Source organism: Balaenoptera borealis, assembly GCF_965194805.1.
Source record: "Balaenoptera borealis genome assembly, chromosome: 19".
Classification (NCBI taxonomy): Eukaryota; Metazoa; Chordata; class Mammalia; order Artiodactyla; family Balaenopteridae; genus Balaenoptera; species Balaenoptera borealis.
Genome location: NC_138878.1, coordinates 65,430,726 through 65,535,165, shown reverse-complemented (window position 1 = coordinate 65,535,165; position 104,440 = coordinate 65,430,726). Strand labels below are relative to the sequence as shown.

Genomic DNA, 104,440 nt, shown 5'->3' with positions numbered 1-104,440 from the left:
GAAAAGTGGCCCTACTTTTGAGCTTTATTGAGGGACCTCTGACCACTGTCTCAGGGCGCCAAACCAGGACTGGCCCGAGACTGCAGGGGATTAGTATCACCACGAGAGGGCGCGCCAACACAACAGGAGCGACACAGCCAGCCTTGCAGCAGGAGGAAGGGAAGCTAACCAAGGATTGCCCCATATTCTCTCTTTGTTAAATGAAGTGTAGTTGCTATACAATATGGTGATAGTTACAGGTGTCAACAGGTTAATTCACTTTTACATGCGTATATATATACCTCTATATTCTTTCATTTTTGATTCCTTTTCATTATAGGGTTATCACAAGATATTGAATACAGGCCCCTGTGCTCTACAGTAAATCCTTCTTGTTTATCTATTTTATATATGATAATAGCCTGCATCTGTTAAACCCAAACTCCTAATTTGTCCCTCCCTCCCTTTCCCCTTTGGTAACCATATGTTGTATTGTATGTTCGTGACTGTTTTGGTTTTCTGGATAGATTCTTTTGCATTACTTTTAGACCACACATTTATGTGATATCATATAATATTTGACTTTCCCAGTCTGCCTTACTTCACATACTATAAAAATCTCTAGGACCATCCATGTTGCTGCAAGTGGCAATATTTTATTCTTTTTTATGACTGAGGAATATTCCATTGTACATATATACCACACCATCTGTATCTATTCATCTATGAAGGACATTTTAGTTGCTTCCATGACTTTATGGCCACTCCTTCTTGAACCCCAATAGTAATATGCCCTCAGTGACAACATGCATCCCAGTTTTGGAAATGCAATAGTTGGAAACAAAAAGTGCATGTAGAAGAACTTACCACGCGGTTAGTTTTAGGAGAAACTCTACTCTTTAAAGTGAGTACTTAAGACTCTTGGGACTAGTGCTAGCTGTCCTGATAACTCTCTAATGCTTCACACGTGAATGTAGTCAAGAGAATTGATGAAAACACGAGGGAATCTAGGAGTCAGCTTTTCCATAGGCGCAGATGGAGGCTGAAGTTGCCTAGTTAACAGAACCTGCAAATCAGAAAGAATTTTACATAATTGCCCAGCAATCGATTAGGGCAAGAGAAATTTTTTTTTAGTTTGGAGCTTCCTCGGATGGTGGTAATCCAATTTTGAATCATTTTCCAAGGGGACTGTGAAAAGTGGCCTTATTTTGAGCTTTATAGAGGGACCTCTGACCTCTGTCTCAGAGCTCCAGGCCAGGACTGGACCCAGCCTGCAGGGGATTAGTGTCACCACGAGAGGGCGCTCCAACACCACAAGAGCAGACACAGTTTTGCACCATGAGGAAGGGAAACTAACCAAGTGTTTCCCGTAATATATTTTTTTTAATTGAAGTGTAGTTGATTTACAACATTCTGTTAGTTTCTGGTATACAGCAAAGTGATTAACTATCTACATTCTTTTCCATTACTGGTTGTTACAAGATAGTAAACATTTCCCTGGGCTATACAGTAAATCCTTGCTGTTTATCTATTTTATATATGAGTGGTTATCTACTAATCCCATATTACTAATTTATCCCTCCCTCCTTCCCCTTTTGTACCATAAATTTATGTTCTGTGTCTGTGAGGCTGTTTCTCTTTTGTATATACATTCGTTTGTACTGTTTTTTTAGATTCCACAAGTAGGTGATATCATATATTATTTGTCTTTTTCTGTCTGTCTTTATTTAGTATGATAATGTCTTGGTCCATCCATGTTGCTGCAAATGGCAATGTTTCACTCTTTGTTATGACTGAGGAATATTCCATTGTACATATATACCACACCTCCTTTATCCATTCATTCATCTATGAAGACATTTCAGTTGCTTCCTTGCCTTTATGGCCACTCCTTTTTGAACCCCAGTGCTAATATACCTTCAGTAACAAGATGCATCCCAATTTTAGAAATGCTGAAGTGTGAGGAAAATGTGCCTTTACCATAACTCTCCCATCCAGTTAGTTTTAGGAGAAATTCTGCTGGGCAAAGTTCGTACTTACTCTTGGGGCCAGTGCTAGCTGCCCTGATAACTCTCTAATGCCCCACACGTGAATGTGCTCAAGAGAGCTGATGAAAACACGAGGGAATCTAGGCGTCAGCTTTTCCATAGGAGCAGATGGAGGCTGAAGTTACCTCGTTAACAGAACCTGCAAATCAGAAAGAATTTTGTCTTAATTGACCAGCAGTCGATTAGGGAGAGAGATATTTTTTTTTAATTTGGAGCTTCCTCGGATGGTGGTAATCCAATTTTGAATTATTTTCCAAGGGGACTGTGAAAAGTGGCCCTATTTTTGAGCTTTATCGAGGGACCTCTGACCGCTGTCTCAGGGCGCCAAACCAGGACTGGCCCGAGACTGCAGGGGATTAGTATCACCACAAGAGGGCGCTCCAACACAACAGGAGAGACACAGCCAGCCTTGCAGCAGGAGGAAGGGAACCTAACCAAGGATTGCCCCATATTCTCTCTTTGTTAAATGAAGTGTAGTTGCTATACAATATGGTGATAGTTACAGGTGTCAGCAGGTTAATTCACTTTTACATGCATATATATATACCTCTATATTCTTTCATTTTTTATTCCTTTTCATTATAGGGTTATCACAAGATATTGAATACAGGCCCCTGTGCTCTACAGTAAATCCTTCTTGTTTATCTATTTTATATATGATAATAGCGTGTATCTGTTAAACCCAAACTGCTGATTTGTTCCTCCCTCCCTTCTCCCTTTGGTAACCATATGTTGTATTGTATGTTTGTGACTCTGTTTTGGTTTTCTGGATAGATTCGTTTGCATTATTTTTAGAGAAAACATTTATGTGATATCATATAATATTTGACTTTCCCTGTCTGCCTTACTTCACTTACTATGAAAATCTCTTGGTCCATCTATGTTGCTGCAAATGGCAATATTTTATTCTTTTTTATGACTGAGGAATATTCCATTGTACATATATACCACACCATCTGCATCTATTCATCTATGAAGGACATTTTAGTTGCTTCCATGACTTTATGGCCACCCCTTCTTGAACCCCAATGGTAATATGCCCTCAGTGACAACATGCATCCCAATTTTGGAAATGCTAAAGTTGAAAAAAATTGTGCATGTAGAAAAGTTTCCCATCCAGTTAGTTTTAGGAGAAATTCTGCTGGTCAAAGTGAGTACTTAAGACTCTTGGGGCCAGTGCCAGCCCTCCTGGTAACTCTCTAATTCCCCACACGTGAATGTACTCGAGAGAGTTGACGGAAACACGAGGGAATCTAGGCGTCAGCTTTTCCATGGGAGCAGATGGAGGCTTAAGTTACCTTGTTAACAGAACCTGCAAATCAGAAAGAATTTTATCTTAAATGCCCAGCAGTCAATTGGGACAAGAGAAATTTTTTTTAATTTGGAGCTTCCTCGGATGGTGGTAATCCAATTTTGAATTATTTTCCAAGGGGACTGTGAAAAGTGGCCCTATTTTGAGTTTTAGAGAGGGACCTCTGACCTGTCTCTCGGCGCCAAACCAGGACTGGCCCGAGACTGCAGGGGATTAGTATCACCACGAGAGGGCGCGCCAACACAACAGGAGCGACACAGCCAGCCTTGCAGCAGGAGGAAGGGAACCTAACCAAGGGTTGCCCCATGTTCTTTCTTTGTTAAATGAAGTGTAGTTGCTACACAATATGGTGATAGTTACAGGTGTCAGCAGGTTAATTCACTTCTACATGCGTATATATATACCTCTATATTCTTTCTTTTTTGATTCCTTTTCATTATAAAGTTATCACAAGATATTGAATACAGGCCCCTGTGCTCTACGGTAAATCCTTCTTGTTTATCTATTTTATATATGATAATAGCCTGCATCTGTTAAACCCAAACTCCTAATTTGCCCCTCCCTCCCTTTCCCCTTCGGTAACCATATGCTGTATTGTATGTTTGTGACTCTGTTTCGGTTTTCTGTATAGATTCGTTTGTATTAGTTTTAGACCACACATTTATGTGACATCAGATAATATTTGACTTTCCCTGTCTGCCTTACTTCACTTACTATGAAAATCTCTAGGTCCATCTATGTTGCTGCAAATGGCAATATTTTATTCTTTTTTATGACTGAGGAATATTCCATTGTACATATATACCACACCATCTGTATCTATTCATCTATGAAGGACATTTTAGTTGCTTCCATGACTTTATGGCCACTCCTTCTTGAACCCCAATAGTAATATGCCCTCAGTGGCAACATGCATCCCAGTTTTGGAAATGCAATAGTTGAAAACAAAAACTGCATGTACAGGGCTTCCCTGGTGGCGCAGTGATTGAGAATCTGCCTGCCAATGCAGGGAACACGGGTTCGAGCCCTGGTCTGGGAAGATCCCACATGCCGCGGAGCAACTAGGCCCGTGAGCCACAATTACTGAGCCTGCGCGTCTGGAGCCTGTGCTCCGCAACAAGAGAGGCCACGATAGTGAGAGGCCCAGCGCACCGCGATGAAGAGTGGCCCCCGCTTGGCACAACTAGAGAAAGCCCTCGCACAGAAACGAAGACCCAACACAGCCAAAAATAAATAAATAAATAAAAATTAAAAAAAAAAAAAAGTGCATGTACAAGAACTTCCCACGCGGTTAGTTTTAGGAGAAACTCTACTCTTTAAAGTGAGTACTTAAGACTCTTGGGACTAGTGCTAGCTGTCCTGATAACTCTCTAATGCTTCACACGTGAATGTAGCCAAGAGCGTTGATGAAAACGGGAGGGAATCTAGGCGTCAGCTTTTCCATAGGAACAGATGGAGGCTGAAGTTGCCTAGTTAATAGAACCTGCAAATCAGAAAGAATTTTACATAATTGCCCAGCAATCGATTAGGGCAAGAGAATTTTTTTTAGTCTGGAGCTTCCTCGGATGGTGGTAATCAAATTTTGAATCATTTTCCAAGGGACTGTGAAAAGTGGCCCTATTTTGAGCTTTATAAAGGGACCTCTGACCTCTGTCTCAGAGCTCCAGGCCAGGACTGGCCCCAGCCTGCAGGGGATTAGTGTCACCACCAGAGGGCGCTCCAACACCACAGGCGCGGACACAGTCAGCTTTGCACCATGAGGAAGGGAAACTAACCAAGTGTTTCCCGTAATATATTTTTTTAAATTGAAGTGTAGTTGATTTACAACATTATGTTAGTTTCTGGTATACAGCAAAGTGATTCAACTATCTACATTCTTTTCAATTACAGGTCATTACAAGATAGTAAACATTTCCCTGGGCTATACAGTAAATCCTTGCTGTTCATCTATTTTATATATGAGTGGTTATCTACTAATCCCAAATTACTAATTTATCCTTCCCTCCTTCCCCTTTTGTACCACAAATTTATGTTCTATGTCTGGGAGGCTGCTTCTCTTTTGTATATACATTCGTTTGTACTGTTTTTTTAGATTTCACAAGTAGGTGATATCATATATTGTCTTTTTCTGTCTGACTGTCTTTATTTAGTATGATAATGTCTTGGTCCATCCATGTTGCTGCAAATGGCAATGTTTCATTCTTTGTTATGACTGAGGAATATTCCATTGTACATATATACCACACCTCCTTTATCCATTCATTCATCTATAAAGACATTTCAGTTGCTTCCTTGCCTTTATGGCCACTCCTTCTTGAACCCCAGTACTAAATACCTTCAGTAACAAGATGCATCCCAATTTTAGAAATGCTCAAGTGTGAGGAAAATGTGCATGTAGAATAACTCTCCCATCCAGTTAGTTTTAGGAGAAATTCTGCTGGGCAAAGTTCGTACTTCCTCTTGGGGCCAGTGCTAGCCGTTCTGATAACTCTCTAATGACCCACACGTGAATGTACTCGAGAGCGTTGATGAAAACACGAGGGAATCTAGGCTTCATCTTTTCCATGGGAGCAGATGGAGGCTTAAGTTACCTTGTTAACAGAACCTGCAAATCAGAAAGAATTTTATCTTAAATGCCCAGCAGTCAATTGGGACAAGAGAAATTTTTTTTAATTTGGAGCTTCCTCGGATGGTGGTAATCCAATTTTGAATTATTTTCCAAGGGGACTGTGAAAAGTGGCCCTACTTTTGAGCTTTATTGAGGGACCTCTGACCACTGTCTCAGGGCGCCAAACCAGGACTGGCCCGAGACTGCAGGGGATTAGTATCACCACGAGAGGGCGCGCCAACACAACAGGAGCGACACAGCCAGCCTTGCAGCAGGAGGAAGGGAACCTAACCAAGGATTGCCCCATATTCTCTCTTTGTTAAATGAAGTGTAGTTGCTATACAATATGGTGATAGCTACAGGTGTCAGCAGGTTAATTCACTTTTACATGCGTATATATATACCTCTATATTCTTACATTTTTGATTCCTTTTCATTATAGGGTTATCACAAGATATTGAATACAGGCCCCTGTGCTCTACAGTAAATCCTTCTTGTTTATCTATTTTGTATATGATAATAGCCTGCATCTGTTAAACCCAAACTCCTAATTTGCCCCTCCCTCCCTTTCCCCTTTGGTAACCATATGTTGTGTTGTATGTTTGTGACTCTGTTTCGGTTTTCTGGATAGATTCTTTTGCATTACTTTTAGACCACACATTTATGTGATATCATATAATATTTGACTTTCCCAGTCTGCCTTACTTCACATACTATAAAAATCTCTAGGACCATCCATGTTGCTGCAAGTGGCAATATTTTATTCTTTTTTATGACTGAGGAATATTCCATTGTACATATATACCACACCATCTGTATCTATTCATCTATGAAGGACATTTTAGTTGCTTCCATGACTTTATGGCCACTCCTTCTTGAACCCCAATAGTAATATGCCCTCAGTGACAACATGCATCCCAGTTTTGGAAATGCAATAGTTGGAAACAAAAAGTGCATGTAGAAGAACTTCCCACGCGGTTAGTTTTAGGAGAAACTCTACTCTTTAAAGTGAGTACTTAAGACTCTTGGGACTAGTGCTAGCTGTCCTGATAACTCTCTAATGCTTCACACGTGAATGTAGTCAAGAGAGTTGATGAAAACACGAGGGAATCTAGGAGTCAGCTTTTCCATAGGCGCAGATGGAGGCTGAAGTTGCCTAGTTAACAGAACCTGCAAATCAGAAAGAATTTTACATAATTGCCCAGCAATCGATTAGGGCAAGAGAAATTTTTTTTTAGTTTGGAGCTTCCTCGGATGGTGGTAATCCAATTTTGAATCATTTTCCAAGGGGTCTGTGAAAAGTGGCCTTATTTTGAGCTTTATAGAGGGACCTCTGACCTCTGTCTCAGAGCTCCAGGCCAGGACTGGACCCAGCCTGCAGGGGATTAGTGTCACCACGAGAGGGCGCTCCAACACCACAAGAGCAGACACAGTTTTGCACCATGAGGAAGGGAAACTAACCAAGTGTTTCCCGTAATATATTTTTTTTAATTGAAGTGTAGTTGATTTACAACATTCTGTTAGTTTCTGGTATACAGCAAAGTGATTAACTATCTACATTCTTTTCCATTACTGGTTGTTACAAGATAGTAAACATTTCCCTGGGCTATACAGTAAATCCTTGCTGTTTATCTATTTTATATATGAGTGGTTATCTACTAATCCCATATTACTAATTTATCCCTCCCTCCTTCCCCTTTTGTACCATAAATTTATGTTCTGTGTCTGTGAGGCTGTTTCTCTTTTGTATATACATTCGTTTGTACTGTTTTTTTAGATTCCACAAGTAGGTGATATCATATATTATTTGTCTTTTTCTGTCTGTCTTTATTTAGTATGATAATGTCTTGGTCCATCCATGTTGCTGCAAATGGCAATGTTTCACTCTTTGTTATGACTGAGGAATATTCCATTGTACATATATACCACACCTCCTTTATCCATTCATTCATCTATGAAGACATTTCAGTTGCTTCCTTGCCTTTATGGCCACTCCTTTTTGAACCCCAGTGCTAATATACCTTCAGTAACAAGATGCATCCCAATTTTAGAAATGCTGAAGTGTGAGGAAAATGTGCCTTTACCATAACTCTCCCATCCAGTTAGTTTTAGGAGAAATTCTGCTGGGCAAAGTTCGTACTTACTCTTGGGGCCAGTGCTAGCTGCCCTGATAACTCTCTAATGCCCCACACGTGAATGTGCTCAAGAGAGCTGATGAAAACACGAGGGAATCTAGGCGTCAGCTTTTCCATAGGAGCAGATGGAGGCTGAAGTTACCTCGTTAACAGAACCTGCAAATCAGAAAGAATTTTGTCTTAATTGACCAGCAGTCGATTAGGGAGAGAGATATTTTTTTTTTAATTTGGAGCTTCCTCGGATGGTGGTAATCCAATTTTGAATTATTTTCCAAGGGGACTGTGAAAAGTGGCCCTATTTTTGAGCTTTATCGAGGGACCTCTGACCTCTGTCTCAGGGCGCCAAACCAGGACTGGCCCGAGACTGCAGGGGATTAGTATCACCACAAGAGGGCGCTCCAACACAACAGGAGAGACACAGCCAGCCTTGCAGCAGGAGGAAGGGAACCTAACCAAGGATTGCCCCATATTCTCTCTTTGTTAAATGAAGTGTAGTTGCTATACAATATGGTGATAGTTACAGGTGTCAGCAGGTTAATTCACTTTTACATGCATATATATATACCTCTATATTCTTTCATTTTTTATTCCTTTTCATTATAGGGTTATCACAAGATATTGAATACAGGCCCCTGTGCTCTACAGTAAATCCTTCTTGTTTATCTATTTTATATATGATAATAGCGTGTATCTGTTAAACCCAAACTGCTGATTTGTTCCTCCCTCCCTTCTCCCTTTGGTAACCATATGTTGTATTGTATGTTTGTGACTCTGTTTTGGTTTTCTGGATAGATTCGTTTGCATTATTTTTAGAGAAAACATTTATGTGATATCATATAATATTTGACTTTCCCTGTCTGCCTTACTTCACTTACTATGAAAATCTCTTGGTCCATCTATGTTGCTGCAAATGGCAATATTTTATTCTTTTTTATGACTGAGGAATATTCCATTGTACATATATACCACACCATCTGCATCTATTCATCTATGAAGGACATTTTAGTTGCTTCCATGACTTTATGGCCACTCCTTCTTGAACCCCAATGGTAATATGCCTTCTGTGACAACATGCATCCCAATTTTGGAAATGCTAAAGTTGAAAAAAAATTGTACATGTAGAAAAGTTTCCCATCCAGTTAGTTTTAGGAGAAATTCTGCTGGTCAAAGTGAGTACTTAAGACTCTTGGGACGAGTGCCAGTCCTCCTGGTAACTCTCTAATTCCCCACACGTGAATGTACTCAGGAGAGTTGAAGGAAACACGAGGGAATCTAGGAGTCAGCTTTTCCATAGGAGCACATGGAGGCTTAAGTTACCTGGTTAATAGAACCTGCACATCAGAAACAATTTTATCTTTCTGATTCGCCCAGCAGTCGATTAGGGCAAGAGAAATTTTTTTTTAATTTGGAGCTTCCTCGGACGGTGGTAATCCAATTTTGAATGATTATCCAGGAGGACTGTGAAAAGTGACCCTATTTTGAGATTTATAGAGGGACCTCTGACCTCTGTCTCAGAGCTCCAGGCCAGGGCTGGCCCCAGCCTGCAGGGGATTAGTGTCACCACGAGAGGGCGCTGCAACACCACAGGCGCGGACACAGTCAGCTTTGCACCATGAGGTAGGGAAACTAACCAAGTGTTTCCGGTAATATTGTTTTTTTCATTGAAGTGTAGTTGATTTACAACATTATGTTAGTTTCTGGTATACAGCAAAGTGATTCAACTATCTACATTCCTTTCCATTACAGGTTGTTACAAGATAGTAAACATTTCCCTGGGCTATACAGTAAATCCTTGCTGTTTATCTATTTTATATATGAGTGGTTATCTACTAATCCCAAGTTACTAATTTATCCCTCCCACCTTCCCCTTTTGTACCATAAATTTATGTTCTATGTCTGGGAGACTGTTTCTCTTTTGTGTATACATTCGTTTGTACTGTTTTTTTAGATTCCACAAGTAGGTGCTATCATATATTATTTTTCTGTCTGACTGTCTTTATTTAGTATGATAATGTCTTGGTCCATCCATGTTGCTGCAAATGGCAATGTTTCATCCACTGTACATATATACCACACCTCCTTTATCCATTCATTCATCTATGAAGACATTTCAGTTGCTTCCTTGCCTTTATGGCCACTCCTTCTTGAACCCCAGTGCTAATATACCTTCAGTAACAAGATGCATCCCAATTTTAGAAATGCTCAAGTGTGAGGAAAATGTGCATGTAGAATAATTCTCCCATCCAGTTAGTTTTAGGGGAAGTTTTGCTGGGCAAAGTTCGTACTTACTCTTGGGGCCAGTGTTAGCTGCCCTGATAACTCTCTAATGCCCCACACGTGAATGTGCTCAAGAGAGTTGAAGGAAACATGAGGGAATCTAGGCCTGAGCTTTTCCATGTGAGCAGATGGAGGCTTAAGTTACCTCGTTAACAACCTGCAAATCAGAAAGAATTTTGTCTTAATTGACCAGCAGTCGATTAGGGAAAGAGAAATATTATTTTAATTTGGAGCTTCCTCGGATGGTGGTAATCCAATTTTGAATTATTTTCCAAGGGGACTGTGAAAAGTGGCCCTATTTTTGAGCTTTATTGAGGGACCTCTGACCTCTGTCTCAGGGCGCCAAACCAGGACTGGCCCGAGACTGCAGGGGATTAGTATCACCACCAGAGGGCGCTCCGGCACCACAGCAGCGGCCACAGCCAGCCTTGCCCCAGGTGGAAGGGAAACTGATTTAGTGTTGCCTGTAATGTTTTATTCATTTTTTTTTTTTTCCTACTTGGTCAACAAGTTTATTATTGTCTTTATCTGAAAAATCTTCACAGAGATTGTGGTTTGTTTTATTAACTCTCAGCAGCCCTTTCCTGACCCCTAAGGAAGCTTGCCTTCTTCTGAGCTACCCGATCTTTCTTCTGGGCAAGTGACATTTTTGGACGATTCCACCTCTTCTCTTTAACTTCTTTCTCAGGCTTCTTCTCATTCACTGTATTCTCTCGTACTGCAGCATGAGCTTTCTTATACATCTCCTCCATAATGTCTGGAGTTATATTCTTTATGTATTGAGAGAATTGTGGGGTTTTTTTTAATGTATAAATTTATTTATTTATTTTTGGCTGTGTTGGGTCTTCGTTTCTGTGCGAGGGCTTTCTCTAGTTGCGGCGAGCAGGGGACACTCTTCATCGCGGTGCGCGGGCCCCTCACTATCGCGGCCTCTCTTGTTGCGGAGCACAGGCTCCAGACGCGCAGGCTCAGTAGTTGTGGCTCACGGGCCTAGTTGCTCCGCGGCATGTGGGATCCTCCCAGACCAGGGCTCGAACCCGTGTCCCCTGCATTGGCAGACAGATTCTCAACCACTGCGCCACCAGGGAAGCCCCTGTAATCTTTTAAATGACTCACCCCTGAGTAAAGTTGAGTAAGTGAGAGCAAATGGAAATAATCTCAACAAACCATGGCATGACTCACCACCTAGCAGAGTAGAAAATTTCGGATATCTTAGCAAAGCACTGAGAAATACAAGTTTTAAGGACTGCATTGTTCTCTTAGAGGGCAAAAAAAAAAAAAAACCTTAATTGTTAAAACCCAGTGATTACCAGCAGAGTAAAGCAAGTTCACAAGGTCAGGTGGCAGTTTGGAAATCAAGGTGGTCACATGTTTAAGATCTTCAGCAGGGCTTCAATACCTCTTCAGCCAGTTATTTGTGTACTTGATTCTGGTAAGTGGTTCAACGCTTTACTAAGGGAACAGATGTTTTCAATGCTACTGGATAGAATGTATATTTAAAGGCAGGGCAAGCAATTAACTTCTTAGTTTGGAAGGAGGAAGGGGGAGAAAGAAAACACCGGCTAAGGAAGCGTCCCTTCTTCCCTCCACTAGTTCATAGCTGTATCAAATAGTGCATTGTGCTACCTTGAGATTATCCCCACAGGTCTGAGTCTGGGGCAGAGAAAGGAATAGGTTTATGCTCCCTGCGTGGTTTTCCTCAGACAATCCCAACTGGAGTCAGGACGAAAGTCACAGCTATTCATCCTGGCAGGAAACAAAATGGAATGTGGGGTACAACTGTCAACCTGACCACAGGATCATCTTCTATTCCAGCTCACTGTGTTATCCCTCGTACCTAAAAGAATGCCTAAAAACTGTAGGTATGCAAAGAATATTTGGCAAATAATGTGCTGAGTCACTTATAACTGAATTACTTTCACCTGTTGGCTCTATGATACCCAGAACAATCTCAGGGCAGGTGAGTGAGATCTCATTAGATTTTCACACAATGGAAAACATATTCTCTGTGGTAAATAGCAGTGAAAATAGTGGGCATTCTTGTCCCTGATTGAAATTTAGACACTAGTGTTATTTGTATTTCAGCCTCTAATATTTGCTCATTGAGATCCTGAATTTTGGGCTATCTATCAATATTTTAAAGAACTATCACTTCATATTTAATTGCATGTTAAAGTGAATAGTTACTCAATTTTGTCAAATGTCCTTTTAGCATATCTGGGGATGATCATGTGATTTTTTTCTTAGCTCTGTTAAGATGATAAATTTTATTAATGATTTCCTAATTTTGGCCATCTTTGCATTGCTAGAATAAACCCCACTTGGTCAAGATTTTTTTTTTTAATATGCTGCTAAGTATCATACAATTGTTTTTTTTTTTTTTTTTTTTTTTTTTAAAGGAATTCCTTTATTTTTATTATTTATTTATTTATTTATTTACTTTTGGCTGCGTTGGGTCTTCGTTTCTGTGCGAGGGCTTTCTCTAGTTGCGGCAAGCGGGGGCCACTCTTCATCGCGGTGCGCGGGCCTTTCACTATAGCGGCCCCTCCCATTGCAGAGCACAGGCTCCAGACGCGCAGACTCAGTAGTTGTGGCTCACGGGCCCAGTTGCTCCGCGGCATGTGGGATCTTCCCAGACCAGGGCTCGAACCCGTGTCCCCTGCATTGGCAGGCGGATTCTCAACCACTGCGCCACCAGGGAAGCCCCCATACAATTGTTAAACCACTCTCTCCTAGAACATCAAAAAATCTGATGCTAATCTGCTTTTCTTTCCCTTCTAAGTTAACGTGATCTATTGCTCAGATGTGCAAATAATTATTTTCCTCTTTAAAAAAACCCAAAAAACTAGTAGTTCTCCTAGAGTGTGTCTTACAGATGACTCTTTTTGGCCAATTTCCTAGTTATATTCTTGGTTCTTCAATTTCAAATTCTTTCTTTCAAGAAAGTTTATTAGATTATGATTTTTATGACTTGTTCCATTGTTTTGGTTTTCTTCTTCAGCTATTTCTTTTTTTTTTTTTGGCTGTGTTGGGTCTTCATTGCTGTGTGTGGGCTTTAGTTGTGGAAAGCGGGGGCTACCCTTCGCTGCGGTGCGCGGGCTTCTCGTTGCAGTGGCTTCTCTTGCTGCAGAGCACAGGCTCTAGGCGTGCCCACTTCAGTAGTTGTGGCTCGCAGGCTCTAGAGTGCAGGCTCAGTAGTTGTGGCACACGGGTTTAGTTGCTCTGTGGCATGTGGGATCTTCCTGGACCAGGGCTCGAACCCGTGTCCCGTGCACTGGCAGGTGGATTCTTAACCACTGTACCACCAGGGAAGTCCCTTCAGCTTATTTCTATTATGGTATTTTGGGATATTCTTTGTCTCTCCCTTATTTCTATCACTTTCCCTTGAATAGTTTTAATGTCTTCATTCATATTGGATTGTTTTTCTTCTTTCTGACAACAGTTTCACTTACTCTGTTTTCTGTGGGTCTATTCATTCTCGTGCTTCTTATAGTTTATCTGGCGTTTTGTAAAATGTCTTTTTTAAAGTTTCTAGTCCTTTTCTGACTCTTGTCATCTTCTGTTTATGTCATTTTTTCCCCCACCTATCTCCTTTCTGAGATTTCCAATTTTACATATTTGTTTGCTCATAACTGCTATTATTTTATTTGTGATTTAGAATAAGAAATATGTATTTGGTTGAGCCCATCTGCTTGTATTCTAGGGTTCACTGGGGTTCACCTAGTTTTACCGAAAATGTTGTCTGTAGGTATTTTTACTTGCTGTGTTTGCTGGTTTGTTTTTTTTTTTTTAGGGGGGGTGGTGTTCTTTTTTTTTTTAATTTTTTAACATCTTTATTGGAGTATAATTGCTTTACAATGGTGTGTTAGTTTCTGCTTTATAACAAAGTGAATCAGTTATACATATACATATGTCCCCATATCTCTTCCCTCTTGCGTCTCCCTCCCTTGGTGTTTGGTTTTTAATGAAGGAATTAGGGAGATTCAAAAACAAGTCATCCTTATTTTAAAAAATATTTTTAATTGTTAAAATGTATTTTATTGAAGTATAGTTGATTTACAATGTTGTATTAATTTATGCTGTATAGCAAAGTGATTGAGTTATACATTCTTTTTCATATTCTTTTCCATTATGGTTTCTCACAGGATATTGAATATAGTTCCCTGTGCTATCCAGTAGGACCCTGTTGTTTCTCCATCCTATATATGATAGTTTGCGTCTGCTAATCCCGAACTCTCAAGCCATCCCTCCCACACACCCCTCCCCCTTGGCAACCACAAGTCTGTTCTCTATGTCTATGAGTCTGTTTCTGTTTCGTAGATAAGTTCATTTGTGTCATATTTTAGATTCCACATATACATGATATCATATGATATTTGTCTTTCTCTGTCTGACTTACTTCACTTAGTATGATCATCTCTAGGTCCATGCATGTTGCTGCAAATGGCATTAAAAAACAAGTCATTCTTACCTCTCTTTAAATGTATTCATAATTCCTCGAAAATATATTCATGATTTCCATTCATTCATTCAACTGTTTATTCATCAAATACTCATGCACCTACCGAACGCACAGTCATTCATACAGGCATATATGATTTGATCGACAAATGTATATGGAATGCTCACAATATCTAGGCAGGAGCTTGGAACATACAGCAGATGCCGCTTATGTGTTGCAGAGCAAAACAATTACTCATGTTTTCTCATCAAATCAAAGACCCAGGAAGAGGAATATAAACAGTTGACATGTGGAACTCTCACTCCATTCCGCTCTTTCTAGAGCTTTTCTCACAGTGCATTTTGAACATCTGGGTCTTGAGTCAGCCAGTTATATCAGATTATATGGCCCCTCCAAGTCCATCCAATTTGTATCTGCCCCCGTGTTCCGTTGCAAGGTCTGGAACAAGAAAAGTCTACTGAATCGGGAAACTATTTATTTAATTAATCAACTGTTAATTGGGGAAATAAGGCTTTGCATTGTGCTCTGAACCAGGATTTCTCAACCTCAGCACAATTGACGTCTGGGGCTGGCTCATCTGCAGGTGGGGGAGGGGGGCTGTCCTGGGCATTGTGGGATGTTGACCAGCATCCCTTGTTTCCACCCACTAGATGCCAATAGCACCCCTCGTCCCTCCTCTAAATGGTACCAACCAAGAATGTCTCATGACATTGAACTTGTCTCCTGGCCCGGGGGGAGGGGTGGGGGGTGGGGGTGGGGAGGATGTGTATTAATTCTCTCCTTTTTTTCTGTGATTTTGATGCTTTGACATGTTGGGGTCTTGCTGACCCTGGAGGGATTGCCCGGGTCAGGACTAGCTAATTCCTAGAGACAGCAAACAATCTGCCTTTGTGCATGCCTTTTGTATGCAAACCATCCAATCCAGAGCCCAGACCCTCCATCGCCTCCTTTATTAGGCTGTTACACCCTGGGCCACTATTTCCCTGACCTAGTCACCCCAGGGCCAGGTGCCAGACAGCTAAGGGCTGTCCCTAGGCCGTAGAGTCTGCTGCAGTTATTCAAACTAGACAACCTAAATCTATTTACCCTGCCTCACCTGTTCCTTCCCATGGAAACCACAGTAAGGGCACTTGCCCTGTCTTCCCCTCACTCCCCTCTGCCTCCTGGCTGACCCTGGGGCTGCCCCAGGGCATGGCGGGCCCCCTCCTCTTGGGATCTGTGACTATAACCCTACTTTTTTTTTTTTTTTTAATAAATTTGTTTATTTATTTATCTTGGTTGCGTTGGGTTTTCGTCGCTGTGCACAGACATTCTCTAGTTGTGGCGAGAGGGACATACTCTTCCTTGTGGTGTGTGGGCTTCTCATTGCGGTGGCTTCTCTTGTTGCAGAGCATGTGCTCTAGGTGTGCGGGCTTCAGTAGTTGTGGCACGTGGGCTCAGCAGTTTTGGCGCACGGGCTTAGTTGCTCCGCGACATGCGGGAATCTTCCTGGACCAGGGCTCGAACCCCTGTCCCCTGCATTGGCAGGCGGATTCTTAAGCACTGCACCACCAGGGAAGTCCCCAAAAAGGCATTCTTAGGACTCTGGAGAGTCCAGGGTTTTATGAGCTGTCTTGGACAAAGACCAAATATTAAAACAAATGATGCACCTCTCACCCCCATCACTCAGGAAATTACAAGGGTTTTAGAAGCTATGTGTCAGGAACTGGGGACAAACATCAAATACGTATTTCTTACTGTACCACCATAACAAACTATGTTTTTCAATGGCAGTGGTACCCTGATCTGTTGGCCTCACCATACCTGGATAATAACAAAGCCTATATTTTTAAAACAGGGAGCAAAATTATCCCCAGTTGAGAACCATTGTTCTAAACTTACCTGTCAGTCATTTATTTATTCTACACACAGAATAACTTTGCAAGGAAGAATGACTTTATATTTGTTCCAAATTCTAAGATCATCTATGCAGTCTTTTATACCGGTTAAGATACTTAAAACTACCTCAGCAATGTTCTAAAATGATAGCAGCCAGGGGTGCATTATCACAAGTTTGTTTAGCAAACTTACCTTCATTTCACAAGCTTGGTTCACAGCCTTTCATCAGCAGAATATTTCACAACAAACATCTTAACATATTTCATTACTAAAAGTCATAGTTTCAAGGTTTCAAGTTTATAATCCTTGGGACTGTTAAAAAATCTATGAATGTTATAAAAGTATTATCTTTTGTGATGGCAACTATGGAAGAAATGTGTTTTGGACTCTAATTTTAAGACATTGGGTACATAAATATCTGCGAACATTTTTCTTTGCTATCTACATAAATACAAATGACTAACCCAGTGTTCACTTGGGTCAGTGGTTTCTGTACTTAGAGATTGTCTGCTATATGGGAAAATCATCTGAAAAAGAATGGATATATGTGTATGTATAACTAAATCACTTTTCTGTACACCTGAAACTAACACAACATTGTAAATCAACTATAATCCAATATAAAATAAAAATTAAATTAAAAAAAAAGAACTGTCTGAAGGTTTTCTTACTAACTGCAAGTTGAAACCTTTGGCATCTGGTTTCAGTGATTATTTTGATCAATGATAGGGCTCATCATCCTTACTTCTTTTTTATTTATTTATTTATTTTTTACTTTATTTTTGGCTGCGTTGGGTCTTCATTGCTGTGCACCGGCTTTCTCTAGTTGCAGAGAGCAGGGGCTACTCTTCATTGCGGTGCGCAGGCTTCTCATTCTGGTGGTTTCTCTTGTTGCGGAGCATGAGCTCTAGGCGTGTGGGCTCAGTAGTTGTGGCACGTGGGCTCAGTAGTTGTGGCACGCGGTCTTCGGTAGTTGTGGCTCGCAGGCTCTAGAGCACAGGCTCCGTAGTTGTGGCACATGGGCTTAGTTGCTCTGTGGCATGTGGGATCTTCCCAGACCAGGGATAGAACCGTGTCCCCTGCATTAGCAGGAGGATTCTTAACCACTGCGCCACCAGGGAAGTCCTCGTCATCCTTATTTCTGATTTCCACAGAATGAATAAGCCCTGGGGTGACAGCCTGAAACAAGCATCTGATACAAACTAGCTTTGCCTGGTGCATCTCGTATTATCAAAGTTGAATCACCATAGTAGGTAACATTTATTGAGCATATGACTAGATGTTAGGCTATGATCTAAGTACTTCAGGTGCATTAAATCGTTTGACCATCCAGTAGCCCTGGGACTTTGTATTATCACTGAGAGCTGAAGTAATCTGCCCGAGGTTACTCCTAGTCACCTACTGCTGTGTAACAGGCTTCTCAAAATCTGAAAAGCTTCAAGCAATCACGATTTCTTATATCCCTGGTTCCCTGGGTTGGTTGGGCTCAGCAGGGCGGTTCTTTGGCTCTGTGCAATGTTGAATGGTCCCTCATGCAGCTGCATTCAGCTGGTGGATAAGTCAGGCTGGAAGGTCCGAGATGGCCTCATTTAAATGCCTGGGGCCTTGGCTCAGTGGGGTAACTGGAACACTGAGATTTTTCATCCTCCATGTACTCTCTTATCATTTAGCTCAAGCTTTCTTAGCTGCTGGTTGATTTCCAAGAGGGTGAAAACAGAAGTCGCGGGGCTTCCCTGGTGACGTAGTGGTTAAGAATCCACCTGCCAATGCAGCAGACACGGGTTCAAGCCCTGGTCTGGGAAGATCCCACATGTCACGGAGCAACTAAGCCCATGCACCACAACTACTGAGCCTGCACTCTAGAGCCCGTGAGCCACAATTACTGAGCCCGTGAGCCACAACTACTGAGCCCACATGCCACAGCTACTGAGCCTGTGAGCCACAACTACTGAGCCTGTGCTCTAGAGCCCACAAGCCACAACTACTGAACTCACGTGCCACAACTACTGGGCCTGCATGCCACAACTACTGAAGCCTGCACACCTAGAGCCCGTGCTCTGCAACAAGATAAGCCACCGCAATGAGAAACCCATGCCCCGCAACAAAGAGTAGCCTCCACTCGCCGCAACTTAGGGAAAGCCCACATGCAGCAAGGAAGACCCAACGCAGCCAAAAATAAAATTAATTAATTAATTAGTTAATTAATTAAAAAAAAAAGAAAACAGAAGTCGCAAAGCTTCTCAAGGCTGAGAAGTTACACAGTGTCACTCCACCATATTCTACTGGCCCAAACAAGTCATTCAAGGGGAGGCGAACAAACTCCATTACTTTTCTTTTTAAATTGAAGTATAGTTGATTTACAATATTGTGTTAGGGAATTCCCTGGTGGTCCAGTGGTTAAGACTCGGTGCTTTCACTGCTGTGGGCTCAGGTTTGATCCCTGGTCGGGGAACTAAGATCTCACAAGCCGCACGGCCAAAAAAAAAGACAAAAACACAATATTGTGTTAGTTTCAGCTGTACAGCAAGGTGATTCAGATATATAGATATAGATATATATAGATATATAGATATAGATATATCAGATTATTTTCCATTATAGGTTATTACAAGATATTGAATATAGTTCCCTGTGCTGTACAGGAGATACTTATTGCTTATCTATTTTATGTTGAGTACAAACTCCACTTCTTGATGGAAGAAGCAACAGGATTATCCAGATCTGGGAGGAGCTGTCTGCAGCCATCTTTGCAGAAAATATGTAACAGGCATTTCACTGTTAAATGGTGGAGACAGGGTTTGAACCTAGGCTGTCTCCACTGGTGCCCTTGCTCCTAACCATGATGCTATTCAACCTGTCCCTGCACACTTCCAAAGACATGTATCAAGGGAAGTTCAGAAGCAGAGCTCAGTCCTCTGAAGCTCAGAATAAAGGTTGAGTGTGATGGTTAATCCAATGTGTTAACTTGGCTTGGCCACGAGATGCCCAGACATTACTCTGGATGTGTCTGTGAAGGTGTTTCTGGAGGAGATTAACATTTGAATCAGTAGACTGAGTAAAGCAGATTGCCCTCTGTAATAGGGGTGGGCCTCGTCCAATCAGGTGAAGGCCTGAATAGAAGAAGGCTGAGTGAGAAAGAATTCCTTCTGCCTGAGTGCCTTTGAGCTGGGATACTGTTTGTTTGTTTTTCCTGACTTTGGACTCAGACTAAAATATTGGCTCTTCCTGGGTCTTGAGCCTGCCAGCCTTGAACTAGAACTACACTGTCAGCTCTCCTGGGTCTCCAGCTTGCTAAAGGCAGACCTTGGGACTTGTCAGTCTCTGTAATTGCACGAGCCAATTCCTTATAATAAAATCAATCTCTATTTAGATATAGATATAAACACAAATAACCATGCTTCCCATCATCCTATTAGCTATGACCCCTGGACGAGCAACTTTTCCAAGTGTAAGAGGAAAAACTCCCAAGTGAATTCATCTGCTTCCCAGACTACCTTAGCCCAAATCCCCTGGCTATGTTCATTTACTTCCCAGAAGATCCTCAGATGAGCCCTTCTTCCTTTGAATGTATGCATCTGCATGCCTTAATAACATGCCTTAATAACTCTAAGGAGAACAGTGCCTTTCTTTTAACCTTTTTTACTATGTTCCAGGCATTCTTCCAAATCTTTCAGAGACTGATCTCTTAACTCTGAATGGGAGCTATGACTGTATCACTCACAGTCTGGAATGTAGAGTGTCTGAGCCCACACTCACTGGGGAACCTCTCAGAGATCTTAGCAATCCATTTCTCAAGGGCATATTTACAGGGTCCAGGATTTTACAGTGGTACAAGCAAATAAGTTATCTTGTTCCTGTTGCATGGATGCTAGCGGAAGACACGAGACTCCTGGGTCAGAGACAAAAGGTGTATTGCTCACAGCACAGCAGGCAGCATGAACACCACGTTTATGTCAGTTCTTCTAGCCCCCAAATCCCACCTGGCAACACAGAGGGGCCCAGCTGGATTCCACACTTGCAATCATTTGTGTCATAGCTGAAGGACACTAAGCTTGGGAGAATCCACCTCTTTGCTAGGAACACTGTTCTTTGTTCCAAAAGGAGACATTCCCTCATCCATCAAGGTCACTTGTGGCAAATGCCACCCTAAGAAATGGCCAGGTAAAGAGCGGCAAGTCCGGGCTTCCCTGGTGGCGCAGTGGTTAAGAATCCACCTGTCCATGCAGGGGACTCGGGTTCGAGCCCTGGTCCGGGAAGATCCCACATGCTGCGGAACAACGAAGCCTGTGCACCACAACTACTGAGCCTGCGTGCCACAACTACTGAAGCCCGTGCGCCTAGAGCCCAAGCTCTGCAACAAGAGAAACCACCACAATAAGTCCGCGCACCCCAACGAAGAGTAGCCCCTGCTCGCCGCAACTAGAGGAAGCCCACACCCAGCAACAAAGACCCAACACAGCCAAAAATTAAAAAACAAAAAAAGAGTGGCAAGTCCTTGCATTCCTGGCATACCGAAAAACAACATGCAGGGATGTTCAGGTCCACAGACGATTTCTCTCCCAACAATATTGCCTTCCTTATACACCTGACTGAATAATTAGGCAATCTTATTTTGAATAGATGTCTCTAAACCATCAAAAGACTGAGTCAGCATTACCTGGAACTATTGGCTTCTCAGATGATCTCAGCCCATAATCCCTGGATGGAGTTATTCTTGACAAAATGAGTCTATAACCCCCCTAAAATTAGTCTCCTCTAATAAGACTATCTGTCCATGTGTGCGCACATGCACATATATGTATTTAAGCTCATATTCCTCCAAAACGCCTTATGAGCTAGGATTGCCAGATAGAGGGGACTTCACTCCTGACAACGTGAGTGACCGCTGTCAACTAACTTGAGTTGTTCATGGGGTAGCTCCGCTGGGACCCATAGCTGAGTCCTCTCGGATCGGCCAAAAAATTCGTTCGGGTTTTGCTATAACATCTTAGAGAAAAATCCGAACGAACTTTTTGGCCAACCCAATATTTTGCAAATGTATCTCCCTCCAAATCTGGCAAGGACTACCTTAGCCCGGTGATTAAAGTCAACATCATCAGTAGTAAGTCATGTTGATAGCACGCATCCTTGACATGATCTGATGAGAATGGCACTTTACCTGTGATCTTCCTTCCAGAAACCCGTAACCACAATCTAATCATGAGAAAAACATCAGATAAACCCCAGTCAAGGGATATTCTACAAAATTTTTAACCAGTACTCCTCAAAACATTCAAGGTCATCAAAGACAAGGAAAGTCTGAGAAACTCACAGCTAAGAGGGACCTAAGGAAATATGAGGACTAAATGTAATGTAGTATCCTGGAAGGAACCTGGAACAAAAAAAGGACATTGAGGAAACCTGAAAAAGTATAGACTTTAGTGAATAATAATGCACAAATATTGGTTCATTAATTGTGACAAATATGCCACACAAATGCAAGATGTGAAGAGTGGAAATTGGGTGTGAGGTATATGGGAATTATGTACTATGTCACATTTTTTCTGCAACTCTAAAACAATTCTAAAATAAAATATGTATTTAAAAATGAAAAAAAAATGTATCTCCCTCCAACTGTGCCAGCTCTCAGACCTCATTTTTTTTAAATATATTATTATTTTTATTAGTATAGTATTTTTTATAAATTTATTTATTTAATTAATTAATTTATTTTTGGCTGCGTTGGGTCTTCACTGCTGCGCAAGGGCTATTTCTAGTTGCGGCGAGCAGGGGCTACTCTTTGACGCAGTGCGCGGGCTTCTCTTTGCGGTGGTTTCTCTTGTTGCGGAGCATGGGCTGTAGGCACGCGGGCTTCAGTAGATGCGGTGCGTGGGCTCAGTAGTTGTGGCTTGGGGGCGCTAGAGTGCAGGCCCAGCAGTTGTGGCACACGGGCTTAGTTGCTCCGCGGCATGTGGGATCTTCCCAGACCAGGGCTTGAACCCGTGTCCCCTGCATTGGCAGGCGGATTCTTAAACACTGCGCCACCCGGGAAGCCCCAGACCTCATTTTTTTATTCCTCTTGCCCTTTTTTACTTTCCTCCAACCACACTGTCCATTTCACTCCTTTTAGAACAAAAGCCAAACCCACTCCCACCTCCACACATCTGGACTTGCTAGTCCCTCTCCCAGGAATTCTCTTCCTTGAGGCATTCAGGCCCCAGGTCAAGCATCATGTCCAGAAAGGCCTCTTCGGATCACCTGGCCTACAATTGCTGGTGACTTGGAATCCTAAGCCCCTCCTACTCTCCTAGGTTGCTTTATCTTTCTTCATTGCCTGTGTCACTGTCTGATGTCATGGGCTATGCCTACGTGCTCGTGTGGTTAATTATCAACCTCCCCAGGGCTTCCCTGGTGGTCCAGTGGTTAAGACCCTGCGCTCCCAATGCAAGGGGCCCAGGTTCGATCCCTGGTCAGGGAACTAGATCCCATATGCCGCAACTAAGACCCAGTACAGCTAGCTAGCTAAATGAATGAATGAATGAATAAAATATATATATATATATATATATATATATATATATATATATATATATATATATATATATATATATATATATATATATCAGCCTCCCCTCGTAGAAGAGGACCCCACAGGAGGACAGGGATTTTGTTTCCTTCATGGCTTTATCTGCAGTGCCAGGAACAGGGCACAATGGACTCTGTAAATATTGGCCGAGTGAAAGAATCTCCCGTTACCTCTCCATCCCCTGCAATCACCCACTGTAGATCACCGACATCTTTCCCTTAAGACCCCAAAGACATTCCCAAGGTCTGCTCTGGCCTCCTCACCTGGCTTTCTGGCTTCCCTGTCACCACTTTGCTGTCTTTTCTCCACCCAGCAAGACTCTCTCAAGCACAGAAATCAGATTATGTCATTTCCAGTTTAAAAAGCATCTAATCGCTTCCCCTTCCTCTCTGAACAAAAGCCAGAGTCTTTATCATGTTCTAAAAACTCCTTCGGTAATCTGGCTCCTGCTAACCGGGGCTGCTTCATTTCCTACATCCTGGCCCATTGTCTCTCTCCAGTGGCCCCGCTACAATAGCCTTGGGGCTGTTTTTCATCCACTTAAGTCGAATCCCTTTTATGTAGGGTCTTTAAGCTAATTCTTCCCTGTGTCCAGACTCCCTTTGGATCTTTAGGGCACTGGTTCCTCCTTATCCTTCAGTTCTCAGCTCAGATTTACTTTCTCAGACGTGGCCAGTGCCTGCCAGGTCAGTCTAAAGTAGGATCCCCTCCCTCCCAGGACCCCCATACATACTTACATTTATGGCACTTTTCATATTTGAAAGCATTTTATTCCTGTCTTTGCCTCTGTATTGTCTGTCTCCTTAGAATGTGACCTTTGATGGACTGTGTCTATCTTTTTTTGTTTGTTTTTCGTTTTTGATTTTTGGGGATTTTGTTTGTTTTTTGTTTTGGGGTTATTTTTGGGTTTTGGGGTTTGTTTGTTTGGCCATGCTGAGGGCTTGTGGGACCTTAGTTCCCTGACCAGGGATTGAACCCGTGCCCTCAGCAGTGAAAGTGTGGAGTCCTAACCACTGGACCACCGGGGGATTCCCCTGTGTCTGTCTTTTTTTAAAAATTTTCTTCCAGTTTTATTGAGATATAATTACCACATGGCCCAGTATAAGTTTAAGGTGTGCAGCCTCATGATTTGGTTTACAAACCTCATGAAGTGATGATTACAATAAGTTTAGTGAACATCTAGCATCTCCTACAGATACAAAATTAAGGAAATAGAGAAAAAGTTTTTCCTTGTGATGAAAACTCTTAGGATTTACCCAACAATTTTCATATATAATGTACAGCAGGGTTAATTATATTTACCATGTTGTACATGACACCCTAGTACTTATTTATCTTATAAATGGAAGTTTGTACCTTTTGACCCCCTTCATCCGGTTCCCCCCACTCCCCCCCCGCCCCCGATAACCACAAACCTGATCTCTTTTTCTTTTTTTAGAATTTTTAAGCAATTGCCAATTATCAAGTTTATGTCAGAGTATCTATTATTTTTAATTACTGATGGTCTTTTTTTTTTTTTATTTTATTTATTTATTTATTTATTTTTGGCTGTGTTGGGTCCTCGTTGCTGCATGGGGCTTTCTCTAGTTGTGGCGAGCGGGGGCCACTCTTCATTGCGGTGCGCGGGCCTCTCATTGCGGTGGCTTCTCTTGTTGCAGAGCACGGGCTCTAGGTGTGCGGGCTCAGTAGTTGTGGCACACGGGCTTAGTTGCTCCGCGGCATGTGGGATCTTCCTGGACCAGGGCTCGAACCCATGTCCCCTGCATTGGCAGGCAGATTCTTAACCACTGCACCACAAGGGAAGCCCTGATCTCTTTTTCTGTGAGTCTGTTTATTTGTTTGTTTCTGAAGTATAGAAACAACAGTGTTGTTGGCCCACAACACAATGTTAGTTCCTGTTACTCAACATAGTGATTCGATATTTCTATACATTTCAAAATGATCACAAGTCTCATCACAATATGTCACCATACAAAGATGTTATATAGTTACTAACTATATTCCCCACATCTCACATTTCATACCCGTGACTCTTTTATTTTGCAACTGGAAGGTATTTTGTACCTTTTTTTTTTTTTTTTTTTTTTACAGTATTTGTCTTTCTCTGTCTGACTTATTTCACTTAGGACAGTACCCTCTATGTTTATCCATGTTGTCACAACTGACAAGATTTCATTCTTTTTTATGGCTGAGTAATATTCCATTGTATATAGGACTGTGTCTGTCTGATCCCCTGCCATATCTCCGTGCCTATGACCATTATGCGCAGTCAACAGATAATTGCTGGAGGAAAGAATTATTACATCTTTATCAATGTCTGGGATAAATGCATTTTTCCATCACAGCCCCCTAGAGGGAGATCTCAGCATACAAGAGCCCTCACAGGATGCAGATTTGCATGTAAAACTTTGCCTTTCTGGATTTCCCTGGTGGCGCAGTGGTTAAGACTCCACGCTCCCAATGCAGGGGGCCCTGGTCAGGGAACTAGATCTCACATGCCGCAGCTAAGAGTTTGCATGCCACGACTAAGGAGCCCAAGAGCCACAACTAAGGAGCCCGCCTGCAGCAACTAAGACCCAGTGCAACCAAATAAATAAATAAATATTTAAAAAACAAACAACAACAACAAAAAACCTTGCCTTTCTTTCCTGTAAGTTTCTTTCCTGAAACAGCCTGCCCCAGACTCCTGCCCAGGAATATACAGAGAGCGACCACAGAGGTGAGAGACCCCAGGGCCAGCCCTGTCTCTCACTCTCCAAGCCTAAGTTTATCTGGGAAATGACACATCATTCTGGAAACCTCCTAGGAGCGTCATTCCAGGCGAGGAACTGGGTGTGGTGCCAGCCCTGAAGCAGCTCCCAGTCTGCTGGGGTAGACACAGCCTGGCTCACAGAAACCAGATCCCAGTGGTAGGTGCTGGGAGAGAGCCCAAATCTGGAGATATGGACCCTTGGGTTCAAACTCTGGCCTTCCTTCCAGCTGTCCCTTTGCCACGTCAGCAATCACTTTGCTATCACTATTTTGATCTTTGCAGTGAAGCTCGTGTTTTCTCCCCAGGGGTAAGCTCGCTAGGTCTCCTTCCAGACTCTGGGTGACAGAGAGGCATCTGCCTTCATTCCCAATCTTAAGGTTCCCTGCTGGCCAGATGAAATTATGTACCCAGCTTCTGACTCGGTAATAATTTACATGGTAAAGGACAAAGGACAAAACGGTGGACATATAAGAAAAAAGGTTACAAATTGGTACAAACTTCCAGTTATAAAATAAGTAAGTCCTGGGGGTGTAATATACAGCATAGTAACGATAGTTAATGATACTGTAGTGTATATTTGAAAGTTGCTAAGAGAGCAGATCCTAAAAGTTCTCATTACAGGAAAGAAAAAAAATTATAGGGAATTCCCTGGTGGTCCAGTGGTTAGGACTCAGCACTTTCACTGCTGTGCCCCAGGTTCAATCCCTGGTCGGAGAAACTAAGATCCTGCAAGCCGCCTGGTGTGGCCAAAAAAAAAAAAATAATTAAAAATAATAAATTTAAAAACATTGTAACCATGCAGTGATGGATGTTAACGAGACATTGTAATGATCATTTTGCAATATATACAAATATCAAATCATTATGTTGTAACCTGAAACTAACATAATGTAATAGGTCAATTATTCCTCAATAAAAAAAAAAAAAGAAAAAGAAAAAAGATTGTGACAACAGAGAGGGACCTTGAGGGTATTATGCTAAGTGAGATAAATCAGACAGAGAAAGACAAATACTGTAGGATATCACTTATATATGGAATCTAAAAAAGCTGGAAGTGATAAAAACAGAGTAGAATGGTGGTTACCAGGGCAGAGGGGTGGGGGAATTGGGGAGATGATGTTTAAGGGTACAAACTGGGTACCAGTAGATAAATAAGTGCTGGAGATCTAATGCACAGCACAATGATTATAGTCAACAATACTGTGCTGTAAACTTCAAAGTTGCTAAGAGACTAGATCTTAATTTTTCCCACCACTAAGAAGAAATGGTAATTATACGACCTGAGAGAGGTGTTTGCTAACACTGCGGTGTAATCATTTTGCAATAGATAAATGTATCAAATCAATACATACGCTATGGTGGCAATTTTATTGCAATATATCAATGTATCAATCAACACATTGTATACATTCAACTTACACAATGTTATATGCCAATTACATCTGAAGAAAAGTTTTAAGTCAAATAAGTCCACCCCCCAACATCCCAGTTTTCCAGTTTCTCAATCCCTGTCCCTTTTTACCACCTTCTCCTATCTTTTTTCCAGAAATTCACTACATATACAAAAAATGGATTTAATAGTTAACAGGTAGCAAGATGTCACAATTTTTTTTTTTTTTTTTTTTTAAGATGTCACAATTTTGAGGCACTGATCTAAATGCTTTACTTGATCTGAGTCTCCTAATTAATATAGAACTGCTAAATGGGTAACACATCTAAGGGTTTAAGAAATCTCAAGAATATGAAAAGGTATACTTTTTAAAAGATCTCATCCCTGCTGCTACACCTAAATACTTGGTCTCCCTTTCTTCCTCAGATGCCACCATTTGATGGGTTTCTTATGCATTCTTCCAGTGTTTACACAAAACCCAGAAAATAGGAAAGTGTATTCCTATTTTTCAACCCTTCCTCACACAAATGATGGCGCAGTCCTAAGCCACTCTGCATCTCGTTGATTTTACTGGACAACAGATCCTGGATATTTTCCTACACTCTGGTCACACCTTTGTAAATAAAGTTAAACTCTCCTCCAGTTACCCATTCAAGTCTGCTCTGTTTCCTGACTCAAAGGGTCCTGGGACGCTGAGACATCTGAAAACCACACAACCTGTGTGGGATATACATAACCTGGAAGCCAGACCCATGTAGCCAAAACATATGTTCCCCCGGGAATGATAAGGCCAAGAAAATCTGTGCAGAGGATTTGGACATGAGACGTCACTTTTTAAAAAAAATTTATTTGTTTTTGGCTGCGTTGGGTCTTCATTGCTCAGGCTTTCTCTAGTTGCGGCGAGCGGGGGCTACTCTTCGTTGAGATGGGCGGGCTTCTCATTGCGGTGGCTTCTCTTGTTGCGGAGCACGGGCTCTAGGCACGCAGGTTTCAGTAGTTGTGGCTCACGGGCTTAGTTGCTCCGGAGCATATGGGATCTTCCCGGACCAGGGCTCGAATCCAAGTCCCCTGCTTTGGCAGGTGGATTCTTAACCACTGCGTCACCAGGGAAGCCCGAGAGGTCATATTTTTTTAAGAGCTCCTGACTTATTTATTTATTTATTTATTTATTTAATTTTTTTTGGCTGTGTTGGGTCTTCGTTTCTGTGCGAGGGCTTTCTCTAGTTGCGGCAAGCGGGGGCCACTCTTCATCGCAGTGCGCAGGCCTTTCACTGTCGCGGCCTCTCTTGTTGCGGAGCACAGGCTCCAGATGCACAGGCTCAGTAGTTGTGGCGCACGGGCCTAGTTGCTCCGTGGCAGGTGGGATCTTCCCAGACCAGGGCTCGAACCCGTGTCCCCTGCATTGGCAGGCAGATTCTCAACCACTGCGCCACCAGGGAAGCCCGAGAGATCATTTTGAACTCACAGTTGCCACTCCCACATTCCTCTCAACAGTACCCTCAATCTCTCCGTTTCTCTGAAGCCTTCCAGATGCCCAGTGTCACTGTAACAGACTCTCCACATCTCCTCCTATTGGGAGAGGCTCAGTTTCCTCACTGTCACAGCACCCGGGGGTAAGTCCCAGTTCGTGAGCAGGCTCCAGAAACAAAGTGGCTTCTTCTCTCCTTTTATAGCTTCTCACTTCTTCTTCAGCAGCTCCTTTGTGCCACAGTGATCTCCCGGCCCTCATCAAAAGTGACTTTTGGTGAAGAGATATCTCAGTCCATTCCGGCTGCTATAATAGAATACCACAGACCAGGTAACTTATAAACAAGACATTTATTTCTCGCGGTTCTGGAGGCTGGAAGTCCAAGATCAAGGCACCAGCAGATTTGCGGACTGGTGAGGGCCTGCTTCCTGGTTCACAGATGGTTTTTTTCCCCTGTGTCTTCACATAGCATAGGGTCCAGGTGGTGCTCTGAGGGGGTCCTTTTTTTATTTTAAATTTTTATTGGAGTACAGTTGCTTTACAATGTTGTGTTAGTTTCTGCTGTACAGCAAAGTGAATCAGTTATACATATACATATATCCACTCTTTTTTAGATTCTTTTCCCTTATAGGCCATTACAGAGTATTGAGTAGAGTACCCTGGCCCTTATCTATTTTATATATAGTAGTGTGAAGGGGTCTTTTATTTTTTATTATTATTATTATTTTTTTAATAGATTTATTTATTTATTTATTTATTTTTGGCTGCGTTGGGCCTTCATTGCTGCATGCGGGCTTTCTCTAGTTGCAGAGAGCGGGGGCTGCTCTTCATCTGCGGTGCGCGGGCTTCTCATTGCAGTGGCCTCTCTTGTTGCGGAGCACGGGCTCTAGGCGCACAGGCTTCAGTAGTTGTGGCGCGTGGGCTTAGTAGTTTTGGCTTGTGGGCTCTGGAGCGCAGGCTAAGTAGTTGTGGCTCACGGGCTTAGTTGCTCTGGGGCATGTGGGATCTTCCCGGACCAGGGCTCGAACCCGTGTCCCCTGCATTGGCAGGCGGATTCTTAACCACTGCGCCACCAGGGAAGCCCAGAGGGTGTCTTTTATAATGGCATCCATTCCATTCCTAAGGGCTCCACCTTCATGATCTAATCACCTCCAAAAGCCCCCCACCTCTAAATACCATCACGTTGGGGGTTAGGATTTCAACATATGAATGGGCTGGGGGGACATAAACATTCAATCTATAGCAATAGAAGTTCTAGTTCAATTTATCGCTTTTCATTTGTACACGATGCTTCCATGTCCTGGTTAAGAAATCGTTGCCAATCTCAATATCCCAAAAATGTCTGATTCTTGAATATGCGCTGTTTTATCTTTCTCAGTTAGATCTAAAAGCCATCTGGAAATTTATTTGGGGATACGGTGTGGGGTAGGTGTCACTGGCTCAGCAGAACACCCCCCCCCCAAAAAAAAAAAAAAAACCCAGAAAAAACAAGTTCATCCTTTCTCCACTGCAATGCTGCATGCATTTGTTCATAGATCAGGTGGCTTTCTATGTGCGTATGTGTCTCTGAAATCTGTATTCTGTTTCATCGGTCCGGTGTATCTGTCTTTGTGACAATACCGCCTTATCTGCCTCATTTCCCACCACAGTTCTGTGGTCACTCTGGATTCATCCACATTGGCCTTCCTGCTGTTTCATAAACACACGGGTGGTGGTGGTGGGAGGGGTCCATCTCCCTCAAGACATTTGCTCTTTCCTTTTGTCTGGAATGTTCAGCCTTCCTTGGACTCTGGTTTCTCCTCATCCTTGAGCCCTCAGCTCAAATGTCATACCCTCCTAAGGCACTTCCACTCAGCCTGAAAGAGACCCCCCCATCTCCTCCATATCCTTTTATTTCCCTACGAAAAAAAAAAAAAAGCTAGTGTGGGTGTTTGCTTACTCACTGCCTCCTTGAATGTGTGCGCAGAGCAGCGAGCATTCTCTAGGTCTTGTCCACTTGCTCGACCACTGCGTGGAAAAGAAGACAAACGCCCCTGTTCCACTTCCAGGCTGAATGTGCTTTACCCTCACCGTCCGCTAGAGGGCGCCCTAACACGGATGCGCTCCCCACCCCCCGGCAGGGCCCAGCTCTGCAGACCGTCTTGAGTTGTTTATGTGTGTTTTTGGCTGGCCAACGCCTTTTAACTACAGATTTAGAAAGAGAGACCGCAAGTGGTGAAAACTTAGGTTCAGCCCTAGATGACCTGAAACGACGTATTTTTATGGAAGCCTCCTGTGTTCTGAGGTCCCGCAGGGCCTGCAGAGGTTAGCTGGGCCAGGTGGCCGTCCTGGAGGTGACCCCAGCCTCCTGGGGTCACAGAACTCTGGTTCACAGAACTCTGACACCCCACGATAGGTATGGGATAAATCCCATGCCTGCGGGTCATGGACACGGGGTTAAATCAATCTTGGCCTTCAAGCCTCCAAACTGTGGATGTTTGATCCCCACTATTTTTATCTGTGAAAGCGAACTGCGACATTCGTGATGGGCTTCCTCCAGTCTCCTAGAAGCTCAGTAGAAAAAGGCATCTGTATTCATTTGTCATCATAAGGCTCCTTGCCTGGCAGGTTATAAATAGCTCGTTAAAATGCATTCATCGTTATGTGGTTTGACTTGGTAATATATTTACCATGGTAGAGGATTCAGAAAATACGCCAAAAAGGGTAGACAGTGTTCCAGTTGCCCAGTCCTCCTTTCCCTCTGGTCTGAACCCATTTCTTTTGTATCTTTCCAGAACCTCCCATGGCATGTTTTATATCATATTAATATGTATTATGTATTTATAATAATTACCATGTACTGACGTGGAGCCATTGTTCTAAGTATTTTCCATGCCTCATATAATCTATATATATAATTTTAAGTAAGTAATATGTTAATGTGTTTAAAATTTATACACATACAGGAAAAAGTTTCAGTTCCACACCTACACCCTACATCTCGGGTGGTTTTGTTTGTGCAAACACAATAAAATAGGAATACCTATTCTTATTTTTAGATTTTCTCACACAGAAGGTTAAATCCTCATACATGGTTCTGTATCTTGCCTTTTTCACTTAAGACTGTATCCTGGGAAATTCTCCATTTAGGTAACTAGAGCTTCCTAATTCTTTTTTTTTTTTTTTTTTTTTTAGATATGCATATTGTCACATTATCTGGAGGTACCATAGTTTATTTATCCAGTCCTTTATAGATGGAGACTTGATTTATTTCCATCTGATAAGTACATTTAGCAGGGGAGTTTTACAAATCAAATAGATTTCCTTCCTTCCTCATCCCCCCTCCCTGCCACCAAATGCAGCCTACGTCTTCAAAACAGAAGACTTCAGTCTATTTTGCTTAAGATATCACGATGAAAGTCACCATCTGTTAATCCAATCTGCATCACGAGGAGAAAGAAAATCGTCTCATGGGCGTGAAAACTCCTCTCAGGCCGCAGGAAGGGGAGTTCCTGAGGGTCTCCTGCAGTGGCTCTGGTTTGCAAATGACAGGCCTTGCTTCCGGATCTAAGAAGCCAAGGAGGAATTTAACGGAAGGCCACTGAACTAAGAAAATCACAGAGTGCAAGGGAAGGCTGGAAATTGTCAGTTGGCAGGAAGCCAAGAATAGACAGCAGAGAGAATGTTCTTAAGTCCCACCCAGGCTGGGAAGCTGCACTACCACCAGCCTACTGGTCACTCCCTCCACTCAACACTAACCCAGTGATTCCTTCGCCCCTTCAGTTGTGCTCTTAATTTCCAACGTCCTTGCCTCTTTCCTCCCTAATTCAAAGCCCCAGGAGGAAGCATCTGGTTGCCTACTCCATACCTTCCAGAGAGTGGGAAGCGCTCCCTTGGTCTTCCTAATAAATCAGACAATAGTGGGACTTCCCTGGAGGTCCAGTGGTTAAGACTCCCCTCTTCCGAGGCACGGGGTGCGGGTTCGATCCCTGGTCCGGGAACTGAGATCCCACATGCCCCACAGCCAAAAAAAAAAAAAAAAATCAGACAATAACCCCCACCAGTGTGCTTACAATGGGGAGTTACCCCCGTGCAAATAAGTTGAGGGTTTAAATGCTGGAAAGTCCCCAAAACACCAGACCTGGGCTATAGTGTCTATATATGCTGTAGTCTGCAGAGGACACGTTCTGACAAGTAGCAGCTATCCACAGCCGCCCTGACTCCAAGGACCAGAGAAATCCCTTCACAGAGCAGGAGTCCTGGAGAGCCACAGATGTCTAACAGTTTTAGGAACTCTAACTTCCTGTTTATTCAATTTTTTTTTTAAAGTAAGTTTTGTCAAATACTCTTCTAGCACATATGGGATAGTCACATGATTTTTTTTCTACTTGGCTCTGTTCATAGCATAAATCTCATTAAAGGTGTCCGAATATTAGCCATCCTCCCATTCCTAAAATAAACCCCACTTAGTCACAAAGTATTATTTTTTTAAATACTGCTGGAATTTGTATGCTAGTATAGGCTGGCACACTCTGAAAAACTGAGAGTTCCATTCTGAGCAAAAGGAATTAACACATTTTAATCCAATATGATGGCCTCCTTGAGTGCTTGAAATGTGGCCAGTGGGACTATGGAACTGAATTTTATTTATTTATTTTTAAAATAAATTTATTTTTATTTTTTTAAAATAAATTTATTTATTTTTATTTATTTATTTTTGGCTGCGTTGGGTCTTCGTTGCTGCGCGCGGGCTTTCTCTAGTTGTAGCGAGCAGGGGCTACTCTTTGTTGTGGTGCGCAGGCTTCTCAGTGCGGTGGCTTTTCTTGTTGCAGAGCATGGGCTCTAGGCTCGTGGGCTTCGGTAGTTGCGGCTCGCGGGCTCAGTAGTTGTGGCTCGCGGGCTCTAGAGCACAGGCTCAGTAGTTGTGGTGCACGGGCTTAGCTGCTCGCGGGATGTGAGATCTTCCTGGACCAGGGCTCGAACCCGTGTCCCCTGATGGGGGTTAATCTATGGTTAAGGCGGATTCTTAACCACTGCACCACCAGGGACGTCCTGGAACTGAATTTTAAATTTTTTTTAAGTTTAACTAATTTGTCTAAAAGCGGATACTCGGTTTAGTTAGTACCTTTTTAAGTATGTTTGGACAACTTGGCCATGTGAATTAACCTTTTCAACTGTGCATTTTATGAATTTTACCAACAGATGCCGCATTTCCCTTGAAACCTTAGCATCCGAATTGGGATGTACTCTAAGTACAAAATACCAGGACTTCCCTGGTGGTCCAGTGGTTGAGATTCCGAGCTTCCACTGCAGGGGTCACAGGAAACTAAGATCCCATATGATGCTCGGCGCGGCCAAAAAAAAAAAAAGCTCAAAATACCCACTGAATTTTAAAGAGAGTACAGGCCACCACCATCATCATGGCCAACAAGTAGGTCTTATCGAGAAATTTTTTCCAAAAAAATCATGTAACACACACACACACACAAAAATCGTGTAACACATGTCAATAATTTGGGTTAAATATAATATGTGATTAAAGTTTACTTTGCCTGTCTCTTTATATTTTTAGATGTGGCTACTAGAAATGTGGACAGCGCTGCCCTAAGGGACACAGAAATCCATTCATCCCTTTGGTGCTTGGTGGTCTAAGAACCAGAGACGCCCAATCAGAGGAACAGGGTTGCTTAGATACGGAAGATTCTAGAGATGTGCTTCTGAGGATGGGTTTTCTGAGGCACAGAGAACATAAGGAACTGAATCACTCTGAGGATTCCTTTTGTTCAGTCCCGCAAGCATGGACCTGGCAAAAGTCCATCCCAGTGATATTTGGATAATTCCATTTACCATTCTCAAACATTCTAAAAAAAAAATTTAAAAAGAGGTTCAGGGTATTAACAATCTTCTGTTTTCCTCTCCCCTTCCATTCCGATCTTTCCAGTCTGTTCCATGGCTCTGTCTGTCTAGCTTTGTGCCAATACCAAGTCATTCAATTACTTGGCTTCATAAATAAGTCTTTTTTTTTTTTTTTTTGGCTGCATTGGGTCTTCGTTGCTGCTCGTGGGCTTTCTCTAGTTGCAGCGAGCGGGGCCTACTCTTCCTTGTGGTGCGTGGGCTTCTCATTGCAGTGGCTTCTCGTGCTGCAGAGCATGGGCTCTAGGTATGGGGGCTTCAGTAGTTGTGGCATGGGGGCTCAGTAGTTGTGGCTTGCGGGCTCTAGAGCGCGGCTTAGTAGTTGTGGCGCAGGGGCTTAGTTGCTCCGCGGCATGTGGGATCTTCCTGGACCAGGGCTCAAACCTGTGTCCCCTGCATTAGCAGGCGGATTCTTAACCACTGCGCCACCAGGGAAGCCCCCATAAATAAGTCTTGAAACCAAGTAGCATAAGTCTTTCAGCTTCCTTATTCTTCTTCGATATTGGCCAGGCTCCTCTTTCTTTTAACTTTTGTGTTAAAATACACATAACATAAAATTTACCATTTTAACCATTTTTGAGCATACAATTCAGTGGCATTAAGTACATTCGCACGGTGGTGCAACCATCCCCACTATACACGTCCAGAACTTTTTCATCATCACAAACTAAAACTCTGGATCCCTTAAATACTAACTCCCATTCCCCCTGCCCCCAGCCCTGTGTAAATACTATTCTACTTTCTGTCTCTATGAATTTGACTACTCTAGGTAGCTCATGTAAGTGGAATCCTACAATATTTATCTTTTTGCGTCTGGCTTATTTTACTAAGCATAATGATTTCAAGGTTCATCCATGCTGCAGCATGTATCAGAATTTCATTCCTTTGGGGAAATGTATTACCCAGCAACATGTGACTAAAAAGAGATGTATAGAAGTTGATGAATTTGAAAGAAAATATAGGGGACTTCCCCGGTGGTCCAGTGGTTAAGACTCTGCGCTTGCAATGCAGGGGGCGGGGGTTCGATCCCTGATTGGGGAACTAAGATCCCGCATGCCACATGGCATGGCCAAAAAGAAAAAGAGAGAGAGAATATAGGAGGTGATGGGACTTGGTGATAGATTGGATGTGGGAGGGTATGAGAAATGACAATATCAATGACAAGTCTTAGAATTCTGGCTTATGCAACAGGATGGCAGGTAATGACATTTACTGGTGATACACACACTACACTGGAGGAAAGATTCCCTGTTAATTTTGGATGTATGGAGTTTGGACCTTTGTGACATCCAAGTGGAGACTCAGTAAGCACCGGGATATGCATGTCTGGAGCTCAGAGGAGTAATCTGAGTTGCTGTATATTCCTGAGTCATAGCAGAGGTTACAGAGGTTACCAGTAGTTTCCCCCAGTTTCTTCCCTCTGTAATAGAAGATTTTTCTGGGTATCTGTTTCCCCAACTGAAGACTGTATTTCCTTTTTTTTTTTTTAATTTTTTATTTTATATTGGAGTACAGTTGATTAACAATGTTGTGTTAGTTTCAGGTGTACAACAGAGTGATTCAGTTATACATATACATGTATCTATTCTTTTTCAAATTCCTTTCCCATTTAGGTTGTTACAGAATATTTAGCAACGTTCCCTGTGCTATACAGTAGGTCCTTGTTGGTTATTCATTTTAAATATAGCAGTGTTAAAAAAAAAAACAAACACTGTATTTCCCAGTCTCCCTTACAGCTTTACGTGGCCATGCAACTAAGTTCTGGACAGTAAGATACACAAGGGATATGTGTAGCTCCAGGATCACACACTTAAAAGGAAAGAAGCATGCCAACCCCTTCCCCTCTCCTCTTCCTGTGGCTGCAACGACAATATAGTGGTTTGATCTGGGTCATACGCTAGAGCCCAAATGGAAGCCCTTGTCAAAGGTGACAGCACGACAACAGAGAATGACTCCTTGACACCATGGAGGTATCATATCAACCTTGGATTGCCAACTCTTGGATTGCTACAAGAAAGAAAAATATACCATTACCTTTTCTGGACCTGCATTGTCCAATATGGTAGCCATGAGCCATGTGTGGCCATTGAGCATTTGAAATGCAGTTGGTATCACACACTGAAATGATAATATTTTGATATATTGGATTAAAATAAGGTACGTTGTTAAAACTAACTCAATTGTTTTACTTCTTTTTAATGTGGCTACTAGAAATTTTTAAATTGCTCATGTGGCTCTCATTATTTTTCTATTGGTCAGCGCTGGTTTAGACCATTGATATTTTGCCTTTGTTATAGCAGCTGAATTAGCATCTTCTCTAGTACATGGGTCATTTACTCATCGGGGCTCCCTGAAGCCAGGGGTGTATGGAATCCCCTAGCGAGAGTATGTCGTGAGAAGTGTAGAAGTCCAGGACAGAGCCTTGAGGAGCTCTAGTATTTAAAGGAACATGAGCTTGTAAAGGAAGCCCAAAGAAGCAAAAGGAAAGCCCGGAGGATGACATGCCATACAATGCTAGAGGACAGTTTCAAGTTAGAAGGAGGCACTAACAGCATCAGGTACTTGCAAGGTCAAAAGGTTAAGAACTAAAAAAGAGGGACTTCCCTGGTGGTCCAGTGGTTAAGAATCCTCCTTCCAACATATATATTTTATATATATAAGGTACACACACACACACACACACACACACACACAATGGAATACTACTCAGCCATAAAAAAGAAGGAAATTTTGCCATTTGCAACAACATGGATGGACTTGGAGGGCATTATCCTAAGTGAAATAGGTCAGACAGAGAAAGACAAATACCGTATGATATCACTTATATGGGGAATGTAAAAAATACAACAAACTAGTTAATATAGCAACAACAACAAAAAAGAAACAGACTCACAGATATAGAGAACAAACTAGTGGTTACCAGTGGGGAGTGCGGGGGGGGGCAGTATAGGGGTAGGAGATTAAGAGGTACAAGCTATTATGTATAAAATAAGCTACAAGAATATATTGCACAACACAGGGAATATAGCCAATATTCTATAATAACTATAAATGGAGTATAACCTTTCAAAATTATGAATCACCATATTGTACACCTGTAACTTAGATAATGTTGTACATCAACTATACTACAATTTTATAAAAGGAAAAAAATGCAAAAAAAAAAAAAGACAAGAAGAAGAATCGGCATAAGAACTTCACTATTGTTCAAGAACAGTCCTGGAAATATAGTCACATTTTGGCTTCAGTGTAAGGAAGCTGAGGGGCTTACCAGTCAACAGCATCTGTTATCTCTCTAAATAAAGAAGGTAGGTCATAGGCTGAGAATGGGGGCTGAGGGCAGAGGTCGAAGAGCATAAAAATAGTGTGCTTGTCACTATGGGAATGAGAATGAGTTTACCAGATGATTGCAGTGGGGTTGTGGGCAATACTGAGGACACATTTGAGTTTGGTCACCATGTCTCTATGACTTGTAATATGACTTTCTCCAGTAATGCTTAATCGCTTAAGGACAAGCACAGGAGGAAAAACAAAAGAAAAGAAAACAAAACAAAACCCTGATAGATGTGCTTTTTCTTTTTTAAATTTTTTCTTTTTAAAAAATTTTTATTTTATATTGGAGTATAGTTGATTTACAATGTTGTGTTAGTTTCAGGTGTACAGCAAAGTGATTTAGTTATACATATACATATATCTATTCTTTTTTCAGATTCTTTTCCCATATAGGTTATTACAGAATATTGAGTAGAGTTCCCTGCGCTGTACAGTAGGTCCTTGTTGATGATCTATTTTATATATAGTAGTGTGTATATGTCAATCCCAAACTCCTAATTTATCCCTACCCCCTTTCCCATATGGTAACCATACGTTTGTTTTTGAAGTCTGTCACTCTGTTTCTGTTTTGTAAATAATTTGTAACCATTTTTAGACTCCACATATAAGTGATATCATGTGATATTTGTCTTTCTCTGTCTGCCTTACTTCACTTAGTATGATCATCTCTAGGTCCATCCATGTTGCTGCAAATGGCATTATTTCATTCTTTTTTATGGCTAACAGTCCATTGTATATATGTACCACATCTTCTTTACCCATTCATCTGTCGATTGGACATTTAGGTTGTTTCCACGTCTTGGCTATTGTGAATAATGCTGCAATGAACATTCCAATGCATGTATCTTTTCAAATTATGGTTTTCTCCGAATGAATGCCCAGGAGTAGGATTGCTGGATCATGTGGTAGTTCTATTTAGTTTTTTAAGGAACCTCCACACTGTTCTCCATAGTGGCTGTACAAATTTACATTCCAAACAACAGTGTAGGAAGGTTCCCTTTTCTCCACACCCACTCCAGCATTTATTGTTTGTAGACTTTTTTATGATAGCCATTCTGACCTGTGTGAGGTGATACCTCATCGTATTTTTGATTTGCATTTCTCTAATAATTAGCGATGTTGAGCAACTTTTCACGTGCTTTTTGGCCATCTGTATGTCTTCTTTGGAGAAATGTCTATTTAGATCATCTATAGATGGGCTTTTTCTTTTTTTCTTTTCAAAGACTGGGGTGATACAAAGACAGAAGGGCAAAGGAGTGTTAGATATCCTAACATGAAAAGAGGGTCATTGAAATGATGGACTGTGGAATCATTTCTGAAGAAAGAGGAAAGCAAAGAAAAGAGAGGGCTGATGGACTGGGGGTTCCTATCAAGTTAAGAAAAGGTCATAAATGGCCATTGCTGAGAAAGTAAGATCGAAGGAGAAATGGTTGATGTCTGAGAGGCGTGGAGAACTGAGTGGATAGGTGACTGCTATGGTGTGGAGGGTAATGTTCACGTGGCAGGTCTTCTAAGTCAGTGCTTCCCAACATTTTCACATCGTGGGGCAAATAAAAACATGATATTTTTTGTAGCTCATGGAGATGAACAGATGAGCCTGGCAACAGCCAGAGGCAACCAGGCCACTCTGAGGCCACAGTATGACCTGTTCATGGCATATCTGGTGGGATGCTCTCTATAGAATTTCAGGAAACCATGTGGAAAATGAGGGCAAGTGACCAGGAGGTCCATAGATGATAAAAAGGTGTTATGGCCAGAGAACAGATTAGGGGGAGACATCCACTTCAATAAAGGCAAGGAAAGAAAGAATACAGACAGTCCCCCACTTATGATGGTTTGACGTACATTGTTTGATCTTAGCAATGGTGCAAAAACGATTTGCATACAGTAGAAACTGTACTTCAAGTTTTGAGTTTTGATCTTTTCCCAGGCTAGAGATATGCTGTATGATACTGTTCCAGAATCACCAAATTCTCCTATAAAAGCAACTTGTGCTTTCAGTACCCCATAGATTCCATTCTGGTCAATTGCACGGATGACATCATACTGATAAGACCTTGAAAGCAGGAAAGAGCAGATAGATACACTGTATCTATTAATAAAACACACACACACATGCCAGAGCATGGGAGATAAACCCCATACAAATTGGGAAGCCTATCACTCAGGGACATTCCTGAGAATCCAATAGTCTGAGGACAGTGGGAATATCCCCTCCAAATAAAGGAGTTATTATATGTCGAACCCTTTGCCACTACCAAATGGGATAAAATCTCCATTAGAGCAGATATTCCTTAGCCTGTTTTGTTCTCACATAGGAGACACTCATAAATATATTTGTTGATAAATGAATGAAATTTTCCACTGGACCCAGAGTAAGGAAAGATCTGTGTGTTACAATGATATAAGATCTGTATATTTGGTTTTTGTCCTCAGTTCCCTGCACCAAGTTCCTAAAACCCTTGTAATTTCCTGAGTGATAGGGGTGAGAGGGTTGTCTTTTGTTATTCATAATAAGCTCCCTTCAACCCTATCTGCGTTTATACTAACGAGATGACTCTTGATAGGCCCCTAGTTAGCTCTGGATGGGGGTTGGTTGCCCAAAGAATGAATCATGTGATTAGAGCATTGGAAATTTCAGCCCCACTCCCTGACCTCCAGAGAGGCTAGGGAGATTGAACTTGCTCACTGATGGCCAGTGATTTAATCAACCATGCTTCCATAATGGAAATTCCGTAAACATCCTGAACAACGGGATTCAGAGGGCTTCCAGCTTCGTAAATGCATCACGGTGCCGGGAGGTGGTGAGCCCAGAGAGGGCATGGGAGCTTTCCATCCCTCCCCCATGCCTTGCCCTGTGTATCTCTTCTGTTTGGCTGTTCCCGAGTTGCATCCTTTATAATAAGTCAGTAGTACTAAGTAAAGGGCCTTCTTGAGTTCTGCGAGCCATTCTAGCAAATTATGGAACCCAAGGAGGGAGTCCTGGGAACCCCAGTTTTCTAGCCAGTTGAAAATGAAAATCTCATTCATTTATCAACAAATATATTTATGAATGTCTCCTACGTGAGAACAAAACAGGCTAACGAATATCTGCTCTAATGGAGATTTTATCTCATTTGGTAGTGGCAAAGGGTTCGACATGTAATAATTCCTTTATTTGGAGGGGATATTCCCACTGTCCTCAGAAGTATGGGAGGCCTGGGACTTGTGGCTGGAGTTGGAAGTGGGGGTGGCCTTGTGGGACTGAGCCCTTAACCTGTGGGGTCTGACGATAACTCCACATTCAGATTCAGAGTTGAACTGAGGGCTTCCCTGGTGGCACAGTGGTTAAGAATCCGTCTGCCAATGCAGGGGACACGGGTTCGAGCCCTGGTCTGGGAAGATCCCACATGCCACGGAGCAACTAAGCCCGTGTGCCGCAACTACCCAGCCCACACGCCTAGAGCCTGTGCTCCGCAATGAGAAGCCACCGCAATGAATAGCCCCCGCTCAGCAATGAACACCCAACGCAGCCAAAAATAAATAAATAAATTTATTAAAAAAAAAAAAAAAAGAATTGAACTGAATCATTGGACACTCATTTTGTGTCTAGAGTTAGAGAATTGGTGGTTGATGTGAAAAAAAAAAACAAAAACAAAACAAAAAAACCAACACACACACAGACACACAAACACACACACACATTTGGTATCAGAAGTGTCGGGAGCAAAAACCAGTTCATAATCTGTACCCAGGTAAACTCTTCCCCCAAAACCCTCCATTACAGAGAGTGCTATTAAGACTTAAGTAGATCAGATGACTTCTGTGGCTCTCCGTCAGCTTCTTCCCCCAGTCTCCCCAGTACCTGCTTAATGGGCTTTTGAACAAAGCAGCCATGGTGGGCTATGCATGGATTTGCTTCATCAAAGCTATGGAACTTTGTCACTGATGGAGGCCCACCTTGCTGGCAGCAGTAAGTAGTGCTGGGCCCCCAATGTGGTATGGTTTCCTAGGGAGACCAGCCAAATACCTGGTCACCCGAGGAGTACATTGGACCCTTTCCATCATGGATTGGGCAATGACTTTTTCCTGCCTGGGTTGTAATTAACTCTGGGTTCTATTTGCTTTCCTTGCCTTCCTCACTCCTGCCAGTGGCAGCATCTGTGTACACGTTCAATGATCCTATTCACCGTCATGTGAACACACACAATATTGCTTCTGATCAGGGAACCCAGTTTATTAGGAAGTTAGGGGGTGGGGCCGTGTACTTGATCACCCGAAAGCAGCTACTCTCAGAGAACAGAGGCACGTCCTGTTTGAGACTGGGTTTCAGTGCCAGGTTGGAGACAGCATCTTTGGGGCTGGGTCGCTCTCCTGCAGGACGGGTAAGCGCTCTGAACCAGTGGCACATACATGATGCCAGATTACACAAGACCTGGGAACCCTACGGGGTCAAACCTGATGACTCACTCTTTAAATGTTTGCTTCCTGTTCCTGCTACCCTGAACTCCGCTCTTTTGAAGTTTCAATGCCTTAAAGGGGGAACACTTCCACTGGAGAGCACAACTGCAGTAAACTGTGAGTGGTGATGGCCCCTGGACTATTTGGGGTATCTCAGGAGTGCCACTTCGGGGTCAAGCAAAGAGAGTGACTGTTTCGGGCAAGAAGGGGGTAGGAGATGCTTCTACTCCGGGGGTCAAGGAGGTACGTGAATAGAACCTGGGGTCGTCCCTGGAGAACCTCCAAAGAATATCATGTCCTGACTCCTTCCACATCCTGATGCGGGGCTCATAGAGACCCCCCCTCCCCTAGGCAGGGCACATAATGACAGAGAGGGTCTGTGTCTACCGCCTTTGCAGGGCAGAAAAGTGGGCATACAGGCTCCACACCCCTCCCACCCCCACCATACCCCCCCAACTTCTGCAGAGCACACAGCGTCCAGGTGCCCCCCCCAGCCCCTCCCACCTCCGTAGGGCACGCATCCGGGGACACAGAGCTCCCGCATCCCTTCGGACCCCTCCCTTCGCGACGCGAGAGTCTTCCACTCTGGGGCTCGGCCTCAAAGCCTTCTCAGTAGTCGGCCTGGAAGACACCCAGCAGTAGCAACGCCGGCAGCTGCCGGTCGCCGAGCCTCCGCAGCCGCCACGAGGCCCCGCCCAGCGGCAGCCTAGAGCAAGGCCGCGCCGGGGACGACTGCAGAGCGCGGTGAGTGAGCCCGGCCAGCAGGGAGGGACCCGGGCGTCCCGGTCCCTGCCCCACCCCAGCCCCGGGCAGTGCATCCGACCTTCAGCGCCCGCTTGCTTCTTGGCTCTGTCAATCCGTCTCAGGGCTTCAGAGCTGCCCCTAAAAAAGGACCCCCGTGCTCTGGGGCCCGGGCAGACCAGCCCCTTGGGCCCTCCCCTCTTGCAGGAACCAGGAATCTGGCACCCCCAGCCCCCAGCCTCGTCCTCTTTAAGCTTCTGAGCCCCTCCCTCTTTCCAGGAGCCAGGATTGCAAGCCAAAAATATCTCTCCCTTCCAGACCCAAGAGGTTTGGCTAGCAAACACATCTGCTCCGAAAACCCAGGAGCCTGAGCCGCAATTGCTCTTTTGAGCCAAGATTCTGGGCCCGCGGCCGGGGAGTCCATGCCCCCAACTCCTATGGCCTCGATCTCAGAAGTCCTGCTACCAACAACCCCCCCTCCCCTGCCCCCATCGACAGGGACATATGGGACCTAGGGGTCCGGCCCATCAGTCCCTTACACCGCGAATCCCGGTGTAAATGAGGATTAGGAGACCCATTTTGCTCCTCCCTCAAATTCCTTACTTACAGGAATCCAACCACTGTTCTTTTGGGGACCCAGGAGTCAGGGACCTCAGCCCAGAAACCCCCTAAAGCCTAGGGATCGGCACACCCTCAACTCTTTCGTATTTCAGGGACCCAGGAGTCAGGGACCTCAGCCCAGAAACCCCCTAAAGCCTAGGGATCGGCACACCCTCAACTCTTTCGTATTTCAGGGACCCAGGAGACACAGACCCTAGCAAACAGACCCCATTAAATTGAGAGGCCCAGTCCCCCCAACCCACCGCGACCTAGATGTCCAAAATTTCGTCCATCCTGGAAGAGCAGGGCCGAAGCAGAGGAGGAGGGAGGGGCCAGGAAGGGAGAGGAAGAACGGATTGAGGTGAGACTGGGGTGGGGACCTGAGCTGGGGGGCTCTGTCGTAAACAAAGTCTAAACAGACGGGTTGCCATGGCAACGGCCTTCCCCAGGCCTGCCCTGGAGACTTCTCCAGTGCTGTGTCGAGGAGGGCACCCCCCAGGAGCCTCCACTCCGCCAGCTGTTGTGTCTTCCTGTTTTCTCACCACGGAAACAGTGACCTCAGCCCTCCACCCCTACCGCTGGCGGGGCGGGAGAGAGGCTGTGAATTTATCATCTCTGGGGAGGTGGTCTTACCTTGGCCCCGCCCTCGGGGCGGGACTGGGATAGCCCTGGCAGGGGGAGACCCTTACTCGGCTCCAGCCCAGAGTTCCGGCCCCGCCCCCAGCCCTGCCCGCGCTCACTCCCCGGCCCTCCAACCGCACCCAGACCGCAGACCCTCCTAGCCTGCAGCTGTCGCCTCTGCTCCAGCCGCAGCCGCCACAGGCCCGTAAGGTGAGGCTGCGGGAACCCCCGAGAGTGGGAGCAGCGTCCAGGATTCTTGGGTGCAAAGGGATTCCAAATGTCTTCAGTCCCTAGAAAGATGGGCTGGGTCAGGACTCGGGTTCTGGAGAGGAGAGGGCTGGGGACCTGAACTCATACGGGTCATACATCTGAAAAAGGAGGGGGGCTGGGGCCTGGACCCCTGGGTCTGAGGGAGGAGGGGGCTGGGGGCCCGGACTCCTGGGTCTGAGGGAGGAGGGGCTGGGGGCCCGGACTCCTGGGTCTGATGGAGGAAGGGCTGAGGGCCTGGAGAAGCTTGGAGTTGGGAGTCCTGGGTTTGAGAAAGGTAGTGGCTGGGGTTCAGAATTACTGACCTCCTCCCCATCCAGGGGGCAGAATCCGAACTTTAGACTCAAAAGGCCAGAGACGGAGCTTTAGCACCCGTGGTCCCAAAGTGAAGATGGAGCTGGGCCCCTTGGTGCTGAGAGCACAGGCTGGGGCTCAGGGCGCGCTTCTGAGTTTGCGGAGTGATGGGGTGTGGTGTTTGGCCTGAAGGTGGGGAGAGGACTGGGGCGTGGCTAGCGAAGTCCTCAGCGTCTCCAGGAAGCCAAAGGGTGTTTTCCTCTCCCTCCTCGGGTCTCTGGCAGTTCATTCCTGAGCTCTGACCTCAGGCGACGGCTGGGGGCTCTGAGAGTGGAGACGGACCCCTCCCCTCCGGGTGGTCCGTGCGCTAACTTACCTTCCAGGGGAGACTTAACTGACTGTGGCCCGCCCTCTGCCTCCTGGGCCTGTCCCAACTTCCTCCTAACGGGTCGGGGGAAGCGGGAGGTGGCCCGGGAGGTCCAGCTGTAGCCAGGAGACCAGCCTTACGGGAGGTGCTGGGAGGTGTGGCCACTCTCTCTGGACTGGATTCCAACACTGTGCACAGTTTCCCGCCGCGGGGCGGGAGGCGTCCGCAAGGCGAACCCAGGGGTCCGGGTACACAGCCACTCCTCTCTTAGAGACCCTCTTGGGGGGGTCCAGGCTCCCGGCCCACCTTATGGGGGCCCAGAACTCACATTTTGAAGGACCCAGAAATTCGAACGTGCAGGCTTCTCCTCCTGGGACCTGGCGTCCGGGCTCTGCCCCCCCTTCCCCCGCCGGAATCCGCGAGCAGGGGGCGTCCCAGCACCGCCTCCCGGTCCCCGCCACATTCCACATGGCTGGGCTGACTTGAATCCCTTATAAGGACGGAGACGCGGCGCCGCCCGGGCCGCCCGCCCCCTCAGCCACCGCCCAGGGCCCTCCAGCCGCCGGCCCCGCGGCTTTCCTGGCGGAAGCAGGGTTACGATCATACACGCCCAGGCCGGCCCGCGGGGCGTGCACTTTGGCTAGGTTCCCTCCACTCCCGTCCTCGCAGTTTGCGGAAAGAGGAGCAAAGAAGGGGCGGGGCTTCCCCGGGGTCACCATCCCCGACCTCTTAGGGGCTCCGGGCCAAATCCCCGCCCGGGCTGGGAGGCGCGCCCAGGGTCTGCGGAGCCTCACCGCGCGTTCTGGGCGAGCGCCGGGCAGTAGGCCGGCTGGTCGCCTGGGTCCCGGGAGGGTGGAGCCGGGTCTGAGCGGACGCTGACGTTGTTTCTCCCTCCTGTCCTCTGACTAGCCTTTTCCAGGTGTCTGACTTAATCCGCCTCCAGAGCCGGATCTTTCTCTGGTGGGATCCTCAGCAAAGACCGCTGGTGAGTGGGCTGGGGGCTCCGACTCTTGGGTCTGAGGGGGGAGAGGTTCTGAGGTCTGGACTCCTGGGTCTGCGGGAGAGGGACCTGAGGCCTGAGCTGCTCTGTCAGAGGAAGGAGCGGGCTGAGGGCCCTGAATACTGGGGTCTGAGAGAAGAGTTGGGGAATGCAGTGCTCCTGGGTCTGAAGGAGGAGGGGCTGGGGACTTGGACTCCTGGATCCTAAGACCTGGGACCTTGGGTTCCAAAGAGAGGGGCCCAGACACCTGTGTATATGAGGAAGCAGTATGTTCAGGAGCTGGCCTCCTGCGTCCCCAGGAAGCTATTGTACAGGGACAGATGGGCTAAAGGCTGTGACGCTGCCCTCCTGACCCTGGAAGGAGGATGTTGCATTTCCTTGGGGCTGAGAGAGGCCTTCTGAGCTTTTTAGAGGTGGCAACCAAGAGATTAGCTATTTCAGGGCCTGAGGGAGGGTCTGGACACCTGGTCAGGAATCGAGGCCAGGCCTTCTTTCCTGAGAGTCTTTAGGACAAGGACATAAAAGTCAAAGGTTCTAAAGGGATAGAAGAAAGAAGTTGATTTCCCTGAGTCTGGTGTGCTCACGGCTGAGGGCCCAGAGCCCTGGGGTCTGAAGCTGTATTTCTGAATGAGAGAGGACTAGAGATTTCAGTGGCACTGGGCCAGCTGAGAGAATCTGGGGAGCTGAGCTTCCCAGAAGTTGGGGAACTAGGGGGCTGGACTTCATGTTGGGGAAGGGGGAGAGGCTTCCTTTGGGTTGAAGTACTCCAGACCTAAATCCATTTGGCCATAGCAGGGGTGCTGCCGAGATTGGTAAGACCCAGTTCCAGAAGGGAGAGAGGGCTCTTGTCTTCCAGGAGCTGGGGCCAGCCTCCTGCTCAGTGAGAGGAGACAGGCTGGAAGGATGGAAGCTCTGATCAGACGTGGGTCCCTAAGAAGGTTTCCACGTAGAGGCTGGACTCCTGGATGTCTGGAGGCTGGAAATGTTTAGGACCGTTAGATGAAAGAGAGGCTGGGCTGCAGAGTCCTGGGTACCCAAAGGGAGGAAGTGCAGAGATGGAGTTTCTAAGAGGTCACAGAAGACAGAGCCTCTTCTCCTGCTGCTGCTTCTCCTTTTTTTTTTTTTTTTTTTTTTTTAATATTTATTTATTTATTTGGCTGCACTGGGTTTTAGTTGCGGCACGCGGGATCTTTTAGTTGCGTCATGCGGGCTCTAGTTCCCTGACCAGGGATCAAACCTGGGCCCCCTGCAGTGGAAGCTCAGAGTCTTAACCACTGGACTGCCAGGGAAGTCCCTAGAGCAGACTCTTGAGTGGCTGGGTTGCTGAGTCCCTGAGGGAAGGAGGGCCGCTTTGTGTGTTTGGAGTGGGAAGAAAGATACGTGGTTTTACAGGAGTTGGCTTTTGGGGAGAGGAAAGGAGGGTCCTGGGAAGAAAAGAGATAGGGGACTACACTCCTGAGCTCTGACATGAGGCTGGAGGGAGGAGGCGGCTAGCTCCGGGTGACCAGCTCATCCCTGGAGGGCTGGGACTGGCCCAGTTTGAAAACTCGCATCCTGGGTACGCCTCAGCTAGAGTCCAGATTACGCTGTCCACACGCCCCCTCACTCCAGGGAGGCAGGTGCTGGGGGCCTGGATCCTCCAGTTAGGAATCTTCTCGGGACACCTTCTTTCCCCTCCCCCCAGCCATGCCGGTGACGGTGACCCGCACCACCATCACGACCACGTCGTCGTCCTCGGGCCTGGGCTTCCCGACCACCGTGGGGTCCGCTCGGGCACTGGCCCAGCCCCTGGGCCTCCTGCGCCTGCTACAGCTCATCTCCACCTGCGTGGCCTTCTCGCTGGTGGCCAGTGTGGGCGCTTGGACGGGCGCCATGGGTAACTGGTCCATGTTTACCTGGTGCTTCTGCTTTGCCGTGACCCTCATCATCCTCATCGTCGAGTTGGGTGGGCTCCAGGCCCGCTTCCCCCTGTCCTGGCGCAACTTTCCCATCACCTACGCCTGCTACGCCGCCCTCTTCTGCCTCTCGGCCTCCATCATCTACCCTACCACGTACGTCCAGTTCTTGTCTCACGGCCGCTCCCGGGACCACGCCATCGCCGCCACCACCTTCTCCTGCATCGCTTGCCTGGCTTATGCCACCGAAGTGGCCTGGACCCGGGCACGGCCCGGCGAGATCACTGGCTACATGGCCACCGTGCCAGGCCTGCTCAAGGTGCTGGAGACCTTCGTGGCCTGCGTCATCTTCGCCTTCATCAGCAACCCCTACCTGTACCAGCACCAGCCGGCCCTAGAGTGGTGCGTGGCCGTGTACTCGATCTGCTTCATCCTGGCGGCCGTGGCCATCCTGCTGAACCTGGGCGACTGCACCAACATGCTGCCCATCCCCTTCCCCAGTTTCCTGTCCGGGCTGGCCCTGCTCTCCGTCCTCTTCTACGCCACGGCTCTGGTCATCTGGCCGCTCTACCAGTTCGACGAGAAGTACGGCGGCCAGCCCCGGCGCTCCAAGGATATGAGCTGCAGCAACAAGCACCCCTACTACGTGTGCGCCTGGGACCGCCGACTGGCTGTGGCCATCTTGACAGCCATCAACCTGCTGGCTTACGTGGCCGACCTGGTGTACTCGGCCCGCCTGGTTTTTGTCAGGGTCTGAGGCTCTGCCCTGGAGGGGCTACCGATTCCCTCTTCTCAGCGGAGGTTCTTTACCAAGTCCTGAGGCCCTCTGAGGTCCTCTTCCCGGCTCCCCTCTCTCCTGCGTTTCTCATATCCTTCCCAACTCACCCTCCTCTCTTTCCTGTTTCTTTCACTCCTCCTTCTGTTCTGTCTCCCTTCCTGCTCTGTTTGGTTACCACATCCTGTTCGGCTTCCTTCTCTCTGCTCTCTTCTTTTCTACACATTCGGCTTTGGGGCTCCTTTCCAGTCATCCTGTTTGTTTTCTCAACTGCCTGTTGCCTGACCACCTCTTCCCAGTTTCCTTCTGATCGATCAGGAGCCCTGAGACTTCTTCCTTCTCGGCCCCACAGCCCACTCCCACCTCCAAAGGTGCTGAGCCCCACACCACACACCCCTTTTGCAGCTGTTCACACCCTGGGCCTCCAGAGGGGCCCCATTGCCAAAGCATGCCTGCCCGCCCTGGCTGTGCCTTAGTTGGTGTGTATGTGTGTGTGTCTGGGGGGTGGGGGTGGGTAGCTAGGGATTGGGCCCCCTTTCTCCCAGTGGAGGCGGGGTGTACAGTGTACCTCCCCTTTAAGTTAAAAACAAAAAAACAAAACTCTGAAGGTCAATAATTTCCAGTGGGCGGGGGGCTTAAAGCATAGACCCTGGGTCCCTAGAACCTGCCTGGTGCTCAGCCTCGCCTGAGATCGGCTCCAGAATTTTTGCCAGGCTTACTAAAAACCCACTGCCTAGAGGCCATCTTAAAGGAGGCAAGGGGTGTATGACTTCCATCCCAACTACTCCCTGGGGTATCAAAAAACTGGCAAAAAAACTGCATGGTCTTGAAGACAACTGTCTGAAGTATTTGTAAGAGCCAGTGATGTGGCCCTCCAGCCTCAGTGTCAAAAATTGCATCTCCTGCCTTTGCAGGGAGGAGAAGAAAATGGCCACTGCCAGCCTTAAAGGTGATGTTAGCCTGGGTTTTTTTTTTTCCTTTTTTTTTTTCTGGTCACTAGGGCAACAATCACTGGGTGGCCCTTTTCTTAAAAGGGAAGTTTCTTTTCAAAAAAATGTTGGGGGTGGGGTGGGTTGGGGGGTGGGAATTGCTACTGTGCCGTAGTCAAAGGAATTGCATCGCTTGAGTGTGTGGTGTACACACACGTGTGTTTCTGCGTGCTAGTTGCTTTCTGCTGCTGCTTCCTGCTTCTCTGGGACTCACATGCATAACATGATCTATATAAATGTATAAATATATATTTTATTTTTTTTAAATTCCCTGGAGCTTCTGGTTCCCATCAGCCCCTGCTGTCAATCATAGAGAGAAGCCTTGTCCCTTCTCCCACATCAGTAATGTTCTTTTTTTTTAAACCCCAATATAAAGATAAAAGAAAGACTTGTGCTTGCTTTATTAATGGGGAGGGCTCCAAGAGAGAGGGCAAGGCCCAGATTGCTGGGTCTGGTAGGAGAAAAGGGCTGGGGTCAAGACAACTTTGGCCCCATCAGAAAAAAACTTGAGTCTGGATCTTCCACATTACTCTCTCTCAAATGAGGAGAGCTAGTTAGGATAGAAATGAACAAGATTTCTCCCTCCTTGGAGTCCCACGAGCACTTCAGAAATACCGTGTCCCATTCTGAGTGCAGCATCTTGCCTCCAGAATCAATGCTTTCAGGTTCCCGTTTCTCACGGCGAGAACCCAGTCACTTCTTCTTACCATCTGCCCTCTCAGTTATCAAACACTGTATTCTTCCTCCTAAATCCTATTTATATCTGTCCCCTCCTCCAGGCTTCCTTTCGTTTCACCTGAGCTACTGTCCCAGCCTCCTCCTTGGAGCATCCTACCTCCAGCCCACACTGGCCCCAGAGGGATGCTTTCTTTTTCCAACATTCAGATCTGATCCTGCCCTCCTCTGCCCAGATCCTTCCGTATCCCACTCCACACTGCCTATAGGTAATACCAAAGCCCCTCAGTCAAGGCCTTTGGGATCTGACCCTGCCTATATCACCACTCTCAGCTCCATTTTACCCTTAGTTCTAAGCTCTCTGACACACGTGGTCAATAAAACACTTCGATAAAGATCAAAGGAATTACTCCTGCCATGAATCTCTGTCCCACAGAAGGTCATCTTGTCGTTTCTCCAAGATAATCACAACTACATAAACACATGACTGGGAAAAATCAAGGATCATGCAACCCACTTTCTGCATCTACACCCACAAAAGCAATTGGCAAGATATATTGCAAGGGAGGTAAGGGTCCCGCTGGAAGAGGGGGAAGGGCTAACTAGAGCAGGCGCACATCTTTTTAGTGAGGAAAATCCTCCTTTCGATGTCTGCAGTGTCCATCCCAGAATTCTGACCTACACCAATCCCTACCTTGTCGAAGGACGTCTCGCGCCCCCACCCCTCCCCCATCCCACGCTTAAACCCCTTCTAGAAGGCACCAGACAGAACAGCTGTAGAACCTTGGGGTGATAACGCTGGTGATGCGGGAAAGAACCCAAGCAGAACTAGAATAGAGCGCTGTGGGATTCCTAGGTCAGTTTTCGGGGCCACCCCCGGCCCCTATCATCTCTCCTGGGGTACGGCGGACGCCTGGAGGTGGCCGGAAAGCCAGTGGACCCCATGTTTTGGGGTTTAGGAGAGTACTCGGATTCTCTTATCTCCCCTTCGGCTTCCAGAAGCTTGACCCCGACCCCCAAAAGTCGCAGAGAAGATGTGGCTGCCGGCCCGAGCCCCCAGGCTACGCCGCAGCGGGCCATCCCGCTTCGCGGGGCATGCCGGGAGAGAAAGTTCTCGGTCGCGCTGCGAGAACAGCTGATCTGCAGGACCAGACTACAAGTCCCAGAATACATTGCACCCCGCAGCCTCGGGCGGGCCGTGGTTGTCCTTGGCAACAGAGCGGTTCTACCGGTGGAGCCGGGACTAGGAAGCGCTCGGGAGCTGGGGGAGTGACGGAGCGCGACCAGAGAGAGGCAGAGACTCAGGTGGGGCGACGGAGGGGAGAGACAGGAGGAAACCTGACCGGGCCAACGTTCGGAGAGACCCTCCCAATCCCCGGGCAGAGATGCACAGAGTATTCCAGAGCCAGCGGGGGAAAGAGATTGAATCACTGAGAGACGTGGAGGGAGAGAGAGAACCCCAGAGACGAGAGGGATCCACAGAGCCAGAGAGATACATAGAGTGGGTGAGGAAGGGACAAAGATAGAGCTGGGGAGGGGAGAAGGAGAGGGAGAGGGAGAGAGAGCAACTTAAACATTCCGAGAGAGACCCCCAGCGATAGAGGGATTGACAGAGCCAGAGAGTGGGTCAGAGAGAGGGACAGGCGCAGAGAGATACAGAAGGAGGAAGAGGCAAGCACGAACGGAGAGCGAGATTCGTAGAGACACAGGAAGGGAGAGAGACAGAGACAAAAGCATCTACAAAGACACGGACACGGGGAGGAGGGGAGAGAAATCGAGGGAAATAGAAGAGGACATAGAAAATGAGACAGGGAGAGAGACAGAGATTGACTCTCAGAGAGAAAGACACGGAGGGAGGGAGAGACAGAGATCCACAGAGCCAGAGAGACAAAGAGACAGGGAGAGGAAGAGATTCAGGGAGACAGAAATGCAAGAATTTATGAGATGGGGAGAGACAGAGGGAGACTGATTCACAGTGAGACAGACATGAAGTGAAAGAGAGAGACACACCAGGACCCAGAGGGGGTCACAGGATGAGTGACAGACATAAATGGAGATACACAGCGAAGAAAACAGGAAAATAAAAACAGAAATTCTCAGAGATAAGGAAAGGAACCCAGACCCACCCAGAGAGACACAGAGAGCACGAGGACTAGGGAAAGGAACAGAGACCCAGGGAAATGAACACTCCCAGAGGGAGACCTAGAAGTACAAATTCACGGAAGCCTAGAGAGAGAAATCAAGACTCGGGTGGCATCAGAAAAAGTGAGACACCAAGCCTCCCTGCTCAACATTGGACCCCAGCACTAATACAAAGTTTGTACAATGAAACAGAGTGACACAATCAGAGACAGAGATCGGAGAGGAGCTACAGTGGGCTAACAGGACTCACCGAGGCACCCTAGTCGGGGAGGAAGACGGGGCCGGGCGACAGATTGGGGAGGGGGCAGGGCACGGCTCGGAGGATGCCCCCTCCCTTCAGCCAGCCCCCGGCGTGGGTGTGCGCACGTGTGTGTGTGTGTTGGAGGGGAGGGCATTTGTCCCAGGTCTCAAGGAGGGGGACGCCTTTAAGCCGAAACCCCGCCCCTCGGTCGTCATGGCAACGCCTCCCCCCACCCGGGGCTCCCACATTTCAGCAGGTGCCTGAGCTGGAGCTCCCACCACCGACGCCGCCCGTGCCTCCGGCTCCTCCGGGCCCTTGCCCTCGGCTCTCCGCCGCACTCGCCCGCTCCCCCTGGCGGAGCCGGCGCGCCCCGGGGTGCCGCTCCCTGCCCTGCGCGCTCCGCTCCCGGAGGTGCCTCGCCCCTCTCCTTCCCACCTCGGAATCTCCCGCCGTCTCTTTTGCTCTTACGAGCCTTCGGCTCCTTGCCCTTCCACCTGTTTCCCGAGAAAGGCAGGATCCTGGTCCCTGCTACGTTCCTGGGGCCATGGCAGGCCTGGGCCCCGGCGGAGGCGATTCAGAGGGGGGACCCCGGCCCCTGTTTTGCAGAAAGGGGGCTTTGAGGCAGAAGGTGGTCCACGAAGTCAAGAGCCACAAGTTCACCGCTCGCTTCTTCAAGCAGCCAACCTTCTGCAGCCACTGCACTGACTTCATATGGTGAGGGAAGGGGGCTGGGGCCCTGAGGGATAAGGAGACTAGGGCTAAAGACCCCTGACGCACCAGACCCCACAGTGATGAGGAAAGAGGGGGCTGCAGCCCTGGCTCCTGACCCTAGGGTAGGAGGGGTCTAGGGGCCTGGACTCCTGGGTCAGAGAGAGGAGGGGCCTGGGCCTGGACTCCTGGGTCAGAGAGAGGAGGGGCTGGGGGCCTGGACTCCTGGGTCAGAGAGAGGAGGGGCCTGGGCCTGGACTCCTGGGTCAGAGAGAGGAGGGGCTGGGGGCCTGGACTTCTGAGTCTGAAGGAAGGGGCTGGGGGCCTGGGCTCCTGGGTCTGAGAGAAGAGAGACTGGGGGGGCCAGAATTTCTGGGTTCTGGAAAGGAGAGTCAGCTGGGGCTCAGACTCCTGGGTCCTGCAGGAGGAGGATGGGAGGACTCAGGCCTCCTATGACTGGCAGAGGTGAGAGGTCCAGGTACCCTTTTCTGCACTGACCTCAGATCCTTGACTCTTACAGGGGGATTGGAAAACAGGGCCTGCAATGTCAAGGTAAGAGCTGGGGACCTGGACTCCCAGGACCCTCAGGAGGGTGGAGGCTGGGGCCCCACAGCCTAGGCTGCTTGACACACGTGTCTCTGATCCTCAGAGAGGCGCGGGGGAGCCCGGGGCGGGGGGGTGTGGCAGAGACACAACCTGCAGTGGGGAGGGAGCTCTGACGGCGGGGCCAACGCGGAGGTGGTGCTGGGGGCCCCTCCCTCGGCCGGCTCCAGGTGGGGACAGATATTTGGAGAATCTGTTGCCATGGGAACAGTGAGATTTTGGAAAAGGGGAGCTGAAGGGAGGGGGGGCTGGAGATGCAAAGTCAGAGCCCCCCCCAGGCTGCCGTTGCCATGACAACACCACCGTCCTAGGCAGGGGCCGGCCGGGTGGGGTCACCGATGGGCGGGTGGGGGCCGGGTGGGGCCGGCAGTTATGGGGGCCGGGAGAGGGGGCCGAGTCCTAAAGCACCAGCTGCTACTGCTGAGAACCGAGTGAGTCAGGGAGGGGGGCGGGCCGACAGCGGCGCCCCCAGACTCACTTCTGCCCAAGTTGATGCTCTCCGTTCTGTTGGAGGACCTCTCCCTGTGTTTCCTCTCTTCTAGTTGGCCTGCCTCTCTCCTGGCTTTCTTATCGCTGTCTGTGGGTCTGTGTCAATGGGATCCTGTTTTCTCTCTCTGTCTCCATCTCTTTGTGTCTTTCTCTGTCTTCCTCTGTCTTCCTCTCTCTGTCTTTGCCTCTCTCTCTGTCTCTCTATCTCTGTGTCTCTGTCTCTGTCTCCCTTTGGCTGTGGGTATGCATTGGGCTCTCTGTGTTTTCTCTGTTTCTGTGATTCTTTGCATTTCTGTTTCTTTCTTTGGGTCCACGTTTTGAATTTCTTTCTCCCAGTGTCTCTGTTTCTGTCTCTCTGCATGTCAAGGTCTCTTTGATTTTCTCTGTATTGGACTCTATGGGGATCCTCCTCTCCTGGTTTTCTTTCTGTCTGGGTCTCCTCTGTTTCTGATTTACTGTCCATTGGGTTCTCTGTCTGTCTCTGTGTCTCTATGATTCTCACCTTCAGTCTGCAGCTTTGTGGTTCATCGACGATGCCACGAATTTGTGACCTTCGAGTGTCCAGGCGCTGGGAAGGGCCCCCAGACAGACGTGAGTGCCCAGACACCTGGTTTTTCCTCCTCGGGCTGTGCCCCCGCCCTCACCCCCTCGGCGTCCGTCCCAATTTCTCCTGCTATTTTTAAGGCTGGGAGGGGAGGGGGGCTGGAGAGATAGGGAGAGCTAGTCTGGCCCAGATTTCCTGCCCTTGGCCTGGAAAGGGGGAATGAGAGGGGACCAAGACAGGCTGGGGACCCAGGCGGGGGAGAAAGAGGAGGCGGGGTGAGGGGACCTCAGCACGGATGTGGGCTGTGATCCAGGAGTCAAGAGATTTAAAAAATAGAGAGCTGAGGGACAGAGAGAGAGACAGAGAGACAGAGAAATCGATGCAAACACCGAGATCCTGAGATGAGACAGAGAGAGAACCCAGAGGTGCAGAAAAAAACAGAGACCCAGACAGAGAGATTGGGGCAGAGAGAGTGAGAGCAATGGAACAGAGACAGTGACACAGGAGGAAGGAAAAGGGGACCCAGAAAGACTGGAAGAGACAGAGACAGAGAAACTCAGAGAGACAGGGCGGTAGATACCCAGAAAGGGAAACCAGAATAGAAAATGGTAGATAAGGATAACTGCTTAGGAGGTGCTGAGAGAGGGAAGCCCAGAGAGATCCTGTCATACACATGCACACACATGTGCATTTTCAGACATCCTGCCCGTGTGCACGCACACACACACATATATATGCATACACAGACCCCTGTGTACACACACACACACACACACACACACATATATATGCATACACAGACCCCTGTGTACACACACACACACACATATATATATGCATATTAGACCCCCGTGTATGCACACACACATGTGCATGTACAGATCCCCCATGTGCGCTCACACAGATACACACAACCGTTCTCTCCCTCCCCCCGCCCCCCAACATCAAGGGCTTACAAGGACTGTCCGCCTTGCTCCCCTACCCCTGATCCCTCCTTCACTTTCTTTCTGGCTGTGGGGCTCGTCTCTCTGAGCCTCAGTTTCCCCCTCTGTATAATGAGGCTCACCGTCCAGTGTTGACCAATAGAACTTTCTGCAACGACGGAAGCGTTCTGTATCTTCGCCATCCAGCTACCAGCCACCGCAGCTAGCTGCCAAGGGACAGAAATTTCAATCCCATTTAATTTGAATTGATTTCAATTTATTTTTTTTATTGAAGTATAGTCGATTTACAATGTTATGCCAATCTCGTGCTGTACAGCAAAGTAACTCAGTTATACACATATATACATTTTTTTTTTTTTTTTTTAATTAATTAGTTTATTTATTTATGGCTGTGTTGGGTCTTCATCTCTTTGCGAGGGCTTTCTCTAGTTGTGGCAAGCGGGGGCCACTCTTCATCGCGGTGCGCGGGCCTCTATCGCGGCCTCTCTTGTTGCGGGGCACGGGCTCCAGACGCGCAGGCTCAGCAGCTGTGGCTCACGGGCCCAGTTGCTCCGCGGCATGTGGGATCCTCCCAGACCAGGGCTCGAACCCGTGTCCCCTGCATTGGCAGGCAGATTCTCAACCACTGCGCCACCAGGGAAGCCCTATACATTCTTTTTTAATATTCTTTTCCATTATGGTTTATCACAGGATATTGAATATAGTTCCCTTTGCTATACATTAGGACCTTGTTGTTTATCCACTGATTTCCATTTAAATAGCCACCTGTGGTTAGGGCTACCATGTGGGACAGTATCAGTCTAGATGCCCCCAGTCCTGTTTTTTTTTTTTTTTTAATTTATTTAGTCAATTTATTTATTTTTGGCTGCGTTGGGTCTTCGTTGCTGCGCGCGGGCTTTCTCTAGTTGCGGCGAGCGGGGGCTACTCTTCGCTGCGGTGCACAGGCTTCTCATTGTGGTGGCTTCTCTTGTTGTGGAGCACGGGCTCTAGGCACACGGGCTTCAGTAGTTGTGGCACGTGGGCTCGGTAGCTGTGGCTCGCGGGCTCTAGAGCGCAGGCTCAGTAGTCGTGGTGCATGGACTTAGTTGCTCCGCGGCATGTGGGATCTTCCCGGACCAGGGCTCAAACCCGAATCCCCTGCATTGGCAGGCGGATTCTTAACCACTGCGCCACCAGGGAAGCCCGGGAAGCACCCCCACCCCCCACCCCAGGCTTGTTTTGACAGTTCAGGGAAGTCAGGCAGGATAAGAGCCCAGGGTCTGACACAGGGCTGGAGATGGTTTTATGATTAGCAGATGAAGAAAGAGGCAGAATGAGAGAGAGAGAGAGAGAGAGAGCACCGCGGAAGTCCATGAGGCATTTTGCCAGCTTGTCAGGTCAAGAAAATTGTTTACATAGAGGATGTGACTTCTGAGAACACATATCAAGCACCACTGTCTACCAGCACCTATATATGTTATGATTGGCTGCCTCGCCTGCCCGCCTCCACCACCAACAAACACTACATCTGATTGATCCAGGGCTCATTGCGTGCACTCATCAGGTGTCTTGTATAGAGTATAGGACTGAATCTGCTTAACAGCTTATGAGGTTAGGTATTGTTCCTGTCCTCATCTGACCGAGGCTCCTGGGCCAGGACACCTGGGCTTGAATCCCACCTCCACCGCGTATTGGTTCTGTGACCTTCCAAAAGTTTATTTACCTCCCTGCACCTCTGGAGTTCCTTGTCTATAAAATGGGGATGGTTACCATGCCCCCATCTTATAGGACTGTTTTAAGGACTAAATGAGTCAAATACTTGGGACGGCACCTGGTACATAGCAAGACACAAACTATTAATTATTATCATTGTAAAATTATTACTATTACTGATGAGGAAACAGAGGACAAGGTCTTTCCTCTGTATCACTCTGGCTTTCTTTTTCTTTGTGAAGCCTATGCTTTTAATCTTGTTGTCAGCAACACAGATCAAGGGCTTAAGAAATGCTCAGGGCTTGACAAGCATGATTTCATTCAGTCTTCACAAGAACCCTTTCAGGGAGGGCTCATGGCCCCATTTTATGGGGAGGAAACCTGAGTCTCTAAAAAGGGTGGTGTGGGGGGGAGGCCACACAGCTGGGTGGTCGGCAGAGTCAAAAATCTGGACCCTAATCCTTCGAACTGGAGCCCCAGTACCGTCTCCTCTTTAATAGCTACTTTCACCTTGAGAATAATCACAACAGCTTCTATGTCAGGTACCCTGCTGGGAATTTTCACCCACAGCATCTCATTTCATGCGGCAGGAACACTTTGAGCTAGGGTCAGCTGAAGATCTTTAGAGGTCCAGCACATGCAACTGCCAACGCCCTCCCTCCGTCCAAGTATAATTCAAAATAGAATCCCCACTAAACTGCAAAATAAGTAAAAGCCCAAGAATGTCCTGAATTTTCACCCTAGGGATAACTCTTGCAATGCATTCTTAGAAAAAGGCAAATATCAGATTATTTAACACTCAGACATTGCTGAGGGTGGAAGGAGGAATGCTTTTACTGGTGTCTTAAATTCATGCTTAATTGGACTCGACATTTAGCATCGCTTCAAGATATACATTGTTTATTTCCACTGGGCAGAGGAGGGCGCTGAGACTCAAAATTGGGCACTTACTTGTCTGAAATCACGCAGCTGGGAAACGGCCCAGCTCTTGATTAAACCCAAGGGTATGTGGGGACTGCAATAAAATCACTAATAATAACCATGGCAGTAATGGCAGCAGTAACACTATTGAGCACATTTAACATGCCAGACACTGCTGTGTTGTTTACACTTAGTCTTTCATTTAGGACGCCTGGATCCCTAAAACTGAGAGGTCATATTCTCCATCCCACAGGGGGCTCAGAGTAGGCAGATCATCAGCGGGTAGACATTGACAGAGGCTGACAGTGAATGATCTGAGGTTCATGGTGGCCCACAAGTCCTCGGAGAACAGCTTGTGGAAGGCTGGGGATTAGGGACTATGGGACTTTGGAAGCCTCCACTTCCTTCAGGTTCTTCCCAAATGCCACCTTGTTAGTGAAACCTTCCCTGATCACTCTATTTCACAGTCCCCTTCCCTACTTCATTTTTGTCCAGAGCACCTATTACCATCTGTAATACTATATATTTTACATATCGTGTTTATTTTCTCTCTCCCTCCATTAGAAAGTAAAGTCCACATGGACAGGAGTTTTCCTTTGTTTTGCTCAGGGCTGGGTCCCGGCACCAGGAGCCGTGCCTGGCACACAGGAGGTGCTCAATAAATATTGTAGAGTGACTGAGTGAGATGGAGAAGCAGGAAGACTGGGAGAGCAAGGCGGAAGAGAAAGAGTTCAGAGGGATGTTCTTTTAGTGCGCCCTGCAGACCCCTTCTGACCGGCTCCTCCCTGCCCCCAGGATCCCCGGAGCAAGCACAAGTTCCGTCTGCACAGCTACAGCAGCCCCACCTTCTGCGACCACTGTGGCTCCCTCCTTTACGGGCTGGTGCACCAGGGCATGAAGTGCTCCTGTGAGTCTACGCTTGCTGCGCCCGCCAGAACTTGGCGCTTCCGGGGCCCCTGCAAAAGTGCAGTGTCTGGGTTCCCGGTGAATGCTGGGGAATGGAGTCTGGGGTTAAGGGCGGGACCTGAAGTGCTACCCTCAGTTCTGTCCCCCCAGGCTGCGAGATGAACGTGCACCGGCGCTGCGTGCGCAGCGTGCCCTCTCTGTGCGGTGTGGACCACACGGAGCGCCGCGGCCGCCTGCAGCTGGAAATCCGAGCTCCCACTTCGGATGAGATCCACGTCACGGGTGAGACCCCGCCCCCTCGCCTGGCCCCGCCCCTTTACCGGAGCGTGAGGAACCGACTGAATTCACCTGAGCTGCCCACCCCGCCCCTCCCCCCGACTCGGAAAGGCCACGCCCCTCACGAAGGTCGCACGCACACTCCTGACCCCACCTGCAAAAGCTGAGCACCACTCGGCCGCGCCCCTTCTAGCTCGAGGCCCCTTCTCCAGCCACGCCTCTGGCGACTTTCAGCGCCTCTTAATGGCTGTTCTGGGCATCAAGGTCCTGGGGGTGGAGGGGTGGGGGGTGGGGAATGAGAGAAGAGCTGGTTCCGAAGAAGGTTCGGGTTTACTAGTGGTGATATGGCCAGGGTCCCGACTCCTGGGTCCTAATGGAGCCAGGGGCTTTGGGTTTGATCTCTGGGTCACTGGCTGGGGAAAGGGCTTCATGCCCTGTCTTCTGGGCACTGGAGAAGTAAAAGATCAAAAACACCTGGGTCTTGAGAGAGGATGCTGAGAGATTGGAATTCTTGATTGCTGGCTGGGGGAAGGCTCGGGGGTTTCTTCCTGGATCTCTAACCCCATCTACCCTCCTTCCCCTCCCCGCTCAGTTGGCGAGGCCCGTAACCTCATCCCAATGGACCCCAATGGTCTGTCTGATCCCTATGTGAAACTGAAGCTCATCCCAGATCCTCGGAATTTGACAAAACAGAAGACCCGGACGGTGAAAGCCACGCTAAACCCTGTGTGGAACGAGACCTTTGTGTTGTGAGCCTCGGGTGCAGGGGAGGCTGTAATGACCGACAGAGAATGATCTGAGGGTCCTGGTGGCCCAGAACACCCTAGAGAGCAGGTGTTAGGATTGGGGGAATCCCAAAAAGGGCAGAAGAAGGTGGTGGGAGAAGAAAATGAAGTGGTTGAGGGAGAGGGATGGAGATACAGAAGGCGAGAGACAGACATCTGTGTGCTTAATCTCCAACAAAGCTCACCACTTTAGAATGAGACAGGGATCCGAGAGAGAGATAGGCAGACCCTGCGACTCAGAAGAAGAGACATAAACCCAAAGAGAGACACAGAAGGAATGGCGGCGATGGGTGGGTGGCAGGGAGGGAAAGAGAAGCCAACTGACAGAAAGACAGACGGACCGACCTGGAGGGAGGAGAGGGGCCCCGTGAAAAGGAGAGGCCTGGAGAGAAAGGCCAGGAGACAGAGATGGGGAAGAGCCAGGGGGGGGAGGGAGGCTGAGAGAGCTGTCTAGGTTTACTTAGGCCCAGACAGGGAGAGAGACGCTCTTCGGGAGGACCTGGGGTGGCAAAACACTTTACAGAGCAGGAAACAGGCCCCAGCTCACGGGGTTTGCCTGCTCTTCCCCAGGGTGGAAAGGTGGGCAGCCAAGAGCTGGGCCCCTCACTGCGCCACCCCCTTCCCGCAGCAACCTGAAGCCGGGGGACGTGGAGCGCCGGCTCAGCGTGGAGGTGTGGGACTGGGACCGGACTTCCCGCAACGACTTCATGGGTGCCATGTCCTTTGGCGTCTCGGAGCTGCTCAAGGTTCCCGTGGACGGCTGGTGAGGGCGGGGGAGGGGCGGGGCCGGGCGGGGCCGGGGGCGGGGCCCCGGCATCTGCATCAACTTCCGTGGGTGGTCTCTCTCCTCTAGGGCACTATCTTTTCTACCTCCCTGTGCTTCTTTATCTCTTTCCCCCCCCCCCCCCGCCCCTCTCTCCTTATCTCACTCGTTCTCTCTCTATCTCTGTCTCTCTGTCTCTTCCCTCCTTCTGATGCCTCTGCCTCTCCCGCGGGTGCCCCCCTCCCCATCCGTCTCCCCTACTCCTGCCCCGCTCTGGTCTCCGTCTGTCTGTCAGGTACAAGTTACTGAACCAGGAGGAGGGCGAATATTACAATGTGCCAGTGGCTGATGCTGACAACTGCGGCCTCCTCCAGAAGTTTGAGGTACCCAGACCCCGGCTTCCCCTCCAGGAGCCCAGCCCCGTCACCCACAGTTCAGAGCTGGCCTTTCCCGAACTCCATCGCTGCTTGCCCACTGGCCCTGGGACTGAAATTCCCAGAAAAGCCTGGAGTTCTTTCTGCTCTTCTAGGGCACTGCTGGGAATTAGAGTTCCCATCCATCCCCCTGGCTTGGGGGTCTGGGGACCCCCATCCCCTGCTTTAGGGCAATCTCCTACCTCTCTGGGGGCTCTGACTCTGGCTTTCTTCTCCCCCAGGCCTGTAACTACCCCTTGGAACTGTACGAGGTGAGCAGAGCTGGAGGCCTGGAATGGAGACAGTTTCCTTTCCTGTGGTCTGTATCTGTCCCCCCACCTCTCTCTCCTCCAACATCTGTCTTCATTTCCACACACATGGGTTGAGCACATACTTGCTGGCAGGTCTTGCCCTTGCTGAGTAATCCTAGCTCTCCAGAGCCGAATCTGACCCTCAGGCAACTCCCCAAGGTAGGGACACAGTCACAAATACTCAGATTCCAGGATGATGTGCTAAATTAGAGGTAGCCCAGGGAACAAAGAAGCATAGAGGAGGCACTAACCCCAGCCTGGGGCCAGGGGGTTGGGGTGGAGGTGGTCAGGGAGGACTTCCCTAAGGAGGTGACACCTAAATTGCTCCTTGAGTTTTTCTGCCTATTTATCATTGTACCTTTCTCTCCTCCATTGTTTTTTTGACTTACTGAACACCTATTTCCTGAGGTTTTATGTAAACCAAGCCCTATTCTGGGAGTAGAATCAGGCCATTCCCTGGGGAGCTCCTCTTTCAATATAGGAGAAAGTTACAGATAGAGAAGGAATGTGTTTGATCATGGAGATGACCTCAGGCACTAGGGAGTCCTAAGCCTCTGGCAGGACCTGGGTGAGTCAGAGAAAAGTTCGTAGACAGGAAGTGCAGGATTCCCCAGGGAAAGGACAGGGAGATGAGATTTCCAGGCCAAGGAAGGAATAATGCGCTCTCTCTCTCTCTCTCTCCCATTTATTCTTTCAAAAAACATTTTGTTGAGCCCTCTGTGTGCAAGGCATGGTTCTAATCACTGGGGATATAGCAGAAAACGAGAGAGAGAGAGAGAGAGAGAGAGAGAGAGAAAGAGAGACAACCTCCTGCCCTCATGGGGCTTACACTTGGAGGAAGGCATTCAACAGAATAAAGGAGTGAATGATCCTATGTCAGAAGGCGATGTGTGATTATGGAGAAAAATAAATGCTAAAGAGGATAGGGAGTGCTGTTTTTTGAGATTTTAATAGCAATAAGCAGAGAAGCCTTCACTGAGAAAGTGACCTTTGGGCAAAGACATAAAGGAGATGAAATAGTGAGCCTTGGGGATAGTGGAGAGCCTTCCAGGTGGAGGGAAGATCACGTGCAAAGGCCCTGAGGTGGGCCCAGACCAGCAGTGAGGCTGGAGCAGAGGGAGGGATGAGGGATGAGGGTGGGAAGAAGTAGGAGATGGAGTCAGAGAGAGAAAGGGTGGGGGTGGCCTCGTCATTTATTGGAAGGATTTTGGCTTTTAAACCAAGTGCGATGGGAGGGCATTGGAGGTGGCCTGAGATGATTTCTGTCTGGGCAAGATGACTGCCTCTGTGTCAAGAACAGATGGTGGAAGGAGGAAGAAGGCTACTGTGAAGGCCCAGAGGGGAGTTGCCAGTGGCTTCGCCCGGGGGACAATGATGGTAAAGGTGTTCAGATTCTGGGTGTGCTCTGAACATAGAAGAACAGGATGTGCATTCAGCACTCATCTCCTGAGACCTTCATCCACTCAACACACTCCTGCTGAGACCCAAGTCATGTGCTGGGTGATGGTAGAAAAACAGAAAGCAGGAGGGAGACACAGTCTCTGACTTTAATGGACTTTGATTTCTGGCTCTGCTTTTTAACCTGCTGTGTGACTTCGGGCAAGTTACTTAATGTCTCTGTGCCATCTCCTCTAAAATGGGGGGTGGGTGGGTGACAAGGGTCTCCTGGAGGATCAATGGCATATAGTAAGCTATCTAAGTGCTAGTTGAATAATAAACCCTCCAGGCTACGGGAAATCAGAGAAAGCTCTTAAGCCAAAGAGGGGGGTGGAAACAACTTTTTTTCTCTCTCCATCTTTCCATCTCTCCCCGTCCCTTTCGTTCTTGGGTGCTGTCTCGCTGAGGGGCACCTCCTTATCCCCTTCTGGGGTCTGACTAGCTTCGGATCTCTCCCCTTTCTCACAGAGGGTGCGGATGGGTCCTTCTTCCTCTCCCATCCCCTCCCCGTCCCCTAGTCCCACCGACTCCAAGCGCTGTTTCTTCGGGGCAAGCCCTGGACGTCTGCACATCTCTGACTTCAGCTTCCTCATGGTTCTAGGAAAAGGCAGTTTTGGGAAGGTTGGATTCCTGGGGCTCTGGGAGAAGGGGGAGAACGTCTGGGGGTGGGGCTCAGGTTTCTGGTTCTGAGAGATGAAGTGCAGGGGGGAGGGAACTAGGCTACTGAGTCCCCAAAGAGAGTTTGATGGGGCCTCTTGAGTTCCTGGAGAGGAGAGGCATAAAGATGTGGATACTTTCTCTGAGGGGGTAGTTGGCAAGGTCAGGGCACCTGGTCCCCTGAGAGGGAGAGGGAGGACCCGGGACTCCGTTTGTTTGTGTCCTTGAAAGGGATGGGTAGGGACCCGCACCTCTGGGTCCCCAAGAAGGACTGGGCCTTTCCCGCCTCTGCCGCTAGGTGATGCTGGCCGAGCGCAGGGGCTCCGACGAGCTCTATGCCATCAAGATCCTGAAGAAAGACGTGATTGTCCAGGATGACGACGTGGACTGCACCCTGGTGGAGAAACGCGTGTTGGCCCTGGGGGGCCGAGGCCCCGGAGGCCGGCCCCACTTTCTCACCCAGCTTCACTCCACTTTCCAGACCCCGGTAAGAAAGGAGGCGGCAGAGGCCGGCTCAGGAGCCCTGCCTCATCCCCACTGGATGGATCAAACGTTTGCTTTGAGATTCTGAGTTTTTGGCAAGGCGGAAGAACCCTGTGAACTCTGACTGGGTGTGGCCGGCTCCTCAGTGGGCGTGGCCAGAATGCAGGTGCCCTGGAGGGCATGGCCACAAGGCTAGGATCCTGCGTGGGAGTGGCCTGAAGCCCCTAGGTCTTGAGTGGGTGTTTTTTGAGTAAGGGCTTCTGGAGTAAAAGAATGCGTGGAGAATGTCTTCTAAGTGAGTGAGTATGCCTACAAGTGGGCTCTGAGTGATGGGATTGTCACTCTTGGATTCTGAGTTCAGGACTTGTCAGAAACAGGGTGTTTCCCGAAGGTTGTGGCATGGGACAACGAGTCAGAACTGTCAGGGGTTAGAGAGAGCGTGACTCTACTTCCAAGAGCTCTGAGTGGGCGTAGCCAGCTTCCTGGAGGTTTTGTTTTGTTTTGTTTAAATTTTTATTCATTTATTTATTTATTTTTGGCTGCATTGGGTCTTCATTGCTGCACATGAGCTTTCTCTAGTTGCCGCGAGCGGGGGCTACTCTTCGTTGCGGTGCGCGGGCTTCTCATCGCGGTGGCTTCTCTTGTTGTGGAGCTTGGGCTCTAGGCACACGGGCTTCAGCAGTTGTGGCACACAGGTTTAGTTGCTCCACGGCATGTGGGATCTTCCCGGACCAGGGCTCGAACCCGTGTCCCCTGCATTGGCAGGCTGATTCTTAACCACTGTGCCACCAGGGAAGTCCCCTTCCTGGAGTTTTTTAAAAATTAGTACTGTATCGGGAATTCCCTGGCGGTCCAGTGGTTAGGACTCCAAGCTTCCACTGCAGGGGGCCCAGGTTCAATCCCTGGTCAGGGAGCCAAGATCCTGCAAGTGGCACGGCACGGCCAAAAAAATAAAAATAAATTAAATTAAAAATTACTTTCATTTGCTAGTGAGGCCCGAACAACTTTGGTTCCTAACAGGTGGCCATGATTGCATATGCATGTGAGTGGATATGGAAAGAGGTTTCAGTACCCCTGGAATTTCAAGCAAATGGTGGGCGTCAATCTTAAATTCCGAGACTGGAGGACCGGAACACCTGACAGTTCGGAGTAACAGGGGATGGGGTGGGTGGAGATTCTGCAGTGGCCGGTTGAGAATCTTTGGGGCCTCCCCGTGGGCACAGACAGTTGCTCTGGATTTCTGATTGGGTGGATCCGGAGCCTTTGTCTCAGGTGGGCAGGAATGGACGTTTCCAACCCCTGGTGGGCGTGTCCTCGCCTCTAAGTCCTGTCCACTCCTCCCCAGGATCGCCTGTATTTTGTGATGGAGTATGTCACTGGGGGCGACTTGATGTACCACATTCAGCAGTTGGGCAAGTTTAAGGAGCCCCATGCAGCGTGAGTCTTGGCCAGGAGAGGAGGGTAGAGGGAAGGTGGAAGGGAGTGGGCTCCAGTCTCTGGCCTTCTGACTCCCCACCTCCGCCTCCAGGTTCTACGCAGCAGAAATCGCCATCGGCCTCTTCTTCCTTCACAATCAGGGCATCGTCTATCGGTGAGCAGTCCTAGGCCTTTCAGGGGAGGGAATCAGACCCCCAGAAGAGAAGGAACTTGAACTTAAGGCTCCAGCCCGTTGAACTGTGCCCTTCCCACCCGCAGGGACCTGAAACTGGACAACGTGATGCTGGATGCCGAAGGACACATCAAGATCACTGACTTTGGCATGTGCAAGGAGAACGTCTTCCCCGGGACCACGACTCGCACCTTCTGTGGGACCCCGGACTACATAGCCCCCGAGGTAATCCTACCTCCGCTCCTCTTGGTGCTCTCCAAATTCACGGAGTAGCTGTGGCTGGTCGTCTCCTATTCAGAGTATGGGGACTTAACCCTGGGGTCTTTACACGAGTCGTGGGTGTTCCAGCAGCAAGCAGCGCAGAGAGGCTCGTACGGAGCGTTGTAAGTGGGCGGAGCTGAGTCTCTAAATAGGCAAAGTGGGGGGACCTGTGGGTGAATGTTCTAAAAGAGCAGGACCAGCTCTAGGGATTCTAGGAGAACAGGGCCTGTTACTGGCCTGTTCTAAGAAGGTGGAGATGATTTCCAGTGTACTCTGAGTGGGTGGGCCCCATCCCCCTAGAACATTAGGCATGTGGAGGGTGTCCCCTGAATATTTCAAGTGGGCAGAGTATGCTCTGATTTTGTTAGGGGGGGGTGAAGCTAATGATCTGACTGTATGTAAGTAGACTGAGAGCACGTCCTGACTTCTCACTTGATGGAGGAGGTGGGGTTGGTGGTGCCCTCCTTGATCTTTCCTGGCGATTCTATGATAGTGCCCAAGTAACCAATGCCAGTGGTTTCAAAACATAGCTGGTAATCAGAATCACCTGGGGAGATTTTGAAAAATACACACATCTTCCTGCCTCTGACTCTGGCCTATTGTGGCTGGAATTCTTCAGGGCTGGGAACACCTCTCTTTAAACAGTCCCCTAGGGCTTCCCTGGTGGTGCAGTGGTTAAGAATCCGCCTGCCAGGGCTTCCCTGGTGGCGCAGTGGGTAAGAATCTGCCTGCCAATGCAGGGGACACGGGTTCGAGCCCTGGTCCGGGAAGATCCCACATGCCACGGAGCAACTAAGCCCGTGTGCCACAACTACTGAGACTGCGCTCTAGAGCCCGTGTGCCACAACTACTGAAGCCCACACGCCTTAGAGCCCGTGCTCTGCAATGGGAGAGGCCACCGCAATGAGAAGCCCGCGCACTGCAAGGAAGAGTAGCCCCCACTCGCCGCAACCAGAGAAAGCTCGTGCGCAGCAACGAAGACCCAACACAGCCAAAAAAAAAAGAATCCGCCTGCCAATGCAGGGGACACGGGTTCGAGCCCTGGTCCGGGAAGGTCCCTCATGCCGCGGAGCAGCTAAGCCCGTGCACCACAACTACTGAGCCTGTGCTCTAGAGCCCGTGAGCCACAACTACTGAGCCCACGTGCCACAGCTACTGAAGCCTGTGTGCCTAGAGCCCGTGCTGCACAACGAGAGAAGCCACCACAATGAGAAGCCCGCGCACCACAACGAAGAGGAGCTCCCACTCGTCACAACTAGAGAAAGCCCGCGCACAGCAACGAAGACCCAACGCAGCCAAAATTAATTAATTAATTTATTTTATTTAAAAAAAAGAAACAAAAAACAGTCCCCTAGAAGAATCTGACATGTGTCCAGATTTAAGACTCTCTGGTCTCTGAAATTCTGCCCTATGCACCTGATATTGTAAGGAGAGAGTCCAGTTACCTAGATATTCTGGATGGGTGGAACTTGCGACTGGGTCTTTAGATAGTCTTTATATTTGGGACCAAAGGAATGTTCCAAGTAGGTAGTTTGTTTCCCAAATTTTCCAGAGGATGGAGCCAAAGTGTTCTGAATGGGAAAAGTTTGTGCTGAAAACATTTAAAGTGGGTAGGGTTCCCAGGCGGTGAAGCCAGAGGGGCCCTAGGTTTCTTGAATCACAAATCATAATCCCTTGCCTTCCTTCCTCCCCTGCTAGATCATTGCCTACCAGCCCTATGGGAAGTCTGTCGACTGGTGGTCCTTTGGGGTCCTGCTGTATGAGATGTTGGCGGGGCAGGTAAGGGAAGGTGGGGAGAGGCTGGTTTGACTAAAGGCAACACGGATGGGGTGCCACCTGTTACGTGGCCATTATCTCAGGAGGAGCAGGTCAGGAAGGGATGTCTGTCTATAGGCTAATGAGGTGTGCTAAGCTGTGGGGAAGGTCAGCCAGATAGGAGAGCGCTCTCCGTGGTCCTGAAGCATTATCTTCCCACAGGCTAGGGGTTCCTCACCTTTCTTGTGTCATGGACCCCCTTCTCAGAACAGTGTTTTTAAATGCATGAAGTAAGATAATAGCATTACAAAAGAAGCCAATCATATTGAAATATGGTTATCAGAATGTTAAAAGTTTAATTGGTAATTTAACCAACTAAATAAATTTAACTTAAATGCGTACGGTTGTCTAAACCTATTAGAATATGGACCTATATGTGATATCCTACTAATGAATTAAGTGGTAATATCTCACAGGAATAGGAAGTAAATAGGAAGGTCTACCAGTAATTTTGAAGTAGAAGTGACTGATTTTTTGAGATATTTGCAACTCTTATGTGCTACAAAAGTATCTGTGATTTCCATCGGTGATGAAGTCACAGTTACGACTAATCGGGTTTGTTTCCTATAATTTCCATGAATGCTGAATTTCAGTTTTAGATTTTAAAGAATAAAGATGCATGTTTTTTTCCCATTCAAATTCATGGCCCCCCACAATGGTGCAAACAGGCTCCCTAAACCTCACATTAAGAATCTTTGCCTGGGTGCTGCTTTTGCTAATCCCAGAAGACTGGAGGCCACTCATCCAACTGGGAGAATGCTTTTACAGCTTTTCCTGCAGTTTTTCTCTCTTCTATTTAAATGACACGTTGCCTAATTAATACCCTGCCAATTTACATAGCAGAGAAAGAGAGACAGACCCGCAAAGAGGTGCAGAGAGCTGAAGCATCTGAGATAGAAAACAATGGAGTCTGAAAGTGAGAAAGATATAGCTTTTGCGGTTTGGTCAGATTTTTCCCTAGGAATTTGGGGGCCCAGGGGTGGGCTGTGGTCATGGTGGGCAGTGAGGGTGTGGAAGGTGCGGCCAGGTAGTTTGTCAAGTCTCTGACTATCCCCTCTACTTCCTTAGCCCCCTTTTGATGGGGAGGACGAGGAGGAACTGTTCCAGGCCATCATGGAACAAACTGTCACCTACCCCAAGTCGCTTTCCCGGGAAGCTGTGGCCATCTGCAAGGGGGTGAGAGACCTAACTCCCAGATTCTCCAGACCCATAAGCCACATGCCCCACTGCTGCTGTCCAGGGCTGCCCACACACTGTCTACGTGCACCTTAGGAAAAGGCTCCCGTTCCTCAAGTTGCTTTGCTCCCGTCTGCTGAAAAAATTTATATAATACAGAGATTTTGTTAGAACAATAACATACTGCCCTGCTGCCACCTGCAGTCCAAGGATGGCCTCTACCGTGTCCTCCTGTGCTAGCCCCTCTCCCCAGCTCATGGCAGGAAGTGCTGGAAGGCCAAGGCCCGCCTCTCCAGAACTGGCTGCGTCAGGTGAACCTAACTCCTGCCCCTTTTCTTCCTGCGGGATCTCGGTTGGGCAAGTCACCAAAACTCTAGAAAACTCCATCTCCTCCTCTGGGGTTGTGGAGTTAAGGCAGGAGGAAGAGCCTAGCCTACAGCAGCTGTTCCACAGATGTTAGGACATTTCTGCTTCTAGCTCCCGTCTCCATGTCTCTCTGACTATCTCTCTCTGGGCTTCTGTCTCATCCCTCTGCCTCCATCTACGTATCATGGGGCTTTCTGTGTTGCTACCTTTTTTTCTGTGTCCTTCGGGAATCTCTGTCCACCTTTTGCATCTTTGTTCTCCTCTCTCTGGGTCTCTATTACCTTCTCACCCTCCCCCCCTTCACATACACACACACACACACACACACACACACACACACACACACACACTCTGGATCTCTATCCTTCTCTTTCTTGGTCTCTCTCCTCTTCCTTTTCTGGGTCTCTGTCTTCCCCTTTCTCTGAGTCTCCGCCCTCATATGGGGTCTTCATCCCTCTCTCTGGGCGTTTGTCTCCTGGGTCTCCATCCTCTTCTCCTTCTGGACCTTTGTCTCCCCCACCCCTGCCCCTGCTTGTCTCTTACCTTCTCTGGGTATCTGTCCTCCCTCTGAGTCTCCCCCTCTCTCTGGATCTCTATTCCCCCTTTTCTCTGGGTCTTCAATCTCCTCTCTCTCCCCCCTTCTCCCTCTCTGACACTTTCCCTCTTTCCCTCTCTCCCTCCATCCCCCATCTGGGATTCTTTCTGTTTCCCCTTCCTCTCTTTCTGGGTTTCTCCACCCCTCATACCCTCACACCCTAATTTTGCTTCTTTCTTTGTCTCTCCCTGGGTCTCTGGATCTGGGTTTCATCTACCCCATCTCATTTATTCCCCCTCTTCCTCTTTCTCTCTTCCTTTCTTCTTTCCACTCCCTCCCCTCATCTCTGTCCCATCCCCCCCCCGCCACGCCCCCCCCCCCCATTCTGCTCTTTCTGGATCTCTATGCTTGTCTCTCTGTTCCTCCTTCCTTGTCTTCCTCTCTCTCTGTCGTTCTCTGGGCCTCCCTGTCCGGGACTCTGTCTGTCTGTCCGTCTCTCTCTGTGTTTCCTGCAGTTCCTAACCAAGCACCCAGCAAAGCGCCTGGGCTCGGGGCCAGATGGAGAACCCACCATCCGAGCTCATGGCTTTTTCCGCTGGATCGACTGGGAACGGCTGGAACGATTAGAGATCGCGCCTCCTTTCAGACCCCGCCCGGTCAGTCACCTTCTGGGAACAAAATCTTGGCCCCTAGAGGGTGGAATATCCATGAGCTCCAGTACTTCATGTTTCCCTCCCGGTGTTTCCCACAGTGTGGCCGCAGCGGCGAAAACTTCGACAAGTTCTTCACGCGGGCGGCGCCAGCGTTGACTCCCCCGGACCGCCTAGTTCTGGCCAGCATCGACCAAGCCGAATTCCAAGGCTTCACCTATGTCAACCCGGATTTCGTGCACCCGGATGCCCGCAGCCCCATCAGCCCAGCGCCTGTGCCAGTCATGTAATCTCACCTGCCGCCACTAGGTGTCCCCATGGCTCCCTCCGCCGCGCCAGCCTTACCCCTACCCCACGCGCCCCCCACTTCACCACCCCCTCCCCAGTTCTAGATCTTGCGCCCCAACATTCTGGCCTCTGCCCTCCCCCTCCCTGCCCCGGGTTCCAGATGCCCCTCCCAAGCGTTCCTGGCATTCTAAACTCCATACAATCTCTGGAGTCTTGCCGTGTTCTAGATTCTGCTGCGCTGAGCCCTAGATTCTGACCTGCCTCAGTGTTCTGGATTGCGCTCCACCAAGTTGCAGAACCACCAACACCATCCCAACTCCAAGGAGTTCTAGACTCCATCTTGGTAGAATCTATGCCTCTTCTTCTTCTTCTTCTTTCTTATTTCTGGGAAATAGTGTCATGGGACGGGCTGTTTCAGACTGGGATTTCAGAACAACCCCCCACCTCCGAGGCCCCACCTACCTCCACTCCATTCTGGAGTAAGTGGGAAGCTGTGCCTCTGTGCTCCAGTGCCCCTCTTCTACACTCTGGGGATTCCTGGGATGTATGGAGGATCCTCTCCCCAGCTGTTCTCAGTCAGCTTTTGTCCTAGACTCCCCACCCTAAACCCACCACTGCATGGCTTCTCCAGTCCTGCTCGGAACCCAACCCCTACCCCAGTGCCTGCCACTCTCGGGGACTCTCCCCACCCCAATCCTCTGCCTCTCCCACCCTGCCACAGCTGCTGGAGAATAAATTTGGGATGCTGATGCTGAAGTGTCTGGATGTTTTCTTCTAAGCTTGGAGAATGAAGGGGGTGTGCAGGTGGGACAACGACTGAACATAGAAACAAACAGAGAGAGACAGAGGCTGAGGAGGGGTCTGCAGAGAGATAGGGAAAACGCAGAGACCCATCAAGTGAAAGATGATGCCCACAGCATGAGAGTAAAGAACAGAGACCTGGAGAAAGCAGAGAGAGAGAGAGAGAGCGCGAGCGCGAGCGAGCTACACACAGAGTGCCATAGAGAGGATCAAAGTGGACACGTGCAGGAAGAGGCAGCGGTGTACTCATAGACCACTGAGCGTGTCAGGTAGAGATCCCGGGCACAAAGACAAGCACGCACATATTCGCCCAGAGCAATAAGGCTCACACACTGGCACACTGAGACCCAGCGACTGGGAAGTCCTAAGAGGGAGGATGAAAGGCAAGCCTGCTATTGAGAGACCCCCAAGACAGAGAAACTCGTGAGCTTAAGAATCAGAGACTGAGGCAGAGGGCAGGCAGACGCGCCCTCCGGGCCTCTTTCCCTTGACCCACTTGCGAGCGAGGGGCGTGGAGAGGGCAGTCCAAATAGACTACACTTCCCAGCAGACACTGCGGCGGACCCTTCCCCCAAGTGCGGCCCCCGCCGCCAGGGCTGATGGGAAGTGTAGTCCCTGGACAGGGACAGGCCAATGGAATGGTGTGCCTCCGTCGGTGTATTTGGAGGGGACTGAGCTTCAAAGCTTCGCAGGCTCCCTCGGGGAACCCCGGCGTCTCTTCGGCCCTGCAGGCTCTTGGGTTTACGGGACTCTGTCCAGTTGGATGCTGGGGCTTCTCCTCTCTTTCCCAGCACCGCCGCGGTACCCCCAACCGGTACCCGCGGCCCCCTGCCCCTGCTCCGACCCTCGGCGGCCGGCCTGCCCCTTTAAGAGTGGCCCCGCTGACATCACGGCGGGGGGGGGGGTGGGTGCTGGCCCGGCTCCGGGCTCCGCGGTGGCTGCAGGACCCGGCTCCGCTCTGCGCCCGCCTGCTGCTCAGGGGACCCCGGCCCGGGACGCCCCCTCCAGCTTCTTCCAGCCGCCCAGACCCCAGGCTCCGCCCCACGCCTGGGCAGAGCCCCAGTCTTCATCAGGGTACCCCAGGATTGCCCCTGCTGTCTCTTCTTCTCAGGGTCTCTTCTCTCTCTCTCTCTCTCTCTCTCTTTCTCTCTCTTTCTCCCTACCTCAAGGTCTCTGGGTCTCAGCATTTCTCAGCCCAAAGGTCTTTGACGGTCTACCTGTCTCTCTCTGTCTGTGACCTCTCCACTTCCAGGACCCCAGAATCTCTGAGCCTGGAGGAAGAGGAGGGATCCTAGATCAGATCTCTGCCTCTCCATTTCTCTCTCTGTCTCTTTTAGGCCATCTCTGTGTCTCCTCCAGTCTCCAGACCTGCGAGTCTCAGAATTTCACAGCCTCGAGGTCTCGGTGTGACTCTGGATTCTCTTCTCTGTCTCTCTGCCGCTCTGTGTGCCCCTGCCCCTCTCGGGCTCTCTACCTCTGTTTCTATTCTCTCTCGCTCCCTGCCTCCCCCATTCTCGAGGCCCGTCTCCCTCCCTCCCCGCATCCTTTCCCCCCTCCTTCCCTGCCCCTCCCCTCCTCCGCGGTAGCCAATGAGCGGCCGCCGGTCCCAGCTCCCGGCGTCGTCCGCCGAGTGAGGCCGCGGGCGCGGGGGGTGGGGGGTGGGAGGCCGGGAGGGGGCCGGGACGCCGGGCTCCGGGGCGGGGGCGGGGGGCGCGGGCACCGGCGACCCCGGTGGCGGCGGCGGCGGCCGGGGGAAGCCGCGGGGCCGGTCATGCGGCTGCGGGGCCCGCGGCCCGGAGCGTCCGCCCAACCCTGAGCGAGGTGAGCGCGAGGGGAGGGTCCTGGAAGGAGGTGGGCGCGGGGGGTTCCTCTGGAGGTGGCTGGGAGCCGGGGTTTGGGGCTAAAAGGGGCCTGAGTGGCTCCGGGGGCTGAGATTCTGGCGGTCGGACGCCCGAGTTCGGGGGCAATGGGGGATGGAGGGACATTTGGGCCTAAGGAATCCGGGAGGACGGGGTCTGAGGGTCCCAGAGTGGGGCAACTATACTCTTAATGTCCGAGTCTTGGAGACCGTGGGCACCGGGGAGGGTGCAGGCCAGGTCCTTGAGGGAGGCGGTCCTGGCTGAGGGGGGAGGGCCCGGGCCCGGTAAAGGCAGGCTGTGAGTCTGAGAAGGGGTCCCCAGAAAGAGGGAGTACGTCTCCCAAGACACTGAAGGGAGGTGGAGTTTGGACTTGGGGCTTGGAGAATGGGACCCCGGGGATCCAGAAGCCTATATCCAGGAAAGGCTGGGATAAAGAAGGATAAAGAAGGAAGGAGGCTCCGGGCCTGGGGGGGTGGGGGGGAGGGGGGAGGGGGTCCCAAAGGAGGAAGGGCTGGAGGCTGGAGGAGAATGAGGAGATCTGGGCGGGCCATTTAGAGTGAGGAGGAATCGAGCAAGGAAGGAGGGGACCTCCAGAGGGGAAGTGAGAAGGGTGACGTTGGCAAGGTCCCAGCTGGGAGTCCGAGGAGCCAATGGGGGGAGCTGAGGTCAGCTACCTGGGACTAAGACAGTCAGGGCGACAGAGTTTTTGATGCTGGTTTCCGAGGTGATTGGACTGCAATAGGAGCAGACAGCTGGCAGTCAAGCCCTGGAGCCGTGGGACGGGGGATGGGAGGAAAAGCTGGTTGGAGCCCTGCCAGTCTCGGATTCCTGAATCCTCCAGGAGGCTGGGGGCGGGGCGGGTGGGCTGGGGGCACTAGGTGCTGCAATGGGGCGGGGGGGGGGGGGGGGGGGGTGGGCAGGCGGGATGAAGATTGTCTCAAACTCCAGGGTTCTTATTGGGGTGGTGTCAAGTTTCAAGGCTATGAGAATTCTGGTTAAGGAGAGTGGGGTCTCACGTCTTGGCTGCATTGTTGGGGGGGTGTTGATTAGGGGTCTTAACCTTCATAGTTAAAAAGGTGATGGAGATTGTGGTATTCATGTAGGTTGAGGTCTCTGGTTGAGATAGGATGGGGATCCCAATTTGAGCCCCCCAAATCATGAGACTGTGTGGTTTAGGGAAATGTTCTTGGTAAAGGGTGAGTGTGGTGGGTAAGGGATTAAGAGCTCCCTAGTTGGAATCTCCAGATTTCTGATTGGAGTTTTGGAGGCCACAGCCTTGAACTGAGGATCTCTTTTTTGAGGGTCCAGTGTTAGGGGGATCTGGGTTCCAGGTTGGATGTTGAAGAGAGTCTGTATTTGGAAGCCCTAGTATGGGAAGTTGGAGTCCAGAGCCTCTGGTAGGGAATTTGGGGATCTGGTAATGGGGGTGGGGGGAATGAGGATCCTGGGCTTCCTGATTTGGGTTTTAGAGTTCAGAGCACTGATCCCTAGTTTGAAGGAGGGTCACTTGTTTGACTGGAGTGCTCTGATTAGGGTGCTGACATGGGGGGCTCCCAGATCATGGTTTTGACATTCTGGAGTCTCTAGCCAAAATCCTGGCTCCAGGTCTCTGGGCCCCAATATTCTGGGATCCAGCAACATGGGGTGGAGTTCTAGCATTCCAGGTTCAGGGGCCTGCGGGGATTTGGGATGGGGGGAGGGGGGAATTAAGGTTCTGGAATCTTGGATCTGGGTCGTGGTCCAAGATCTCAGACTGGGATACCAAATTGAGGTCAAGACACCATATCAGAGTTAGAAGGTCAAGGTCTTGCTTGGTATTGGAATTGGATGTTAAGGGTCAAGATATGAGTCCAAGGGTTTAAACTTCGATGGGAGGTCTGAGGTCAAGGCCAGGGTATGGGGTTAGGGTCCTTGGCTAGTGACCCACTTGGGGGATTTCTGGTTGCTATTCAGAGACAGAGTCCAAAAGAAAGGGGTCAGGGTGTCAGGTCTGGGCATGGAGTCAGGATTGGTGAACTAGGTTAGGGTTTCTAGACAAGTTACAGGGATGGAGTCGTAGGTCAGGACACAGAGGTCAGATTTGAGAGGGTTCAGTTTGGGGATTGTTGTTTCTGGCCTGGGTCCGATGTCCCACGTGGCTGCCTGGGGTGTGGGGACTCTAGTGGTCCCGTCAGAGCCCTTCACTGCAGCTTCCCGTCCCTCAGGCCCCGCAGGGCGCCCCCTGCCGCTGAGGATGAGTCACTGCAGTAGTCGTGCCCTGACCCTGCTGAGCAGCGTGTTCGGTGCGTGTGGCCTGCTGCTGGTGGGCATCGCGGTCAGCACGGACTACTGGCTGTACATGGAAGAGGGGACGGTGTTGCCGCAGAACCAGACCACGGAGGTCAAGATGGCGCTGCATGCCGGCCTATGGCGCGTCTGCTTCTTCGCAGGTACAGCCCTCACCTGCCCACCAGTCAACTGTCCCTGCCTTGCTTGGGATCCGAGAGTCTTTATCCATAGTTCCATCCCGTGGGTGCCAGAAATCCAGAAATCAATCCTGTTTCTCTCCTGCAGAGTCAAGTTTCTACCTGGAGATTCAGTTTCTAGCTCTTTATTCCCTGGATCTAAGAACCCTAATGCTCACACAATCTCCAGGTCCCTAATCCCCGTAACCTGGAGCCCCTGGTCCCTTAGAAGCAGTAGTCTAAGTTCAGAACTTGTCTCCTGGACAGTTCCAGAGCTGAATGGGAAGAATAAAAAAAAAAAAAAAACTATGCCTCCCAGCTACGACAGAGACCACTCCTTCTAGGAATCCTGTCCCACCTCACCCCCCAGACCTTGCCTCTTTAGGGATCCAGGAGTCCTGGCCCATAGCCCCTCCTCACTTGGGACTCAGTCTTCCAGCCCTGTCCTCCATCCAAGGGACTCTAAGGCAGCTTGCAATAGGAGCCCTCGGACTCCTGCCCACCCCCTTCTGCGACCCCCTAAGAGTAGTACAGACCATGACCCTTGGATTAAGCCTCACATTCCCATCCTGGGGTCTCTCTGCTGTGCGTCCTGCCCCTGACTGCCTCTCCAGAGCTCAGGAGCCTCTCATCCAGCCCTGCCTTCTTATCTTCCCCTCAGGCCGGGAAAAGGGTCGCTGCGTGGCCTCAGAATACTTCCTTGAACCGGAGATCAACCTGGTGACGGAAAACACGGAGAATATTCTGAGTGAGGGGAAGCAGGGGGGTGGGGAGAGTTAAGCAACAAGGGGGCAGGGTGACAGGGCGGGTCCTGGGAGAAAGGGTAGGACCAGAGAAGGGGTGGGGTGGGAGGGAAGGAGTGGAGACTTGAAAGCAGGCAGAGTGGTTGGGTAAGGAGGAGGGGCCAGGTTGAAGGGGTGGGGCCTGGGAAGTGGGTGGAGTCAATAAGTAAGGGGTGGGGTCAAACCAAAGGAGGTGTGGCCTGTGTGAAGGGGTGGGGCCAGCAGTGGACGTTTCAGAAAGGGGAGGAGCCACATAAAAGAGCAGGGGCGGGGCGGGGAGATGGGGGGTGGAAGTGGAGAGGTCAGGAGAATGGGGAGGTGTCCTCCTGGAGAGTCCCCCCCTCACCCCCGTCTTTCTTCTTACCCCTCCCCCAGAGACAGTGCGCACAGCCACCCCCTTCCCCATGGTCAGTCTCTTCCTCGTGTTCACCGCCTTCGTCATCAGCAACATCGGTCACATCCGCCCACAGAGGACCATTCTGGCCTTCGTTTCTGGCATCTTCTTCATCCTATCGGGTAAGCCCAAGGAAAAGACTTACAGGCCGCGGGACTATTTTAGGTTCCAGGAACCTGGGGTTCGTCTTCCAGTAGGAAAGCCACTTCCTTGCTGTGTAATCCTGGAGGAGTTGCAGAACCTCTCTGAGCCCCACCTTCCTTCTCTGTGAAATGGAGCTAGCCGCCAAATCACAGCGAATGCCTGTTGGGTGCTAATCAGGTGCCAGGCTCTGTTCTGATACTCACAACAACCCTGTGAGGTAAATGCTATTAATAGCCCCATTTTACAGATATGGAAACAAACACTCAGAGAAATGAAGTCATTTGCTCAGGGCCATACAACCAGTGAGAGGCAGAGATGGGATTCAAACTCACGCATTTCGCCTCCAGAGGCTGTATTTTTAACCACTGCTGATGTTTTAGCAATTAACAGATTACAAGGCTCTTTATGTTCTGTGCATCATTTTACTTGAACATTTTTCAATCAGAAAAGTCGAAAGAACCCTGTGCCCACCACTTACAGTCGACCATTACCATACCACAGGACTTGCTTTATCCTGTATCTGTCCATCTGTCTCTCTACCCATCCATCAGTCTTATTATCATTTTAAAATGCATTTCCAAGTGAGTTGCAGGCATCAGTACACTTTGCCCTAAATTCTTCACCATGCGTGTCATTAGCTAGAGTTCAACGTTTGTTTATAGTTCTTGTTTCTTTTGAGATTCAGGGTTCTTTTGCATGAGTGATCTCATAACCTTCTCATAACATCTCTGCCCGGGAGTTATTATTAGCACTCATTTGATAACATGGGGATACCGAGGCCTGAAATTGTGCAGGGAGTTGCCTAAGATACCAGCGTAATGCTGGCTCCCCAGGGACCCATGTGTCCTGAGCTCCAGAGCAGAGCTCAGTAGAGAGAGTAGAGCTGTTTCTGAAGTGTTACCCTCCTCCAAATTTCAGCTCAATCCAGTCCAATTAGGTCCAACTCAGCTCAGGTCAGCCCAGATCACCTCAGCTCTGACACACTTAACTCCATCAATCTGGCCCAACTAACCCCAATCTATTCTGACTCATTTCTTCAGTTCAATTCGAATTAATTCAACATGATTTAATTAAACTCCATTCGGGCCCTTTTAATTCAGTTGATATTTTATGAACAAACCCCGCTGTATGTCTCGTTTCTATTCTGTCCCTTTGGGCCCACATTCGGCTGCCTCTTTTGAGTTGGCTCTGCAAATAATTGAAGACAGATCTTCAAATATCCTCTCCCCCAGTCTCCTCCCTGTTCCTCACCCAGCTTTCTCCAGGCTAAACCTCCCCCGTGTTTCCAACCTAACCTGACGAGACCTTTTCCCAGGGAAACCAGGGTGCAACCTCTGTGCAAATTTGAATCACAGCATGTAGAGCCAGACACAGAGCTAAAATAAGACACGTAGAATATCTCCATCCCAGAGTGTCAGATGGAAAAATAGTGGCCTAGAGAGACAGAAAGTGGGGCAAGGGTAAGGAGCATGGGAACGTTTATTCAACCCACCTGAAACATTAGAAGGAAAATCCCGTTGTTCGTGGTTCACAGAAGGTGAAACAAAAGAGGTGACATAGCTGGTAAATGGCAGCGCTGGCATTAGAACCGAGGATATTCTCTTCCCAAAAGCCATGCTCACGGACCTGATTTGCATCAGGACCAGTGCATCAGGACCTGACTTCCCAAGGTCAAGCTGAGGATCAATGGTGCCTTCAGGGCTGGAAGTCAGGCCTCTGATGTAATAATAGAGTAATGGGGGGGATTGAACCTTCACTTCATGAACTTCATTTCATAGACTATGACCTATGCACCCCACCCAAAGTATCCAGTTGTGTGCTTTAAAGGTTGTAGGGTGCAGTGGCTGAAGGCACGTGCTCCTGTGAACCTAGAAAGACCTGGGTTAACATCCTACCACTTACTCAGTGTGTGAGTTACAGCCTTCCTTTCTGGAGCTGTTGAGAGGACCAGTCTTGTTCAGGGGTCAGCAAACTTTTCGCTTAGGGCCAAATAGTAAATATTTCAGGCTTTGTGAGTCATAGGGTTGGAGTGCCAAAGCAACCAGAGGGGAAGCAGTGGGCCTGGCTGTGTTCCAATCATCCTATTTATGGACCCTGAAATTTGAATTCAGTGTAATTTTTATGGGTTATGAAATATTCTTCTTCTTTTGTTTTTTTTCCCCCACCATTAAAAAAGTGTAAAAACCACACTTAGCTCGCAAACCATACAAAGACAGGCAGCAGGACAAAGAGTAGTTTTCTGACCCCTGGTCTAGATCACGGATGTGAAGGGCCAACCCAGTGCCTGGTCTATAGCAGTAAGTATTCAACACGTGGTAATTTTAAATAAATACGTACACACATACATTCATACATAGCAGTAGTAGCAACAACAACCGTTATAATAAACACTTTATTGAGTGCCATGGTTTGGGGAAGTTCTAAGTGCTTTGTGCAAATTAAGTTATTTCTTTTTCTTCCCCTCATAAGGCAGATGCTATTATCATTCCCATTTTCCACTTGAGGAAACAGAAGCACTCAGAAGTTAAGTTGCTCCATAGTGGAAGCAGGATTCCAACCCAGACTTTCACCCTGGCGCTCTGCTGCCCCACCACAGTTAAAAATCATAAAGACAAAGGAGATTAAAAGAGAGGAAAGGGGGACTTCCCTGGTGGTCAGTGGTTAAGACTCTGCACTTCCGCTGCAGGGGGCACGGGTTCGATCCCTGGTCTAGGAAGCAAGATCCTGCATGCTGCGTGATGGGGCCAAAAAAAAAGGGGGGGGGGGAAGAATGGAAATAGTACCAACAACATCTTAGATCTTGGAATGGAATGCTCTAGTCCAACCACCTCATGTTCCCAGTGAGGAAACTGAGACTTAGAAAGAGACAAGAGTTGCCCGAGGTCGGGTAAATGGTGAAGTTGGCATTCAATTTTGGAGAAAGTGGTGAGAGGGCTGGGGCAGGAAAGGGATAGGGTCACACCTGGACGTTAGAGATCCCTCAGGGACTTGGACTAGAAGGAAAGAGACTGGAAATGGGCAAACAGAGGAGGACGTTTATGCAGTGGTCCAGGCAATAGCAGATAAGGTTTGAGCTGGGAGGGGGTGTGGAAGGATAAAGGTGACCGGATGGCTTTGAGAGAGAAGGATATTGACAGAAGAATCAATAGAACCAGATGACTGACTGGATATGGTTGGTGAGAGAAGGGGAGGAGGCTGGAGTGACATTGATTTTCTTTTTCCAGGTCATAAGAGGCATGCTTCCCATGCATGGCTCATATTAACCCCTGACCTTCAATCATGCTCTATGCATCTGCTCATTCATTCATTCACTCATCAAACATTTACAGAGACATCTTACATGCCACGCCCTGTGCTGGGCACTGGTGACATACTGAATCTTTTTTTTTTTTTTTATTGTGGTGAAAGTCACATAATATAAAACATACTATTTTAACCATATTTAATTGTACAGTTCAGTGGCACTAAGTACATTCACATTGTTGTGCAGCTGTCACCACCATCCATCTCCCAAATTTTTCACCTTCCTAAACTGAAACTCTGTCCCCATTAAACAATAACTCTCCATTCCCCCTCCCCAACCCCTGCCTGGCCCCTGGCATCAACCAGTGTACTTTCTGACTCTATGAATTTGACTATTCTAGGGACCTCGTATAAGTGGAATCAAACAGTATTTGTCTGCACCTAATGTATATTGGAATGCATGGCGGTCTACAGGCAGTCACAAAACAGCTCCCAGCTACACGTGCATCAGTGCTTGTCACACAACACTTAAATCCCTTTAATGGATTTCCATTGCGCTTAGAATACATCCCAACTCCTCGTGCTGGCTTACAAGGTCTTCCATGATTTGGCTACTGTTCAGACCTCTGGCCTCATTACCTAACTCACTAACACTCTCTCCATTGCTTGTAACTTCAGCTGCACTGGCCTCAGTCTATTCCTCAAAAATGATCATCTCAACCTCACTTTTACACTCATGAGCCCTCCATGTTTGGAAGTCTCTTCCCCCTAATTCTCAAAGACTCCAACTTTCCCTCTTCAGAGTTTCTTTCTCTGACAATGGTACCCCATGTTGCTTTGCCCCCACTATACTATCCATCACACTCCCTATTTTATATTTGTTTCATAGCACTTATTGCTATTGTCGTCTTATTCATTTTCTGTCTCCTTCTACTGGAATGTAATCTCCAGAAGGCAGGGACATGCTCTTGCTAGTATCTTCAGAGCCTAGATGAGTTGCTGGCACAAAGTCCACAATGAAATATTTGTAGAAGGGATGCATGGTAAAGACAGCTCAGGGCATTCTGGGAAAAGTGCAGATGCATTAAGCTGACACAATAAGGTGGTGGGAAGGGTGGGAACGACCACAACTTCAAGAGCAGGTGACATCTAAATTGATGATGCAGAAAGGGCGAGAGGAAGTTTTTCAAGTGAAGAGAGAAAAGTGCCTTGTACAGAGATGGAATTCACAGCATGTGTTAAGACCCTAGAAAGCAGCTAAGACAGAGGTAGCCAGCTGTGTAGCTCTCCGTGGTCCTGAAACTCTTTGTTCTAAAGCCAGGTTGTTCCTATTCAGCTTGGAATGTAGGTGATTCTTGCCTACTGTGCTCTAAGTATTCTGAAGCAGATGTAGTGGAGGGGGGAGGGAGAGAGTTGGATTACAGAGCAGGGAAGGGGGAAGGGAGAGAGAAAAAGAGAGAAGGAGAAAAAAGGGAAAAGAACGTTATTTTTTAGAGAACCAGAGCCACTGTAAAATGACCAGGAAGGAGAAAGAATGACAAGAATAACTTACCTTTTGACATTGTTTTTAGATAACTTTCAATTACTAAAAACAACAACAAGGGTGAAAAACAACAACCAAAAGCTCTTTCTCTTTGGAAATATTTGTTTCCTTCTCATCAACCCTGCTCCTGACTCTCTGCATGGAGAATGTTTGTTATTTACAACTGAAATGTGAAACATGGGACTTGAGGTGAGGCAGGAGTGGTTAGCAGGTATGGGTTTTAGAAAGAACCAGTATCTAAAACAGGGGGATACAGATTTGTAGGCAGTGGGACAGGCTTAGGGAATAAGCCTTAGCTGGACTTGGGGATGCAAAAAATGGGTTTAGATTTTGAGAGATTCAGGAAGTAAAACAGACATTACTTGATGATGGACCATCCTTCTTGGATGGGGGACTGGGAATCAAGAGGATTCCCCTGCATTTGACTAGGGTAGTCTAGCCAGTGTGGTTTCTGGACTTATTTAGGTATTGTTTCTTTCTTTTTTTTTTTAAAGGATCTTTAGGTATTGTTTCTTTCCTTTTTTTTTTTTTTTTTTTTTTTTTTTAAGGATCTCGTTTACAGTCACGCATTGCCTTTATTTTATTTATTTTTGGCCATGCCGCATGGCTTGTGGGCTCTTAATTCCCCGACTAGGGATTGAGCCTGGGCCCCTGGCAGTGAAAGCACTTAGTCCTAACCATTGGACCGCTAGGGAATTCCCTAGGTATTCTTTTCCTATAAACCTGTTCATCTTTCAAGACCTATAGCAGATGCCTTCACCATGTAACACTTCATGGGCCCCCTCTTCTGGAACATCAAAATTATGCAATACCAGAAGTTGAAAGTGCTATGGAAGTTCAGCAAAGGCTAATTCTTAAAGGAGACAGAGGAATGGGGATTTAGAGTGGATTTAAAAGGGAAAAGCGGCTAACGAGCTAGAAGTTCCAGTTGCATGGCAAGTATATTCATCCATTCAACTAGTATTTATTATGTGCTGGATCTTGCACCAGATGCTAGGAATGCAGTAGGAAACAAGGTAGACTAGTTTCAAACATCCTCGAGGAAGTGGAGGAGATTCATGACTAAAAGACTACAAATAGATAGAAAATATAATGTTAGGTAGTGATAAGTGCAACAAAGATAAATAAAACAGTTAAGGGGAAGGAGATTGATGGGAACGTCATTATTTAATCTTACCTCAATCACTCCAAATTTTTAATGAAAACTTTGAAATCTATAGAATAGTACGGTGAACACTGGTACTTCTTCCACCTAGATCCACATAGATACTTGCATTTTGCTAAAGTTTTGCCATATTCTGTCTCTCTCTTTACACACAGTTTGGTTTTTGTTTGTTTGTTTCTGGCTTTACCGTTTGAAAGTAAGTTGCAGGCATCATGATTGTTCACCTCTAAACATTTTAATATGCATCTCTTAAGAGTAATGACATTTTCTACATAACTACAATACCATTATCAAGTCTAGGAATTTTACAATAATTCCATAATATAATTCATTACATTTTCAAACTGTCCCAGTTGTTCTAAGAATGCCTTTTATAGCTTTTCCCCCAGAACCAGGATTCAGTCTGTTTATGCATAGCATTTAGTTAATTCTCTTTTAGTCTAGAATAGTTCCCATACTACATTTTTTTACACACTGACTTTTAAAATATATTTCATTATAAAAATATACAAAGGATAGTATAATTTGCCATGTACCCTTCACTCAGTTTCAACAATTATCAACATATGGTGAATCTTTTTTTAGTCATACTGCCATACCTCCCTTCTGTACTTCACTACATGATTTTAAAGTCGGTCTCAAACATTAAATCGTTTTATCCACAAATATTTCAGTATATCTCTGAGAAATTAGTACTTGGTTATTTAACTAGCCACAGTGCCACTGTCATGCCCAAACAATTAAGAATAGCTGCTTAATATAAATTAATATCTAGTTAGTGTTCAACTTCCCCACTTGTCTCATAAATGCCTTTTTTTTTTACCATTAGTTTCTTGCAGACCAGGATCCAAGTTCCACTTGTGCATTTAGTTGATAGATCTCTGAAGCCTCTTTTAATCTATAACAGTCCTTCTCCTTCTATTTTTTTCCTTGCCATTTATTTGTTGAAGAAATGTAGTCATTTGTCTCATAGAATTCCCACACTCTAGATCTTTCTAATTGTGTTTTTGTGATTTAATATGCTCATCCATCCTGTGTTTTCCTGTAAAACTGTAGATCAGATCCAGGTTTGATTTTTTTTGGGGGGGGGAGGGGATAAAATACTTCATAGATAGGTGGTGCTATTATGTCCTACTGTATTGCATCAGGAGACCTAATGCTATCTGGTTGTGTCTCTTTTTGAGACGTTAAGATCAGTCACTTGCTTAAGTATTACAGCTTGGCTCATACCATTGTCATTTTGAAATCTGCAGGATAGGGTGTCTTGTAGAACACCCCACATCCCACATTTATTTGATTGTTTCCTTGTGGCATCATTTGATTTGTTCCTCTTTCTTTGTATTTTCTGTAGCCTGGAAGTTATGTCCAGGGTAGAGACTTGATTAGATTCTGGTTAAATATGTTTGGCAAGATTTAGAGGTGGTGCCATGTTCTTTATAGCCCATCACTTCAGGTAGCAAATAATGTCAAGTTGTTCCTACCAGTAGTGGAACAAAGTTTGAACCCTTGGTAAAGGGGGTGATCATTAGAGCTCTCCATTGAAAAGGTACATTTTTCTCTTTACAATGAATAAGTCATTTGCAGGGTAACATTTTTGTACCTTGGGGGAAAAGTCCTGTTTGGGGATGTCCATTTTATTCAAAATGTGTTGCTTTGGAAAAATTTTAAACATACAGAAAAGTTGCAAGAATTATACAAGGAACTCTCATATATTCTTCACTGGGACCAATTTATAACATTTTCCACATTTGTATTTCTGTGTATCTTATGTGTATATATCTATATATGTATATATTATGTAATTTATATTATATTATATTATATATAACCACCTGAACATAAATTGCAAACACTTCACTCTTAAATACGTCAGCAATTATGTCCTAAGCACAAGTGCATTTTCTTTCCTAACCACAGTACAATCATCAAATTCAGGAAGTTTAACACTTATACAGCATTACAGCTGATATGCAGTTCATATTCAGATCTCACCAATTGTCTCCACACTGCCTTTTTTTTTTTTTTTTAATTTTTATTTATTATTTATTTATTATGTTTATTTTTGGCTGTGTTGGGTCTTCGTTTCTGTGTGAGGGCTTTCTCCAGTTGCGGCGAGTGGGGGCCACTCTTCATCGCGGTGCGCGGGCCTGTCACTATCGCGGCCTCTCTTGTTGCGGAGCAGAGGCTCCAGACGCTCAGGCTCAGTAGTTGTGGCTCACGGGCCCAGTTGCTCCGCGGCATGTGGGATCTTCCCAGACCAGGGCTCGAACCCGTGTCCCCTGCATTGGCAGGCAGATTCTCAACCACTGCGCCACCAGGGAAGCCCCACACTGCCTTTTATAGTCAGTTTTTCCCCCTGATTCAGGATCCAGTTCTGTATTTCCTTGCTGTGTCTCTTTCGCCTCCTTTCATCTTTTATATAGTTCCTGTACCTTTAAAAAAAAATCTTTCATGTTGATGTGTTTTTGAAGAATGCAGCCAGTGTTTTGTAGAACACCCCACAGTTTCCACAGGAGTGGATCCATGTTACAAATTACCAGCAGGGACACTACATAAACGAAGTAGTGTCACGATCACATCAAGAGGTCGGGGTGTCCGTTTGCCCCATTATTGGTGATGTTAGCTTTGGTTTCTTGGTTCAGATGGTATCTGTCAGGTTCCTTTATGATAAAGGAAGTTTTCAAAAATCTCTTTGTAATTAATAGATATTCCATGAGGAGATTCTGTCATACAGTGATTTAATGTCCGCTGTCGACGACGCTTGCCTAAATCCTAATATTACTACAAGGGTTGCAAAATGGTGTTTTCTTAACTCTGCTGTTCTATCTACATGGATGTCACCGAAAAGAAAATTTTTTTTTTTTTTTTTGGCCACGTGGCTTGTGGGATTCTAGCTCCCGGACCAGGGATTGAACCCAGCCCCTCAGCAGTGAAAGTGTGGAGTCTTAACCACTGGACTGCCAAGGAATTCCCAAATTTTCTCTTTTCTTTTATTATTTATTTCCTTAAAGAATATATCAGTATGGATTCACATTTTTAAAAAATTCAGTGTATTGTATGCCATTACTTTTAGTATTCATTTTGATGTTCAGATTGTCCCCAGTTGGGCTATCAGGAACCTCCTTCAGATGAGTTCCTGTGTCCTTTTTTGACATGTCTCCAACATTTTTTTTTTGAGTACGTCCTTATTTTGTGGTACCAGTACACTTTTACTGCCCCTGCCTCAGGCTTCAAATGAGCTGTTTCTTCCTAGCTCCTGATGTAGTGGGGGTGACAGTAGAGACCAAAATCTGGGTGCTAGGTGTGCTCATTGCCGCTGGGGTGTCACTGCTCCTAGGATATTTCAGGATACGAGCTGGGAAATTACATATATTTGTAAAACAGGAGTTTGTACTGACACCACAAGGGTCTTTCTTGACTTACCCCATTCTGATTTGTATCTTCCTTCTTTCAGAATGAGATCTCCACCTCCCCAAAACATCAGTATATTTGCACATTTGCTCAGCCCTACTATTCACACAGAATAACTTAAGTACTGCTACCCCTACACCACTCCCAATAAAAATCTACTAAATACGGTTCACAGACCGTTCACAGATTTCTTCACAGACCTTTTTGTCTTTAAACTGAGATATATATTCAAAGTACTTTGCCCAAAAGTTACTTGGATTACTACTTTCCCCCCTCCTGTGGTGGTATTATTCATCTGATATAAATTAGCTTAATTTATTTTTGTTTGTATTCAATTTTAGTTGTTTTCCCCATCCTTGTTTTTTTTTTTTTTAATCAATTTATTTATTTTATTCTTGGCTGCATTGGGTCTTTGTTGCTGCGCGTAGGCTTTCTCTAGTTGCAGCAAGTGGGGGCTACTCTTTGTTGCGATGCACAGGCTTCTCATTGTGGTGGCTTCTCCTGTTGCGGAGCACGGGCTCTAGGCACGCGGGCTCAGTATTTGTGGCGCACGGGCTTAGTTGCTCTGCGGCATGTGGGATCTTCCTGGACCAGGGCTCGAACCTGTGTCCCCTGCACTGGCAGGCAGATTCTTAACCACTGCACCACCAGGGAAGCCCCAGATCCTTGTTGATTTTATCTTTTGAATATATAAAATATTAGCATAGTTCCAAAGGTCAAAATTATGCAAAAATATATACTCAGAGGAGTGCCACTTCCTTCCCATCTCTTCCTTCTGTTCTCACCTACCTAAAGTAATCAACTTCATGTTTGTTTCCCCTCCTATGTCTCTTTTTGTAAAAATAAGCAGATGCATATATGTATTTTATGTACCTTTTTTGGGCTGAAAAGCTAGCATTCTGTATACTCTTTTTAAAAAATTAGTGATATGGTCTGGAACTATCACTGAACTCCGTATCTGTTCCTAGAGATCTTCCTCATTGTCCTTTCATAGTGGCACAGTACTCTGTTATGTGATGTTTTATAGTTTATTCCATTAATCCTCTATGTAAGGGCATCTAGGTCATTTTTAATATTTTGCAATTATGAATAATGCTGCAGTGAATTAACTTGTACATATGTGCTTTCATACTGTTGGACAGGTATCTTCAGGGTCAATTTCTAGACGTGGGATTGCTGGGTTGAAGGATAAATATATGTGTGGTATTGTTAGACATGGCCAAACTCCCCTCCATAGAGGTTGCACCATTCATTTTGCATCCCCACCAGCAATATATAAGAGCTTCCATTTCCCTGCCTCACAAAGAGTCTGTTGTGAAGCTTTTTAACTTTCGACGATCTGATGGATGAGAAATGCTATGTCCTCATCGTTTTCACCTGCATTTCTCTAATTCTGAGTGAAGGGGCAATTTTTTAAAACAAGGAGATCATAGACGTCCTTTCTAAAGAGGTGACAAGGAATAAGAGATCTAAATGAAGTGACAGATACCAGGGGTTAGGATGCTGTGCTTCCACTGCAGAGGGTGCAAGTTCTATCCCTAGTCGGGGAACTAAGATCCCACATGCTACGCGGCCAAAATAATAATTAATAATAATAATAAATGAAGTGACAGAGAGAGACGTGGAAATCTGGGGGAAGAGCATTCCAGTTCAAGGGAACAGGGAGAGCAAAGGCCCTGAGGCAGAAATGAGCTTGTGTTCAAGCAAGAGTGCCATCTAAGTAGCAGGTGCAAGGAGAAATGGCTGGAGATGAGTTTGGCAGGTGACTTTGCAGGCATTGCAGGCCAGGGGTCAGGAACATGTTTCTGTAAAATACCAGATAACAAATATTTTCAGCTTTACGGGCCATACAGTCTCTGCCGCAACTACTCAGTTTTGCCGGTACAGCCATAGGCTAAATGTAAACAAATGGGCGTGTCTGTGTCCCAACAAAAGTTTATTTATGGACCCTGAAATTATAAATTCATATGCTTTTTAAATTGAGATATTATAATTCACATAACATAAAGTTCATATATTCAGCAGTTTTAGTATGTTCACAAGGTTGTGCAACCATCTCCATTACCTAATTTTACCACATTTTCATCACCCCAAAAAGAAACCTCACTCCCTTTAACAGCTAATCATAATCCCCCCTCCACCCCACTCCCCGGCAACCACTCACTAATCCACTTTCTATCTCTATGGATTTGCCTGTTTTGGACATTTCATATAAATGGAACCATACAATATGTGGTCTTATGCATCTAGCTTCTTTCACTTAGCACATTTTTCTAGGTTCATCCATGTGGTAGTATAAATGCGTACTTCATTCCTTTCTTTGGCTGAATAGTATTCCTTTATATGGCTATACCACATTTTGTTTATCCATTCAGTTGATAGACATTTGGGTTGTTTCCACTTTTTGGCTATTATGAATAATGCTGCTGCAAACATTCATGCACAAGTTTTTGTGTGAGCATATGTTTCCAGTTCCCTTGGGTAAATACCTAGGAGTGGAATCGCTGGGTCATATGGTAATTCTATCTTTAACACTTTGAGGAACTGCCAAATGAAATTCATATACTTTTTACGTGCCACAAAATAGTCTTCTTTTGATTTTTTCAACCATTTAATTATATAAAAGCCATTCTTAGCTAGTAGGCCATACAAACACAGGAGGTGGGCTGGATTTAGCCCTGGGCAGGCATTGTTTGCTAACCTCTTTTGCAGGCAGTGGAAGGAATTTAGATTTATTCTGGGTGCGATGGGCACACAGGTGTTTATTTGTAGGATTCTAGGGGAAGATGCTGATGAGGATTACTTGGATTAATCTGGGGGGAGGGATTTTATAGCCTCTTTAAGCCACCCTATGTATGGCTATGCTATCGCTCTGCATGGCTACTGTTTAAAAGAAAGTTCATCTTGAAGAAGTGATAGTTGCCTCTTAAAATTTTTCAAATCAGACCTCTCCTCTCCACCTTCTCCATGTGCCTCTGTTTCCTCAGCTGTAAATGGAGATAAAAATGGTACCAATTTGAAAGTGTGGTGAGGTTTGAATGAGTTAGTGCATATAGAACACTGAGAATGGTGCCTAGCTCAGAGCAAGACCTATATAAGCAGTTGCTATTATTATTATTGCTATTGGTGTTGTTGTTGTTGCTATTATGATCTCTACAGCTTCCTCCTCCCCCTGGAATATCACGATATCCAGTTTCTCCCTTCCAGTCTCTTCCCAGAACCAATCAGCCCCAAAAGGATCTTCTAACACTTCGACCTGGCCTTGTCCTTCCTCTGCTTCAGACCATCCATGGCTCCCTAGCGCCCTTGGCATTGATGCCAAGCTCCTCAGCCTGGCATTCGAGCCTCATCATGGCAATGCCCCTGCCCCCTTCTCTGGCCTCATTTCTTGTGGCTGTGGTCCATGTTTTAGCTACATGGATGGATCAGTTCATTGTTCCCCCTCCAACTCTTTGCCCATGCTGTTCCCTCTGCCCTGGCTGGAGTGGTATAATGGTAAACCCTAATTCTTCCCTGGGCCTCATCCTTTAGGACTTGGACAAAGTCATGCTTCCAGGAAGCTTTCCTTGACTCCCTCCACCCTTGCCCCAGGTGGGTTTGCTGCCTCTTCTGGACCCACAGAGCTCTGTGCTCCTGTTTTCTTTACAGTACATGTCACCACGGATGTGACTGTTGATCAGTGTTCATGTTTGCCTGCCCCAATTGCACTGTGAGCTCCTGGATGGCAGATGAGGGATGCGGGTGGGAGGGGAGAGGAGGCTTTTGATTTATCTCTGGGCTCCCTGCACCCAGCCGAGGCCCAGCACACAAGGAACTTCAAAGGATGGAATTTAGTCCAGGGTAGAGCAGGGGGGAGAGGGGAGAGGATGGCAGTGAGATGCAGGGGGCCTGGGGCTGGGGAAAGGGGTCCACTGCTAATGGACCAAGGGCACCCCTCTGCTCCCCCAGGCCTCTCCTTGGTGGTGGGCTTGGTTCTTTACATTTCCAGCATCAACGACGAGGTCATGAACAGGCCCAGCAGCTCCGAGCAGTATTTCCACTATCGCTACGGGTGGTCTTTTGCCTTCGCAGCTTCCTCCTTCCTACTCAAAGAGGTGATGTCTGTGGGGCCCAGACTCTAGAGTTTTGAATGGGGGGGGGGTTGGGGGGGGAGGGCATGATTCCTGGGCAGGAGGAAAAGGAGGCTGTGGGTGTAGACTCTGAATTAAAAGGAGGTGGTGGCTGAGGTCCTCACCCCTGGGTCCTGGAGGCGGAGGGTCTGGGAGCTCCAACTCCCGGGATCCTGGGGAGGAGGAGACTGGGGCCCTAATTCCTGGGTTCTGGGAAAGGAGGAAGCTGGAGGCCTGGAATCTTGGGTCCTGGCAGAGGAGGGACTGGGGGTCTCGAGTTTCGGGGTCAGAGGGAGCCCGGGGCCAGCCTCTGCGACTCTGACCCTGCCTTGCCACAGGGAGCTGGCGTGATGTCCGTGTACCTGTTCACCAAGCGCTACGCGGAGGAGGAGATGTACCGTCCGCACCCGGCCTTCTACCGCCCGCGTCTCAGCGACTGCTCCGACTACTCGGGCCAGTTTCTGCAGCCCGAGGCGTGGCGCCGCGGCCGCAGCCCCTCCGACATCTCTAGCGACGTATCCATCCAGATGACGCAGAACTACCCTCCAGCCATCAAGTACCCGGACCACCTGCACATCTCCACCTCGCCCTGCTGAGGCCCCGCCCCCGGGGAGCCCCTCTTCCTCCTCTTCCTCCTCCTCCTCTTCCTCCTACTCCTCACGGGTCTCCCCACAACGCAGCTCCCCCTCAAGTCCTCGGGACTCCTCGTCCCAACCCGGAGGACGCTGCGCACGCGTTAGCCCCGCCCTCTTCCCAGTGGCCCCGCCCCGTCGCCATAACCCCGCCCTCTTTCCTGACCGCTCCACTTCATTGGTCCCTTCCACTTGCAGATGACGCCTCCTTCTAGATGACCCGCCCCCTTTCCTTAGGCCACTCCCCTCCAGGCCTAGTACCGCCTCCCAGGTTCCTCCGCTCCTCAGGCCGAGCGGCCGAGCGCGCCCACCTCCGCGAACGATCCCCCAGCCTTCCGCCTCGCTGCAGAGGCTCTGGGCAGGAGAGTAGGTTCCAGCTGCCGCCAGAAATGCCAAGCATCCTCTTCTGCTCTCTGCCCCGACTTCTCTCCTTCCCGGCCCAGTCTCACCTCCGGACTTTAGTGGTCCTCGGGTGTAGTGCGGCCGGGGTGGGGCTGGAGGCCGCAGGTATGGTGTCCCCTCCCCCACTCCCCCACCCACGGGAGACCCCATTCTTTCTCACCTGCTGGGCGCTTCTCGGCCTTCTGAAGGTTACCTGCCTTTTCGAGGGCTCTCTCTAACGGCTCTTCTTGCTCTCTCAGCTGACCTTGGCTTCTCTTCCTTCCTCTGTCTCCCGGCCTCCTCTTCACCCGCTCATCCAAAGGCCGTCGGTGCATCCAGCCCCACATACCACGCGACAAGAATGGAGACCCTAGGGTGGAGGGAATTCCTCCACGCCGTTTCCACGCCTGTGCCCGCCTCTTCCCCCTCGAGGCCCCGTCGGGGGAGGGAGAGGCAGTAGCGGGGGTCGACACCCCCCAAACCTCGAAGTCTTCCATTTTCTGGCCCTCCCCCTCATTGAAGTCCCCCTTCCCATCTCAGACCCCCAACTCTGGCCTCTTTCAAGGGTCCGTTCGCCCCCTTGGACAGATGGGGGTCACCAGAAACTCACCCACCCCCTTATTAGGGGAGGAGGGGCGAGGTAGCACAGTGTTGTACACGGAACTAGAAAGGCCCCCTGGGTGGGGGGAGGGGGGCAGGGGAGGGACGGGGGCTTTTAGTTTGCATCTTAGGGGGGAGGGGGGAGGGGGGACCGCAGCAGTTAACCTGTCTTTACGCAGCGATTTTTAACGAGGCTGGGGGGAGGGGGACTTTGGGGGTGGGGAAGGGGTGGGGTGGGGGGCCTGGCTCTGTTATTTACCGTGTATCATATGTAAATACCGACAGAAACTTCAATAAACTTTATTTCAAACACGTCTCTGCCTGCCCAGGGGGAGGGCATTGGATACAGAGGACGGGTCCAGGTCTCCACCCTGGCGGGGTGGGGGAGAGGCGGTGGCTAGAGTTGTACAAAATAAGATTAGATGGTTGTTTGTTAAATTGCTTAATCATTGTAATTAACAGCCTCACTTTATAATTCAGTCCATGTAAAGCGTGTCGGACAGCAAATGACACAGGTCCGGATCAATAAAAATTAACTCTCGGTATCACAATGACCACTTAGAGAACAGTTACTATTACTCACCTTCCTTGCTTCATTTATTTATTTAAAAAAAAATTTTTTTTTTCTTGGCTACGCTGCGCAGGCATGCAGGATCTTAGTTCCCCAACTAGGGATCGAACCTGTGCCCCCTGAAGTGGAAGGGTGGTGGCGTCCTAACCACCGGACCGCCAGGGAAGTACTTGCTTCATTTAATTTTCTCCCCAAGCCTGCATGTTGAGTTTATTGGACTCATTTTGCAGCTAGGTCCATAGAGGTGAGATGACTCACCCAGGGTCACACAGGTGGAACTTGGCAGAGCTGTGAGTTGGGACTAGGTTCAGCTGGTTCCAAAACTTGAGCTTCCTCCCTTTTGTACCAGAGAGCAGTGGCTTCTCCTAATGCCTGGTCACTCTGTGAAGAGATAACGGCTACTATTTATTGCACCTACTATGAGCCACACACTTTCCTCCCATCCATGATCTCAGGAGATGTTCCCAGCAGCCCTGCAGGTAGGAATTATCACACACACTGAGCCAGTGCGTGCACACACACGTTTTACAGGTGAGGGATGGAGGCTCAAAGTGGTCTCTGAGATGTGTGATCTCACCTACTACACTGAGGGATTGAAAACGGCCTGAATGTTTGATAAGCTTTTTTTTTTTTTTAATTTATTACTTTTTATTTTATTTTATTTATTGATTTTTTATTGCGTCAGGTCTTAGTCGCAGCAGGCGGGATCTTCATTGAGGCATGCGGTATATTTCCTTGCGGCGAGAGGGCTTCTCTCTAGTTGCGGTGGTGGGTTTTCTCTCTCTAGTTTGCGGCAGGCGGGCTTTCTAGTTGAGGTGCTCGAGCTCAGCAGTTGTGGCGCGCGGGCTTAGTTGCCCAGTGACATGTGAGATTTTAGTTCCCTGACCAAGGATCGAACCCGCCTCGCCTTCATTGGAAGGCAGATCCTTTACCGCTGGACCAGCAGGAAAGTCCCAGATAAGCTTATTCTTGAACTATATTAAAAAGGAAACACAGTGCTAGCCCTTGGGTTCTTCACCTCTTCTAGATTTAGTCTCTTGGGGGCAATCAGAACAACTTCTGCAACCACTACAGTAATGGCCACAGACACATTGATCAAGCTCTTGTTAGGTGTCAGACACTGTGCTGAGCCCTTTTCATTTACCAGCTCATTGGGTTCTCCCAAACATCCTCTGAGCTAGGCATTCCAAAGAGCCCCATTTTGTAGATGAGGAAACTGAGACTTTGGGAGGTAAGGTCACCCAGCTTGAAAGATGCAAAGAATTCACACCCATTCCTTTCTAATCCCAGAGTCTCCTCTCTCAGCTGCTATACCTGACTTCGAATTTGATGCAAACACATTCTGTGACCTTGAGCAAGTCTTTTAATCTCTGGAGCTTCAGTTTCTTTTTCTGTAAAAAAGGAGGGGGATGGGCTAGCAGGACTCCAAATCCCTCTGGAACAGGAAGAGTGGTGGGGATAGGTTAGCGGGAGAGAACTAAGAGTCAGCAGGATCAGATTCCCTGAGGGAAATACTCTGAGTCATTTTCAATGATTTCAGGAATTTCTGGAGGTCATGCCCGAGAACTGGGATGGCAGATGTGTTTCAGCTTCTTTGTCAAGAGTAACTGATTCCTAGTGGCTTCTTGGAGCACAGTGTTGAGAAGGATTTGAACATCTGCTCAGTGGGAAAGGATGTCCCCATCGACTAGTGCTGTCTGCCATTCTGATCGTTTGGTGCTGTCTGTCTTGTGTGCAGGATGAGCAGTTGTGGGGCAAGTGCTGAGGTATTTGCTGATTTTGCCTGGAACTTAACAACTTAAAATCCTAAAGTCTATGTTCTTTAAAAAAAAAATTAAGTTAGTGTTTTTGGTGGTGGTTTTGTTTTTTACATTTTGAAAATACAATGGGATTCCATAGTTAAAGATTTATCTTTTTTTTTTTGAAGGAATGCTGCGAAAAGTCTGTCCTACTTCTGACCTCCTGACATCCAGAAATACCCTTCGCCCTAAGGTATTATTATCTTTTAATGTATAATTTCAAGAATACTATATGCATATCTAAGCATATATGTATGTGTTTACATCCACACACAGGTGAATCTGTAGCACATACATGTTTATTTGACACAGCATTTATCATAGTATGCACATAGTTCTGTACGCTCCAATTTCACATGTGTTATGGAGATCATTTAGCATCAGTTATATAACTCTACCTTATGTTTTGTTTTTTTTAATTTATTTATTTTTGGCTGAGTTGGGTCTTCATTGCTGCAGGCGGGCTTTCTCTAGTTAGGGCGAGGGGGGGTTACTCTTTGTTGCGGTGCGTGGGCTTCTCATTGCAGTGGCTTCTCTTGTTGCTGAGCACGGGCTCCAGGGCTTCAGTAGTTGTGGCGTATGGGCTCAGTAGTTGTGGCTCGCGGGCTCTAGAGCGCAGGCTCAGTAGTTGTGGTGCACAGGCTTAGTTGCTCCGCGGCGTGTGGGATCTTCCGGGACCAGGGCTCAAACCCGAGTCCCCTGCATTGGCAGGCGGATTCTTAACCACTGCGCCACCAGAGAAACCCCTACCTTATGTTTTTTAAAGCTACTTAATAATAATAGTTTGCATAAATTAATTGCATAATGTACTGTTTTCTATGTGCCAGACACTTTGCATTCAAGTCTTGAGCACTTTACATTGAATAACCCAAGGAGGTCAGTGCTTTTATTATATTATCATCCCCATTTTACAAATGAGATCCTGAGGCCCAGAGAGGTTAATTAACTTTCTCCTGGTCATACAGCTAGGAAGTGGTGAAGCTAAGATTTGAATCCTGGGAATCTCCTGAGCCTACCGATACTTAACCCTAAGTGTATGCCTCCGTGTATACTGAAGCCACGCAATCTCATCTTTTTATCTATCATCATGTTTACACAGTGTTTTGTACTCATTTCATTTACAGAATAGTACTGTGCATCAGTGGTTCTCAAAGTGTGGCCACCACAAGGTCAAAACCATTTTTATAATAATACTTAGATATTATTTGCCTTTTTCACTCTTAGTCTCTCATGAGTACATAGAGTCCAGAGGCTTTTGGAGGCTTCACAATGGGTGATAACACCATAGATTGAATGCAGAAGCAGATATGAGAACCTAACTTTCTTCTATTAGGCCAAACATTGAATAGATTTTCTTCTTTCTCCCCACCCCCCCACCCCGGCGCTGCAAGGCTTGTGGGGTCTTAGTTCCCTAACAGGGATCGAACCCGGGCCCTCGGCAGTGAAAGCACGGAGTCCTAACCACTGGACCGCCAGGGAATTCCCTGAATAGATTTTCAAAAACATAAAGCATACACCTGAAACTAACACAACAATGTTAATCAACTATACTCCAATATAACATATTAAAAAGTTAAAAAAATAAACCGATACCACTATATTTTTTGGGGAAATAGTTATTTTTCACTAAAAGAAGTTTGTTTATGCAAACATGCAATGAATTTATTATTTTACTTAAGTAATACATATTTTAAAATCGTCTCAGCTTCAATTTTGAATATGTTAAATATTGACAGACACAACACACATAAACAAAAGCTCTTTGGGGTCTGCTACAATTTTTAAGTGTAAAGAGGGGTCTTGAGGGCAAAAGTTTGAATCATGGCTGCTGCATGCCATGCAGGTAATGTATCAGATGTAGAGATTTGCCTGATTTTTTCAATGGCTGTGTAGTGGTCCCTTGAATGGAGGTAATTTATTTTAACAATAAACTCATTTTTATTATAAATGTAACGCAGTCATGATTTTCAAATTTAAACAGCAGAGAAGTGTAGAAAGAAAAAAATAACTTTCTTTTCATTTTTTCTCAATCCCAGGTTTGTTCCTCAAAGGGAAAAATTGTTATCAGTTTCTTCTTCTAGATGAGTGGTTCCCTGCTCAGGGTGATTTTGCCCCAAGGGGACATCAGGCAATGTCTGGGGACATTTTTGGATGTCGCAACTGGGGAGGGGGTGCTGTTGGCATCTAGTGGGACCAGCGGTGCTGCCTAACACCCTACAATGCGCAGGGCGGCCCCCACCACAAAGAATGATCTGGTCCAAGATGTGACTCATGCTGGGGCTGAGAAAAACCTGCTTTAGATATTACCTATGCATTTATATATTCTTCCTTGCTTTTTTTTTTTTTTCTTTTTCTTTTTTTCTTTTTGGCCTTTATTTTTATTAGCACAAATGAGATTTTGCTAAATCCATTTATAAGAAGTAACTCTTGTAAAAGATAGTATGAATAAAGGGAAAATGTGCATCAGTTGCAAGATGTGCATTAAAAAAAAAAAAAAAAAGAAGTAACTCTTGTAGGGGATTAGGGATCCCTTTGTGAATCAGATAAAAGCTATGAACCCCCAGAAAACAATACCCATATCCACAAAATTTTGTACATAATTTCGGGGGCTTCACAGGCACCAAAAGAGCCCTGCCAGAATTCCTTGGAAGTGTGGCTTTTGAATCACGGTCCTAGAGCATCCTATCCAGAGGGAGATCACTAACTGCACCCCTCTGTCCCTTTTTAGACAAGAGGATGAAGGGTCAGAGAGAACAACGATTTGGTTCTGGGTCCTTTAGGGAGGCAAGGCAAAGCAAAGATTGGAACTCAGGCCACCTGACTCCCCAGAGCTGGAATATTTCCACTTCACCCTGAATGAGGACGTTTTAGAAACGCTGATCTTCCCTTCCTGGTACAGCGGGAAAACATGCCACCAGCACTCTGTTCCTCTTGAGAAAACACAAAGGCCCCAGCTGTTGTTGATGAGAAACACTCAAGCACCTGGGAAAAAGCACATTCAGGATGTGAGGCGGGGAGAGTGGTTGGGCAGGGACTGCTAGGGGGTAAGGACCCTGCAATATGTATCCACTCATTCCCTGAGTCATTCATTCATTCCTTCATCCATCCATCCATCCATTCATTCAGCACCTGTAAACCGAAGCTTCCTGTCTACCAGGGCTGGGCTCTGGGGGACACCAAAGTGAACCAGACACATGCCTGTCCTGAACAGCTCCTGCTCTCCTGGGGGAGTCCGACCAATGTGCTGATTGCAATACAGGGTGACTGTGCTCTAATGGGAGCCCTATAGGGCATGGTGGAAGCACAGCTGTAATCCTTGATGCAGCCTTGGGGGGTCAGGGAAGACTTCCTGGAGGAAGAAGCATGTAAGCTGACTGTTCAAGAGCAGGTAGAGTGTTTGTCTTAACCACTGCGCCACCAGGGAAGCCCCACCACCCTTAGGTCTTGACCACGTGGGTCTCTCTACAGTGGAGCAATTTGCTCCTTCAGGATAGCAGGAGAATCTCTTGCTTTGAGTCTCTCTGACTTCTTGACCCTCTTTTTAAAAATTGAAGTATAGGACTTCCCTGGTGGCGCAGTGGTGAAGAATCCGCCTGCCAATGCAGGGGACACGGGTTCGAGCCCTGGTCCGGGAAGATCCCACATGCTGCGGCGCCACTAAGCCCGTGCGCCACAACTACTGAGCCCGCCTGCCACAACTACTGAAGCCCGCATGCCTAGAGCCCGTGCTCCGCAACAAGAGAAGCCACTGCAATGAGAAGCCCGTGCACCCCAACGAAGAGTAGCCTCCGCTTGCCGCAACTAGAGAAAGCTCGCGTGCAGCAACGAAGACCCAACACAGCCAAAAATAAATAAATTAATTAATTTTTAAAAATTGAAGTATAGTTGATTTACAATGTTGTGTTAGTTTCTGGTGTACAGCAAAGTGATTCAGATATATATATATATATATATATATATATATATATATATATATACACACACATATATGTATTACATATCTATATACAATACATATATTTTTTCTTTTTCAGATTCTTTTCTATTATAGGTTATTACAAGACATTGAATTTAGTTCCCTGTGCTATAGTAGGACCTTGTTGTTTATCTATTTCATATATAGTAGTGTGTATCTGTTAATCCCAAACTCCTAATTTACCCCTCCCCCCCATCTTTCCCCTTTGTTAACCATAAGTTTGTTGTCTATGTCCGTGAGTCTGTTTCTGTTTTATGAATAAATTCATTTGTATCATTTTTTTAGGTTCCACATATAAGTGATATCATATGATATTTGTCTTTCTCTGTCTGAATTACTTCACTTGGTACGATAATCTCTAGGTCCATCCATGTTGCTGTAAATGGCGTTATTTTATTCTTTTTTATGGCTGAGTAATATTCCATTGAATATATATACCACATCTTCTTTATCCACTCATCTGTCAATGGACACTTAGGTTGCTTCCATGCCTTGACTATTGTAAATAGTGCTGCTATGAACATTGGGGTGGATGTATCTTTTTGACTTAGCGTTTTCTCCAGATATATGCCCAGGAGTGGGATTGCTGGATCATACGGTAGCTCTATCTTTAGTTTTTTAAGGAACCTCCGTATTGTTCTCCATAATGGTTGTACCAGTTTACATTCCCACCAACAGTGTAGGAGGGTTCCCTTTTCTCCACATCCTCTCCAGCATTTATTATTTGTAGACTTTCCATTCTGACTGGTGTGAAGTGATTCTTGACCCTTTTGAAAGAGATCACCTGATTAGGTCAGGCCCACCCAGGATAATCTTCCTTTTGACTAACTTCAAGTCAACTTATTAGGGACCTTAATTACACAAGCAAAATTCCTTCACCTTGCATATAATGTAACCTAATCATGGGGATGGCACCCCATCCTATTCTCAAGTCTTGCCCACATTCAAGGGGAGGGGATTGCACAAGGGGGTGGGAATATTGGGGGTCATTTTGGAGTTCTGCCTACCACATGGGGTCAGGGGAAGTGAGGGTGGAGGACCTTCTCAAGGTTAGGGGCTTAGCAGACTTGTCTCTGAGCCTACAGCCTCTAGGTCTCCAGGTTAACCCCATGGGAGACCTCGGCTAATGTGAGATGAATTCATGAGCAAATTTAGAAATGAGAGCTGAAAGCGTCCATAACCTGCATCTTCTGGGACACCCCTTCTGAAGAGTCCGCCAATGAGCTGAAGAGTTGTTCAGTGGGTCTAATATTTCTGCCTTGCAGAATGAAGTCCAGAGATGCTACCTCATTTCTCAAAAGGATAAATATGTGATCCAGACATTCCACTCCTAGGTATACATCCAACAGATGTGAAAACATACCTTCCCACAAAAAAGTGCACACAAATGTTCACGGCAGCATTACTCATAGTAGCCAAATCTGGAAGTAACCCAAATATCCAATAGTTAAATGTGGTATATCCATACAATGGAATATTATCCTGCAATAATAGGAAATGAAGTATTGATTCATGCTACAACATGAATGAACCTTGAAAACATTATGCTAAGCAAAAGAAGCCCACCACAAACGAACATATATTGTATGATCCCATTTATATGAAATGTCTAGAATTGGCAAACCTATACAGACAGAAAGTAGATTAGTGATCACCTAGCACTGGGTGGGGAGATTGGGGGTGTGGGGAGATTGGGGGTGACTGGCTGAGGGGTTTGTGGTATCTCCTTGGGCTAATGAGAATGTTCTAAAATGGATCTAAGGTGGATGCTTGCGCTATTTTATGATTATAGTTAAAAGCCATTGAATTATACACTTTAAGTGAGTGAATTGCATGGTATGTGGGTTCTATCTCAACAAAGCTGCTTAAAAAGGGAGAGGAAAGATATGCCCTCTGAAAGGAGAAATCATGACAGAAGTCTATTAGTTAATGCCACAAAATTAACCAATAGAAGAATTAAAAATACTTATAGGGAGGAAAAATGAGGTCTCCATGAGTTAAATCCTTATCTATCAGAGAGAAGGATCTACACTGTATATTGCTGACACATCTAGAAGATAATTATTATTTAGGGATGCAAAGGCAAGTAAGAGAAGAAACAGCTGAAAATGTTAAAAGACTTCCAGTATGGAGCAGGATTTGAGGTGGAACAGCCTGAATTCTTTTCATTACAATCCCTTGCTACTGGCATCTACTGAGCAGGGTCCCTGGATGCTGCTGGACATCCCACAATGCACAGGACAGCGCCCTCCCCACGCCCCGCCCTGCGAATTACCCAGCCCAAATGTCAATAGTTCCGAGATTTAGAAACCTCAGCTTATGTGATCAGCTTCATGCTGTTTTCACCCTTTCAAAGTATTTGTTTTTGTGTTTATTTATAGTTCCCCCATTTAGGATATAAACACCCCCCCTCCCCCCACCAAAGAACAGAGAAGCAGTGAAAATAGCACAGGTTCTGGAATCTGAAGACTTGACTCTGATTTCCGTTGTTACCGCTTCCTATCTGCAGGTTGTGCTTACCTCTCTCAGCCTCGCATCTTTAAAATGGGGGCTAATAAGAGAACCTGGAAGACCTAGTCCGTGCAGGCAAATCACTTAGAGTCTGTAACATTCAGCACTCAGTTTATATCAGTTACCATTATTGTCCCCAGCTGTATCCTTCTCCCTGGCAAAAGAACGGGGCGGCTGAACAAATGTTTCTCAAACGAATGAATTCCAGGCCCCTTCCCTCGAGGCTGGTATTTCTCTGCTTCTAAACCAAGGGTGTCACAATGCTTCTCTAAACTCCTTTCCCCTGAAGAAGTTCCAGTGGAAATCTGAGATGCTCCTTCAGGGGAGGTGATTGAATGTGTGGGGAACTCAGGTTTTTTCTGTCTTCTGTCAGCCCCCAAAAGGGAGGAGCTGACACAGGAATGGTGAAGTGGCTCTGAAGTTCACCTATTGCTGACTGTTGCTGGCAACGCCCCACAAAGAGGCTGCTTCATCTCCAGTGCTGACTTTGTATTTCCCGGGTGATCGTGGGCAAATCGCTGTGCATCTCCAAGCCTCAGTTTGTTCACCTATAATATGGGAATATCAGTGCCCACATTACAAGGATTCTGCAAGAATTCTGTGAGACAGTATGCAAACTCCCTAGCCCAAGTCTGTGGTTATGGCTAGCTTAATTTTTGATCACATTCCTGTGAAGACACAGGCTTGAAATAACTGCTTGTCTAGAGCAGCATGCAAAGACCTTTTCTCACCAATGTTCCCGTTTAATTGCAGGCAGTTTTTGCACCCATTATAACTGAGTCTAGAAGAGAGGAAATGTTTTGCCCAAGGTCACACAGTGGCTACAAGGCATCTCTGAGATTTGAACCCAAGACCAAACTTTCTGACTCTCATCTGAGATTTTCTCCCTGGAGTTGTCTCACCTTCTACCCACTGGCTAGTTCTAGAACTTGCAAATCCAGTCTTCTCAAAACTGTTGCATAGCCCTCCGACCCAACCCCAGACAGACTTCTTTAAAACTTATTTCCACTCAAGCTTTGCACATCCTACTTTTCTCCTCACTCCCATCCCCATCTTGGGGGAATCTAACTCTTTGAGCTAGTGGTGAGTAGCGGGTAAGAAGAAAAAAAAATTCTTGGTGAAACTCAAAAGGCTTTCTATCCTTGTAAATTTAATATAATTTTATTTTCAGTGGCTCTTTGCCCTTGCCACTTGGTGGGGGGGGAATGGTGGGAAGACTCGGGGAGGTGGAGCTTTCCCTTGGATTTTGGGAAAGGGGAGAGAGCTCCTGGGGTCCTTTTTAAACGGCCCTCCCCTCATTTCCGGCCGCTGCTGCCAGCCTTGGCTGGGCGCCTGGATCCTGTTGCTATGACGACAGGAAGAGGCGGTGGCGGCGGCAAGCGATGCTGTGGAGAGATGGAGGCTAGTGGGGGTGGGGGGTGGCTTTGAAATGGGGATGGGGGTAGGGAGCAGGGGCTGGGGATGCGGGTGGGGGAGGAGGCAGGGGTATCCTTTATCTCCAGCCTCCTTCATTCATCTGAGACTGGCCCCTCTCCTATTTTTCTCCGGCTTCCTTTTGATGCCTCCCCAGTTTCTACCTCTGTCTCGTTCCCTGGGTCTCCCTCTCTCCCAGTCTGAGTCTCTCCCCATCTGTGTCTCTCTTTGGGTCCCTCTCTTTCCTTCTGCACCTGCCTTTCTGTCTCCAGGCACCTTCTGCCACTCAGACCCCTCTCCCCTAAATTTTTAAAATTTTCTCTCTCTTCTCTCTCTCTCTCTCTAGCATTCTTCTCTCTGTTAAGACCTTTGCCCCATCCCCAATTTCTCTCCCCACTTTATTTCTTTCCTTCTCTCCCTCTCTCTCTCTCCCATCCTCGCAGTCTCTCTCTGTCTTTCTCTCCCCATCTGTCTCTCCTCCCCCTCTCTGGGTGACTCTCTCACTGTCCCTTCTTTCCTTCTGTTACCCAGATCCTGACCCCCCATCCTCTCCCTCGCCCCAGTCTTTCCCCATCCCCCATTTCTTCCCCAGTCTCTGCGTTTCTCTGTTTGCATCTCTGCCTCTGTCCCCTTCTCTCTCTGGATATTTCTCTGTGTGTGTGTGTGTGTCTCCCTCTCCAACTTCCTTCTGCTACCAGCCGCTGCCTCCCCCAAATTTCTCCCTCCCCCATTTCTGTTTCCCCGACTCTGGGTCTCTCTCTTTCCGCTTCTCCTGGCTCTGTCTCTCTCCCTCCCTCTCTGGGTCTCTCTCTTTTTCCCCAGTTCTTTCTGTCACCCAGACCCTGCCCCCCCATCACTTCCCTCCCCCCCATCCATCTCCTCTC

At 47.5% G+C, this 104,440-nt stretch overlaps 3 protein-coding genes and 1 long non-coding RNA gene across 5 annotated transcripts; 3 read left to right on the top strand and 1 right to left on the bottom strand.

Moving 5' to 3' along the window:
* Positions 1-32,021: 32,021 nt before the first annotated feature.
* LOC309616963 lies at positions 32,022-45,204 on the bottom strand. 2 transcript variants are annotated; one of them, XR_014237680.1, is made up of 5 exons: positions 45,074-45,204; positions 44,664-44,791; positions 43,044-43,160; positions 32,722-42,452; positions 32,022-32,420 (listed from the first exon to the last, which is right to left on the bottom strand). It is a non-coding gene; the product is annotated as an uncharacterized lncRNA (long non-coding RNA). The 2 variants fall into 2 exon arrangements; XR_014237681.1 differs by lacking the exons at positions 32,022-32,420; positions 44,664-44,791; positions 45,074-45,204 and adding exons at positions 43,363-43,421; positions 43,888-44,241 and having other exon boundaries at positions 42,295-42,452.
* On the top strand, positions 44,647-49,698 carry MYADM (myeloid associated differentiation marker). The gene is made up of 3 exons (XM_082368295.1): positions 44,647-44,711; positions 46,339-46,414; positions 48,114-49,698. The coding sequence occupies exon 3, from the start codon at positions 48,116-48,118 to the stop codon at positions 49,079-49,081; it is 966 nt and encodes a 321-aa protein (XP_082224421.1). The 5' UTR covers positions 44,647-44,711; positions 46,339-46,414; positions 48,114-48,115; the 3' UTR covers positions 49,082-49,698.
* Positions 49,699-53,213: 3,515 nt separating this feature from the next.
* On the top strand, positions 53,214-72,534 carry PRKCG (protein kinase C gamma). The gene is made up of 18 exons (XM_082367915.1): positions 53,214-53,860; positions 54,375-54,406; positions 55,455-55,537; positions 59,843-59,954; positions 60,104-60,235; positions 60,822-60,978; positions 61,643-61,777; positions 62,073-62,160; positions 62,433-62,462; positions 64,407-64,559; positions 64,894-65,082; positions 66,424-66,515; positions 66,607-66,669; positions 66,774-66,912; positions 68,647-68,727; positions 69,832-69,939; positions 71,356-71,496; positions 71,592-72,534. The coding sequence occupies exons 1-18, from the start codon at positions 53,229-53,231 to the stop codon at positions 71,778-71,780; spliced, it is 2,556 nt and encodes an 851-aa protein (XP_082224041.1). The 5' UTR covers positions 53,214-53,228; the 3' UTR covers positions 71,781-72,534.
* A 1,762-nt stretch (positions 72,535-74,296) lies between these two features.
* On the top strand, positions 74,297-93,375 carry CACNG7 (calcium voltage-gated channel auxiliary subunit gamma 7). The gene is made up of 6 exons (XM_082368308.1): positions 74,297-74,400; positions 76,643-76,867; positions 77,544-77,630; positions 78,040-78,180; positions 91,513-91,658; positions 92,012-93,375. Exons 2-6 carry the CDS (start codon positions 76,672-76,674, stop codon positions 92,267-92,269), a joined length of 828 nt encoding a protein of 275 aa, XP_082224434.1. The 5' UTR covers positions 74,297-74,400; positions 76,643-76,671; the 3' UTR covers positions 92,270-93,375.
* Positions 93,376-104,440: the final 11,065 nt, after the last annotated feature.

What these genes read in the sequence shown, in the direction of transcription:
- MYADM (XM_082368295.1), top strand. Translation starts at nt 48,116, where the DNA reads ATGCCGGTGACGGTGACCCGCACCACCATCACGACCACGTCGTCGTCC.
- PRKCG (XM_082367915.1), top strand. Translation starts at nt 53,229, where the DNA reads ATGCCCCCTCCCTTCAGCCAGCCCCCGGCGTGGGTGTGCGCACGTGTG. An exon ending in ACAGGGCCTGCAATGTCAAG is followed by an intron (nt 54,407 to 55,454) that starts GTAAGAGCTGGG and finishes TCTCACCTTCAG; the next exon opens with TCTGCAGCTTTGTGGTTCAT. An exon ending in GAAAAGGCAGTTTTGGGAAG is followed by an intron (nt 64,560 to 64,893) that starts GTTGGATTCCTG and finishes CTCTGCCGCTAG; the next exon opens with GTGATGCTGGCCGAGCGCAG.
- CACNG7 (XM_082368308.1), top strand. Translation starts at nt 76,672, where the DNA reads ATGAGTCACTGCAGTAGTCGTGCCCTGACCCTGCTGAGCAGCGTGTTC. An exon ending in GCGCGTCTGCTTCTTCGCAG is followed by an intron (nt 76,868 to 77,543) that starts GTACAGCCCTCA and finishes TCTTCCCCTCAG; the next exon opens with GCCGGGAAAAGGGTCGCTGC. An exon ending in CCTCCTTCCTACTCAAAGAG is followed by an intron (nt 91,659 to 92,011) that starts GTGATGTCTGTG and finishes GCCTTGCCACAG; the next exon opens with GGAGCTGGCGTGATGTCCGT.